The sequence below is a fragment of the Vanellus vanellus genome (genome assembly GCF_965231255.1).
Source record: "Vanellus vanellus genome assembly, chromosome: 3".
NCBI classification, from domain to species: Eukaryota; Metazoa; Chordata; class Aves; order Charadriiformes; family Charadriidae; genus Vanellus; species Vanellus vanellus.
Window position 1 is genome coordinate 71,503,555 of NC_138907.1, and position 127,581 is coordinate 71,631,135.

Genomic DNA, 127,581 nt, shown 5'->3' on the forward strand with positions numbered 1-127,581 from the left:
AATGATGAAGCCAAAACTGAGATATTACAGCAAACCCATGCATCCACTAGTACAGGCAGGGTCTGTCTCTCTTTACCTTGGTACATCTCATACACGCACAGGTGTTTATGACAGCAGGGATTGTATGCAGTAGAGGGACTAAAATTGCACCCGTAAAATCAGAAATTAGAAGTGCTTAGAAAAGGTAAAGGATTTCTCTATTAAAAAGTAAAACTAAAAATAAAATAGCTGGAGAATTCCATGAGCCTGCCACTGTTATGTTTTTACACAAAATGGAGCTGGGGAGAGGAATGTTTGGGGTTGATTTGTTATTGAAAGGAAATTTAAAAAATAATAACCTAGAAAATTGGACAGTCCTCCCCTAAGCAGTTTTCTTTTGTAATTAACTTGTCTTCACCATTAGACTTTTTTTCTATAGCAACAAGCTATGTTGTAAGACCTCTCCCTTTTAGTTAAAGGTACTCTTAATCTCAGGGCTTTGCTCTTCACTACTTCTAGCTATCGAAGACTACAATTAGCACGAGGTGTTGCCTGCAGTCCTGTGCTGTTAGGATTCTCGTTAAGACTTAGCAATTCACAGTTCAACCTGATTTTACCTTACTGCTCGTAATTCCTTGCCAAAGCCACCTCCCAGCCATGAAATCCGAAAACTTAACAACAGCGACTTCTTCAAGGCTTGAGTCTCTACTCCTGTTCTGGGGGATATCCAAAGCAACGGCACCTCTTGTATTTCTTCCGCCACCCCCAGTTTTTCACTGGGTCCCCTATTTACAAAGTCAAGAATTGCTTGAGCTATAATTTTGAACAAGTAAACACTTCAAGCAACATACAGAAAATGTGTCTAGAGAGGAGGAAGATGAGGCCTGTGAGCGGCCATGTGGCTTTACCTACTCCGTTATCGTGCTTACAATTGTCTCCTGTACTGTAACTATGTTTCCTACGCAAAAACTACCCAGTTTTCATTCTGTCAGTGACTGAAGAACAGCAGAACAAACGGAAGATCTTGAGAACAGATTACGTTCAAAGAAACCACAAAAGACTTAAATAGGGCACTATGCTACTTGTGAATCCTGGTTTGCCCCGGTAAAATTTGTAAACTATGTTAAAAAAAAAAAAAAAAGAGAGAGAAAAAAGTAAAACCTTCATAGCTTCCAGAGACAAAAGAAGGCATCTATCTGTGCTTACATGAATATGTGTTTGGTTGTTTTTGACAACAGTGGTTTCTGTTGCTGGGGAATAAACATTTCCAGTTCCAGAGAGGAAACCTTCACACTTCAGAAAGGCAGAAGGAAGAAGAGGCTTTTCATTCTGCTGCGAGATGCTGGGTTTTGTACTTGTTTTGTGTGGGGGGACCCAAGCTTTCATGCTGATGGGGAAGTAAAATAGTTCTTTATGGAGTATTTTATAAAGGGCTATCAATCATTCCAGTATGAGGCTGAAGCAGAAGGGGAGCAAAGGAGAGGTCATGCACAAAAAAGGTTGTGTTTCAAGCCACGCAACGAATGGAGATTTGACTGTGGGAAAGGAGATCCACATTCATGCGGACCCTGAACTTGGCCTTACAGAGCAGATAAGTGCTGATTGTGCCTGCAGTGTCCTCTCGCTGAGGTCTACCACCTATAAAATAAATCCTGTAACGAAAGCAGATCACCTCATAATGCAGTGCTGGAAGGGGTTGATTCATCTAATATCTCTTGCTTACAAATGTACTGCGGGGTTACCATAGTTCAGGCAGCCTCATTAAAAGCAGTGCAAAACACGCAGAGCCTGAATGGAGATGAAATAAAAGCCCTATAGATGGCTGTTACACATAATCCATTTGTTACTATGCTTCAGGCAAACAAAGGAGCACATTGTTTATAGAGCCGCTTTCTGGCAGCAGCAGGACAAATTCTTATACGATTCCAGTGAATATTTTACAACATTCAACAAAACGAAGAGTGCGCCTTCTTCGTAACGCCAGTAATTCATAACTGGGAGAGGGATGAAGGCAGAACAGGGAGAGTGAGAGTAAAAAAGTGAGATCAGGTAATTAGTAACAGCTGTACAGGGAAACTGAAGCTCTTACCAATTCTGAGCACCCCGAGACCTGCGATGGAAAAGAGAAGGAATTTTTTCATTATTTTACATGCATGGCACATAGTATATGTAAAGTTTAGAATCTATTCCCTAACCACTAAATTCAAGGGGTTTATAATTTTGCGTGCCAGTGGGTGACAAAGTCTCACTAAGTTTGGATAGACAAAATAAGAGGATATTCTTGAAATAAAAGTTGGACAGACGCTGAAAACCACAACGGCAGGCAGTGAACGAAGCAATTAATTTAACAAGTGTAGGACCTGCCTAGTTACACAATGAAAAAGTTTAAAATAAAATGGCTATTTCTAGTTCTACATTTGGCATATATGTGAAGGGTTTTTTCCCACCCTAAAAAATAGGCAGAACATAGTTTGCAGTCTACGTATTATTTGCTTTCTCATACCCTGGGTTAAATGATGTACATGCAGATTTAAGAGGGACCTCACTGGAGTCGCATCAAATGCTAAGCATGCCAACCTAAGTGTCAACCTAGCCAATTAGCACCCGTTAATTCACATTTTTCACCACACCTTGCTTTCTTCTCCAAGAACTATGCCTTTAAGAGTGCACTCTCATCGCTCACGTATGTGAACAAAACAAGAATCCCGAATCCGGACTTCTAAAAAGACACTTCTTCTAAAAAGACACGACCTTCAACGGAAAGGTGGTTTTTATGCCTAAACAAAGGAAAAGCGTGGAGATTATTCTTCAAGCTAAACATGCAGTACACCACACAGAGCCGAACCCTTGGCAATTTAAGGACGGGGCACTGGTCTGTCACCCCGCCTACAATCATACAAGGTGTTAGAAAAATTTATCACTTGAAAACAAACTTCAGAAGAGGGGGTTCAGAGACACAGTCCAAAAAAACCCTATCGTGAGGCGTTGTTTAGCAGCAGTATGATAACAGTCACCTCACTGCAGCTGAAGCAAGAGATTTCCACCTCCCCTGGTCATGACACGACTTACCCCAGCTTAGAGGCGAAGGGGCAGGGTGTCTCTCACGTAGCCTGGCCTCTCCTTCGGGAGGGGAGAGCAAGGCAAAGAGACCCTGCATGTGGTTAGGGGCCTCAAAAGGGAATCAACGTATCTGCAAAGGAAACGGCACACTGTGAGGCCCCGGCTCTTAATACTATCTTTGTCCCGTGAAGAGAAGTGGCGGCAAAACACAGCCTGGTGTAAAGATGTGGAGACAGCACTAGGGCACATATGCAAATTTCTGTGGGAAAACGTCCCCTCGGAGGCATTGAGAAGCACTGACATGTTTTCACATAAATCATTAGGTAAGACAGGATCCTATTTTTCCAACCAAACGGCACTCCAGAAGACAGAGGGAGCTGAGGGCCACCCCTCTTCCCTGCACAAACAACCACTTTTGCCTCTACCCAGCTGATCACACAGCAATTGCTTTTCTGTATAATTATGCGAAAGCGGCAAACACAATTAGGATCTAGAAATACTTTCTGTTCTAAGGTGTTTATTGTTTGTGTATCTGGAGTAAATACTGACAAGCAGGATACAGGAAGAGCCATGCTCAGATTTCCTAATTATTCATTTTTCTGGACTCTAAGTTCCCGAAGTTATTTGAAGCACTGTTTGTGTCGCAGGCAGCTAATATATTCAAGAATAAAAACTCCAGCGGGCCGGATTTCTGCTGCAGCAGGGAGGTCTTATGGTCTAAGTGAGTAGGTAAATGCAGTGAGTGAGTGGGAACTTTTTGGATGGCTTTGATGGGTTAAAGCTTAATTGCCGGCATATTCTGAATGATGGACCGAAAACGATTTGAACTGATACTACAGAAAATACAAGTAACAGCTGACATTTTGCAATTGAAAAAAAGAGGAAACACGATTCGGTGACAGCAAAAACATTGGGCCTTAGATGGGGTATTTCAAAATCCTAAGTAGGGAGATGGGCTGAGGAGAGGGTTGGTGGCCACCATTGCAGTGTGTTACTGCAATGAGCAGAGGCACCTACTGGGCAACCAGTGGGTCTCCAGCACTAGCGCCCACACCCCATGGAAAACCACCCCTATCCGCACCCTAACAAACCCAAAAAACGTGTTCTGCTCTCCCCTGCTGCCCTGCCAGCCTGCTGCCAACCCGCTCCCCAGGCAAACACACTTCTCCTTCTCCTCCTGCCCCAGATGGGACCCAAGAGAAAACTCGGGTCTCCTGGTAATAGGAATCCCTCCATCCATCCCTACAGCCTCACAGGGCCACACACGCTATGAATAACACACTCCGCTTCCTTCACCGGTCGCTCCGAGGGGAGTGCTTCACCCATACAAATATTTAGCAACAGTTTTCAGCAGAAAATTCCCAGAATCACATTGGATGGGACTGTGGGCCGGGGGCAATATAAGTGATTAATGGGTCCTCTGCAGAACAAAACCTCCTCAGCTCTGTCACAAGATAGTTGCTATGGTTTTTTGACACCGCTTAACAGCAATTCGCTTGGGGGGAAGGATTGGAGGAGGGGAGAAACACAAAAAAATACTATAGAAAAATCCTCCATTGTACACTAGCAATTATTCTGAGCAAAATCCTGAGCCTGTCTAGAATTTCAAGCTCTGTATAAATACTTTCAATAAGATTAAAAAAAAAAAAAAAAAAAAACCAAATGAGGAGACTTTGTTAAGAACAGACAGCTTGAAACATGTCTTGTTAGCTATCAACAAAGTCTGTTAGAAATGTTGGAAGGTTTCAGCTTAGGTTGATGTAAAAACAACATCAAATATCCCCTCCTGTGAGACTAAGTTAAATGTTCTTTGCAGTGACTCAATTAAGGCTAGGTAAAACGCACGCTTCGTTGCAATCAGCTGCAACAACATCAGAATCTTTTAGCGGGATATTTTACCAAAGTCTCAAGTTTCAACTGGTTTAAAAACGCTTTGTGGCACATGGCAGTTTTCATAGGTGTAAAATATTCTAATATATGGGACAAGTTCCGCCTGAAATGTCCAACAAAATAGGAATGAGAAGTTGGCCAGGGAAGGCTTTTCAAAGTGTCTAAAAATGGATGCTTCCCATTTTACAAGGCATAAAAAAGCCAGAGCAGCATGCAAGAGCTTTAAGGTACCCTACCCATCTGCAAGAAGAGTCTTTCTGCATGTATTTTGAGCGACACAGCTATAGGCTTCTATCACCACCTCCACTTGAAGGAAGATCCTGCTAGACTGAATGCTGGAGATTTTGGGTTCAATGCTTATACAAGAGCCTGAAGAAAATGCCATCCTTTAGCAGCCTCAGCCATTTCTAAATCATCTTGTAAACTCCAAAACCCATGAGATGCAGAGTGCCCCACCTCCCTAGAAACGCTGTCTAAGGGTTGTCCATCTATAGTCAACAAACATCAAACCAGAAGACCTGGGAGCACAACTCATTTGGGTTTGTGCGCTTAAGTCTGTCAGTATGCATTTTCGTGCCATAAATCAATGCTATACAGGCAAACATCCAGAGTAGCTTGGAAGGGGATGCAGGATCACTGTTACCATGTCACTCTGGGCTACAGGGAGAATTATTCCAGGAAAAGCCATATAATGATATAGCTCCCCCGCTACTGCGACCTGAGTCTGCTTGTTCAGTTCCAGGTAGGAGTGCACTGTATCACCCAGAAATATTTTTTAGGTATTTTTGAAAACCTGTTCCTGAATCTCAAGTAGGATTATTCATTACTTTATTAATTAAGTCATCGCCTCACTAATTTCACTGCTCCAAAGTCAGTTTTTAGCAGCTGATCACCTGGCCCACACGAACTATCAAAAATCATAGATTATATAGAGCAAACAAAGCTGCTGCAGTGTATCCATTGACATGTACTGTGTTGGACAGGCAAGGTGTCAAACTTTATAGCACGCGGGAGAAGTTCTTGAGAATTTCTTCACAGTTTTCAGTGGAAAATGCTGTGTCAATACCAGAACTTCTTATATAAATGTAACCGTTCCAATGAAAATTTTAATTTAGAAAGTTGTTCAGTTCCAGGGCAGAAGGAGAAAGCATAGTCAACACCACGACAGACGCATAGTAAGTGCTTGAGGGGGAGGGTGGCAGGCTCAGGTGCAAATCCTCACTTTGCATATCTCCCTGTCTAAAACCTGAAAAAGGTCTTGGTTTTATTCCGGTGGGAAATATTGAAATCTCGGGATGCTTTTCAGGGTGGGAAAAACTATTTTTGCCCAGCTCCACATTTGAAACTGCTCCAGCTTAATTACTCTTGATGTCTGAGTGGTTGCTTTAAAATCCAACAAAGAGTTTATAGGGTACAAGAACTAAGTGTCCAATCTTCTTACCCAATGCAAGCTGGAAGACACGATGGAGGAATATTTCAATAATTACCTGTAAAACATTTGACAGGTAGATTCAGATCACAACTTGCTAGAAATGCAGATAACAGAAGAAATTTTCCAGACAGTTGTTCAACATAGCTCTACCACTGAAGGCAACATAAATTACACTTGAAAAGCCCTAATTTGGCCACATCTGTTAGCACATCCATGCTCTTTCCACTGCTTCACTAAGTGCTTGGGGCTGGGGTTTTGCCACATTTCCAGTGGTTTTGCTTTCAACATTTTTGGCTTTAAGCGATTCACTTGTTATGATTTCAGTCATCCACCTACTGCATGTTCCATCCCACTTGTGACCACCATCCTGATACCTACTTTCACAGAAACTGATGTACAGTGTTTAGCAGCAATATTGATTCAAGCACACTGCTTTTGCCATTCCCACAACCATCAGAAACTAATTAAGCATAAGCATTATGCATAACCATTAAGATGGTTAACATTTTTGGTTATTTCTTCTCTGAATTTCTACAGTTGTGATATTTCACACTCAGTACGAAAACAACATTCATTTTACACTAGGCTTCTTTGCAGGCCAGCAAATAACAAAACTGGTAGAATTCCTAGGTAGGATGTTCCTCCAGCAGAACAAGAAAGGTGGGGCCGACAGATTAATTATCTAAGGCAATATTTTCTTGTTGAAAGCTGTAGTGGTAGCAGTGGTAGCAAGAGCTAGCCTTCAGCTTTTGGAAAATAAGGAAGGAAAGCAACTAATCTTGTTTAGACAGTTACAGTCCCTTTCTTCATTGACATTGTCATAGTTCCTCTTGACTGGGCATGAGAGGGACTTCCAAGAGGTTTTATTTTTAGACCGATGGTAATTTCAAGAAGGTGAGTTGTCACATTTCCACAGAGGGAACTTACATGACAGTGTTAAACTAGATACTTATCCTTGATGCTATGCACTCATCATTGGTCCACACAGGAAATGGACCACAAGGGACTAAGTGTAATTAGTTACCTATTTCTGTCTTTAGACAACTTAAGTTCATCACTTCAATTCTACTAACAGTATGTTCATTCACTGCTCATCTCCTCCAGTCATTTCAATTTCTTCAGGCTGGCAAGTGAAAAACAATAGAAATGATGAGATCACATCCAGACGCTTCTGAGTGCCCCAATCTGAAGCAATTAATGTTGGCCTCTGGATGCACCTTCACTTTAGCTTGGTCAGGAGCACACCTTTGAACAAATAGTTTACTGATCATCCCCACTTAATGTGCTTTTATTCATGTTGCAGAGTGCTCTTGGAAAGTGCTCTTTCAGATGCAACCGCAGTTGGCAGCTGCACTTCAAGTGTACATCCAATGTCCTCCAACTGCTAATGAAATGTGCAGCATTCCATCAGCTGCTCAGCACCAACTCTGTTGTCAAAGAAGGCACTGCCATTAGGCTGCAGTAGCTGTTAATGTAGACATAAGCTCAGACAGTTAACTCCAGGAGAGAATTAAAGCACAGAAACTAACTGGAAGGACACACCAGCCTGCTTAGGGATAGATCTTTGGTGTCACATCACTTTTCTGCTGGCTAGCTGAGCTGGACTCTGAGGATCCCTTCCACAGGCTCCAGTTCTTCCCTGGATGTGGGCTGAAACCTGCACCTACCGCAGGGTTCGGGATCCATCAAGTGACATGGCCTTTAGCAGCCACCAACCATTTAATACCCAGAGAAAGTGAACAACATGGCAGTACCGCTACAAAGAAGTAGCAGTACTTCCTTCAAAAAATACCTACCTTCAAAAACTAGAAGTTAAATCCTAGAATATTTGAGAAATTACTCTCTTTGTCTATATGCCTCAAGTCTAACTGTAGATAAACGAAAAGCTTTTTACTCCACTAGGTGGTGTAATTTGTCTTTCTGCCAAACGTGGCCTTACAAATACTCTCCCTAATCCTCCATTCAAGATGGGCCACAAAACACCATAGGAAAAGTGAAACAGGAATCTGGCCTACAGAAGTCACCAACTTTATCAGGTCATGCCTCTGTGGCATTTTCTACGATTCCTTAAAAAAGCTTCTGTCAGGAAAGGATAACCTACCTTTATAACATTCCTAGATCCATGAAGCAATAAAGTAGGAATCTGAAACAAAAATATCGTTGCCGTCCTCTATTTCTTCTTACACCCAGGTGCCATGTAAGCTGTTCACGTGGTTTATCTCATGTTTTTTTACAGTGTAACATTCCTGGAAGCTCTCCCCTCGGCTTATGTCTGAGTGACAAGATGATGCAGTCAAACTTACTCCTGCATCTTTCTTGGCTTGCACTTGTGCGAGTATAGTTACACACAGGAGCAGCAGAGAACACTAGCCTGCCAACAGGGTGTATCTTACAGGACATACCCTGGCTAAATGTAACCCTGGTGGATACATCCATCTGGCTGAAACAAAAACAACCTCTTTGGCTGATGTCATCCAACCCCTGACTTCAACTGAAGACCAGATTAAAACACAGTATGTCTGGATCATAGCTTGCTATTTAGACGTTTGTAGGCACTTATTTCTTCATGCTCACTAAGTAACATCTACTGACACACATACACAAAAAAAGAAATCTAGGGAGCAAGATGCCCAACAACCCATCATCAGCACACCACTCTTCCCAGAGTTCTGCAGCTACTGATCTGCCATGTGGTTCAGCTCTCCCTGAAGTTTAGCAATAAAGAAGTCCTTAATGGAAGAATACAACCAGATCATTTTTATAGCGTTTCCAGGATGTCTTGTAGGTATTAAGCTCAAGCAGAAGTCACAGAACCCACAGAAACAAACCAGTATGAGAAAAGAGACAGTTGTTCAAAGCACAAGAGTGAATTGAACAAAACCCATCTGGCAAATTGGTAGGAAGCTCAGCTATCAGCTGCAATTCCCCTTATGCTATCCACCCACAACTTTGCTTGCTTGCCCTTGGAGAACAGATACTGGTAACAGGCATTTTTTCATGAACAAACCCATGTGAAATGCAACCAAGAAACACATCCAACACAGAGGGAATCATCAGCTTTCAGCACTGAAACTTTCCGGTACTTCGTCACAGTCTGTACAGAACCCGCATTAATTCAGGTTATTTACATATCCAGATACATTTGCAATCAGCCAGAACAGATAGTTCTAAAGAGTTTACGTGCCCAACATTCCCTCTCCAAATACAGAATTTAAAATACAGGACTGCCTACAGTGCATTATTAATGGCATTTCTAAACATTAGTACCACTGGAGGATTTGTTTCTGAATGCAAATTTAACAAACCAACCACTTCCTCTGTGGATGACTGATGCATGACAAATCTGAGGTATCGGCATCTACAGTTGTGAATACTACAGACTTAGCAAATTTGTCCAGAAATATTCTGCTAAATATTTCAAGCTTGGGTGGAAACAAAACCAGAAAGTTCCTCAACAGCTACAGTAAAGGCTTTAATCTCATGAAAATAAACAGTTAGCAATTGGATTTGTCTCATACCACTTCTACAGCTCCAGTTAACTCTGGAATAATATTATCTAGAGTCCAGTCTGTATGGTATTATACTGACCAAAGGTTCCAAAAGCATAGCTCTTGAAGTGACAGAAAAATGGGTAAAGGCCCTTCTTGGTAATACACACTAGATAAATGGCCGCCTTAATATTATCATCTTGTGGACACATTTAATCACAAGAAGAGGAAGAAGTGGTCTGTGCAATTGTAAATTCACACATGTGATGATTTTCAAATTAAGTACTGGACTGCTCTATGAAAAAAAAAATCTGAGAAACACCATGTCGAGTGCACGTTTCCCTGTGCTGCACAGAGAGTGGGTAAGCTATGTCCAATTAGTGATGCTGATCAATTTAAACCTGATGTATGTTCTGCTTCAAAATCTCACAGCAGGAATATTCTTGATAGCGGCATACATAGCTCTATCATAGGAAAAAAGCTCTTTGTGATGAGCAAACACACACATTCTGAAAAAACACAGTAAGTATTTACAGGATGGAGGTTTGTGTTCCATTAAGTCACTTTGATGCTGTGGTTAGAATATGCCCCTAAACGGAGGCAGATTTAAGGAGTCAAAAAGGAAAAGGAAACTTGGCACAGGGAGATACCTAACACTGGCATCGCATCAACAACATAACTGCACTCCAGTCTCAGCAAATGCACGTTTTGCAGATTTCAGTTTGCAAATTGTGACAGCAGATGGCTGAAACCTGTCCCATGCAAATCCCATGCCTGAAATGGCATTGCCTACATTTACACACCCTGAGAAAGAGACTTGGATTTCCAAAGAACCGAGTGAGTAAATTCTAATACCACATACTTGGATGGCTGTTACAGAGGGTACAGGACACTTGAAACAACAGCAAAGTATATGGCCATTATGACATAGCCAATAAACTTTTATTTAGACGTGGAAGATGTTCTTGCTTACAAGAAGATCTAGGAAGATTGATTGCTCCCCTGAAACTCAGAGAAGTCCCACAGGCTCCCAGTCAGGTTCCATCAGTGCTTGAGCAAAAGGACGAGCAGGTTCTTTAAATCACACGCTAAAGTCAGTATCAGCATAAATTGTACAGAGACTTCATCTCCACGTTGCTTCCCGATTGACACAATCTGTGTATGAGGAGTAATCCAAATATTGGATTGCGCATATTTGGCAGGTCTTACACCCCTCTTCACAGACAATGGTTTTGTCATAACTCACAATGAAGTTACTGTAATACTGCTCAAACAGTGTACTGTGTGGCACTGATAACTGCTTGGCCACTTCATATAGGCTTTCTGGCTTCAAGTCTTCAATGCCGTAAGCTTTAGTAAAGATGTATTCTAATTTCCAGTTCGATTCATTTTTCTTGTTGGCATCTCTGAGGTCCAAGTAAAACTGCCAAAGATCCTACAGTTAAAAAAAAAAAAGAAAAGAAAAAGAAAAAATAGGCATGGCTGTATTGCTTTCTTCCCTGCTTCATTAAGTCTCTACAGTGATATATTGATTAGGAAGCTGTCACTCCTCATTATTCACAACTGAATAGAAGGTCACGTCCCACCCCAAGAGCTGGGCTTACACCCAAAGCCGGTACTTGCAGTGCGGTAATGGTAGGGGGATGGGGAGGAGAAGAAAAAGGAGCCACAAAAGGCAGCAGTGGCAGTGTTAGAGGTCTTTCCTGTCCAAACTGTAAACCAAACTCCACTGTGCTCATGTCTGCTTTAGGAGTGGGGCAAAAGGGTGAGAACCAGAAGTTTCTTTTCTGAGGGCACTGCTTGAGGGGCAGAATGGACAGAAAAAGAACGGCCCAGGGAGAACTTAAGGGAGAGACGGAGATGCAGGAGTGAAATCTGCACAAGAAAGGAGCAGCCTGTATTAGCATGGGTCTCCAGAGAGAAACCCCGATCCCAGTCAAGCTGCAGGATGCATTGTCACTGAACTCAGCGAGGTCAAGATTTTACCCTGAATTACAGAGAGAATATCAAAGTTATTCAGAGCCAAAAATAATTATACAGGATTCACTTTATCTCCAAAAATCACATGAGACTACAGAAGTGTTCTACTTTTTTCCTTCTAAATTTATCTATAATTTCCCATTAAATGTATACATTCTATGTAGGAAAGTGCGTGATTACAAAAGACATTACATGGTTAAAAGTGCTTTTCTTTATCTGCTCCTCTACACCCTTCAGAATCATTTCATGGACTGCATCCCAAAGCTCAGGCTACCACCAGCAAACCACATTGGTATGTAAACAAATCCAGGATTTAGGTGAACCTTTTTCACTGTTGCAGAGATCCCTGCAAACAGTTTTAGAATTCTGCCCAGAAAATTTCTGACTGTCTTTGATTCTACATCGTAAGAATATTCCATAGAGAACAGGAAGTACTGGGTAGTCCTGCAGGCACAGAAAGACTGACCAAGTTCTCTTTCAGATTTCATTTCCTTTGCCCAGGAAGAAAAATAATGAGTAAGCACCAAAGTTCCACCAATAGCCATAATACTACAAAGGCTGACATCTCACTGTAATTTTTAATGATGCTATATTTAAGGTCTTAAACAATGCTTTAAAATCTTTACTTACCAGCAAGCTATAATCAAGAAGATCATATTGATACAATCTGACACCAGGGTTATTGGACTCCATTTGCCATACATTCTTTACTGGGGTTACAGCAGGTGCCACAAACAAGGAATTTACTGGGTTTTCTGCAAGAAGAGGGGAAGCGAGGAAACAGTTTCCTTTCAATCATTTATTTCTCAAGCAAATGTTCTTTTAGAGAACCAACACAGCAAGAACCAGAGTAACTGGCTTAGATACGTTAGCATTTTTTTTCCCCTAGATTAACTACAGAACTGTGAACTCCTTCTCTACTTCCACCAGATAGACCAAAATCTGTGTAGAATACCACAGTACAGATCTCAGTGCATACCAGTTAAGTTTGTCCATACTAGAGGCTTCCCCCCAATTCAACTACCTGTGCAAAATAGTCTTGCCTATATGTAAGGTCTCTGTATTTTGCATATTTCTACGAAGAAATATTCAAAACTTTTAGTTGCTGTCTCCATGCTATATTTTACATGTTGCTTTACATGTCTTTTGCTTTATGCATTCATGAGCTTATTAGAAACACTCAGGTATTACCATCTGACCCTGACTTCATGCATCTAGACTAGCTCAGCACCTAGTATGTGAACACCAATCTTTACAGCAACTGAAAGATGAGGATGTATGCAGATTTTAATTAGACAGAATATGCAGGTAAGTACATTGAGAGGTTCTCTGTGGAATAAAAAAGAAGCCCTAACTGTTCCTTTGCCTGACAATATCACAGCAGTGAAATCACAAGGTCAGTCTCCAGATAAAAGCAGAAGCTTTGAAAGCTTGGAAATTAGATTCTTCTGGAGAAGGTAAAATTGAACTCAGTACACTGATGTTGGCTACAGTATTACATATATCTTGAATTCTCTGGAATTTTGTCAAGAGGAAAATGACATGAATGGAAGGCAGCCTAAAACTGTACAGATAAAAAAAACGTGTATATAGCTACATGCAATTTCACTGTTTAAATTAATCCCATGATAATGCCATGTCAAAAGGTAAATTATTTAGAATACTGTTACCCCAGTCAGCATTTTGAGCATTGCTTTTATGAGTTCATATAAAACATAAGTAAAGAGCCAATTAATATTTGGGTATTTTACATAAATCAAAGCAAATGGACCTCTCAACTATTCTATGGTACAGACTCAAATATTTAACCAGTTACTTGTTAGAGATCTTCTGTTAGAGATGTTAGAGTTCTCCATACAGCCATGCCCATGCTTAAAAATAAGGGATTACAAAGCAATAAGCAAAACTTTCAAACCTGGGTGCTTTTCTTGAAGGGAAATTAGCTGATCTAAGAGATGCAACAGGCAGAGACTTTCCTTCCCCTGCCTCCTGCTTACCCTTATCTTAATTAACTTTGAAGCAGCAGGGAGCTCAGCAGAGAGGCACAGTAATGATGCAGAAAACACAAGAACACAGAGCATGTCTGGTTGGCCTGAGAACATTCCCTTTGACACATTACACAATAGCAACTGGCTAGTATAATTTGCCCATGTCACTGAATGAGCAGAGAGGAAAGACTAGAAATTCTTGTCTACGCATAAGCATTCATTAAAAAAAAAAATAGGAAGCTTGGGGAGTCTCTTCTGACTTCAATAAAAAAAAAAGAGTCTGCCTTGAAAGGTTCTGTAGATAAATAGCAGTATTTCCCAATTACCTTTTTCAATTCTTTACAACAGAGGTTGACTAGTAAGAACATGCAAGAAAGTATTAATTTGCTTTTAATCAAGAAGAAAGAGATGAAGGATTCAACAAGCATCATTACCTTCTTCATCCAGGAGGACCATGATACTATCTCTATGTGTATGTCCAAAAAACTGCCCCGCAATAACACTACTGTATTTGCGAAAAATCTTTACCAGTCTCTCATTGTAATACTCCCTGATAGCAGTAGTATTCCTTGCATATGGCAAGTATCCTATTGGTACATGTCCTATTATATATACCTAAGGAATTAGATACAGAAAGCACAATTAGCACCTTCATTTGAAACTTATACTTTTAGCTGTAACTTAGAAATGGTTACCACAATTTCATAATGATGCTATCTCAGAAATGGCATTCTGAAAGCTTTAAATCACGTCAGTTTTGTTATACAAAATATAAACAGTAAGAATGTTTAAATTCATAATCAGAAAAAAAAAAGATTTTTTTTTTAGTTAATTCAGTATATTCTTGGGAAAGAAGTTCCAATAAATCTGTGTGTAATTTTAGGCCAAAGGAAAATCGATTATCTCAAATGAAAAAAATAAGCTACTAGGGCAAGACTTATGATTTGGCATCTCAGGGGATAGTAAGAAAAACTTATGTTAGAATATTATATAGCCTGCATGGTCAGAGAGTCACCAGAAACTTGCAAAAACTGGTTAAACCCCCCTCTGTCTGAGGTTGAGACTTGGTTCCAACTGCACACACCAACTGATACGCTGCAGGGTTTTATGAGGAAGGCAAATCTCTCCCTTCTCTTGACTGTAATACAATATTTTTAAAATTACACCACCATAGCAAAATGTAAATATGTTTCAAATTAAACACCTTTTCTGGTCAGATGATGATCCAATCCCCGCACCAATCAAACACGAGACTACAATTTATAACCTCACTTGAAAACCTGAGTATTATACGATGATTTATTATAACACTCAAATCATAGCAATTGCTGTAGCTTGGCTAAGTTTTGTCATTGACAAACTCCTTTCTAATTTCTATTTTTGATACTTGTAATTACATAAAAATATAAAATAAATATGCTAGCTTTTGTCTCAGGCCAAGGCTGCACATTTTAAAATTGAAGGCTATGAGTAAAAAGAGTTATAAACAAAAGTGAAAGTATTAAGTATTCTCATCCTGGCTGCTACAGTATTTTACATACTAGGAAAGAAAAAGCATTTTACTGTAGAATTTGAGAAACTGCATTCAATTATTTTATTAATTGATGTAGTATAATGTGCCTATTCAAGGAAGAAATATTTAAAAAATGAAAATTTGATTTTGCAGTATCTTTGGCAGCATTAATATTCTTCTAGAATCATATTTATATTTTCATTGTCTCTATTTCTTACTTCTTTTTTTTTTCTTTTCAAAGTTTAAACAAATAATGTTGATGTGTTCTGTTCACAGTCCCTACCTTTTCCTTCTTCTGTGAAGAGGTTTCTAGTATTCCCTCCAGCCAGGCAAACTGGTTGGCTGGGTCAGTGATATTCACAGTTACACTGTTGGGGCTGTAATATAAATTTGTGTTCAGACTGATTATCCTGAGTGGTTGAGAGCTATCACTGGACTCAAACAGCTGTGTGTAGAAGCCACCTGTGAAAATAAGACCAACATCATCCAAAAAATTAAAAGCTTATAAGTACAACTTTAGAATGAAAATACAGCACTGACAACATACCCAACCTTACTCTTCCTAATAAAATAGAATATGGCATGTTTATTCAAGCCACGCATCAACTTATCACAACAGAACATCTTAGGAATCTGTTTTTAGCAACACTTTAGTAGGAGAAGTTGACACTGAATTTCTTATGAATTCTTGCCTGTAATTGTCTTTGTGTTCAGCTGACAGTTTTCAGATGCAATTATCCAACTGACATGCAAGAAGTGCCCCTTAACCTTTCTTCTACAATGTTGAGATGCAGTAATTGTTAAAAAGTCCACATTTCTTGAAATACTGCAAATATATAGGTTCCTCCAAGAAGAACTGTTTGAGTTTAGTAGCCTTGTACTTTGAAAGTAATTTAACTTCGGACTGGAATACGATGAAAAGTAAAGCTCACGTTTTTCAGTTCAAGTTCCTGTAACTCTTCATGGCATATAGAGCTTCTTCAAAAGGTGCAATTTCATGGACTTCAATGGAGCCGTGGCAACAGACCTACAACAATGTATCTTAAGGTCTGGCTCTTTTAGTTTTATTTTTCCTACTAGAGTTTCTACTTCCACTCTTACCCAGAACTCCTCATTCAGGACACAAAACCACAAATTAAACTTTCAAACCCCTAATGTTTCAGCGGATTAGAAATTGGGTTCAGTCCTTTGCTAAAAAGATAAATCATAATTAGGATATCAATATTCTCCCAGTTTTGTAATTTGGACACAAATATGATGCAATTAACAGTATAATCACAAAGACTATCATAACTCAAACAAATATGTGCCTATGAATATGCTCTTAGATACATATATTACCAAAACAGAATCAACATTTCATCAATTTTTTTTACAACCAAATTTAAGTCTTCTGGGCATCACACGCCTTTATCTAAAAAGTATTATGAGGTCTTGAAGGCAGCAAGATATTTCACATGCATTGGTACAAAGCCAATAATACTGCACATGTTACAAGAAGCAGTAATTATTGCATCAGAAGAGAATAAATGTACCCTGAAAATAAGCATTGCTATTCAAAAAGACAAGTAACTTCTTCCAGGAGAAACATTACACATAATCCATTGTGTTGATCCATCCTATGAGACTTAGCTAAACAAACAGGACAAATCTATAGAAACATTAGTTCTCTAAGCCCTAGCTTTAAAATGCATTACTGGCATATTTTACCTTTTCTGAAGGTATTGATTGCTTCATCAGTTAGCCATGGTTTCCAGAAATCTGCTACAGCGTTGTAAACTTCACTGGTAGTTACAGGGAGCTGATCCTGTGAGAAAGCAGAACCTGCCTAAGTCTTAGCATTCAGACACACAGACAAAAAAAAAAAAAAGTCACTAAATTTTCCCACCTGACCTCTCACATAACACAAGTGTACCCAGTCATTACCAGGAGGAACTCAAGAAAGGAAAAAAAACTTCTGAATATCCAGTATTGCTGATCAGGAACAAATGCCTGTCTTAGAACTGACTGCAGGGCCTTGTTAATGCATTGGTAAACTAATGCCAGAATTATTTCAAGCCTTAGGAGCACAGCAGAGTAGAAAACCATACATTCTGCAAAATTAATAAATATATAAACTGAAGATTCAAAGTCTAAAAATGAAGCCTCTTGGAGGAAAAGCTTGGAATAAGCTTCTTTTATAGAAGGTGAATTTTTCAAGCAACTTGGGGTTCATAGCAGCTCTCCAAAACTCCACTACGGGCCTCAGAAATGTTCTGGTGAAATTCACAAATATTCCATGATAGCCTGTAGTTCTAGTAAAACGTAAAAGAAAAATTTTGTCAATGTTTTCCCCCACCAGCTCTAATTAGGACTGTAGCACTCTTCAGTCTGAGCCAAGCAATGCCCAAGCGCCACAGCCTGATAAGAGCCATGCTCTCGTCTAGCCCTGACAGGAAGATCCCAGCCTGTCCTTGCCTTTCCTAAAATATCTGCTTGGATTCTTGGTGCTAGAAGAAAAAAAACAGAGGTCAAAAAATAGGAACAGTATTACAGTGCGTGTTTTCTTAAACATAAAATCTGACCTTTCTGAGATCTTTGAAACTAAACCTACGTTATTAAAGGCTTAGGCTCTAAGTCTCTGTCTAGGAGCAGTGCAATCAGAAGTCTGTTCAGACGTTTGCTGCTTGCAGTGCACAGATACTAGTTATTAAGAAAGCTTTGAGCCATACCAGTTCAGCCAGAGCTAACAGTCACTAACAGACACAGCAAAACCTCATCTCAGATAAGAGGCTATGTTATGGACTGAAGGTGGTTTGGACCCAGGCCAGTCAGCGCTCTGTGAACTTGAGGATTAGACAGCAGTTTGGGAATTTGTTTTAAGCAGGGCAAGGACGTGAAACAAATAAGACTATGCAGAAAGACCGAGGTCACAATATATGATCTGAAAGGTACCCCAATGCTTGATTAACCTGAGTAGTATTTTTAATAGGCTCTGCAAGAAAAATCACCCAAGACTCTTAAATTGTTAAGACGGACAGGTCAGAACACAATAAAGAGCACTAAAATTCCTCAGTGCATGGTGAGCACGCAGCTTTCATACTTGCTCTGGAACAGCCTGCACTGTGTGGCTTGCTCCACATCGCTTCCAGTCTATGGGACATTTGCCAAGCATGTCCATATGAAAAACAGAAATGTCATCAACAGCCAAAAAAAAAAAAAAACCCAAAAAAAAACAACCCAGCAACCTGAAATGACCCCATAGTTGGGAATTTCTGATCCCGTGGTCTTTTTCAAACGGTAACAGAAAAGTATGTCAATTCTGCGCATTGGTGAACCCTGCCATTTCAAAGCACAGCGTCACAGAAACACTCCTGTGCGGTGCTGTGCAAAGAGAACTACAACAGTTATTCCAATCAGCAGCCTGCTTCAAAACACTATTTGCTGCCCCTCTGCCCCTCTTGACCATCTTTTTTCCGTCTTCAGATTTAATTTCACAAACAAAACTCACATTTGTTGGAAAAGTGACTACATTGTTTGTCTACAAGGTTACTGCATACAGGTTTTTTTTCATCTATATCAAAGGAGACTGCTGAATGCAACTATTCTCTGTTAGGATTTTTTAAAAAACAAAACAAAATGAAAACAAAACATTGACTGAGACTTCAGTTAAGGTGTTATTCATCAAAATACTTTACGAGGGGTTTCTGGTGAACCAATCTGGCCCCTGTCAGTGCATATGACAACCTGAAGCTGCAATACCAGAGTAAGAACACGAGAGATTGAAGTACAAGCTTGGTTCGTGCACTCACATTTCCAAGATATGTTTAGCTCTTACTTTGCCTCTCACGTTTCCCTTTCCCCTCTCTGAGCACCTCTGTTACTCCCTGATTTGGGAATCACTAACTCCAACAATGATACAGGCAATGATACAATCACCTACTACACGAAGATACACCGTGATAGGCCTAATGAATAACACAGAAAGCTGCAATAAAAGTCTTTGGGGGTGTGAAGGGGTGTTACTGAATTCCCATCAGATATTTCAAACAAAATATTTTAGTTGACCTGCTCCACATCCCTTCCGATCCCCTCAGATCCAATGACAGAATTTGCTTCTCAGTCCTGTTTGCTGCCAGATCAACCCACAATATGCTTTAAAGGACACATGAAGCAACTGTTTACTTTTGAGCTATGCCAAGAACAATATTCACAGAACACTGAAAGTAAAAAAACACTGTCCTCAGCTGCAATGGCACACACATATCCAATAAATTATCAATGCAAATATTTCTAAGTGTCCAATAAGGAAAGAAAAAAATACCTATTTTTAATAAGTGGGAAAACTGTGGGAACATTACAAAAATTCTGCCATTACTCTGACAAAAAAAAATCCAGTGATGTCAGCAGGCATATTTCCAGTAGGCTTTGAATCCTACCATGGGCTCACAGATACATTAAGGATGTAATTTCTCTTAGATTAAGTTATTGTACACACATGCATGACTTACACAGCAAGAAAAAAAAAAAGTGTGTATGAGACATGGTGGTTCTAAGCCATGAGGAAAAATTAGCAGTAAATTTGCATGACCTCAGGCAACGTACAGATTTTACCTGGCATCAACATTTGCTTGGATAACTTAACACACAAAGAGAGATGAACTTTCTGTTCTCGACTGGTATTATTTCTAATTTTAAATGCTAGTTGGAGAATTGTAGAATAATGTTTCCAGAATAATAGTTACATAAATTCAACTCTTATTTTTCACACCTGCTTTCTGAGGGGTTAGCAACACACTCAATATGATATATAAACAAATTTCTAACTTGTTTTACCTGTGGCCAATAGTCATGATTGCCCAAGGCTGGGAAAACCTGAAGATCTGGAAAGAAATTACGAATAGTAGAACTCATATTGCCAATGATGCTAATGACCAACTTTGTGGAGAGTTCTTTTACAGGAACATGAGGAGGGCTATCTCTGAAAAAGGAAAAGGCTTTATTAACAAAGGTTTATTAGCAACATAAGGAAAGGCAAAAAATTCTGCAAACACACCTACATTCAGCACGTACGTATACACACTCTTTAATTAAAACCATGGAATTGCGTGAAACGCTCTCTGCAAAGGATATTTTTTAAAAAGTAGACTGTTTATCCTATGATTCACATTTATCATAACTAAGATTTCTTAGAAATTAAGTTAATTCAACTCCATCATTTTGAGCTACTGTGCAGTTTGGGTTATATAACTTCTGTCATCTGCACAACCTTGTAAGTTTATTCTTCCCCTTCTAACAACACCCTGTTGAAAATTAAGTACAATAAGGTAAGTGAAATAAATTAACCACTTGCCTTTACATATTCGTATTTCTTAACACCCTTCCCCCAGCAAAATTAAGTGACATAACACATATAACCTTTCCAGCAAAAAAGACCCCGCTATTGATAAACAAACTTAGTTCTCACAAACACTCAAAGATACTAATGTCTTTGATAAATTATCCATTGATGTATGCCATAAAAAATTATGTGATGGGAGAAAGGAAAATTTTTCTATGGCAGAAGGGTAAATTAATGCTATCTTTTATGAATACCCAGAAAGTACCAGGGCATGGTACTATTGAGGTACTCATATGCCTCCCTTTCACACGTCTTTCTCCAGTCCCACTGCTAAGGCACACAAAGCCTCACAGGTAACACCTGTGTGAGAGAGAGTATTATTACGCCCATTTTCTAATAAGAAAGATTGGCACAGAAAATGTAAACGTTTTACTCAACAGGGGGCTACACACATCCAAGATACTGTAAAGAGCGACTGTGAAACCACACTTTCTTTAGAAGCAGATGCAGCTATGAGTGATAGTAATGAAGAGAGAGACAGCATCCATGACACTTATTCTCCCCCTGCTAGCCCCTGGTCTAGAATTCATACAGGCACCAAACCTAAATGGTAACTTTATACACTTAAAAAAAAATAAATACGTAAGCTATAGTATTACTAGATTCTAGTTACCTCTTACAGAACCAAATAAAATATAGTTAAAGGGTATCTTCTAAAAAGGGATGCACTTTAGATTTAATAACCTCAAGACCTACAGAGTCCAATACCTCCCATCATAATTAATTCCAGTCAGTTATTCCTCTGATCTTTCTTTTTGCTTTTTCCACTTCCCACCCTCCCTGCACCATTTCTACTAACTTACACTAATACAGTCATGTGGTAAACGTCCCAATGGACAAGTCCGACAGCATCCAGAAATTGCTACAGAAATCACAATCTCTTCCTCAGGCCTTATATCCTCACTCAGACTTCCACTTACTAGCCATTTGGAAACTAAAGGGACTATTTAAAAGTAGCATTTGTGAGATACTAAACTCCGATCTATTGGTGCAAATATAAACTTGTGAATTACTGCACTATATGGTCAAAAGCTTTAACTGCAAAGCGACATGAACACTTACTTACCCCGTCCAAATCATGAATGAAACCTGCTGTTTTGAATCCTTCATGAATGCAAATGCTGACAAAATAAGCTGATATGGAGAATCACACAAAAAGTCTCCAAAAGGGCCTGGGTCGGAGGCATTGGCTCCTTTGGAAGAAGAACAAACTTTGGTGCGATCAGGGGTAATGTGGTAAGTCGGATCTAAATGTAGGTCAGATACATGCCAGAACTGCCCTATTTTCAGAAAACAAAAATTAAAGAAAATGCATTATTTGCATTTGAACTGGATATACATGGGTAATGCCAGGTTTGCTCCAGTTTGTCTACTGCTATTCCTCTTTCAAGTTTTGAAAAGGAGAATAAATTTAACAAATGGTTGATTAGCCCATCTGATAAGTGCAGGCAAGCTCTGCATTCCTGACAAGTCCTTTACGTAGTCTGCTTAACAAAACTAAAAACAGAAGCAGATGCATAGGTTTAAGCTATTCAGCAGAAAAAACAGTGGAGGTTGTTAAGGACTGGAAAATCAGCTCCTTTTCCTTAATTGCAATTTGGAAACTGAAGAGTAGAGGTGACAGGACTTCTCCACTCCACCTGAAAAGAAAGGGAGTTGCATTTTTATTATTTTTCCAGACCTTCCCTGGCTGGAAGCTACTATAAAAGATCACAGCCTAGAAAGAAAGGCATGAAACAGCACGCGTGCAAAACTTTCAAAGCTCCTCTTCTCCCCAGCAGGCACAGCAGCAAAGAGACTGGGCTTCTCACCAGAGAGAGGTGTGTGTCAGCCTTACCTACTCACTACTTTCCAGGCTGACACATTCTCAGCCACTGCTACTTAGCACTGCACGGAGAAGGGAGCCAAGAAGTATACGAACATGGTGAACAAGATGAATTAAACTTGTATTAGGCTTCAAGTTGCATGTAAAACAAGAGTAATTTCTTTCTGTCAGTTTCTAAGCGCTTGGGAAAAGCACACATGTATCTGGGATAGTGGTTGTGATACGGGGACAGATACAAATCGATTTTTCCCAAGGTCCCATGCTCGCTCTGTGGCAGAGCGGGCACCACCACGCCACACCACCGGCCCCGGCGGAGTTTCAAGTTCAGGACCTTGGCAACCCTGCAGAGCCGTGGCTCCTACCAGCAGGAGGGAGCCAGAGGAACGCCTGCACCCCGCGGCGGGTTCGGGACAGAGGAGAATCCTGCGGGAACCGTTTCGCGGCACTCACCTGCGGGCGCAGTACCCGCCTTTAAAGGTGAGGTGGGTACGGTGGGTGCCGCGGGACACCGCGCCACAGGCCGGGCAAGGCCCGGCTCGGCTCGGCTCACCTGCCACCCTCGGCAGCGCCAGCCTACCTTGCCTAACTAAATACAAACCCCATTTAACTCCCCCCCCCCCCCCCCGAGTACTGATGTGTTTACTTATCTAAAAGTTGAAGCCCGTTGGGACAGGGAATACTGCAACACTCCACGCCGCGGGAAGGGGGGGGGGGGGATAGGAGGCGCACATTCCCCGGGCCTCCCTCCCGCCGCCGGGCCCTCACACCGGCCGCACGGAGGGGCGGGCGGCTCCCCCCCTGCTGGGCCTCCCTCCGCCGGGGAGGCACCGCCGCTGCCGCCCGGGGCCGGGCTGCCCCTCACCCGCCTCCCCCCATTCTCTACGGCCGGCCCGGCCCGAGCCGGGCCCCTGCCCGCCGTCACCCTGCGCGGGGGCGGCCCCGCTCAGCCGCTGTCCCTACCCCTGCCCCCCCCGCCCCGGCCCCGGCGGACTCACCCCCAGCGGCGCGGGGCTGCGGACCGGCCGGCGCCGCCTCCAGCGCCGAGCAGAGCAGCGCCAGGCCGAGGGCCAAGCGGGCGGCGCGTCCCCCCCGCAGCTCCATGTCGGCCGTGCCCGACCGACGGCTCAGCTCATGTGACAGCCCCGGCGCGGAGCGAAAGGGCGAGCCCGGGATGGCTTGTGCAAGCCCCGGCCCTTCGTTGCCTCCCCGGGGCTGCCGGAAGCCGCCGACACCCGCGCCCCGCCCGAACGACCGGGGGCCAAAAGCCGCCCCGGGTCGGGGCGCCCCGCTGTGGCGGGGGTTGGGGAGGACCGTTGCTGTCGCCTCAGGCGGCTGTGCCGGGGTGACCTTGAGGAGGTGCCACCCCCAGGTCGGAGCCACCCCCTCGCAGGAAGCCAGCCTGGCCGCGGGAAGGGGTAAACTCACGGCAGCAGTAGATTTGAGGCGGCCTCGAAGGAAGGTGAGGCGGGAAGGCTCCTTTCCCCGCTCGGCCGGTGGCCTGTGGCACCCGGGGGGCCTGTCCCATGGAGGCCTGTGCCGAGCCGAGCCGAGCCATGCCGGCAGCCCTGGGCACAGCCTGCCCCGGCCCCGAGCCGGCCGCGCTCGGGCACCTCACGGGGGAGGAGGGTCGAGCATCTTTGGGAAGGAAGGTTTCTCACAGTGTATGTGTAAAAAATGGATCCTGGTTACTTAACATGCTCTAAAATTAAAGCAGCTGATGAGCTCTGCCGTTAAGTACACCTCTAGCCCAGCTTAAGGAAAACGCTGAGGTGTATTGTGAATTTGAGCCTCCATTGCTAAGGCTTTATGGTAGCGGAGTGGCTCTACTGCTGGAGTCAGAGTAGTTTCTGGTGAGGAAGAGCGCTCGGTGTCAGCTCTAGGAGCAGACCAGAATAACGATGTCTGGGATCCCGTAGCTGTCCCCAAGCCATCCTGCCGCTCACGGTGCAGTTTGGTTCACATCTGCTTTCCAGGGCTTTGCACAGCCATTTTACCAGCAGCTGGAAGTCTCTTGTGTCAGTATTTTCCTCGCTTTTCCCCTGCTCTGAGCAGTGCCACACACACTTCTCCATTTTTCTCTCCCTTATCTAATTTGACATTGATATTTCTCATTTTTAGAATAGCAAAATACTTCACCACTAAGCTTCATGATGGTTTTGTGTGACTTACAGAACGTATGTATGTAGGGAATTTTTTTAATTCATGACCCCACAAATCACTTGTCATGAAGATGAATGCCAGTACTGGGGACCCAAGTCTTTTCGCCAATGACGAAGGAAAAGCAGCTGCTCCTGCTTTTCTGAGAAAGGGTGGCTGGGCTGGACAGTCACGTGGCAAAGGCACCCACAGGCAAACAGGCAGCAATAGAGGGGAGAGAGATGAAAGCTGTATCACGTACTGAAGCTGAGGATTAAATGAGCTAATAAAACCAAAGGGCAGAAGATGCTATTTAAACATACCTTGTAATATCCACCAAATAAAACATATTTATAGTGGTTCATAATTAAAGACTCTTAGTGTTCTGCACAAGAGAAAACAGACTTGGATGTTCCTTTCAGGCAGCTTCTTTGTGAAAAAGTAAAGCGAACATTAACTCTTGCATTTGTGTTGGTTAGGTGCCATAGTTGAGTCTGAACTTTTATCAGATCAGTGAGATGAGCTACTCGTATCATCCTAACTATCCAGGCAAGCAAGAAGCCAGTTCCCATGATATCACCTAGCAGATCTGAAGGATGGCACAGTGCAGTATCAGGCCTGGGAATTTGCGCAGGACACCCCTCCTGCACTGCCCTCTGCACCCACACACCCCGGAGTAATTACCAGTAAAACGCCACAGCTCATCTCTGCCTTTGCTTTAAAGGTTGTAGGTAGCTACACCTCCATGGGGTCCACTGAGTCATTGTGTCAGAAAACATGGACCCTCCAAACAATCTCCTCTATGCTGCCAGCAACCTGTTTCAATCTGAAGTGTAGGGCAGTTTCCCACCCTGGTCTTTTTGGGAATATTCTTCAGGAATAAGGTTTTCATTTCTCTCTTTCAAGTAGAATTTTATTTTAAATTGCTCACAGTGCAAACTGTTATCTCCTATGCAAATTAACTATGAAACTACAACTCAGGGAGGGGAATCTCAGAAGGTTTGTCTTATACTGTTTTCCTCTCACTGCTGTGGAGACTGATAAAAGATAAACTTTATTCTTGAGGTTCCCCCAGTCATGCCCTTTGTCATGGTGGTCCTTTCCTCCCATCCTGTGAAACACTTCAATCTTTTGTATATTAGCAAAAAAGCCCACCAAAACAAATGAAAAACTCTCGTAACTATTAAAACCAACATTACAGGATCCCCCCCCAACATCTATCTATAGGCTGTCTATCTATTGGCCTTCGCATGCACTGGATAAGAAGTTCCCAGTGAAGAGAGGAGCTGAAACTGGCTTGAGCCTCTCACTTCTCTGCCTGCATATATAAAGACAGGGGCTTTAGATTTCTCCAGCAAAAAGTAGCCACTGAAGTAGAGTGAGGGCAATTTTTCGTATCCCACATACTCTACATCACAGAGGGAAGCTGGTGCATCGTTGTGCACCACATGCTTTTCTGCTGTTTCACTCAGAAAAAGGAATATCTGACAACTCCCTCCACAACACTGGAATATTAGCTGATTAAATGCAAAAGGAGCACACGTTTAAAAAACTTTTTAATTTCTGTTTGATCTGCATTCCAAAACAATTCAAATATGTTCCATTTAGTGTAAAAAAGAGAGGCAAGTGTTTCAGAAATTTAATGCCAAATTTAACCTGTTTCACTATACAGCACAAGCTTGCCAATTTGATGGCATAAATTTTTTTTTAAAAAAAAAAAAACAACACCCCCCAAAAACTCTTTATTAACCTTTCATGCCAGAAATGTGCATTTTAGTTACGCTCAATTATGGATGGTACATTAATCCATCCAGCAGAAGTAACATCTGGACAGAGGTCAGGTAAACTCTACGCTTTCTCATAGTGGCGAACAGCAACCACATCACCAAAGGTGAGAGTCTGCAAGTCCAAGGAAAAGACAGACACGTTAGATGCTGGACCGTCTTCTGTAATGACTTAACACATATTCACAAGTCCATGTGAGAGCAAGGTTGTTTTACATTATACAGAAAAAACAAGTTGGTCTAAATTATTGGTATTTTAAATGAACAAGTGGAAAAACCTCAAAAGTTATGGGTCCCATAATAAACATAACTTTCTCCTTGCTGCTTTCAAACCCAAGAAGCACATCATGCACATGTACAAAGACAACTAAAGTAAGACTAGAAATGACGGTTTAGCTTTTCTAATTTTGTGAATGTAAGTTCTTAAATACAGCATTGTTCTAATACATATTTAACACTTACTTTTCCAAAGCTGATCACATTGCAAAATGTGCAATCTAAAATTCCATATAAATATGCCCATATTCTATACTATTATGCATAGGCATATGCTTAAGGAGAACTTTGAACTAAAATAAATGCATTCTGTGGACTCATGTAGCTAGAACTACCAAATATTTTAGTTACTGCAGTTGTGCAGAACACTAGCTACACTGTGTGAGCTTTGGAGGTATTTCCTGAAGTGGAACAGGGCAACTTGCCGTGTTCAAATTCCAAAGGAATTGGTTTCTGTATAGGTGTGTAGCTGTTTCCAAAAACAAAGCATGTATTTTCCCTTGAATCGCCTGGCACATCATGTTGCTCTGACCGTACGGTTTAAGGTTTTAATTATCTGGAAGTCTCCATCCATACAGATACTCTCCAAAGTATTTAGAAAACCAGATAGGAGAAATAAACCCTTTATTATTAAATATGAAAATGCTATTACCTCCTGCAATATTGTAATTTTATTTTCCTAGGAAAATACTTGTTCTGTGTAATTAAATATTATTTATGCGTGCACATATTAAACAAGTTTTTAAAGAAATCTAAATTAGCACTGGCAACAGATCATTGCCTATATAATCAAGAATTTTGTATCTTCTCCAGCTCATCAGGACTTTTTTTTTTCCTGCCTGGGCACTTACACAAAGTCTAGAGAGAACATACACACTCAGAAAATCCACAGGCTGTCCTGCCTAAAACCCCTAGCAATTTTTCAGTTGTCAGTAAAACAAGATACAAACCAAACCAAATATTTGAGAAAATCTCTGCTAGCTTTCCCCACCAATTAGTTTAAGGGTTTGTGTATAAGTAACACTATCTGTTTGTAAAGCTTGAGGAGATAAATGTGAGGAGTGCTAGCGGTGTATGTGAATGCTCAGCGAGCTTTATACTTACCATTACCATTTTGCCATCCTTTATTTCTCTCACAAAGTTTGTCTCTTTGCCGTCCCACTTCTGTACGTGCACTAGCTTGTCTCCATCCAGGGTCACAACCGACTGTGAGATACCAAGAAACACAAAGACACGCATTTATTTGGGGTATTTGGGATTCTGCTCACACATTCAACATGCGCTATTCTATTGAATTCTCTTCAATAGATGGATGTGGATGTAGAATGATAAAGTAGTCCCAGCCATTTTAAAGCCAAGCCCATGAATCATCCTCATTTTAAGCATGAACTCCGTACAATTCTTGTTTGTGTCAAAGGATGAAAAAAATTGTTTTCTGTGAGTTCCAGTCTCACAAGAACCACTGTTTCAGATATGCTTGGTGAAAACATTTACGTTAAGCCCCCAAAGATGCTGGGAAGAAGGTATTTTCCCATTTCAACTGGAAAAAGTTACTCCAAACTATGTTTGGATGGAAAGAAAAGAGGGCAGCTAACACAATTCTCTTCAACACTGGAAAGCAGACAGGGGGCTGGCAACAAAACGCACTGCTTCAGACAAGGCACAGCATAAGCAGGCAAGTAAGATGCAATCTTGTCTTTTTTTCCTGTCCCTTACAGTGCTACAACTGGCACTAGCAGAAGTTAGTGTTTTTTTTTTTTTTTTTTTCCTTTGACCCTACCAGAGATACAGCGGCGGGGGCGGTCGTGGGGAGGAAGAAAAAGAGAAAAAAAAAGAAGCCACTGCAGCCCCAGATTTCACTTACTTTGCAGTTTCTGTCATCGGGGGTAGTTTCATCAAATTCCTCTCCGAGTTTAAAGCTGATTTCTGTGTTTTTGAAAGTGCTCTGAGTCCTGATCACTACTTTGTCCCCCTCGCTGCTGATAATCACAGTGGGTTTAGTCACATTCCCCACCTGCCGTGTTGCAAACCCCACTCCTAGACCATCAAGGGGAAAAAAAAGGAAATCCATCAGGTTTAACTTTTTTTTTGTTTTTCCCCGCACATCGAGGTACAGAAACCTCCTCCCCTGCTACCGCAGTGAAATGCTACTTTTTCTGCTTCGTTTGTGCCTTCATACCTAAAGGATCCATAGGTACCCCCCTCAACACATCCAACACTTTTTTTTTTTTTTTTTTTTTTTTTTTTTAAGTTTTTCCCCCCAGGATGGTGCTAAATTCCATCTCTCCCGAACGTGCCGCTGCCGCCCGGCCGTACCTACCCAGCGCCTTCATGTACTCGTCGAAGTTGTGGCTGTCCACCAGCTTCCAGGTGGCGCAGAAAGCCTCGACCATGGCGGCCGCCTGCGAAACCGGGTAGCGGATAGCGGGAAGCGCCGCTGCCGTCCCCGCCGTGTCTCCCCCCACCGCATTTAAAGCCGCCGCACCGGCGGGGGGTCGGGTAGAGCCGTGATCCGCCTCCGCCACCCCCGCCCCCCGCCCCCGAGGACAGGGCCTGGGGCGGCGGGGACGGCGGGGAGCGACCTCCCCCTTCGGGAGGAGGAAGGGGCGCGGTGGTGGTGGGGTTGTCCCCGGGTAGGGAAAGGGAGATGGCTGCCTACGGCACTGCTCCTCCCTCACCTGAGGCACCCCAGGGGCTCCCACCGACATCTCAAGTGGGTTTGGGGGTTGGTTTATTATTTTATTACTATTATTGTTTTTTAGAAAGCAGCCTGTCTCCATGGGGACGCGTGCAGTTTTCCAGACCTACAGGCTTGGGTGGGTTCCAGTCGTGCATCCAGCTCTTTCAGCTCTCCTAAGGAAACTTCGGGGGGCTAAGTGGAAGATTGCTGTGATGTAAGAACAAAGCTCAACAGTGGTCTGGCCATACAAAATATAAACAATTTCGGGTATTTTCCTAATAATTTCAGATTGGTTTTTGGCTGTCATTTGCGTTTCTTTCAGGCTTTTGTAGTATGGCACATTCTTTGGGAGTAGGGCAAGTGATGCTTATGATGGGATTTTAATTTAATTTGCCACTTTTTCACTTGTCCTTAGAAAGAATTAACCCTTCTCTGAATTAACCCCAGGAATACAATCCTAATTCCTTTTACCACACAACACAATTGTCATTAGTCTTGATAATCTAAGGGTATGAATTAGTGCATCTATTTATCTTTCATCTTCCGTCCAAATACTTTGAAGTACCGAGAGAGGTGCAAAGTGCCCCCCTGCAGCTGCTCAGTTGATGTCTGATTTCCTCTTCTGACCTGCACTTCTGAGGCATCTCAGCTAGAGCTTAGAAAGCCAGGGAGAGCAAAAGCATCGCTTGAAATAACAGACCGCCAATTGTTCATGAGGCTGAAAGGAATCAAGTCCCTTTTTTTGGCCAAAGTTGAGTAGTCCCACATCTCCAGAGTTTGCACAGGATACCAGCCTTACTGGTGCGTCTCATACAGATATCCACTAACCTAACCTCTGTCGTCATTCAAACCCTCTATATGAATGAGGAATATGCTTTGGTTAGCACTATCATGACATGGGGCACACTGGGTTGATACTGTGCATGGGTATCATCCGTGACTCCAGTTCAGTTTGGGAGTTGTGTTTCCTCAATACAGTAAGATTATCAAGTATTTAGTAGGGTTCACCACCCGTAGCCAAACTCTGCAGCCATGGCCTGACAGAGCTTCAATGTCGGCACCCAGGCAGCTGACATGCAGGTACGTGCAAACTGACCTCACCACTCACCTACTTCATCTGAGATGCATCATATTAAATCCTAAATGATTTTAGCAATATCCTCATGAACTGGTGGTGTCTCCTCCCTCATCACTGGCCAGATGGAATTATCTGCTCTGTAGGGATTCTGTTTGCAGAAGCCCTGGAGCTTCTGCTGATCCTTCTGGCTCAGATGTGTGCACAGAACCCTAGGAAAGCTCCTTGGTCTCTGTGCTTGTTGTGTAGAACCAGCCTCACGGCTTTGTGTGATATAAAACTCCTGAAAGTGATTCTGTGCCACTGCCGGTAGCTGGACACTTCTGCCTTGCACCGTCTTCCACACAGCACTGCAACCTGGCCCTTAGGAGGAAGCCACTTCAGGATCCTTCAGAATTTAAGCAATCGTACCCACACTGATGGCTCAGTTCTACCAGGATTTCTCAACACACTTAGCTAACACAAGTACTTAGGGTTAAGAAAAATATATTCTTTAACACTTTCCACCATGCTTCAGATGTAAAACAGGGTCTGCTAAAATGTTCATATTCCTTCTGCTGCTTAAGACGATTGCCAAAGTCATCACACCAGGTTTTATGATGGTGAGACCCCACCTGTCTGTGTTAGTGATGACTTGGGAGCAGGATAAATCAACAGTTGGAAATGTTACATTGTTGACACCTTGTGGGGTGATGAGCCACAGCCCAAAATGTTTCTCATGGCATCTTACGCCCTGTATTTGCTTGTGGATCCTTATGTGAGAATTGTGTTAATGTCAACAGCTAGTACAAGTCTTCCTGATCCATAGGAATGCTTTGCCACTTTGGCTGGAACAGAGAATACGCTGACCTGGTGTGCGTTTTGGGTTGCTGCACATGAAAACAGCTTGGAGGTTCTTTTACACTGTCAGCAGAGTCTGAAGGTTTTAACAGACTGCGTACTCCCCTGTAAAGTGCCTGTGTGACGAAAGACGTCTCTGGAGATTCCTCTCTGAACACTCAGGGACTCGTGCTCATTTGCACTAAACTCTTTACACCACCTGAGCAGCGTAACTAGGCACATTTGAATCCTCTGTGCAAGGCCTGCTTGAAAGATGAAAATGCTGTGGCAAGACATCCCTGTGTAATAAGTAATCCCTGCTTCCAAAGGCCATCCAGGGTGAGTGTCAGACTGCTCTAACCTTCAGCCTTTGAATACAGGACACAAAACCTGCTTTTGGCTACCTTTCCCCTCCGTTACATCTTTGCATCGCCTGCCCTCAGACATTCAGAGAATGAGGCGCTCAGCTTCATTTAGCCTTCTTTCGGTCCTTGAAAAAAACTAAAAATCACTTGTTCAGGAAAAAAAAAGAAAAAAAGGCACCACAGGATGGCCACCAGGCTCCTGTGGCAAAAAAGTCTGACCAAGAGGTTCTGTCGTGTAGATTCCTTGTAACCAATGTCAGGAACTGCTGAGCATCTAATCACTGCAGCCAGTCACTAAGGGCTTAGTACTCTGGTTATGGAAATGTAGTGAAATTGGCGCAGCTCATGTTTGAAGGTTTATCTATCCTTCTGCTGTGTCCCTCAGTGGATCTAACACAGAAGGAGCACTCTTGCTACACCAATTCAATTAAACCTATCCTTTCACCATCCTTGCAGTACAATAGCCAAGAATAATGTATTACTCTGTAGAGTTTGATCAGTAGTTAAGGGGATACTATGTTATAAGACCTTCAGATAATTTAGTGATGACTTCAATTCTGTCTTCGGGGCAACAAAGACTCTGGAACTGCAGAGCATCTTGTGCAACAAAGGGTAGCAGTGACACCAGGGCCTAACTCCCCTGGTATGAAAGCAGATGTAGGCACTCAAAGGCCTTCTTGGTATTGAATCCCATTGAAAGCCAACCTGATTCAGGGTCCTAACTCATTTAGGCATTTTGGTAATCTCTCAGCGTCCTGAAACATATAGAGGGCTACTTTTGAATTAAGGAAGTTGAAAATAATGTGTAGGAAAGTAGAACTGAGATTTCGTCCATTTACGGACAGCAGACTAGGGCATTCTCCGCACATCTTAACCTTGTTTGAAGCCCTGCTGTGAATTTCTGGGCAGCTTTGATCTCAGTGTAATACAGAAAGGACCAGATTTTAGTAGCTATTGTGTCAGATGGGATGATGTTTCTTCAGGGCTGAGTGTGATTTGATTTTTAGTGCTGCAGAAAAACCTAATGTCAAACAAGGCAGTAGAATGTCCTTAACTAAAATTATCTCATATGCCCTCTAGCTGTCTAAGAGATTTGCTGACCCCCCTAATAAAAATAAACTATCTCAGTGCTGTTGGTGAGTCACAGAAAATCACTAGGTTTGCTCTATTGATGGGCAGCTCTTCAGAAATCCCAGTTTAAACAAAAGAGAAATGCCTTATGGAGAAGATGCCCAATTATGCAGCTGGACAAGCAAGTGGTCACAGAATGGCCCCAGGTACAAAGCAGCTGTATGAATCCAGTCTTGTGCTGCGTAAATGCCATGGGAAGGGCTTTGCTGGAACTGCGGACCAGACGATAGGCAAGCTGCAAGATAACACAGGCAGGAGCAGGAAAAAGGTGTTTATACCATACCCCTTCTAAGAGCACAGCATACCTTAGGCAAAGCTTAGGAGCATGTTCAGCAGGCTTCCTGCCGCTGTAAAAGCTCAACTGAAATAATACCAGGACAGGCTAACATTAGAGCACAAGTCATGCTAAGGTCTAATTCTGGTGTCTCTTGCTAATTGGTGAAAACGAAGTGGTCATGCATTTCATTCTTGTAGACTCTCTCTTAGGTTACAAATTGGTGTGACATGAGATTAGGAGAGTCCTGGAAAGTAAATACCCACTAATACCTCATTATGAACTGTTAGACATTTATTCGGATTGGTTTAAGCTGAGAGGACAGCTGGCTACAATGGTTTAAAGAAGGAAGCAAATGCTACTAAGTATCTCCAGGGTCTTCTCTGCTTCTTAAAGGAACTTGGAGGGTTGTCTAATATTACTATATTTACCATTTAGAGGACTCAAGTCAGAGGCTCTCCTCAAAGAATTAGCCCACGCCAGCCACCTTCTTGGCTCCCAGTTCTATTTATTGAAGATGCAGGTTTTTTTAACTTTGCCCCCTCAGGCCTTAGGTTATTTTAATATTTGTCTTTTCTTTCTTTTGTGTTTAAGAGTAGAAAAACTATTTGAAAGCCTCTAATATCAGATATTTGGTGTCACTTACAATAGCTATCTAGTTATTGTAAAATCAATACAAGAAATTAGCTTTCCAGACTTAAAACTTCAGCATGGCCAAATGTAAGGTCATGCACTGAGGAAGAAAGAAGTACAGTCTTATAAATAAGAAACTATTTCAGGGGTAATAATAACGCAGAGAAATTTAGAAGGCATATGAATAAGCAGAAAAAACTAAGTTAAAACAATCATTATGTGCATAAACAGAAAAATAGCACACAGGTTTAAGGAGATTAGTTGACTTGCATTTAACTTGCTGCAACAGATTCTGAAAAACTTGTGTAGATTTGGTGTTCAGAGCAGCCCAGTGAGAATATTAGTGGAGCAGAAACACACTCTGTATTGAGGTCCAAGGATTCTGTATTATAACAAAGGTAGGGAATGATTTTTATCATCATCAATACAAACGTTACAGTATTAAAGGTACAGGTGATCTCTAAATGTCATATTCTCTTTCTGTAACCCTAGTGCACACTGTGGAGGTTGTCTAACACTTAATAAGTGTGACTATTTGGAATTCAGTATAATTGGCCTCAAGCTAAATCTTTGCAGTTTTACAAAAGACAGCTTTGCAGTCTGCATGGCTGGATTTAAGAAACTCTTGGAATAGCTCAATGCACCTTCGTTCTGTTTGTCCATGCCAAAGCACCTCATTTGCTGTGATATCCTGAAATCACTCCCAATACCAGCTGTGATTTAGACAAAAAGTAAAATTATTTGAAAAAATATTAAAATATTTGAAACATTAAATATTTTTTAATATTTAAAAATTATTTGACTGAATTACAAATTTAAGAAAATAACTACTGAATTTGGAAAACAGATGCAAAATTACAACTCAGCTCATTACCTGCATTTGGATATTCCCAGGGTCCTCCTCTCTTCCACTCAGCTATGGACTGACAGAACAGAGTCACAGCCTGCTGGAGCCCAAAGTGATCCCTCAGATGCAGCTGGAGCCACATTCCTCTGGGTTTGTCTTCACTAATTGGAATATCTCACCTGGAGCAACCTATTTCCTCTGAAGTTCTAAACTGGCAGTGGGTTACAGGGAGTGTTAATAAACCCCTGAGAAATGTCTGAATTTCACAGTCTTGATAAATAATTTAATTAGATTATCAATTTATGGGCCTGTCATTGATGAAAAAATGCCTGACACAGATCAGGCAGAGGTGCTTTTGAAATGAAACCTCATGCTGGGTGACCTAGATAGAATTACACACCCAACTTGATTCATTCAAGAGTACAACTATACCCCTGCTTTACATATTGGTTTGTGACCAAGTGTTAAGTCATTTCTGAGCTTTCATGAGTCTGAATACGTAAACTTCCTGGAACACAACATTCTAGAGCAACTAGAAGCACTGCAGGGTTAAGATAATTCATTACTAGCTTTAAATAGGGACTAGTACCAAGACAAACTTGGTGTAAACTTCAGTCATCCTGGCCATTTGGAGACAATCCCAGAGAAACAGAAGTAAGACTATTCTCTTCAGTCTGGTATACAAGACTCCAGTCACTAGAAGTTAAGCCTAGAGAAATTTATATTAAAAATGCAGTGCATATTAGCTGCGAGGAGACTTAATCCCTTGACCAACTTTCAAACCACCTTACTAGCCTGCAAGTTGTAAACTATGTGAACAACCACAGCTATTAGACATGGTGCAGGAAGTAATTCAGAGAAGTTCCATATCCTGGATTATGCAAGAAATCACATGAGATGGTCACAATAGGCAAGTCTAAACCAGGAAACTTAAAAACACATCCCACTTGCTGAGTGTGGGTTCATACTTTGCCAGAGTCTACTATGGGAAAAGACGCAGATATGCACAGAAAAGAAAACGAGCAAGTAGTCCCTGCCTGGATAATTATGGGACTCACTTCCTGGACTGTCTTGCAGCAAGTGCCAGTGGCGAAGTGCAGATACATCCACTATTCCTTTAATTCTATACATCCACATGTACACGTTTCAAAAGATTTCCCCCTCAGTGTGGCGGTGGTAAACATAACCCAGACTATGTATCACAAAATCCTTAACCACTCTTGTAATAGTTAAACAAGGCTTCTAATAGCATCTTCCTCCAGACCTTTGAAACTTTCCTGAGTGGTTGATCAGCACTGCAGCCAGAGCTCAGAAAATCCAGAGTCCAGAGCCAGCAGAGGGTATAAGAGCAGGCTGACTCGCTCGCACCACGAGTGGCTCAGCTGTTCTGCTAAAAGACAGGCTATGGAGAGGAAACACAGCACAGCTTTCACACATTTAACTCCATGTCATTGTCCTTTGTCTCCCCTGCCCTTAAATATACTCATTCTTACATGTCAGCATTTCATTTGACCCTTTATAAATTTACCTAGAAGTAACAGCCTATGTTAAAAAAAAAAAGATGCAAAATCAAGAGTTCAAAGGCTGTTTGAAAGAACATGCCTGAAAGAAACTTATTTCAGCAGTTTCTTATATTGTGACACCATTTCTATTTGCGTAATCACATGCTATTTTATTTCTAGAGAAGCTTTCCCTCTCTCAGTGCTCAAGACAAAGACTGTTCAGGCACTGGCTCAAGGCTCTAAGAGTCTATCTGATATATAAGATCTCTACCTAGTACTTGCTGGGAGGAATAGCAATGAGTTGTGCTTCTACCATCTCGTTTTACCGAATATGGAGTCAATTAAAGAGATTAGTTTCTTATATCGGGTGTTTAAAACACTAAGAGTTGATGCTGGGCCTATGTAAGTGAACAAAGCAATGGACGAGCACTGAAGAAAGGAAGTGAGTAGATGGATGTGAGCTTTGAACGGAGTTAGACGAGAAATTCAGAGGGATGAAAGGAATGGGATGGGATTGTTGAGCGATTAAAGTAGAAGACAGGTACAATATTGGTGGGAGAAACAAGCAGGTTCAAAACCTGTAGCTCTCCCATGAATGCGTGTATGGTAGCTTCCCCGTTCTTCACTGAAAGGGCACTTTTCCTCCGTGGTGCATATGACACCATTGTCAGCCACCGCTGCCCTCTGGAAGTTGGAGGAGGCCGGGGCGGCTGCTGAGGAGAGCCCGGCTGCCTGGCGTGCTGGGCAGCTGCGGGCAGGTGGCCGCTGGGGCGTGGAGGCAGCCATGGGGGCAACGTGGGGTGCGCAGGAGTGACAGCTCTGCCAGAGAGCAAGAAGTAACGGTTATTGTGAATAAACTGCATATTTAGCCGGCCAGACGCTGGTGTGGTCCGTGTGAAAGGGGCCCCGGAGGGGAGGGAGAAGATGCCCGAAAGGGTGTGATGGGGCAAAAGGGCGGCACACTGCACACCCGTCTTCCCCAACTCTTTTGGAGGCGCGGGGAGCTCGGCCGCCTCCCAGCCGTCCGGAGGATGGAGCCGCCGGGGCAGACCTGGGGGCAGTGCCGGGGCGCGAGCGGTGGGACGCGGCCGCCGAGGACCAGCCCGACGCCGGCCGGGCGGGCGGGGGCGCCCTCTTCCGGCACCGCGCGGCGCTCCGGGGAGTCTCGTCCGTCCCACCGGCGCCGGGGCAGCCGGGGCGCTGCCACAGCTCCCCCTTCTTTTTTCAGGCTACGGTTCACAACGAAGGAGGCCCAAACTCTGCCATCGCCGAGGCGCTGCCAGCCGCGGGGCGGCTGTGAGGCAGGCCAAGGCTCGGCCGTGGGCCTGGCGCGGGCTCGGGCGCCATCTTGTGCCCGCCCGGCGGGAAGCGCCTGTCTGCCGCCGGCAGGGCCCGGGGGTGGCCGGGCTGCCTTTCGGCCAGGGGGCTGCGGAGCCCGCGGGAAAAAGGTGCTCCTGTCCCCTTAGGAAACTAGGTGTACCATGAGAAAACTACTTCTGGAACACTGCTGGGGGTTAATGGAAGTTTACGTGCTCCTTCTTTTTGTTTACCCCACTGATGTATCATTTATAAACATGCCCAAAAATAAAATATATAGGAAGGTTAAACTAGTCTCTCACAGATTAGCTTTTTTGTACATTGTATGATAAGCACTGGATTTACAGCATCAGTTGCTGCACAGCAGATCCCAGGAATAAAGCACTGGTAAGGATTGTCTAAATCCTCGCATCAGGTCCCTTTATATTGGAAGTAATTGCTGAATATACGTTTAATCCAGAAAAGCCCACAGCAACCAGGCTTTGCATCACCAGCCACAAAACCACTTCCTATCAAATGGAAGTGTTGCATTAAAATCTGGAGATCTGGCATTAGGACATGGCACAGGACAGGGCAGAGCAATGGCCTTCAGGCCTCCTGTTGCTCCTCGCCATCTTGGCATATCATAGATTAGTTTGGGTTGGAAGTGACCTTTAAAAGGTCATCTACTCCAACCTCCCCTGCAGTGAGCAGAGATACCTTCAGCTAGATCAAGTTGCTCAGAGCCCCGTCCAACCTGACCTTGAATATTTCCAGGGATGGCGCATCTACCACCTCTCTGGGCAACCTGTTCCAGTGTCTCATCACTCTCATTATAAAAAATTTCTTCCTTATATCTAGTCTAAATCTTTCTTCTTTTAGTTTAAAGTGTTTACCGTTTGCCTATCGCAACAGGCCCTGCTAAAAAGTCTGTCCCTATTTTTCTCTTTGAGTAATGAAAGGCTGCAATGAGGTCTCCCTGGAGCCTTCTCTTCTCCAGGCTGAACAACCCCGTAACAAGTAGAACAGCTTCAGGTGAGGAAGGTGAAACTTTTAGGAGTTCTTCCTAAGAAAGGACAAAACCAGTCATGGCAGTATTGGCACCCTAGCCCAAATCACAGGACAGGGATCTAAACCTGGGTAGGCTGCAAGCTTGTTTAACAAGAGTTTACAAATTGGAAATGTTTTTGGCTAGTTCACCCCTCAGTGCCCAAGCCTGGCATCTTTCTGTGGCCAGGCTGAGTGAGTTTCCACTGAGTCCTGGGCCTCTGAATCAGATGTGACACACACACGCTCCTGGTGACTGGGCGAGGAAGGAAGCTACAAGGGGCAGTGGGAAGGAGCACCGCACATCTCTGAATGGCAGCCCGGTGGAGTGGGGAAGCTTCAGCTGTCATTATTTTCCCAGGCTTAAATAAGCCATTGAAGCAGCATTCTCAGTGATGTGAAACATCTCCTGTTTGCCATCACCCAACTTTCTGAATACACAGAGACACCGAGGTGCTGGACCCTGAGCAAAACCCTTGAAGAAAACCTATTGTCTCAGATTAGCTGGAGACAACCTACCTCTCACCAGGGCAGCTCGCACCATCTTTGCACTTCGCTCTCAAGCAGCTACCTCCCATCTGGTTTTGAGGTCTCTTAAGCTGTCTCCCTCCACTTATTTGCACAAACTACCTGGCAGGCTGAGGATCCCACTAGATGGCAGGACGGTTTAAGCCCTTGCTATTTCTACCCGAACCAGTTCAGAGCAAGTGCCCTGGGATCCCAGTGGGCTCAGCCTCACTGATCTGTGCTGTGTGGACCCTGGGGAACCCACACACACCGCGGTGGGTCGGGGGCTTGTGCACAGTAAGCACAACAAATATAACCTGTGCTAAGCTGGTGGAGAAATCCATACAGAAATCTCTGTTCAATTCCTTTTTATGGGCTTTATCACACATAGAGCACCAGCAGACAGAATAGAGGAATAGGAAGGCAGTCCTTAGTAATTTGCTAGAACTTGATGTATTCCTATTTGTATGTGTGATACAGGATATCTGGAATACATGATGGTAAAGTGCAATTTAAACCTGTTCTAGGCACTGCTCTGTTGTAATTTTTAACTATTGCAAGTGCAGTTATATTATTTCATATGATCACCATCATATGAATGCTGCACAACAGATAAGTGGCCACTGTGGGTCAGACATAGGTTCATATAACTAAATACGATATCTTGGATAGTGCAAACATATATGACATTTCCAGTGACTAGTCTCCCTTCCTCCAAGCATTTGTGTTCATGGACTTTCTGAGTTGGGAGAAATTTTCTGTATGATTAGTAACTCATGACTTAAAACTAAAGTTAGATATAATTCACACTGTAGTCAGTTAGTATAAAACTGATCATTGTCTTCAGTGGCGACTACATCTGGCCTGCACATAGCTGTACTATCAATGATTTGGAAATTTCTTGTAAAATATACCACCTTGCGAACTGGTTTGCCACTCCTGTTGGGCATCCAAGCTCAGCCTATGCAGTATTATATCAGAATGATGGTATATGGTGGAGATAGCTGTATGAGGAATCATAGCAAATAAGCTTCATTTTAGAAAATGCTTAATTAATTCTCTTTATCTTTCTAAATGAGAACATTCTAATAATCAGTCCCCTACCTCAAAACCTATTTAGTCCTTTATTGCCTTTCAGATAACAAATTGAACTTTCCTGATTTATAGAACAAAAGATGCGCCTCAGCATGTTCATCCACCTCTTACTTGGAGCTTCTGATGAAAGGCTGACCCAAAGAAAATTGCCTTCTTAATGACATCTGAAAAAAAGACTGAGGCCAATTTTCTCTATATTCAAAGTACCTAAATTGTATTTATATGCACAATGAAGTTACGGGGGGAGGATGGAGGTGGGGGTCCTGCCTTTTTCTAATATGCAGAGTGGCTAAGAATGAATAATTGCTTCATTAAGTTCTAAAATTTAGAGACAACAAAGTTACCTTTTTTTTGCTTGGTACTAAATGAATTTCTTTGCTCTGTAAAAGCTCAGGATAGTGCTGTATGCCGATGAAAAAGGTGCTATTACCTGTGCCACACTTGCAGGAATGGAAATTGGGATTAATGCATTATAATACCAGATTAGCCTTAATAGAAGTTTGCCGCTGTAATTTATCAAGGTAATTAAGTGTGTACCTAATTTTAGGCACTAAGTAGTTCTATTGACTTCAGTGAGACTAGTCTGCATTTAAAGTTAAGCATGTTTTAAAATACTCTGCTGATTCAGGGCCATAACTTTGTTACCCTGTGGATTAAGAGAATGCACTGTCATCAGTACCCATTATCTGAGCTAATGGGAGGGTGGTATAGCCTGGATAATTGTTGAAACTGGATAAACTGTCTCAGTGAGAAAAATATGCAGAAGCACTTAATTTGCTCTTTACAGGCTCAGCCAAAGTTTAGTAGGACTATTACCTATCTTCAAGATACTAACAAGAAAATGAACCAGAGCTTTCCCAACTTGAGCTGTGCTTAAGATAGTAACCCTGCCAAAACCCTGGACTACTGGACAGCATGGCATAGAGACCCCCAGACAGCTCTAAAGGGGCTATCTCCTATCTGGCTGAGTCAAGTGTAATACAGAACTAATAGATTCTTCTGGACCAAAGTTTATATGATGCAAGGTCTCCCACACCAACCAGTGTTTCTGGTTCTGTGTATAATGGTCAGAAATAGGGAGCTGGCTCAGAAGTGGAAAGGTTTATTTGACAAAATCAAGGGCATATCTACATCTTCATCTTCTATATCTGAACTGACTACAGAAGAGCTCTCTCATACAGCCTAGACTAACAATTGTTTAAACACAATTGTTTAGGCACATGTGTGTGGCAAAGAGGTGTTTCTGCATCTGTAACTTGGTTAATCTGCAACCAGATAATACATAGGCAAATGAAGGCTGTAAGTGACCTACATATTATAGATCAAATATGTTAATCCTGCTTTTAATTGAGTTGCATTTTAAATCTTTCTTTTAGTCTTCTTACGCAGTTTTTCTAATTTTCTGTTAAAATTCTTCTTTCCACGCAGCGTATTCTCTACGACAGGTTCATACAGCTTAAGTACAAAGTAAGCACCAATTTTCCAGTGTTGAGCACTCTGACTAGTTCCAAGCTGTATGTCTGTGAGCAGCTAACTCCATGTATGTACATAGATGTGTAATGGTTTCTATACAGAAGTTAGCACGTGAATAATATGCAAAATTCAGCTGGTTCACAATTGGTGTTTCAATAGTAAAAAACTTCAAAGCATCTTAGGCTAGCAAAATACTTGTTTCAAGTATCTATTCCTGTAACCCAAATTTCAGTGTCTGTATTCTGTAAGAAAAGAATCTAAATATATCCAGTGCTGCAACTGTGAAAGAAGAGAATTCAATATAGGCCATGACCCAGAAGAACACTTTAGCATATGTTCCACTTAGAGTATTTAAGGAATTCTGTTTTAGTAATACTCAGCTACTTGATTTCCATGGAATCATTTTAACTTCCTAAAATTGAACAATTTTATGTACCATGATGATAGAAGAGGCTGGTATATGAGAATGGGACTGCAACCCAGAGTAAAAGTGTGTACCACAAATATAGTTACTTAGCTCTGAGTCTCTCTCCACTGCAGTTTTCAACTCTGGTCCTCCAGTGTCAGCTAGTTCAGTCCCTCAGACTTTCTTAAGATGCCTGTTTTGCTCCAGCGGAGTAAATTATTTGACCTTTCCAAACTTGAAAGTAATTCTGGTAGGCTGCACTTGTTAAATGAATACAGGTAAGTGGACGGAACTAAGCGTCAGCTCAGCTGGATGAACCTGAATCCTTTCCTGAATGGTCCCCAAAAGACAGCGCATAAGTAAACGCAGACTAGAAATGGTAGGTGTGCAGAGAGGCCTATGGCAAGCTCTCTGCCAGCAATAAAATACATAAATATTTTATAGACAGAATGCCAGTCAAATGCGGAATGTAGCCACCAGAGATGCATCCTCCGTCTGACTACAGCCCAGCAGAGAGATTGCGTAGGCAAGAAAACCCATTCGATGGTCAGTGTTGGTTAGGTTTCAAGAAATACATAAAAGGCTGCTGTCCTAGGCTGCAATAAAGGTGCACGTCTGTATGTGAATCTTAGTTCTCCTACTATACGGGAATGAATGCTAAGTATTTTCAGGAGCATGACCTTCATTACAAACCAATGCCTTTCAGTAGAGAAAAACCTGCACTTAAAAATCTTTGTAAAAATCATGATTGGAACATCTTCATTGTCAGCAAACAATAAAGCAAAAACTAAACAAAATAAAAGAAATATGTATTATGAGGTTTTAAGTCTCGTCATACAGGAAAAGCATCAAGGAATCAAGAGAAGACAGAAAAGATGATAGCTATTTAATTTCCACAGTGAGATTAAACAATTTTAATCACTTACGAACATGGTTACTTTATTTTAGATACACATGAACAGCTACAATATTCAGCCTGTTAACAGAAATGACAGAAGTGGCAAGACTGCTAAGAGTGGGAGAACTGAGATGATCTGCCATAATCAAACAGAGTTTAAAGAGAGTTTGAAAACAAACACTGGTGTTCAAGAAGTATACAAAACCTTTTGGAGACAGGAGAGAAAAAAAAAGTTGGTGTTTTCTTTTATTTCTCACACCCATCTACATATGCCTAACGAGGAAAAAATCTCAGGAGATAAATTACAGATAATGTCTGTAATCTCATATATACTTAATATCATCTTAAGGTGGACAGAGCAAATACACCTTTGTATCAGAGGGAAAGAAACTATTTTGGGAAATTAAGAAACAGGATTTTTATTTTGGAGCGATCATTAGTTGCCAGTACATCTGCTAGGTATATGAATTGAAACTGTCAAAGAAGATTAGTTAGAGTGAATATTATAACCATGAGAAAACCCAAACCAAGAGATACATTCTTTAGTTCTCTTCCCATTTGGATGCGTAGAACATTGGTTTTGAAGGATGACAGTAGAAAAAACAGTAGTTCCATGTTAATGTCATCTAGGTACATGTGTGTTGCAAAATCTTGTCTGTGCTGCTAAAGTTGCTACCACACTTCAGAAGGGGTGACGCGGGGAAACTAGAAAGTCTATCGATGGGTTTCATCATTCCAGCAGTCCTTAGGTGTTAGGAATCACTGCTTTTTGCTTCCGCCTCTTGACTTTCCAGCAAGGCTTTGGATGATGGCATTTCTCCACCTTCTGCTCCTTCATCTAAAAAAAGACAGAATTAAACATTTATACCACATACATTCTCACTGCTTTTTTTATGCAGCCAAATATTTGGGTTCACTGATCATCTCTCTTTGGATTGGCTCTTTATTATCACGCTCACGGGTGCTGTAGAAAGAGAGGTTAACTTGAAAGATAACTTGCAGAGGCTTCTTCCAAAAGCAATTGCCTATTGGTGGGGATTTGCCTGCTCCTTGCACATCCTGATCAATGTGCGTTTGGTTGTAAGAAGCAGATTGGAGATAACTTTTTATTATGGTTATTCTTTTTTTCTGGGTCATTTCCAAAGTCAAGTTAGAATATTGCATTCCTCTGAGCATTGCCTGGTTTCAGGTAGATAACATTACAGTTTATGAACATGCCAGTTATCTGGCTGACCTTCTTTGCCGAGAAATACCAAGGAGAATTCACCCTCAGTGAATTCATAAGATGAGGGGATTTTTTTGTTATTCTGATTTGGAAGTTCACTCCTCCATAGGTTAGCGTTGAGTGCTTACACAACTAGTATAAGTAAAAGTTCCCCAGCATGTATGGCCATTAGATGAAAAGTTCCACCCTGTCGCTTTTGATGCCCAAATCCTCTCACTGAGAAACAGGAACTCCTCTTGCCTTGATTTCCTCGCAAAGCATAATAATTTTCACACTACATTCAAGTCCCACATGGCATTGCTAGTGTTAATACAACAGTTCGTATGCCCAAATATAAGCACATAGCTTTTTGGGGCAAGGAGGGGTCTGCTCGGCATATCTGGCTGCACCATCTTCCAAGTCCTCTCCCCACTTTAACAGTCAATCTAAGGGGCACATTTTCAGCTATTTGCCCTGGAGACTTGACACAAAATATCACAAGCAGTCAGAAGAGTTATATATCTTGGTCTCTGCAAACCACAGCAAATAGGTACCACTACATACAATTCATCAGCTAAAGGTCTTGGGAGAAACTACTTGATGTTGTAAGTCTGCTCAGAGTTTTGGAGGCTTCAGGGTTTTATACTGGTAAATTAAGAACTGAGTCATTTGATACCCTTCAGTATAACATAGCACAGAACTGTTGAGGAAAGGGAGACAGAACAATCTTCTCTAGTGGCTGTTTCTGTGTCGGATTGGATGTGGAGTCCTGCAGACAAGGTAGGTTGTTAGAGGAAATCTAATCTCATAGTTGGTAGCACTTAGGCGTATGACAGGTGCTAAGCTGCTGAGTGTATCGAGATAGTTATACACAGTGACTTAGAAAAAAATCAGCGAACAATAAAAGTTATTGGCAAAACAGTGCCCTAAAGCAGATTACCAAATATGAGAGGCCAGTATTGCCTCTTTGCTCTCAAACTTCTTGAAGACTCCTCTTCAATCTCTGGATCACCAGTGGCACCAATCAATTGTTTAACATGGTTGCAGTATGGCCTCTCACCACCACCTGTGGAAAGTCTCAGTCCTCTAAAACTTACACACCATCAGAGGATGATCACACAGGATACAGGTTGTCTTCATTTCAGAGTTAGGCTCTGAGATAAATAAACAGCTGGTGCCAAAATCTCTCCTGTACGTCTCATGAGAACATCAGTTTGATGCAGCTTGCCAAGTACATGGAAATTTATATCACAGAGCTACGACCCTTGTATATTCACAAAGGATATATGCAAATTCTTTTTTCTCTTCTAAGCCAGACAAAAGGTATCAGCACATCCTGTTCCTGACCTTTCACTAACACAGCAGCTGATGGCATTATAGAAAGAGAGGAAATGTATGATCCAGTGAGCATTAGCTACAGTTGAAGCAAGATGGAGAGAGTCCTCCTTACCATTTCCCATAATCTTCATTGAATCTTTCAGAATAGAAAAAAAAAAAGGGGCATGCTTTATATAGCCACATGTTCCATCTTCTCCACTTTTCTCATTTACCCAATCTCTTTGTTCTGAGCTGGAAATGGCTTTCATTTTTTTAACAACTTATTGTTAAAACCAGAAACAGGCAAAAAGAGGGGCCTGTTAGAGCCCCCAATGTTTCACAAACTGTTTCCCTATCACAGCATTTGAGCTTCCAAACTTTCTTTCCATTTTGATGAATTCTCCTCATTTTGCTTGCTGTCATAACTTGCAACACAATGAGGCCGTAATTCCCATCTGATACTTGTGGAATTCCCAACCTCAGAAAGCATCCAAGCAGTCAGAGTGGACTTAACTGTATCCTGTATTCATTTCCTATTATCACTACTGCAAACTGCTGATAACGGCAACTGCTCTTTCCAGGCATGCTCTGGCACAGCTATATGCCAATGACAAAAGCAAAGAATAATTCCCTGCTCTTAATTGTTCTTCAAATCCTGGCAGTGCTGGTCCTTGCATTTGTAAGAAAGCATCAGTACATTTTGCTAAAACCAATGTAGCTGTGTTTCATTTCCTCTTCTTAATGCATTGGATGGGCACCAGGAGAGGAGGCTTATTCTGTCTGGAGGGCTAAGTACTTATTTTATGCTGTGCTGTAACATTTCTTTTAACAAGACTTTCACTCTTTCATGTTTATTTTTATCCAGGAGAAAAAAAAAAAAAGATCGAGGAGAGAAATTTTGCATGCTTTAAAAAATATGTTCTTTCCAACTACTAAACTTTCCAGAGGCCAAAATGAAACAAACATGAGGAAGCAATCTACAGCCACTGTATTCTTTTGTGCTTTGTTTAACACGATTTTGTGCATCTCCCTCAAGGTTCACTGCTTTAAACAATACAAAGGTTAGTTACACATAATGTAGCAATGAATATTTCAGTGGCTTAGACTGGTCACTTCACGTCCACAGCTCCTGAAACTAATTACAATATAAATTCCCATCTACCTCCCCTTTGATAAGGGAAACAGTTCTCTCCCGCTGGAGCCCGACCCCTGGTCATGGTGCACGATCCGTGCCAGGTAGAAGAGCTATTTGGTATAAAAAAACCCATAATATTTGAAAACCAAAGCATTAAATGTTAAGTGACTGTCTGTACATCAGAATGGATTTCCAGTGCTCCAATTGCACACACAAGCAGAATCTGTAGGGACATACTTTTCACATTGCTTGGGAAAAATCTCTCCTTGAAACAAAGGAGTTTTAACAGAGGCTTATCTGCCATCATTGCCCCTGGACTCACAGGGCTCCTAGCATTACTTTGCATGTACTCTGGCACAGTGCCCCCGTTGTGCTTCCTACTCCTCTTGCAGATTCCCCCTGTTCCTCTCACTAGTGCCCTGAAGCCTGAGGGTACCTGACCTTGTTGTCTTTCCATTTTTTTCTTTATGTCCACCCTCTCTCCTTCATAAATCTTTGCCCTTTCTTTTGCAGAAGTAATGCCTCTTACCAGCACCCATTCAGATTCTTATATTCCTCTCTTTCCCGGGTTCAAGCCAGGATGTGGTCATTCGGTCCCTTCTCACTCCTCCTGGAAGTGTTGTTTCTACCTGCCCTCTTCTTCACCAGCAGTCCTTCAAAAGGCCCATGTTGGGTTCGGATGACAGAACCCCAAATGCATTTGTATAAATTAAATCATCGCAGCAAGAACAGCTTGTAATCAAAGGAATCCTCCCCCCTTGTGTCATGTTCTCCCGCCCCAGCCTTTATTGTGCTTTAGGAGGCTGTAAACTCTAACATCCAGCAATTGCTTGGGGCAACATACAAGCAAGACATGCATCCTCGGAGCCTGGGAATCCCTCCTATAATCTGCTTCAGTTTCATGGGCCTTCCTCTCCTCAGCACAGGCCTGCCTCCCCCTGTGCTGCCTCCACACCATCACTGCTCCTGGAAGTGGGACTGCCAGTTGCAGTGGTATTTGTCACAGCAGCAACAGCGATAGGCATGAGAAGAAAGTTACTTCCAAATCAGAACCTAAAAGGGTAGGGGCAACCCATGCTCAGAGCCCACCTATAATTCTCACTTCATAGGCATTAGAAACCAGATTTTTCCAAATCTGAAAATCCCCCCGAGATCCTCCTGAAAGTAAAAAGAACTCATATGCTGTTGATTAAACCTGTGCTAATCAACAGAGCACCATAATAATCTAAAGGACAGGCCAAAATACAACACTGGTCTCAGATAGCAAAGTTGAAAGCCTAATAGCAGGAGTAAATCACTGTAAACCCTACTCTTAATGTACGTGCTTGAGTTCGGATGATAGCTGTAATCGGATTAACAGTGCAGGTTGCTGTCTTGGGCTAAGTTATCTCAGTGCAGTAGACTCTAATTTATAGCTGGAGTGCTGGTTTTCCAAGCTGCCCAGCAATGCAACTGTGCTTGCTCTGCCTCAGGGGAACTGGAATTCAGTTTCCAGCACCTTTCCCCAGGCTGCTGAACACTAAGTCTCTGGGTGGATATGGCAGACTTAGTCTGGGTTAAAATTAATTTGTCTCATCAGGAAATACAAGTGGTAACTGCTTTGGAAGGTCGAATGTAATCATAAATGGAAAAAGAAATATTAGTATTGACATCAGAACTGCATGGTGGCAGAAGTCTTAAGGAGAACGCAAACGATGACTGCATAAAAATGTCCATTTCTTGAATGTGCAGGCATTACCTTCGGAAACGGAGAGCTCAGCCAGTTTGTGTGGCAGGTCTGAAGTCCCAGCACCAGCAGGAGAGCCCAGAATGTCTGGTAAGGCGTTCCGGCGGCCTGCCCGTCCTGATGCTGCAAAATCTGTGACCACAGGCTCCACATCAGTCATTGCTGACTCCTTTCCTCATAGCAACATCTGCATATGGAACAAACATAAGAAGGAAACAGCTGTAGCCCAGATGGATGCTAATCACCTGCTCAACAATACAATAGCCACAGGCTTTGCCCAATGGGTCTTTTGTTATTAAAAGCCATATATTTCAATACGGAGTGCTTAAGCTTTATTTGTGCTCCAGAAGAAGAGAAAAGAATCTCTGTGCATTTCCTTACATGCCCATTTGCACATCAGACTAGCACAATCAACAGCTCTGTACCTACAGGAAACCTGTGGACAGGGTCAGCAACAGCCCCTTCCGCCAGCCACTTGTACGGCTTTTTATGACCTGATCCCTCTTAAGTGGTTTTGCCATACAACCACTCAGAAGGGAGCTGAAAGTCTATTTTGTCATCCTGTCTCTATGAAGCAAAGCACGGTTTTCTTTGTTATGAATCTTGTTTAGATTCTTATGTAGAATCTTGTTAGAACAACCTCCTTTCACAGAGAAGCAAATTACACAAAAAAGACCTCTCAAAAACCAAACTAAAACTCTTCATAAAATTTCTTTATCGTGCAGACATCAAACCATTTGTTTTCCTTTGTTCCTTGTTAGCTTTGTTTAACCTCAGCTTGTGCATATGACTTTTATCTAATAAATAATTGAATCCTGGAAACAATAGAATGAACAGTGCTCTGCTACCTCCACCCCTATCGCAGAGGCCATTGAATTGAATCGAAAAACTCCTGCTGGCCAAAATGGGCTTCGGATCTGGCACAGAGGTGTTGATTCGGATCACACCCCAGGGCACCAGCTGAAGTGGGAACACCTGCAGCAGAAGGAGGTGATACTTACCTGCAAGTGGCACACAGAGATAGAGCGTGAGTTAGTGACTGCATCACAAAAGACTATCCTACCATAATTGTATGCTACATTTCTGATAATTAACAGAGTAATTTCTAATAATTAGAGATGAATTGTTCAATAAAATCAGGATTTTGTGTTCTGTGTGCAATGTGGGAACAGGAACGTTGTCTCTTTGTGTAAATATGGTCAGTGCTTTGTGTGGGAAGGGACACAGATGGGGCTGGAGACCAAACGCGATGGAAGGCTGTCAGCTTTCGATTGACAACTGGCTGTATTTATCATAAGAATTGGATAAGGAAAGTCAATCGTTTTAGTGTTGTTCAACAAGAAGCAAAGCATCATAGTCCCCTTTCAAAAATTCTGCTAAGGTTGGGAAAGATCAGTGCTCTCATTTCATGGACAGAAAAACCGAGGCAGATAGAGGTCAAACATGACTTGCTCTGATGTGCAGGAAAGGAGGGGCAGAAATTTGATTACTGATGCTGACCCGGCGTTCCCACCACAAAGAACATTTTCCTTTTCTCCCTCTGAGTGCCTTTCAGCTGTGTCACTCCATGAACAAGAATGAATGTCCTTAATCTTCTCTGTATCTCTAAATACTTTGTAACAAAAAAAAAAAAAAAAAATAATCCTTCTTGGAAGGAAACAAAGGCATGAGTAAAAACTGCAAGTCTGAAAGATGACTTGAGCATGCAAATAAACCACTTTCTTTAACCGGTCAGTAACTGACAGTTCTGACCTGGAGATTTAGCAGAAAGTTCCTGTCTTGCATGAAAATAGTAAGGTCAAGTCCAAACGAATCTTCTCCCTAAGTAGCAAAAATATAAAAACTATACATGGATATTCAAGAATGCAACTTTGAGAAAATATACAAAGTATGTGTATCGACATTCTTGGTTAGATACAGCGTTATACTATGTATTCATTAAAATGTGTGGGGTTAGGACTTGACAAGAAGTATCAACATAAGGAGAATGGATCTGTATTTACAGACACAGCCTCATGGCTTTTTGTGGGTGTTCATATTTACTTAACTGTAGGTATCCTAAATAAATTTCTCCACATCCTCACCAGAGCAAGTAAAGAGACTGTAAATTACACGTCAGAATAGGAAATACTCAGGATCTCCTTTTGCTTGGTAAAGCTGTTAAAATTTGATACTGCAGTTGCTGCAGTTCCTGCCCATTTCGGTTCAGCCATTTAGTTGGTGAGACAATACTAGTGCTGTGAGCTGACTGCTGTTCATGTAAAGATCTACAGAATGACTTTAACATCAAAACACACCAAAGACTTTCTCAAACACATCTTGTGGTTTTATTTCTCTTTCCTCTCCTGCATGGATGTTTTGGTCCCTAAATGGTTACTTTTTAACCACAGAAAATCTGCTCTACAACTCATGCTATATGAAACTACTCTCTTCTATAGTACAGTTTCATCTTACCCATCTTGTGCACTTGTTTCAGATCCCTCCCTTTCCTCTCCAGCTCATCTCTTTCTCCCCTGATGTAATCTCCCTTCATTGCCTAATGCTAGACAACCCAGGAAGACGAAGAAGGACAAAGTCTGACACGCTTTCATGTATCTGAATTTTGATTTATGCCCTTGATTAAAAAAGTGTGCAGAGATAAATTTAGAACATCCGTCAGACAGAAAATCAGCTGATCATTATCTATCAGTCTGGTAGCCATAACTCAAATGTAGCTGTCTAAAAATAATAAAGGCACACATCCTTTATATATGTAGCAGTTACCATTGTTTTCACCTTTGTTTTTTCTATACTACACTTAAGGTATCAGAGACTGAGGAGAAGATGGAGTTCAAAAGTTAAGGGCTACCCACGGCACTAGCACAGGATGTTCTCTTAAGTGTATTTGAAAGACAAGGACTACCCCATCAAGCTTAGAACTGACATTACAAATCAAAACTTAAGTCCATTTAGGTCCATATAAATCAAAACTTAAGTCCACCTCCAAACATATGACTGACCGTATTCAAAATAGCTTGCTGCTGTACTTTAGATAAATGACCTTTCATTCTTTAATGTTCTAAGGAATGTTTACATTTTCTTTCTGATGCTCTCTTATAATAGTATTTGCTAAGGCCTACATCCAAGGAGGATGTAGAGTTTCTCCACTCTTCATCTGTTTCTACCTTTATTTTTTTTAACATATCCATCAGGAAACAACTATCTTTTTGGCATCTTCTTGCATCTGTTATGTGTAGTATTTTTCATGCTTCCTCACAGGGTAAATAATAATCACCATGTTCACAGCATCTATTTTCCCAATTCTACTCCTCCTCCTGCTGGCAACATCTCCTTCAGCTTCACTGAATTTACTTTGCTGTCGCCTTATCCAAGTTAAAGATACTTACACTGTGGCGATGCCTGCGTGTGGTTGCTTCTCTCAGCTTCCGAATTACTGTTGTCATTTTTCTCCCATGTGGCTGCTCACCAGACTAACGGTGCACAGCTCTAAAAGAATAGTGACAGATTTCCAGGGCAGAAGGTTCCCTACTTCCCTGGCTCCCTTTTTTCCATGGCAAAAACCAGGCCACCCAAAAGCAGAAGGGGACTGGGTGGGAAACAGGGTTGAGCCGGGAAGCCAACTGTTTGCAGAGGGTGAGCGGTAGGAAGGCAGGTGGACCTCCCAGCAAAGCTCTCTTGCTAAAACTAGAGGCCAAAGGCTTTGACTGTCATGATAAAGTATTAAAAAGTATCCCAAGTAGTATTCCATCAGTACTCCATGGCAGCAGACTAACTCTGCAGCTCATTAGTGGGCCGTGACAGAGCGCTAAGGGGTTTTCAAGAGTACTATTTAACCTGCCTTTGAAATCCCTGCAGGGCCACCCAGAACGCACAACAGCCCACTGGGGCGTGCGAGGGGGAAGGAAATGCTCTGCTTGGTCAATCTGGCTACAACCAAAAGTAAAACTCAATTATTATTATCTTTCACATATTCAAGTTAAGTGTCCTCAGACAAAGCAATGGCAGGTAAACCACCCGTGGGGTTTTCTCTAAACGAGACAGCTAATTTATTAATCTTTCAATCTTCTTTTGTTGGCAGCATAGCCAGCCCCTTGGGGGAAAATGAGTCACAGAAGCTGGTGAGAATTTATTTAAATAAATGACAAAGGAAAAGAACAAATAAGTCTCCTGAAACAACTTGTGTTGAGGATCATGGGGAAAAAATGCTTTACGGTGCTCATTTGTAGCAGGTGCCATGGTCCACATTAAATGTCAGTGCTGTCTCTTCCTCACCCTATCTGTTAGGAAGTAGATAAATCACCACCATACGTATTTGTGAAAGCTCTTTATTCTTCTGATCTTTTTAATGTCTTACACAGAGACAGCAAAATACTGGTTTTGTTCTGCTTGGAAGGACAAACTATTCCTCAGGAAATGTCAAAAGCTTCCTGACACTGGTATTGTTGAAGCTCCACAGAGGAGACTGAAAGACCAAACACATCACACTCCTTGCCACTTAGGCACTGCTCTCCTCTCAAAAAGGTTTCTCTTAGGTCTTAGGAACAGTCTGTGTCCGCACTATCAGAGAAAGCTACGCTTCCCAAACACTGCTCCTTTTGAATGCCCCTTAGTCGGAACAAACTAGAAAGCATGAAATCCTCTCACAAACACCTGAAAAATACGATAGCCAAGTAGGACTTTTACAGTCAGATTGATTGATTCTGTGTCTTGATGGTCTCTTACTGTAAGATGCATTTCAGCATCTTGCTTTTTTCAGAAAGAACTTTAGTCCTTTTAGTTGTATTTGTTTTTTAATTCCTTGTATTTAATGAGTGTTCTCCAAGTACCTTTACCACAAAAGCCTGTAGGTTCAAAAGTTTCTAAGTAAGGAGAACAGAAAACTTATTGAAAGAAGCGGTTCCACTGTGCAACTGAGATGAAAACCACATCTCCTTGCCATGCAGTTGCCATGCTTTCACACCCTCTTCTGCTGCAGCGGCATCCTGATGGCTTTGCCTCCTCTTCCCAAAGATCTCAGAATAGGAACATTCTCATTATACATGTTCGTGTAATCCTTACGCTTTATCCTGAAGCATTACCATAAAAAAGGAAAAACGCTAGGAACATTCATGCTTTTAAGGAAGACAGTCCAGAGATTATGATGATGACTAACAGTAACCTGGGCGCTCGCGTGACAATTTTTGTGAAAATAATTTCTTTTATGTGTTCTTTTGCATCAGTAACATTTGTAACACCCCCACAAGCCTAGTGCCAGGAAGCACACAGAAAGATAAGCAAGCAGTCTTTACCATATCTATATCAAACACAGGAGTCTCGATTCTGTTTGGGGCTTAGGACAAGAGACAACACATTTCTTAATATACAGAAGCAATATAGCTAACTATACGAAAGTTAGAAGTGAATCACTCAGGAAAAAAAGTAAATTTGTTAGCTTTCAGTTTTTTGAATACATCACTAAAGTTGAAACACGAGTTGCTTTTATTATTTCATGTTAGAAAGATGATTTGGGTTTCCTGTACCAATGGAGACGGCCTCGCTAGTGTATGTTCTCTGAAAAATTAATGAGCTGTTTTCCCATACAGGGAAACTAAATTATATCCCATCTCAGTAGATCTACAGTGCAGAAGCATGTCTGAGTCCTTCTACATCTTCTGTCTCGGTCTGGATGTTACAGCCCACATAACACATAGTATTTTTGGGATGATATTTGAAAGTTTGGTATATTGTATAACAGGTTTTCACTTTGGGTTCTTTGCAGTGTACACAGCTGGACAGACATTTAACACAAATGTTGTGTTTTTCTTCTGCTCTGAATACGTGACCTACTCTGCACTCTCGCACCAGGGGCAACATCCTTACTGATAATGTGCAAAAATGGCATCCGTACATGATATTCCTTGTCCCAAACCGGTCAGCCTGGGATACCAAGATTACACCATTCCTCCATTTCCTGCCTCGGTGCTGTCAGAAGCATTGAATGAAGATCCAAGATCTTGATCATAATGTTCAGATGCTCATCAGTTTGGGGCACAGAATCTGAAAACCTTGGCCAAAGCTGTAGCATAAAGACAGCAGCTGAGAAATTTCGCTCCGTGGCGAATCCAGTTTCTAGATAAATCTTGCCTGTGCTTTCATGAGGAATGGTTGAAGATGGGGAAATATTTTTATCAAGTATTAAGAACCATCACAAACCTCACCAATCTTCAGCTCCAAATGCAACATGTATCTTAGCTTTTGCTGTCTCCTGTATATAGTACGTAAAAAGTGTATGTGTGCACTTGTATAGATACTGCAGCTGAAAGGACTGGTGTAAGGCAGTATACCATGCCAGCAGTACCAGGTATGTATGGCATGAAACCACTTTCTATACAAATGAAATGGGATGGACTTTTTTCCATGAATGAATGGGATGGACTGGTTGTTGGAAACTTGCAGTTGAATTTTCTGATCACTTCCATAAAGCCAATATTATACTCATGGAAAAGACAAGAGAAAAAAAGCCATGTAACTTAGTCATGCTGCTTTTACGCTACTGGAGAACGCAGAGATACCACGGTGCAGTCCACCCTCTACAAACCCTGTGAGCTTTGTTTGACCCTGAGTACGCACAGTGCTCTGATGCACGGAAGAAGACGTTACAAAGCTAACAGCAGTTCTAAGTAATGGTACGATTTTCCCTTTGTGAAAGAAAATAAGGATGAGAGGGGAAGGGGTCATGGTACTGACAACTGAATCAGAAGTTATCTGCAGCAAGTAATAAATGAAGTGACATTAGCTGAAGGCAGTCAATACCAAGCAAGCGAGCAAGTCACTTTCCAAATGTCTCTGAGTGACCAAAAGCAATGACAGACATAAGCTTTAGTAGACTTAACAGGAAACACAATTCAACAGGGAAGAAACTCTAATGCATCGGCTGTGCTGGAAAGAAATCAAATGCATCCCCTGCTACGGAATAAGAAACGAAGCTCAATGGAAACAAACAAACTAACCAACCTAATTCTTCCTCTTATATTTTGGCCATTCATCCTCACAGGGTTTTCATTCCCTCTTGCAAAATGTATAAATATCACCTGTCCCACATACCCACATATATATATACACAGTACACTTTCAGCCACAGAACCCTACCCTTCCAAATCCTTTCTTAAGACTTATATCTGGCCTGAAATCCAAGAGAAGTTTGCCCACCCACGGGAACATACCCAAGGGTTAATTTCAGAATTACTTAGAAATCATTTTAAGGCTAATTTGGCAGAGGCCCTGCAACTACAACATGGCAGTTAACTTGTATTTATGATTTTTCACATCGCAAAAGGCACACAAGGAACTTAATATCCTTACTGTACTACTTAGTCTTATTACTAGTCATACGTGCATCACACCTTTCCTCCGTCCTCTCCCATCTCCTTGTTCCTCAGCCTTTGAACTGGGAATTCTTTAGGGAAGAATCGAAGGACTTTTTCCCTCTGCTTTGATACCTGCTGACCCAGCATCCCACGGACACTTCCTACAACACAGACAAGTCAACGGCTACGTAAGCCAGCCTATGCACATATCCATACTCTATTCTCTATTAGAAGCAGCGAGGGATTTGGTTCTCTGCTTGCCAGCTCTGTGAAGAAAACGAATCTGACAAAACCCCTGGGAAAGGCTGAGGCAGCAAACAGCTTGTGGCGTACTGGAGTCCACCTATACAATGCACTCTAATAAAGCAATTACCACAGTGCAATATAAAATGCAATTGAGAGAAGATCAATCTACAGTTTAGCAGATGTATGAGAATGGGACAATCCTATGCACATAACCAACACACCAATGTACCCAAATTTGCTTATTGGAGAAGGCCCAAGTTTTCTTGAGATCACAAAGACATGAACGAGCAACGTCTCCAACTAGTTCAGAGTGAATCAAAGGGTACTGGTATGGACTGGAGGTGCCCAGGAATGGAGATCCTTGTGGAAGTGCTTACAGAAGAGAAGGGGTTGCAGAGAAAGAGGAGTTGCCTGGTAGCAACACGTGGGCATAAAGGGCTGAAAGTCCAGAGCAGGAGGATGACAGAGCAGTAAGAGGCATGGGGAGCCCATCATGGTGTTTTTGTACATAGAGAGAAGGGAAGATTAACTGAGGGTCTATGTGAGACAAAGAAATGACAGGGCAAGCTAGAGCGACACAGGAAGAAAGGAGCCTCTGGAACCTTTCTGAGGAAGAGGAACTAAATCAGTAATGAGGAGCTCCTTTGCAGGGCAAGCGGGATGGAGGCTGGGAGGAAGAGAAGCTTGGAAAAGTTTGGGGAGCATTTCAGGAGACCAGCTCTGCTGGAGGATGTGCACAGAGATGGGCACTATAGAGGTAGCAGTAAAACAGGCAACATTTTTTGCTTAAAAGATTATGTGTGCAATTATCCCAATATGCCCACATGTAGAAAACCTAAAGAGTCTGCACAAGAAATACAAGGACAGTTTACTACACAAAGGATTTTTTTTTTTGAGGGGGATAAATTATTTTGTTAACATGACATGTGCCACAACGCCTAGTTAACTAAATACGTAGTACTTGTGATGACCTTTACAGACTGATGTGCAGACCCCTCAAAAGAACAAGCAGCTGCAGTGCGAGCTCCCACACAGGCATGCCTCTTTTTTGCCCTGCCAGCAGCTCCCTATCAGGGGGAAAAGTCCCTGTTTATTTCACACTCGGACCTCCAGAGGCTCCCCTGGAGGCAGAAGCGAGTTTGGTGAAAGGACCCAACCCAGCTCTTCTCCCCATCTAGCCGTTAGGTGGTAACAGCCTGGAGGGGACCAGGAATGGTGTGCGAAGTGCAGCAGGCACCTGGCGAAGTCCCTAAGCCTTCAAAGCATGAGACTATTGCCATTTAAAAAGCAAGGACAAGCTCTCAGAAGCACTTCATTGTTTTAGCTATGCAAATGAAAGCCCACTTTTGGTTTTATCATCTTTGTGACGGCCAGATAATATTCCAAGATTAATCATATCTTATTCGTATGATTCCTCCTCCTTCAAACCTATGAGCTGTGGTTTTTATGGCCTGGATCAGACCTGGACAGCATCCCACCCTATGGGTGGACTTCTGCCCTGGTCAGCTTCAGCTGGACATTACTGACGTGAAAATACTTGTGTTTAGCCAGTTTTGCAGTCACAGCCCTTAGTGCTTCTTCACCTGAAGACAGACGGGAGAGGATACGCTCCGTCTGGTAATGATACAGTTCATGTCTGAGGAACACTTGGAAAAGCTAAAGTGTAACCAAATACAAGCACCGTTGTTCTCCTCAAATTGGAATAAAGCTTTACTATTTAATTATTTTGGTTTTGCACTCTGATTTCATAGTGCCAAACACACAAGGAGAAGTCACTATTTCCAGACCAAGAATTACTCATAGCAGTCTGTTCTAATTAAAAAAGAAATAAACACACAAAAAACCCCAAACAAAACAAAAAACCTCAAACCAAACAAAAGAAAAAAAAAACCAAACAAATAAAAAACCCCAAACATCCCCCCCTCCAAAAAACAACACACAAACCAAACAAAAAAAAATTGAAATGAAACTTAGTAAATAATTGCTACTTACTCAGAGACACCTGGATACAACATTTAAATCAAAGTCAGCTTAACCCTCACTCTTTATTGAGCAATCAAAGTACTAATGTAATAATAAAAGCTAATTTTATTTTCTTTAGGATAGCAAGCTGCAACAAAGCTTGCTTGTCTTTGTCATAAGTGAGTTTGTAAAAACCTGGAATGTTTCAATTTATTATTCAGCTAGCTTCCTTAAGCACCAGCATGAAAGGGAAAGCAGTTGACAACCTCAGCTATTTCACTAGCCTTTATTGTTGACGAGAGCATTTTTCCACCCTGTTCATACAAAGTAAATACCAGCCCCTAGAGCTGCTAAGGTATCTTGTAGACATCACCCCAACACTTCACTCAAACGTGGTTCTCAGGGTCTCAGCAGTCTTTGCTTTCACCATGAAGCTCTGCATAACTATTTCGCCCCGTAATTATTTATTTTGTCTCACTCCAGTTGCTTTTTCTGCTCCACAAATGATCCAGGTTTCCTGAACTATTATTCTGGCTTATCCACGAATGCTTCCGAAAATCCAATCCAAAACACCTCATTTAGCATTCTTCACTGGATAGGATGTTGGAAAGAAAGTCATATTTGCGCAACTCAATAAATGTTTAGTTAGTTAATAAAATATTATTGTTGTTCTTAACTCAGTTCAAGGGTAGTAAAAGGTCTTTGGTTTTCCAAATATAAGCGAACTATTGTAGGACAATTCTATAAAGCCATCTCAGCTTGAAGAAGAGCTGGTCTACCCAAAAGTTTTCCAATGACATTCTTCTAACTAATAAAAGATATTTTATCTCCCTAAGAACTTTGTCTTGACCATGTCCTTAGGCCACCACAGGTGCTGGAAAGTTCCACAAAAACATTTTAGTTCAGTTTGCCCCGAGGAGAAGATGAACCAACAGAGATCACTGTGCTTTTCACAGTAATCTGATGACTTTAAGTGAGCTCCGGCAGAAAACAGCCATTTGGGATGTGAAGTCTAATGCAAACAAAATGGAGCTAACCCCCAACTGCAAGTCACCCTGGTGCACTGAAGCACCCTCTAATGAGTTACTAAAGTTTCCTACTGCTGTGCTTGACATGTCGGTGACACATCAGTTAACACCCACAAAGATGAAAAATCAATAGGACACAGGGCTACATTTTGAGATGTTATGCAACTTTTCTGCACTGTCTTCTAAAATTGCATTTTAAATCTGGACCTTTAGTTCCCTGCTCTGTAGGTTCCATTTATATTTTATTTACGCTTTAGCAATTTTTTTTTTTTGCTTCAGATACAATATTTCTTCAATATTAAATGAAGAATTTTTCATTTTCATTTCATTCTCCAACATACATCAAGCTGACTCTAATACAATTCCACTCAGGTCATATCCTCTAGAACATACCTTTTCAATCTTGGCAGTAGTCCCGTTTACTGACTTTAATGAAATTACAGCTGGAAAAATCTGACCCCTCCCATGATGCCTCACCATGAAAATAGACTGAGATTCAAGAAATGTGTCTTCCCCCTTAGCCCTGTAATTTCAGGTAAATAATGACCTGGATTCACAAGACTTGCCAATTACATTTACAATAGACTTTAACTTACAAATAAAAAAAATAAATTCAATCAATTACAATTCACTGAAACATATCCCAATAGTACAGGTTTACATTTTGATCCTGCAGTTATGCATGTACCTAACTTTATCTAATTGCAAGGCTTCTGTTCCTTCCACTGAAATTTGATAATACAGAGGTGAGACAGCACTAGAAACACAGCTTTTTAATGCTCAGGAGCACATCACTGGGTCAGATTTGGAGATAAGAGTTGTCTCCAGTGGATCAGACACCTGCCTATACAGTCCCTGGTTATTTGTCTGCACCAGAAAGTCTGTGACTCCACCTTAATGGTCAGCGACCACACAGGCACAAACGATCAGAACAAAGCAAGTCTCAGATTTACTCCTCTGCCAGAAAATTTTGAGACTGGGGGAAAGACTTACCAAAATTTTCCACAGAATAGGGAATATGGGGGCACAAATATTTGAGAGCATCTTGTCCTTAAATTTTCTGGGAATGAGCCAGCTGCACCCTGCTCCACTGAATAGCACCAATGAAATAGAATTTCCAATAAACAAAAAAAATAACCCTGAACCCACAATCTCTGGAGGACTAATGATGGAAACAAATAGGTTATATGATTAGCCACAGTACATACTAAGAACTTTTTCCTTGCAACTTATTTTGGATTAATTTTAGTCTTCAGGTGAGTTTATCTGCAGTACTACACTTGCACCTGCCTTCCTATTTTTAGATGACTCCATTTGTTTCCTCTGTGTCTCTTCTGTGTCTCTGCTGAAAGGATACGATTGATCACAGCGATTTATAAACCTCCCTGACTTTCATGCTGTTTCAGAATGTCTCTTTTTCCTATGAGAACAGGCCTAATAGGTGAAATTCATACTAGTTATAAGCCTAAACAAGTCAGTGGAATTACACCTGGGATTCATTTGGTTTAATTTCTTTAGCCTTTCAATACACTTCTATTTTATGAAAGTATGAATCATCTCTATTACCCTCCAATGCCTTTAGCTTAGGACATTAAAACACACTTCCTATCTTAGAGCTTCATGGTTATAAACTAGTTTGTTAAAATAGCCATATTTTGATCAAAACTCTAGTAAAATATACTAAGGAAATTATTTTATGGTCTCCCTGAGCTTACTTGTCAATTGAGGAAAATTATTGTCTTTCCGAAAAAGTAAGTAAGTCCTAAGAGCAAATCCCTGCCTCCAAATATTATAGCCTATCTGTTGTTCAAGAACAAACATCAAAGAGTCATTTCCAAGGCATGCGCTGGGCTGGCAGTCAGATAATTTCCACACAGTTGAATTAACATATTTTAAATTAATTCAATCAAGATAATCTCTCATTAAGGCAGATGGCTTTAAAAGAGTCTTTTCCATTTTGGTAAATGATCCTTCAGTAAACACACTCTGCTATCAAAACACCTGGATAAAGTCCTTCAAATAAGGACCAAAAAAAGTGCATTTATATCCCAAAAGATGAGGCTGTGAAAACAACCAGAGATGACAGTAGAAAGTTAAAGTGTGCTTTTTATAAATGACTCAAATGAAGTACGGCTGGGCCCTTAAGCTATTTTAGCTGGAATGCCACCAGGCACAGAACTTTTATTTAACTTTCTTAATCTACGTGGGCCATTGACGCTTAAGGAAAAGTGGAGGCATGGAAACCAAAATATAAGAAAGACATTCAAGTCTTGTTCCTATTTGTCATACAAACAGCTTCAGTTGGGAGGTTCGCATACTGAATCTTTCGCTTTCAGAAGTGTAACAATCGACTTTGTTCATCCTCATCTTCATTATTTTTAATTTAACATTTAGTCTGCTATATTCTGAGTGAGAGGTGGGTTTAATTTTGACATGTCAGACTGGAGCCATTCTCCCACAAGGAGTGGCAAAAGCAACAAGTAAGCAAGATCCGTCTGAGCAAATGTTTTCCCTTTGCTTTCCTTTAGAGCAGAACCGGATAGGATCTTCCTACTGAAAACTGTTTTCCCCTGTAAAGGAATCTGCATTTCCACTGCACAGGGGTCTGTTGGAGCCACGCTGTTCCTGAATCACATCAATTTTAACAAAACTTTTTCACTAGGTCCAGGCAAGAGAGAGCTCGCTGGCTGGTGCCAAAGAGCTGCCCACCTGTAGTGAGGGGCTGGCACAGGGTGGAAGGACAGTCAGCTTGAGTTACTGCAGATTAGGCGAGTGCTTTGCTCTCTAGGCCCTTCCTTACCTCTGAAGTTCTCGCTTGCTGGTTTCATCCCTGCAAGCACACAAACACAACCTCGCGGGATTTCCTCACCCTGGCGAGAGCCTGTGTACAGCACCAGTGGTACAGGACGTTTCCTAAAATGTTAGGCTGGGAAAGCACAGACCTTGCTGGGCTTTCTCATGGGAGGGTGGTTCCTTCACGCTGTCATCTGCCAGTGAGACCAAGATGGCCAAACCCTGGCAGCCGCACAGGCACGTAGGAGATGGGGCATCCTTCACCTCAGCTCATCCTTCCCTCACCCTGAAAGGTGCAGCACCAGCCCCCGCCTCTCCTCTTCCAACCCTCCCATGGCAGCAAACACCTTCCCTCCTCGTTCTCTGCCCTTCTACAGCAGCAAATTCACTCCCCACCAACATATAACCCCCCCAGGACACTCTCACTCCACACAGAGAGTGCAGTGCCCCCTCCCCATCCAGCTTCTCCCACCCTGCCCCATAGGAAAACCATAGCAAGAGCCTACCCTGTCCCCACAGAGGCTCTTCCCTGGGCAGCACCACGCGTGAAACACCCCCCACCCCCCACCCCCCCACCCCCCGCAGAAAGACAGAAGAATGAGCAACACAACCCGGAGAGGGGGAGTTAATCACGTCTGCCATTTCGCTCGCTCACTGAAGGCACTCTGATGCCGAGGAACGAGGCACCCAAAGAATTCATTTCCAGTTGGCTAAAGATTACTGTTTCAGCACTGACATTTCATAGATTTTGTGTTTAATTGGAAATATCACCCTTGCAAGCTCCTCTAAGGATTTTGCAGCCTCCGTGGCATTTGGGCAGTGTGTATACATACCTGTGTAATGTATTGTCTGAGTTCAGGAACTGCTGAATGCTCAGAAATAAATTTTTCCCATCTGCTAAGCTAATGACCTCTTCTAAAACGTCTACGAGCTGTGAACATTTCCTTTTTTAGCTTTGCCAGCGTAATTATATTACAGCCTGACACCCAGCAGTGTAAATTAATCTCTCTTCCTTTTTTTCCCCCATGCAAATTCCTCAGAAGTGGATTTTTACCCCCCCATTTTGTCTTATTAAGCACAGAAAGGGAAAGAAGGAGAAAAACAGATGGGCACTATCACATTATCACTGAGTGAATCTTTTTGCAAACTGATACTTCTGTGCCTAGACAGATTGAAACCAATACCAAGAGCATTTTGCAGGACACATTCTACAAAGATGCATCTTTCCCAGAAACACACAGCCCTAACTGCATTGCTTTATGGAAACTCCAGGGGAGTTTTGTTTGTGGAAGTATGGAGTTGAGACACAAACCTGGAAATGATACCAACTGACAAGTGCAGATCTTTGGGGGGGTTCCGCTGCTGTTATTGTAGTACTCAAAACATTTACTCCGTGTTTTATGTACACCTGCATCTTCAAAAGGTCAAAAATAAGGAGGATGCTTGTCGTGCTTTCCTGATGAGCGCATAGCCTTAGAGACAGATGGAGGATTACCTTTTCTAAACTCCACTCCACACTGGAGATGAGTAGAGCCTATACCTCCTCCCTTGAGTCTTGTATGAATTTGGGTGGAGAACGGTAGATGGTGTGATTTCAGGGGACTTTTTTTTTTTTTTTTTTTTTTTTTCAGATGACCTCTTGTTCTTGAAGAGCTACAAAAGCCTACAGGCACCACAGGAAACATTTTTCTCTGGTCTTCTCTGCTACATTTTTATGGCGCACTTTGGTTGTGGTTTAGGCCAAAATCCACTACTGGGGACCTGAGGGAACCCAATGGGAGCAGTTGAAAGTTTTAGTTGAAAGTATCTTGTGTTTTTCTCAAGAAAATGCAGAAATAATTCTGAATTTTCTTGACTGCAGACAAAAAGACATGACCTTTCACCAGACATGCATGCTACACTCATTTTGAAACTATGGGTCACATTCTGTTCCTTATAACATCAACCAAACCACTACAGATTTGTTCAATGAAACAAAGGGTTTAGGAGAGAGCTGACGGAAAATAAATCTCTGCAGATACCCCTCCACAAAAGCCCTGCTCATTTATTCTTGGGGGGGAGGAGGGGGAAGAGCAAGATTTATTCCCGCCTTAGAAGTTTTAGCATACCTCCCTGAACTGTAAAGAGTCCCTCAAATTTGTGAGGGCTGTGTGCAGGCCAGGTCCAAGCACAAGCAGCTATTTGTGCTCAGTTCAGAGATGTTCGTGGCCAGTGCTCCATCTCAGACTCCTCCTGGTCACAGAAAGCTCCAGAAACCTGGCTGTGAAAGGGATATCTCTACAGTACCAATATGACAATCTGTGTTTGCCACATAAATGGTGGCTCTCCCTGGTTTCGCCTCATGAATCCCTCTTCCTCTTTGAAGAAGGAAGAGGTGCACCCACAAAAGAACTGAACCCATTGCTGTACTTCTCAGCAGGGAACTCCCTAAAGCACTAACAGTTACAGCCAAAGAACAACATTTGAACATATAAACTTTAGTTGTTTTTTTTTTTTTTAATCTAACCAAATTTATTATATCAAACAAATTTCTTACTCTAATGTTTCAGCAGAGAGCCCAGACAGACAAAGATGACTTCTGAGGTGCGTAAAGCCCAGCGAGCAGGAGAACACTGGCAAGGCTACGAACATTTAAATAATAGGGAACTTTTCTATTGGCTTAGTTTGTTCAAAGCAGTATGGAGACAAGCAGAGCTCTTTAGTTAAAGTTCATTAGGAATGCTAGATGCTTATGAAACCTTGTTAAAACAGTTTTAAAAACAGCCTAAAAGAGGTAGAGAACACAAACGGTAGAATACAGCAAATGAAAATATGAAAAAAACTACTTACAGGACAGCAAAAAGGGATTGATGAATACCAGAGACACCCAGAAACACTAGAATGTGATCTCAATGTCTGGCTTTCAGCTGACTACAGCAAAACACCAACGGAAAGCTGAACTGTTACCAAGAGGGAAATGAAACTTGAATACATTTAAAACAAACAAACAGACTACAAATTCACGTACAGGAGCACGTGCCTTACAGGTAGGCTTCTGGACTTCAGCCTTTCCATTCCGGGCATTTCTGGTACAAAAATAAGTCCTTAACAACCACGTCATAAAACCAATTCTCCATCCTCCCGTAAAGGAGGACAAATCTCTGCACCAGTAGTGCTGCTACATTCACCTCAAAGGTGGCAACAGCTGCCTGGACACCATGCAAGAAAGCAAGCCGTGTCTGCTCAATGGCATTCTGCTATCTGAAGCGATGATATGTAACTATGGCATAAAAACTGCTTTCACACCTTTATGAGATAAATAGTACTTTCCCACCGCATTTTCAGCAAATGTCTACAACAGAGTTAATGTTTTCAGCATCTACACACAGAGAGTTTTACAGTGGACAAGAAAGCTACCTGGAAATAACCATACCGCTTAATTTTGTATTAGCTGTAAGCCAGCTTGCACGGAGAACCGACCAGCCTGCAGGGAAGAGGGTCATCTAAGTATGGTTTCTTGGCAATCTGCCCAATTCAGCCCCCCCCCGCCAAATGCCAAGTACTTTCAAGTTCACGGTTCAGATATGCCTTCAGCCCCACAGCATGATCTTTCTTGAAGAGGGGCTGGGCATGAACTTCAGAAGAAAGCCACCGCTTGAGCTGTGAGCAATCACAGAGAAGAAGATCCGTGAAGGTGCCAGCAGCTCAGGCTTCCGCCGTCCCCTCCAAAATAACCTGCCATCACACAGCTACCAGAGAAGCAAATCAACACTGGAAAAGCCTCTCTGCTTTTAAAAATCAGAAAGGCTGAAACAATTTGGAGCTATACAAATAAAAAAAGCTTCTTGTGTGCTGAGTACGTCAGCACGGGGAAAAAAAGGAAAGGAACACTGAAGAAAAATTAACTTCTCAGTTGAGGAAATGACTCAACATTTCGCACAAAGTCAAGATAGTCTCCACCTGACATTTTTCAAAGGTCAGTCACCCACAGATGGGAGATTGGGGGGAAGGTGGGGTTTTATTTACCACTGGATAGGTTTCTTCCAACACAGAGGACCCAAGCTGAGTAAAACTCAGCTGCTGTAAATCTAGAGCAATCCCACAGGAGTTATGTTCCTCTGGATGTCCACCAGAGCAATTGAGATAGGGGTCTTACCACGAACTGTTCACATTAGCCAATTAGTTACTAAAGTGAAAACGGGACATTTCAGTGGATGTCAGTGGGATGATGAAGTCAGGTAGCAGAAATAGAAATCAATTTGCCTAGATACATATTCCTGTTTTGTACTGTCATCTCTTTTTCAAATGTTTAACCTAGACATAGATAGAAGCGAAAAAAATGAAAGAATTTGTTTAAATGGTTATATTAAGTTAGCCTTCAAATCACTTATGGATTTATTTGGGTACAGTATGAAACGACACTGAAGTCTACACCGATCTATTCAACAATTCAGCACTTGCCAAGTATAACCTTTTCTTCCCCATATTCTCTCTTGGATGAACATTCTTCCCTCTGCACTTTCATATTAAAAGTGATAATACTTTGTGAAACTCAGTACAAACTTTGCGAAGGGCTTAGAGAACCCTGACTGTTCACAGGTACTAGTTATGAAAAATGCTGCTCCAGAAAGTTACTAGAATAATAATATAAAGATCAGCATTTTGAAGTAGATAAGGGTTCATCATGGAGAGTTTACTGGATTTCAAAATACTGCAAAATAAATTGTACCACTTCTCAACCTCCACCTCAACATTTCTGCAACAGTAACTGATACAAATAGAGAGAGCATAAATTTACAGCAAAAACTGCAGTCTTCCCTGAAGCTTTTAGTACCCTGTAAAATTAGTTTTCTTCTTGTGCCTATTTTATTGGTTTTGCTTAATTAACACTATCCAGAAGAAACTTCAAGGACATAACTGTCCTTAACCACTGGTTACGAGATATGCTTCATTTATTTTACAAGCGTAGTTGGCAAGGCAAAGCAAGAATGGGTTTCTAATCAAGAACCAGGATCTGAAGAGGCTAGTGTGAATAAAGGGAGAGAGAAAACATTATCTGGGTCACACCTACCTGAGCTGCAGTAGTGGAAAAGAAGTACGTGATGGACACACACCACCCAGCTGGGGTAATGCAATGGCTGGAGCCCCATTAGCCCCCTTTCCAACCTATTTTCTTTCCTTCTATTCCTCCCCCCGCTTCCTTTCAATAAATCGTATCGGCAGGGAAGCACAAAATTGTGAATGTTATCTCAAGTTAAAATGTTCTTTTGTTCCAAATCTGTTGCTCACCGGAAGACCAAAAAACATGCTTTTACTTCAGCTGACATATTACTGGACAAACCGTTGGTACAGCCAGTGCTCTGAACCACATCCTAAACCCAAAATGCTTTCTTTGCACACATGCCCTTTCAAACCTGACATTTTCTGTGTTGATTTTAGCTGCTTTATAGTTACCCAAGTGCTGAGGAGAGGAAGAAAACAACATGCACATACAAAAGGTCTGTTGATGGGCTCCCTCTTTTCTATTTTAAAGTTCAAAAGCGTATACATTATACATCTTTGCAGCTCTCTGGGGTTTCTACCGACTAAAGGATAGATTTTGCTGATCTGTTACTGCAGCTTCCAAAGTTGTGGCTCAGCAACCATACTTTCACACTTAGAAGTTTGGCAAGTGGCTTGGTGCCAGATAAACTAATGATCTAACAGCTTCCTAATATGCAGCAGGATGTTTTAATGAAAGTATGTCCACTACATATGTAAGGACAGATTATTTGCTGTAAACTCAGATAGACTTTGTTGGTCTTGCAGAGCTGACGGCTTTCTGAATCTCCCAAACAACATAATGTTTGGGTTGTGGAAAGTCTATTCTGGCATGTCATCATTTATCAAGAAACAAATTTTGCATTTCTTATTTCAAGAAATTTATTTTCCAAATAATATTGCTGAGACCTTTACTTGCTGAGTTTTTCTACAGTAAGTTCTATTTATTCATTTTTTAACAGATGAAGAAAGTCTCAACTTGAGTTCAGTGCACTTGAGAAGCTCAGTTAAGTCTGAACCATTCCTTTCGTAGACCAACCAAGTTATCTTGTATGAAGTTTTTAAAGAAATTTAAATTAGAACCTGAGATATGTTATTGGCTTGATGTCCAGAATGCTCTTAGGTTTATAAATAAAATGCTTACTTATTCATATAAAGGCATTTCAGGTTATTTGTAATTTACATTTATTTTGTATTATTAGGTACGGATACCTCCACATCTCCTACACTGAAGTCTAAGGACATATGTCATCCAAATTCTTTTTTCTCTAAATGCTGTTGCCATAGCCATTAAGGTGAGATGACTTCACTGGATATGGAACTGTTCAGACTCACACCACAGCTGATGAAAAAGACCCTTCTCTAAAGCGAATAAAGGTGGAGTCAAGCCTACTGCAAGCAGCCCTATGCAAAGCCAAGCTTCTTGTGGACCGTCATGATGAAGGCCCACTACTGTCCCTGGACCTCATCTTGCCTCTTTTCTTGTTCCCCGCATCACAGTTTTTCATAGCGTCTGGGAGTGGATTTTTCTTCATTCTTCAGCCAAGAGCATGTGTGTGTATAAGACAGGTGCCACAACACCTTTGCTTGAGGTACCAGACCTGCAAGGTAGAAAGAAGCCAAACCGCAAAATGAGATGCCAAAGTTTCCTCTACTAAGTTGGATGCTTCAGAAAGCTGCTTCAACCTACAAATCTCATACATGAGAGCCACTTGGAACTAACCAACAGGTAACACCTGGGAGAAGGGCATGCCTGGGGATCCTACCCATCACAGACTTCCCCTTGCTCTGGGTTGCCAGGAAGCACCTGCATCTACTCACCGCTCACTTCAGCTGATGGAGAAATCACTACCTCTGCAATGACTCCTTCAAATCACCAGGCAGACTTCACTCCTCCTTTTGAAAACGTGTCCAGAGGAAGATACCTAGTGATTTGAAGAAAAACTGCCTTGAGCTTCTGTCTCCTGGGTGAATGCTTTGATCCCTAGGGAAAAGATTAAATTGAGCAATAGCACTTTCCACTGTGCAGAAGTATCGTAACTGAAATCCTGCTCTTTTGATGTCAACGTTAAGTTTTGTCCTAGCATTTACACTTTAACCTCTAATACAATGCCTTCTCTGAGGGGGGGGGGGGGGGAAATATGTCACAGAAGTTGGTGGTCAGGACTGGCATTCATCAGGCCACCACTTGAAACACAGAGGAAAAATATTATGCTTGAAACCTAGAGACTGCTTCTGTAATTTATGCAGTGACTATTTCTTATACAAGAAGGCCTTGGAGTCAGTCCAACATTCACAACTTCCACATTTCCAGCTGAGTACCGTAATGACTGTACTCATTTTGTCCCCACACACCCTGAATTCTTACCTGTCCTCTTCTCTAATTAGCTCCCAACTGGCTGGATAAAAAGTGTCCACAGCATTGAGCTGTTAGAAAGGGGTTAAACCAAACACGAGTAAAACCAAAACAAAGTTAAACCCAATACCTGTATGTTCATTTAAGTAAGACTTGATAATGAAAACATTGACCATGCCGCAAGGAACTGCTGAGTATTTGAAAGAATATTTTCCTTGCATGGCCAGTATTGCGTTAGCAAAATACTGATAAAGAAAGCACTAAAGAGGACCCCAACAAGATGCTGTTCTCGTGGAGACAGCAGTTGCAAAACATCTTAGGACATTTACATGCTTCTTGTAACTGAAAGTAAATGAGATCAACCACAACACAGACCTGCTGATCTGATGATAGGACAGTTGTAATTGCCACTGTCGCTACATGCCTGGTTTGACTCACTGCACTTAGTAGTTTGACTTTTCTGATCACCCTAGAGGGAACGTTATTAGAATTTGTCCCTGCCAGTGAGGTGTTACCACACCTACAAATAAAGAAACACAATTAAAAGAAAGTTGAAGAGTCACTTTTCAATTGTATGTATTATTTGCGTGTACCAAACTCAAACAGTGATTATCTACTCTGGAAAGAGTTTCTGGACAGCTTTAATACAGCTAAACTCAGGACAAAAATGATGTCTCTTGCCAGCCTTTGGTAAAGTTTAAATGCACTGCGTACATTAGTTTGTCAGGAATACTGGAGTTAGAGTCCTGGAAAAAGTAAAGGAGCTCAGCGTAAGCTGCTAGACACACAGTACTTGAGAAAAACTGACCACTAACACGCCTGAAATAAATAGAAGATAATTGTGCAATTATTTTGGAAACCTTAGGCATCAATTTTTGTGTTTATCATTTCTAGGACACCTGCGTGTCTCCTACTCCCACCTCAATCCCCAAACACTGACAAGCTGCACTGACTTCAAGAGCTGGATCATCACATAGTGAAATCTGAACCGCTGCCAAGACGTACTTCATCATACATCAGAAAAAGCCCCTTGTTTTGTTCCTCTCACCACACAGAAAGACTACTTACCCAAGCTCCGCAAAGGAGTCTTTACGTTCCTTTTTTGGAGAGCAGTTCTCTGGCACATCCCAAGTTAATCCCTAAATTTGAAGTTGGTGAACTCTTAGCAACTGCTAAGAACAGAGTGAAGACCAGTTGTCAAGGCAGCATAACCGGATGAAATTAAGTGACTTTTGATAGACAAACTAATGATCCTGCCTCACTGTCAACTCAAGGTCCTGCGTTTTCTGGGAAAGACTCTTTGCTCTCCTTATTGTCAGCCAATCTAGCAAATTTCAGCTCCAAAAGTAACATTTTCGGGGAAAAGATGCAATGCCAAACATTCACCCGTGGCTCAAAAAGGAAGTATCCTTGTTATATACTTTACATGTCACAATTTTAGAAACTTTAATTTTAGGAAATAAAATAAATTCTGCAATTTTCCTAACTTTGTTTCACATTTATTAAGTCATTATTTCAGACTATTTGTGGGCACGTTTTAGATGATGTCTTTGTATCTGCCCATTCTGTATGGATTCTGACTCTGCGGCTGAAGAAAAGCACGAGCTTTCTGAGTTTTTCTCAAAGTCAGCTGAGGAGGGGAAGGGAGCAATTAACATAATTAGGAAGAGTACAAACTAGTCCAACTTTATTCTGTTGAGTCTTCTAAAAAAGAGTTCTGCAAATGAAAATGAACTAGGGTCACTGCTTCTGGGACAACTCAAAAACCTAATTAAATCAAAGCAAGGAATCCTACTTGACTTTGCTGAATACTTTACAAACAGATGGGGTGAATGAGACAAACAGAGTTGTTCTGTTCAGATGGGAGTAAATAGCTGAGGCAGCCAGGTGGAAATCAATGATTTACACTTCCAGCACTGGTCAAACGTCTTCCTCACCGAGCAGATTTACGAGGCCACAGGGTCTGAACTCCAGTACAGGATCAGTAAAGGTGATGACTATCTGTGAAACACATATTACACCTCCCTGATGCAGGAGGTCACTAAGCCTCTTGCCAGTGACTACTGGTTTGTTGAAAGGGGCTTAATTATTTTTTCCGTCTGTCTTTTTGTCTATCTGAACATGTACCCGCTGTCTTTGGCTCATTTCTTGCTCCTGCTCCCAGAAATCGCTCCACTTTATTTTGGACCTTGAATACAAGTTCTTTGAACTTATTTGAGGCTAGAACACCAGACAGTATTACTTCTTCATTTGTTGAAGCAGAAATAAAACTTCATTTTTGTTTTACTAAACTACCTCAGGTAGGTGTTTGTTGGAATGCAGTTCTGCTTTCCTGCCAATTATTGCAATGGCTTCTTGCCAGCCATCATTTTGAGACGTTAAATACTAGCTTCTAGATGAGCAGCAATGCTAAAGACAACAGAACATCACTCTAAAGAAAACAGGTGGCAGCATGAAAGGAAAGCAAAGATTTTCCTGTTTGGACAGTTGCCGACAAGTCCTGGCTAAGTAACTCCCTTATGAATACAAGGTAGGGTTTTGTCAAAATAGAAGTTTGTCAACATCTCAAAACCAGCACACTTTTCATCATGTCAAGGCTGACTTGGTGGAGAATAGCAGTGATATCCTGCATTACTTGTAGGCCTCAGATTGGGGCAGAATATGCAGCTAGGAGGAAGTGTCTGGGACAGAGACAGAAGTAGAGGATAAAGCAAGGTTGTAAAACTTGGTGATGTAATATCATAGAATAATTCAGGTTGGAAGTGACCTCAGCTGGTCACCTACACCAACCTCCTGCTCAAAACAGTGTCAATACTTTATTCAGACCACACTGCTCAGGGATTTGTCCAGTCAGCTTTTTAGTATCTCCAAGGATGGAGACCCCACAACCTTTCCAGGCAACTTGTGCCAGAGGTCATCTGTCCTCATGAAGAAAAAGCTTTTCCTTACCTCAGGTCTGAATCCGCCCTGTCCTAGTTCATGACCATAGTCTCTTGTTCTCCTGCTGTGCAACTCTGTAAAGACCCTGGCTCCATCTTCCCAGTGTGGGAAGGCTTCCTTCCCTTATAGGTGTGGGAAGGCTGCTCTTAGATCCCCCTAAAGTCTTCTCCAAACTGAACAAGCCCTAGTCCCTCAGCCTCTCCTCACAGGGCAAGTGTTCCTTCCCTGACCTATGTGGTGGTCTCCTGCTCTAGTTTATCAACATCCTTCTGGCAAGGCAGGGGCTAAACTGGACACAGTCTTGCAGACATGGTCTAACGAGTGCACCTTCCTTGGTGAGTAATGTTTAGTTGGGTGCAGGCAATGGACAAAGCAGGGTAAGATGGTCACAGTTACCAAGAGGTTTCAGGTTGAGCGGCTCACCCTGACAGGTGTGCAAAAGATGGGGAGCTATCAACTGATCCCGCAGGATTTTGTATTCTAAGAGCCTCCGTCTTTTGGAAACTGGGCATGGTGACAGATTTCCAGTTCGGCTGTGAGACATGTAGAGCAGAGCATGTGCTACTCCAAATCAGGCATCAAAAATCAGCTTTTTTACTCTGAATGGGGCTGGCACCGAGTCTGGTTTCCAGATGGTTTTCTGTTGTGTGTTTCTGTTGCTTAGAGGAACACAGCAAAATCAGAAGGGAAAGCCCTTCCCCACAGAGAAGCAAGAAATCAGGGAAACAGAAGTAAAAACGCAAAGAATAAGGAAATAATTAGTAAGTTAAGTCACTTCCTCCGTCACATTTTTCTCAAGTAAGGAACCAGCTGTGGAGGCTCTCACTTTTACGCCAAATGATTCAGTGTTCGACTCTCCTGTCTGTAGTAGCTTTGGCTGGCATTTTCCAGTCTTATTTATACAGTTAGATGCAAAGCAGCCAATTAACATGCTTGTTATTTCTTTATTAACAAACATGGTCTTTGAAAGGACAGATGCTCTTGTTTACTGTCCCCTCAGATTTCAATCAGTCTCCGTATTGGTGTTTGAGCTCTATGCTATACAAAGTCTGATTTCTTTTGCTCTTTATTTGCTTTTGATATTTATTTTTTCAAACTGCTTGATGCCTGTATTATGGTCTGTTTTATTTTTTTCCATATTTGGAAATGTTCCTTACAGCTCATTGATCTCAAATTCACTCATGAATATCATTAAAAGCCAATGGGAAAATTCAGTTTAAGAATTTGACCCCTGGAGTAACTCTGGCTTCTAAAAGACTCCCAGAACAGCTGAAGGGCACATACTTAATACAGTGGGGACATAACAAAGTTGACTTAAAGGACTGCTAACTACACTCACCTTTAACTATTTGACTATGTTCCATTTATTTATTGTATTACTACAATACTTACTTATTACCTAGCAAAAGACAACTCAAATACAATAGGGGATAATGTCAAATCAATAAACTGAAGTACAATATACAATCAAATGCCACTTTAACTCCAAGTTGTAGCACTACACTCTATTGTACTGCATACCTGTAGTATACAGGAGCACTCAATCAAGTGTTTAATTTTCATAGTTGCATACTTAAAAACGCATACGTAAGCACTCTGTACAACTGGGGCCATAATTGCTTATTTTATCTTATTTTCTAATTTTGTCTTTCAAAGAAAACAGTCGCAGGCTTAAGAGAGACCACCAGGACACAATAGGTACAAATACTCAACTTTCTAGTCTTAACCCTGAAGAGTAGCGAGTATTGTTGATTTCTACAGATATTGGGGAGAGCTGAAGTTATTTAGCAACTTAGAGGATCAAGCCCTATTAAAACTGCAGGAATGTGCAAGACTTCATCAGAAAAGTTTCTTTCACCAGGGAAATTTTCTCTTCCAACAGTAGACCTTTCCCTGACCTCCAATCTCCCATAACAGTCTGATATGCTGACACACATTCTTGTAGGTCTACTGTGCTGCCCTGGCCTAGGGCCCAGCCCTCAGAGGAGACCAAAAGAGCCATGATGCAGCAAGTCATGGAAAACAGGATTCCCTTTTCACCTCATAGCCTCCTGTCTGAGGGCAACCACAGGAGGCTGAGCCCGCAGCTCCCTGCTGCTGCTGAGAAGCAGTAGCTGGGAGAGAGGAATGGGGGCAGGAAGGCACGTTGCCCTTCTGCTGCTCTTGCAGAAGACCTTGCCTCTTGACCTTCAACCCACCTCATAAGTTTCCTCACTGCGTACCAACTTTTCCTTTCATCTTGCTGATGCAGAATTCAAGCTAGTAAGCTCTGCGAGCTTATTACTTTTCATGTCAACTACAACTTCCTCAGCTTGAAGCAGAAACCCAAGAATCTACAGGCCGTGATAGCCAAAAGGTCAAACCGCCTTTGTGCAGACATAAGCAGTGTATGGAGAGAGGGGCCAATTAACCTGTGCCCCTAACCCTGCAGAAGATAATGAACAAGTGTAACATTACTGCCAGCTGCACTGTAAAAAAGGCAACCGTGTGGTTGCAGTGGTAGGACCCTGTGGTGGTTTAATCCCAGCTGGCAGCTCTAGGAGCACGCAGCCGCTCACACAGTTCACCCCCTTGCCCCCAGAAGGGTAGGGAGAAGAGGGAGAAAAGGAGGGGAAAGGAAAGGGGGGAAAAACCTCATGGGTTGAGATAACGACAGTTTAACAGAACAACATCAGAAGAGGAAAATAGCAATAACAATATTAATAATAATAATGGTAAAAGAATATACAAGGCGCAAGTCACTCTCACCACCCAGTGAATCGGTACCATCCTGAGCAGCGATTGCTAGTACTGCACCTCCCCCGGCCAACCCCATTTATATACTAAGCATGACACCTCTGGTACAGAATATTCCACTGGCCATTCCGTCATTCTGTCTAGGCTCCTTCTCAGCTTCTGCGGGAAGCTGAAAATAGTCCTTGAAAATATAAACATCACCTGGCAATAACTACAACAATATGCATTAGTGACATTCCTTTCATACCAAATCTGAAACACAGCAACCACTAGAAAGAAAATTAACTCTGTCCCAGCTGAAACCAGGACAGACCTATGAAATACAAAGGGTGAGCAAGCAGCATTTAGAAGGGTAATTTAACTTTAATCATTGGTCAGAGATATGCAAAAGGCAGAAAAGGTATTTCAGGCTTTCCGCTGCCTTCACCACGCAGATGCCAGTATGGCAGTTAACCACCTTTTTGCACATGCCCTAGTACAAGGTGGACACAAGCGGAGCCACGTGGACATCAGCAGAGCACCGAGCAGTGTATCTGCTAGCCTGGGGTGCAGAAAGAGCAACAGACTCAAAAGCGGCTAGGGAGGGATGGTGGTGGAAAGGACCTAGTATTTCCTCTTATACTGTAGAGCCGATCCTGCCTGTTTGCCACACAGAAAGGGAGAGGGGTCAGAAATCTCCCCCAAACATCAGTATGCAATCTTTGGTGGTTTGCAGTCACGCATCATCAAATTCACACGGATAGACGCAGGTCTGAGTGAGGCTACGGCTTATTTCCGTGCAAGTTATCATACTGTGCACAGGATTTTGTAAGTGCAATTATAGTCTCTGACATCCTATCTAAAAAGAGTGGTCACCATAGTAACGCCTGAATCACATGGCACTGCACATCTGATACCAATCAATCTTGAAAACATCTTTTTAAAGAAACAGACTCCTGGAAAACTGCAGATGGAGGTTTCTTGTTGAGACTAAGAAGATGCTCTGTTATAACAAAAATGGAAACTGTACCTTATAATCTTCTCATTTGACTCTCCCTCTATACAATCCCATTCTCTATCTGCTTACAAAAGTGATGGAAAATAAAAAAGGGCAACAGTTCTGAGCTGAAAAGAGTGACAAACCACCAAATACAGCTGGCATGTAAATGATACCTTGCATTTTCCCCCCCAGAGCATAAACTGTGACTTCTGAGAATACGCCATGCTCTGGTTGCTGAAACACAACAGAAACATGCCCACCATGGTGCCTCTCCACCTTCCCAGGACATCACATTTCCCACCAAATGTTAAAAAAAAAAAAACAACAACAACAACAACAAAAACCACAACAGAAATTACATCAGCTACTTTCTCCCCTTTTGCTTTCCCAGTCTGCAATTTAATTTAGTTGATTAGAGTTGTGTTCCTCTGTGTGGGTAAAAGAAGAAGAGGATGTTTAAGGAAAGGATGTTTGTACGTAGCTTGGCACCATGGCTTTCTTAAGTGCATTCTGCCACCTGCCCTCCAGACACATCCAGCAGCCAAAGAGCTGATGAAGTTCCTATATGACTCTGGGGGTTTTGGTGAGTTGCTTTTATTTACAGCTCAGCTTCACTCTAGCAGCCTTTGGGCAATCTGTGCCTGCTCCTCGACCTGTTTCAACAGCCTGCTGCCTCTAGTCATCCTAGCAAGGACACGGCTACGGGTTGATGAAAATAATCCTAGCAAATAACTCATGCACAAAGTTCAATCAGGTTCAGCAGTATTCCCAAGATAGTGTCGATATTTCCTCTTTGATTCTATCCCAAATTATCACTACTTTCGTTATTTGAAAGACTGCTACTTCTTAATTTTCCTTTGAAAAGGACTGTTCCTGTTCAGATGGCTTCAGTCTTTGTCATCTTCCATTCCATCTAGATTTCATTTTTCAAATAAGTCATAGCTATAATCATTTATTCTGACATTGCCTCTCCTTTATTCCATGTGACTTCAGAACAGGAGAGCCACTGAATTTGCGAGTGCCATTGACTGACAAAAGTTGGACATCCAACTGCCATAATGCTTATAACAAATTTGCTTAGAAGTTCTTTGAGCATCCTGGAGATGAGTGTAAAAACAAGAGGAGTAGACACTGTGTGTGTCTAAGGAGGTAACGAGACGCCCTTTACTAAGCTTGCTGAAGGCACTAGAACCTGCTCACCTCCTCTTGCCATTCCTTCATTGCTGACCCCCCAGAACAGGTTATGTGCACGTGAACAGCTACCGCAGGTTGTACTGTCTGTAACACCAGTGATCACGGAGTCCTATTACACATAACAAAGATGGGCTTCAAACCTACTTTCACAGAGTCTGGAAGTCAAATTTATTCAGCGGCACTTCTGAGGTGTGCCTCACAGCAAATGGCATTATAGTTCAACAGGGCAACAGACCCCCACCACAGAAAGGTAAAGTTCCAAAATCAAAATGAAGGTGTCACTGACAGTTTATTGAGTTTTAAGCTATGCCCGGGCCCAGTTATGGTTTTCAAACTGCATAGAATCGATATCAAAAGAGATCCATTGATTTTGGGAAGGATCAGAGACCATATTTCGATTACATCCAGTATCTTTTGCAAAGGTAAGTAGCAAGGGAAGATCAGGCAAGGGCAAGTGAGTTGTTATAGCAATTGAGAAAAAGCTGCCTGTGGCCTCCTGGGCTTTATCAGCCTGTAGGAAAGAACTCAAAACCCCACCCTTCCCAAATCCTTAGTTTAAAGACAACAACGTAATCCACGTGGTGAAACACAAGACCAGTCTACCCTTGCCGTGAAAGAGCTTTGTCATAAATAACTAATTAACCATACAGTTCAACCAGGAAGGCGTTCGGACACAGGCACTCGGGAAAAACCCCAGTTAAGGAACAGAATATCACGTTATAATTGCCACTGGAAAATGATGATTCGTTTGTTTTCCATATCCATTTACAAATTAAGGGTCATCATTAAAAAAAAAAAAAAAAGCAGTGAGGGTCAAAAACTTCATGAACGTTTTCAGTACCTTCTCTAGCAGGTCTTCATATGCTTTTGCTGACAGTAAGATCACAAATCTTTCACCTTTATGCCGCTGACTCAGCAATGCTGTAGAAGCTGTCAGTACTGCAAGTTTTGAAATGTGTGCTGAACTGATGCTTTCTGTTAAGGTTGCCTTCCTTTACTATTGTCCTTATGTGTATGAACTTCAAATACCAAATAGCGGACTGTGGACATGGCTGGGTTTGGGTTTTTTTTTAGTGGCCCCTTAGGAATACAACCTTTATGTAAACACATCTCCACTGTGACTCTTTTTTATCCCCGGATGCTGTACAGTAGAAATAACTAATAAATAGCTTGCTAAAGAGTTTATACAAGTACAAACACAAAACCACTAGATTTGATAATATATTTTCCTTTTATACTAGTGTAAAATTGTAGTGAAATAAAATCAGCATGCTAAAAATTTGCCCCATAAAAAACAAACACAATCAGAACAGAAGAACAAACCAACCCAGTCATAAAGTCTGTGTTCCAAGTTCCCCTTTCAAATTCAGACTTGCATCCCTGGCTCCTGCGGTAAAAAATGTTTTTTCCCTAGTCCAGTTCTCATTTCTGAGTGTCAGTACTATTGCCTAGAAACATTTGATAGGCTTTTTTTCCCTCCTCTTTTTCTGTCTCAGAGAAGAGCAAAAAGCAAAGATAAAGCCTGGATTCTCTGACCGGATTTGTCTTCATACTGTGATTGATGAGGCTGACGCTGTACTGAATTTAAACTTGAAAATGTCAAAAACAACATCCCTCTGAAGCAGAGAAAGAAGAGTACCGACTCAGCCCACTGCTGTACGTGGCATAGTCTGAAGTTGCTTGAATGGGCTCCAAAACATTTGAGGACAGAGGCCTGTCTCCTAAGAGAGGATTTATGGGATTCATTTACCTGGAATTTAGACCGAAAGACCGCTAGTTTCTAGCCGTGAAATGTAAAAGGAATTGCTACCTGCTGCAGCTCAGCGCTCCCCGTCTCCAGCTGCATCAGGGAAGGATTTCAGCCACACGTCCCCGGCGAGAGCCACCTCCCCCAGTGAACAGGAGAGGGGCAAGTCACAGGAGAGGACGCAGCTCCCTGCCAACCCGCGTACAAAGCTCCCTTTGTCGCCCGAGACTCCAGCTAAGAGGATGTGTGCGCCTTACCCTCACCCGTGGCTGCTCCCCACCCGTGAAACACATGAACAGAGGCATTGTGCTGAAGCCTCTGGCTAGCTGGATGGTGAAACAAGGGGCATGCCCAGCCCACCCTGGGGTGGGGGCATCCCTTCTTATAGGGCATGAGTCTTTCTTCAGATCTGGGGTGCACACAGTTTAGGAGTCTGCCTCCCCACCCCATCCTCACTTCTGTCTGCGCTCAAATAATTTGACCGATTCGGAGTAAAATGAAACTTCTGGGGGATTCGAATGTGACTTCTACTGAGAGCTGTTAAATGACACATACTTTTGAGCATGGTCTTAAGGACCCAGATGTCTGATGTACGCATCATAGAAAGTGATGGCAAATAGCAGTGCACTCTCCAGCTGCTCACCTGCCACTGTGTTCCCAAGGTAGCCATGCCTTTCCCAATCATTCTTATGATTAAAATGTAAAAAGCAACTGGCACGTCAACACAGAAGAAATAAATGGCATCTTATAGCTGCTCTTTTGACTTTTCCTCACATTCTGTTTGCAGTAAAGGCATAACCACTCCTGAGTCCTGCTTGTTTTGGAATGAGGGGTGAAGGCACCTCCAAACGCCACCCAAGTGCATCTGCTCCTTGTCCATACCATGGACTGCAGAAAGGTAACCAAAGGAGACAGCTCTGTCCCATCACACACAGAAAGAGGTAGCCTACAGACACTGATGAAGAAGGCCTTTTTATACATGGAGGCCCCCACAATTAGGCTCTTGACGTACTTACCATTTGCCTCATTCTGCCTTCAGGCGAGTTTGCATCTTTCTTAGGAGCAGCCTCCGAAGCGCTGACCTCTGCTCAAAGGCATTTTATGCCAACTATTGAAATGAACAGGCTTACTGGCCCACTACAGCTCTACTGCAGGGGAGGGACCAGAACTTCAGCCTAGGGACAACCCATTCTCCTTAGGGTTCCTGTCTACTCCCATGTCTGCAACTACAGCATCGCTTTGGTTGTAAGATGCCAACTTATTCTTTCTTCTGAAACACGTCGATATGGCATCAGTTTAGACTGTGCAGTGCTTTTATAGGACATCTTCAACGTGTACGCAGAGAGGCTTTAGAGATTCCCCTGTCCTTTTTGTGAGGGGTTTAGACACGATCTCTCTAATGAAAAAATCCTTTATTACAACTCCTCCTGGGTCCAGTACAATTATATTGACCTAGATGACTGCTCCCCTCTTCAATGTGGTGCCTATACAGTCCTTGGAGGCTTTGAAGCAAAAAAAATCTATATTAAAGATATATTAAAAATAGTATCTATATTAAAGAAATAAAGATGTGGAGTTAGCATGGATTGAATACTTGATCCAACTCATGCTGATGCCAGGGGGAGCATTTCTAGGATCTCAGATGAAGGACAGGACTAAAAGAGGGGGATTTTGTATAGGCTTAAACTAGCAGCGAGGAATTCTGCCTTCTGTGAAGCATCTTTGAACCCTGGGAGGATGCACAATGACTTAATCCTCCTCACACAGCCTATGCTGAACATGAAGGATATTGGCAGGCATGATTTCCACATTGTAAACTCATATTTGAGGAGTTTATCTTTCAAAAATGGATGGAGTTATCAATTTGCACATTTTTACCATCCCCAGACACAGAGATATGTGGGCTCCACAGCTGAACAGATAAAGGAGGTGAATTTAATTTTTGATCCCATGTTGTAAACTATTAAGCTACACAACTTGGGTCATGAGCATTATCTGCAGTGAAATATGTGAAAAACAACACATTTCATTAGTTCTTTTATCAAGTTTAAAAAATGTCTATAGCTGATCAATCTTACACTTAAGCCACATCTACTTACCATTGTAGCTCTTCACCAGTAACGTGCGTAAGCAAGGGCTTTCTACTACTTTCAAAAGAAATTTCACAAATACAGAGAGAAAAAAAGCCTTTTCCATACCCAGTGTTATTAATACTTGTTGATAAGCATTTCAAACTCAAAATCTGTTCTAAACATTCAGGAATGAGCACCCCAAAGAAGCTTGTTTTCAACAACAGAGAAATGCTTCAGAAACAAGTCTGTCTATATTAATGAGGCCTAATTAAGCATCTTTCCCTTGACAGTCCTGTCTGTGAGTACCTACTGAATTACTTACTGATTTGCAGAACTGCTGACACGTGCACTTCTCACGTGGGATCTCTGAGAACTTAAGTTAAATGATACAGTGTCAAAATCATCTACTGTAATTAGGCTTTAGTTTTTACTACACGAGTTTAGAAGTTTTGTTAATATATATTATCATCAGATCTTCAAAGACAACATGAAGGAGCCCTGCTCTCCTCATTAGGATCTTAAAACACCGGGACTGTTTCTGTTTCTTCCAGAGCTGTGACTAGTTCCTGTTTCATTCCCTTCTGGGACATCTCAATGTACACCTTCTGAAAGCAAAAGTGTAGGTAGATGATCTGAAGGGTGTTCACTGCACACAACACCCTTTCTCACCTCAGTATTTCTTTGTGTGCTGAGATGCACGTGAGCAATACTTCTGCCTTCAAACCCACTTAACCCTGCAAAGCACTGGCAACATCCCTGCGAACCTAAACTGGACCAGAAAGCAATGGCTACAGATGGGGGAAGGACAAGGAGACAATCAGCTGGCAGATTGTCACACCAGCTGGCAGAGGGCGATGAGGAGGTAGCGGTGACATCCAAAAGAAAGATGAATTATGGCAGCAGTGGACCTTGGCTTTGAGAAGACTGGGGTTATCATTCTGGATGTCCTGTCCCGTGGCCAGGATCTCTGTCAGAAACCAATACCCTGCAAAGAAAACCCATTCTTTTCTGGACACGCAAGCAGTGGAACAGCACACCAAGGCTTCTAGTCCAGTCTTTGCTGCCTGATGCTGTGGTGAGGCAGAACATCAAGCTTCTAACAAAGTGAAGACCACAAAAGACATTTTCAGTTTTGATTTCCACCCCCAGAAGCTGGAGCGTGAGACCACCTCCAACTAGCCCCACAGCAATCCCCTGCAGAGGTGAAGGACTAGTCCCTCCTGTGGCAAGGAAAAGTCAAACGTGCCTGCCGATTTTGGAGAGGTAGAAAGCAGAATCTGAAAGTGGAAAATTACAAGGGTATTTTGGGCTAATAAGACATTACAGTTTCCCAATGAAATGGGAAAGGATCCTATTAACTGTTCATTCAGTTTAGGTTTTTGATTTCAAAGAAGCATTAGAGAATGAAAAAGCACTCTAAAGATTGAAAGAGCTCAATCAGAAAAGAACATAAGATTATCAATTTTTGTCTTCCTATTGAAACCGTGTGACCCCTCCACTTGTGCTGAACTCTTGCTTGAATGGTAAAATGGGAAGCCTCACAGCGCACAAAGAGATGAACACACAGGTTTTTCCGTATTGATCATCTCTGAAGCCCAGCAACTCTCCGCTGGTGGCGGCAGAGGCAGCCCTGCAGTGCTGCAGGTTGCCCTTCTGAAAGGGCAGCAACAGGAGCAATCAATTCCTAAAGCGGTGCTCTTTAAAGCAAGGTGATGCTGAGGAAATGTAAAAGCTAAATGCCCCAAAGAAACACCACCTGCTCTCCTGCCTGCAGAGACGTGCCTTACATTGGGCAGTCAGGACACGACATAACTGCCATAAATAAAGCTATCCGCATAGCTGTGAGAGAGGAAGTCAGCACTTCCAAAACTAAATCCCTCTTAAAAAATATATATTAATAGAAGGAAAAGGATGTCAGAAGCCCAGACCCACCCTAGCAGCAGCTTGTGGTCACTTGCCAATGTTCAGCAACCTGCTGGCACACCAGGGCTTGATAAAAGTTGAATGGCATTTGGAGGTGCGGGGAAGGCGGTGCCAGGGAAGCCAATAAAGCATATCTGATCCCAAAAGAGGTGGAGAGGAACGGCACAGGCAGAAAAAGGTTTTCTTCAGTCAGTGTTGTTGCACGATGCAGGCCGGACACAGCTGCAGCCCGAGGGGTTCCCTGAGGGTTAGGATTGCACCTCTTAGCTCTCCCTGGAACAACAGCATCTCTGCCAAGAGCAGGAGAGGGAAAGCATGAACCATTAAACCCCAGCCCTAACCTCTGCATACCCCATTATAGCTTCATCCATCAAACAGGATTTTTACAAGTGCTTTGCAATACCCCCTGCAAGACTCCTTGGTGCTACCAGTAGGGGAATGCAATTTTACACATCGTGAAAACACAGTATTTATATTTGCATGTAGCAAATAAAAAAATAAAAAATATGTATAACCGATGTCAATGGCAATAGGATGATAAGCCTGAAGCCTGGATGATAGTCTTGAAGGGAAGCAAGTGTGTTTGAAAACTACTGTCCTATATCCAGAGTCACTCTCGACTCCACCATTCATTTTCCCCTCCCCAATTTCATGTCACTTTATCATCACACTTTCTCCTCCCTTTCCACCACCCAAACTGTTCTGCACAAGGACCTACTGCATTTGTTAGCACAAGAGTCTCCATCGTGCAGCCTCTACAGTCGCATTTGCTGACATTTCTTTAAACCTAACAGACTGTGACTGACCACATGTTTTTCCACATCTGGCATCACCGAGATCAAACATGAAACAGAACAATGGAAGGAAGCCTTGGCACACTGTGCGTCCGAGGATGTCACATTGATGAGAACTGAAGGTAACGTCCGGATTCAGTGTGCTGTGAAACCAAACCTCAGGCAATCTGGTGGTGTTCTTGCTCTTCTCTCTGCTATGTGTACCGCTTAAATGATAGGAGACTACTTATGCAGCTTTCAGCAGCCTGTAAGCGAACAGAGTTCTGATGTTAATTCACCAGGTATTATTCCTGGTCCGTCTCTCTCTCAGGTATGCACGGCAACAGCATTCCCTCTGTTCATTCCAGGAATGAAATCTTCCCTTTACCCATATCCAGAAAAAGGACGAATGCACTGGCTTATTCTGATCACAGTTCTCATGTCAACGCTCTACACAAGGGTATGTTCGGGCCACATATCAATCAACCATGCAGCTTTACAGCGACAAGCAGGCAGCCCTACAGATTTTTATTTGCCCTTGTTATGGAGGACAACACCAAAGAAAAAGCAGAGCAAGTGCACCACTGTACATCTGAGAGGCTAATGTTGCTGGGCACAATTTATAACAGATATTCTGAATTATGTCAGAAGCCAAATTCACCCTCATCTACCCTCAAGCTCAACAAGGCAGACCCTACCCTTCGAGTCCTGGGTGATCCATTCCTTAAGGCCTTGATGAGCTGTGGGTCTAAGCTGCCTAGAAGTACCTCTTAAGACAGGAAACTTCCTGAAATAGCTGCAAAAAAGTTCTTCTAAAGATGCTCTGCTTCCAAAGAAATGCACAAAACCCCAGTAGAAATAGTGCTGCATAGGGTAGAATACATCTCACAGAAATGAAGGAGCACATGGCATAGTCCTCAAGATTTCGTGTATTCAGCCAAGTTCCTTTCAGGGTTTTATTCAACATCAGAAAAATATTCATGCATAGCAATTCAAGCATGCCCATTCCCACATTTTCTTCCCAGAAAGGGTTATCAAACACCAGAACAGGGTGCCCAGGGAAGTGGTAGAATCGCCATCCCTGGAGGTATTTAAAAGATGGGTAAATGTGGTGCTTAGGGACATGGTTTAGTGGTGGTTTTGGTAGTGTTAGGTTGATGGTTGGACACGATGATCTTCAAGGTACCTTCCAACCTAGATGATTCTATTCTATTCGATTCTATTCTATTCGATTCGATTCGATTCTAAAGGACGTCCAAGCTCCACAGCCAACTTCTCGTACAATGTGCTTTCTCTTACTACTTTTCCTCAGTGATTTTTTTTTGCTTCTCCAAAGAATTCTGAGGGCAGCATGAAGGAGAAGAGACAGCAGGTATTTATTTAGCAGTAGTATCATGTCTGTTAAAAGCACAAAATCTACCCTGCCACAAATACCACTGGTCAGGGGGTTGTGCCTAATGCTCAGGATCATTCTACCACGCGATCTTCTTAGGATGCATCAGTCAGCCAGTCCTACGCTGTCCTCTCAGCTTTTGTGTTCAATTAATTTCATGAGCTAGTATTTGATTCTTGAGATGTATGTTTTGAACACATCTGGGAGCTGACTGTCAAAATACTCTCTCTCTATATATATATGAAAATTACATCTGGATGAAGAAAAAGGAACATCTACAAACAAACAAACTACTCTTCTGGAATTGTGGTCTTTCAATCACAGAATTGGAGGTTGAAAAATGGTACTAGATAGCAGGAACTGACACAGACAAAGTAACTTAGTCAAAGGAGAATGAGCTGCAAGTTCACACAAAGTCCTTTACCAGTGCAAGTGGAAATTTTATCTGAAACTGTAAATGACTATAAAAAGAAAAATCAAAGTCAGGATATACCAATAGCCTTCCCGAGATTACATGCAGCAAGAAAATATGCTGAACCTACATATCCAGGAAAGCTGCAGAGTGTGGTTTCAGGTTGCTTACTAAGTGACCTGAAATAGTTCAATGCACCCGGAGTAGTTCAGTGGCTGTAGAGAAAAACAAATCGAGTGAAACAACAGTGCCCAGTCGATGCGATGGTGAAACATTTGCGTTGTGCAGCATGTCTTACCTACGTGCCAATAAATGTTTCTGGGATCGTAAACTTTTTCACAAACAATGAATTTCCATTATCATCCGCTTGGCACAACTGAGTCAGTTTGCCTCATTAGAAGAACATAAACTTCTCAGTCTTTCAAGAAACTTTCCCGGTAAAATCGTTTGTTCTACGTTTTGAAGGCTTCACCTCACAACTCAGAAGGTAACATTTTTCCATTTTAGCGAGGACAAGCTGGAGATCCATGAAAAAACCCGCCCCTACCTCACAGATCCCCAGCTGAAGGATGGCCTCCAGCCACAGGGGAACAACTCCAATGCAGGATGCCCCATAACCAACTGGGAGGAGCATCACCACCAAACTACAGCATGGAGGGATCTGTGGGGTGCCACAACCTAGACCCCGGCACAGATCAGCTCTGACAGCCAGATGTGGTTCATCAGCAGGCTGGAGAAAAGGCTGAAGAACGGTGCAGCGACTGAAGCCACAAATGGCCACGAAACCATCAAGACGAGGTGGAGGTGTGAGGCTGAAGCCAATGGTGTGATTGCTCAATAGATGCGATACTACAAGCAGCAGACAAAGAGCTGCAGATCTTTCTCCCCTTTCCCATGTCCCATGCTCTTGGGTGTGGAGAAGAAGGTACTTGCTTCACTGCTGGGAGGTACTGCTATGCTGCACACCAACTTCTGGGATTTGTTGGAAGACCATTCTGGATTAATTGGATAGCTGCCCTCATTATTCCATGCCAGAGAAACAAACACAAATTAAAAATGAGGGTCACATAGTAAAAATGCTGTTCCAAAATCAAGGTGTGAAAGATAAAGAGTTTATATTAATTCCTGAATTAGAAGTAATCAGTTTGGTGACGTAGTCGAAAAGCTCTTTTGATCTGTTTGGGTTTTTGCTTTTTGGTTGGTTGCTTTAATCTGAACCATCCATCACATCAATCTAAAGCTCCGTACAATTCCTTCATTATCTAGTAGTAGCCACCGCTGATTCAAAGGAAGGATTAGGAACAAATCTGTGCTACCCCAGATTCATTAAAACTGCAAATTAGTAGATGGGAATAGGGCAGGTGCATCTGATCACTAAAATGAGCTTTCCTACAGATTTCTGTTTGATTACCAGTATCTTTTCGGGTTATACGGATCCACTGGTACACCGTAACATCAGAGCTCTTCCTAAATTGTGGAGACGAGAATAAGACAGTTTTTACCACCAAAACAGGAGAAGCCTCTCAAAGTGCAATTCAGTACTGCATATACAGTGCAAAATATTCTAAAACCATCAGTACAATTTCACTCTTCTGAATAGTGAAGACACTTTAATAAACCCTATTAAACCCAAGAGTCAATACCAGTCCCAGGATTAAACTGTTGAATACGGAGCAGTATTTCCATAGAAAATTTATGACCAGAGGAAATGTTCTAGCCTTGGTATTTTTATAGCATCTATTCATTTTTTAATGGGGGGGGGGGGGTGGGGGGTGAAGATCCAAGACTTCAAAGGCTATTCAAAGTGCCCTCTACCTTGAAGGACGAAAGTAACCTGCATCGGGACACATGCCGCAGATCCTGAAACGTGAGATTACAACTGGGTACAACCGCTGTCGCCAAGGCATATTCATTTAGTCAGCCACGTTCTCCTCAATAGACCACGGAAGTTCCTGCAAGGTCTCATCAGATTCATCCTGTCCATTCTGGTTATAAAACCAAACCACCCCGACCTTTTATTTCACTCCTCTGCTTACTGCCATCGACGCCCATTGTCAAAGCCACCACGCACAGCCCCAAGGCCACACGTCAAGCAGCAAGGGGTCCTCAAGCTCCTTCCACGCGCCCCAGACCTTGCTCCACGGGTTCGTCACCCCAGCTCTGCCCCCTCCCACGGGCGGCTGCCTCTCCCACGGCGTTCAAGTGAACATCCCGCAAACTCAGCACCCCAGACGAGAAATACAGACAGTTCCTGAGCTATGTTATGGAGATTTATTACTAAAAGCAGCATGATCTGACCAAAAAAAAAAAAAATTAACTGTTATTTTTGTTCCTCTAATTTAGAAAATGAGGGTGCAATTTCCTCCAGAAAGCAGATGCCACAGAGTTAGCGGTGGGTTTTTCCTGGTGTTTAGTTCACAGTTTAAACATTCAAATTGGAGTCTCAATAAGTGTTTGTTGAATGTTTAGCACAGTTAAGCTCTATTTTTATCTAGAGAAGTAGCATTTCAGATGTCGCAGTTCACCAACAAATGCTGAGCACCATGTTCGTGCAGGGTGGCATTTCTCCTAGGAACTACAACTCCGGAGCTGTTACTGGAAATGCTGCCTTCTCCGGAGCAGCAGCTTTCCCCCCGAAACATAATTAACTATATAATACACCACTGCAACCCCTCTGCAGCGTCCATTTGCAAACAAACTGGTGCTTATCTCTGTCAGATCCCAACATCGCTCTCTCCTCAGCTTCCCTTCCTCCTCCCCCTCCCTCCCTAAATTCAGTAACAACTATACAGGAAAAAGTGTGAAGACACTTTCTGAAAAGATGTAAAATGGAGAACAGAGTGTCTGCTATGTTCCTCACTCAACATAAGCCTATCTGCCTTTTACACAGTCCATATGCTTATTTTCCTAACAATTTTTGAAGCTCCCATACTGATACCAGACATGACCATGCTGCAATATTCCTCTCTCAGCTTCAGGTTGGTTTTTTTTTCCCCCCCGAGGATTCGCTCCTCTGAACAAACCCAGAACGGATCCAGCCGCTCCCAGGTTAGGTACTGGCTGTGCTGGCACTGTGCAAGCGCAGCTCTAACACCACTGAGCTGTTTTTAGCTCCCGTGCTGCCTGAGGCTGAGCATCTTCCCCCTCCCTCATCACATCCCATTTAGTGATGAGCCATCTTTCCTCATGCTCTTTAACGCGACGCTCTCTCTTACAAGATCGAGCCTTAAAAAGGTCTCCATCAAAAGAGCGTATCTCTATGCGCGCCCTATCAAGGCCTTTGTCCCAAAACACAGGAGAGGTCAACACGGACACCGCAAAATCAGAACTACATCTTATCCCGCACATATTTTGTTCGGCTGTCTATATTGGCTCGTCGAATGATGGAGCAGTTCAGGCTGGCACGGAGGGAATGGAGCCAGATCCCCCTGCCAGCTCCTGGTAAGACATCTGAAAAGACGTCCCTATTTTGGGAGAAGTTTAATTTCAAACGGTAATTACATCCTACCTTCAATGGGCTCCTGCCTGTCTAAGCCTAAACTGCTGGACTGTCCCACTTGTCACAGACACAACCAACCGATCCGCTGCCATCTATACGTCAAATGTGACTCCCGTCAGATGGGCGCTCGGGCTGTCAGCCCCGCTTTTCTTCCTCTATGAAATACTGACATTGGAGAGTCTTAACAAGGAAACTGAGATTATGGGAAACATCCGTCGCTCCAGAGACGGCAGCGCCGGCAGTTATCTCTGCTCTCCAGTTCTCAACCAGGAATAGAGCAGGAACAAATGCATTCAATCCTTCCCCGAATGGTAGCCCTTACAGAAAGGTCTAAGCTGGAAATCCCAGCTTTTTGGTGGCTTTAATCCAATGGAACAGCATCAGGGGGAGAGGAAGGGAAGTGGTGGTGGGGAAAGGCTGTGCCATCCAAAATTTTAATTGACCTTTTTTTAATCTGCTTTGACTCAGCTCTGATCTTACACACTTTTTCCTGAAAAGGTACAGAAATGAGGCCAAGATAAAGATTTAAATAAATAAATTACCATTCCCCTTCAAAACGTATGCTTAAAAACTTACACAGTTAAAATATTTATAGTAAGAACTGATCAAACAATTAAGCATACTTCAAAAGTTCCCTTTTTTAAAAAGGTACATCTCTGAATCTCCTCTTTCAGTTCTTCCAGACTATAAATCTTTATCTAATTTTAAGCAACAGAACTCCAGGTTCTAGGTTTTACAGAAATCTGAAGAACAAGCAACTTTTAAGATCATTATGGTGTGAAGTTTTAATTGATTTTTTTTTTTGGTAGTCAGAATCAAAATGCAGATATCACTCCACGTGGACTCGCAAAATAGGTCAGCTGTGTATATTTGTTCAGCTTTCTCCTACGCTCTTTAGACACTTCACCAATTACTACTTCTCTCTAAAGCGGCGACCAAATTTGTTTGTTCTCTCTTTATATGACATAATTTAACTCTACAAAGGATGGCTTGTTAGCCAGTCACTTAATTAACACAGTGAATATACAGCTGAATGTCTGACTATATTCATTCAAGATAGCTAAGTTTCTGTAATAACATTCAATTTGCACGGTCAGATGCACGAATTGTTACAGTTCGCTCAAAACAAGAAATTGTCTCTACTTAAATGTGATTATAGCAAGCAGGTTTCCATTTGGAATTATTTTAATAATCAGTAAATGTAAATGAATTAGTATCATGAATTAATATTTGTTTCTTTTTCTTTCAAAACTTGTTAGAACAGAAACAATACGCTGACTCGATTGGGAAATCTGTTTGAGAAACACGTCATCCCATTTATTCTGTTTTACTTTTGTTACTTCCAGCTACCTGTAAGTAGTAAGAACCTGGGAGGAGAGAAGGAACGTGAAAGCCCGTTAGCCCACTAATAAAAGGAACTGTGTGGACAGCGTGTACACTTTCTTCAAACTGTAAGTGATAAAACTACAAATTCAGATCAGAAAAACCTAGCATTGCCTTTTCAGTAAGCCTTCTTCCTAAAGGCATCGTGCTCTGGCTCTGAACGCTCCGAAGGCACTGTACGGCTTGCACGTTCAAGTGGAGAGCTTCCAGCCACATCAGTAACAGGATGCTGCCGTTCGTAATCGGCTGAGATTTATTTTTATTCGGTTCAGTTCCTTCCACAATTCTAGCTTTTCCAACAAACAAATGCAAGTTCAAGGGGAAAGAAAACAAACATTCCTCCAACTCTCACACGCTCATCTTCTCAAGCTTTTTTAAGCTCTCCGAGGTAAACAGCAAGCACTTTTAGTGACAGTTTCTGAGTAATGACGAGGAAGAGCGAGGAGGTGGTTGAAAGCACCACTGGCTTCTTAATGCAAACTCTTTTATACTACTCAGGGAACACATGTTCAATCACTGCTTGTGAAACAGCTTTGACAATCCAGAGAGGAGCTTTTTGCTTGATGTTTGTTTAGTGAGATTATTATTTTGGAGGCAATTGCTTTTATTTTACTTTTTTCCCCCCTTTTTTTTTGTTAAACAAAAGCAACCCACAATCTTAAAAACATGTTAGTGAGTGGCTGTCTTCTCTGGAGATTTCATTATCATGAGGTTTCACTGCACTCCAGCTCCTCCGAGAAGACATTTAAAGAGAACCTAAGAAGGCAGTGCAGAATTTTTAATACCTGAGCCACCCAAGAAAAACAAGTGAGACATATTAGAAGAACCCCATCCCCACTGAGGGACCTTTCTTCGAAACTTCAAAACCATGCCATTGCACGTGATGCCTACTTTCAAGAAAGCAATAGGACTAGTGTTTCATTTTTGAAAACATTAACACTTAAGCAAAACATGTTTACAGAAACATGTTTACAGAAATCCCTGCATATTTATGGTACTATCTTGTGCCTTGGAGAAAGCTCTTCTTAGTGAACAAACACAGCAGTAAACTGAATTAAACTTGAAGCCTGAAAGACAGCACATGCTGCACACTTACAAATGATTTTACATCATTGAATTTAAGCATATTTAAAACAGATTATATTAGCAAGATATTTAAGGCAGGGACTGCAACAGCTACGCTTTTGTAAGCATCTGTTTGTTAATTCTTATTCAAGGTACTGTCACTGGCCTTCTTTTAATCTGGGAAATAAGGGTTCCCTGCTATATTTTTCATGCATAGACGGTAACAAGAACTCCACAGAAACTTTTCAGAGGCTCAGCTTTGAACTTGGGGTGACTGGGTCGTGGGATGACTCAGGCAGGACGGGAGCTCGGGAGGTCCCTGGTCCGTCCCTGCTGCAGCAGGCTCAGTGCCGGGGTCAGCCGGGGCTGCTCAGGGCTGTGTCCCACCGGGGCTGGAAACCCCCCGGCCAGAGCGGCACAGCCCCCGGGGGCAGCCTGCGCCTCTGCCCCGCTGCCCCCGGGGAACAGCCCTTTCCTCGGTCCCGTCTCAACCTCTCCTGCTTGGTCCAGTCAATGTCCCTTGTCTCTCTGGCTCCCTCTTCTCGACCACCTCCCCGCAGGTCGCAGGTACGGGGGCCCGCTGCCAGCTCCCCCAGAGCCGTCTCCACCCCAGTCTGCTCCAGCCTCCACCCCAGTCTGCTCCAGCCCCATCCCTCAGCCTCTCCTCGTGGGGCAACTGCCTCAGACGTGTGACTGCTGTGCTCTTGATACTCTGGAAAACAGCTTCTTCACCGGAGGAAGGTGCACCCTATTTTACAGGGAAACGGACCAAGGTGAATCACTCTGACAGCCCTCGTCAACTCCACAGCATCATCTGACTCTCTGTGTGAGGGCTGGAGCTGCGTTCTGTGTCCAAACCCGGGTCTGCTACAGGCAGGATTACAGCAAAACCAACGTCTCTCTTCCAACTAAAAGTTGTCTCTGTAAGAGCATCCCATTCATGCTCTGGAAGAAGTGGCAACAGAAACAGAGCAGTTCCAGGGTGGCTTCCCTTTTTTGTAGGACAGTTTATAAAGCCAGTCCTCCAAATTTTGACTCCTAGAGATGCAGAAAAGCTCCAGCACTCCCACTATATCCTGGATTTAAATTAATCTGAAGTGCCATACGATTGCCTAACACCTTGTCATATCATCTGCCGCAGCTAACAATGCTATTCACAACTGGCTAAGCCCCGAGATATGCGTATACTTCAGGTATTAGGCAAACCACATCCATCTGCCTGGTACCACAGGGGAAATTCTGGTTATATTTCAAATACTATTTTCAGAACTGCTTGTCCACTCAAAGACACAATTTCTAGACATCATCTTCTGGCCTTCTGCTTCCTTTAGTCCTCCTATCTAACCAAACCCTGTCCACAACAGATGGAACAGAGCTTCCAAGTTCTCCATATAAATACAGGACAAATCTTACCAACACTATTAACGGCATCTCTCTTAATTGAGGACTGCAAGATCCAACTATGTAGATACGAATTGCTTATGAACAAAGCATACCACATACTGCCCAAGATTTAAAGTTATTTTGATGAGGCAGAGGGAGGGTGTAGACTCACCTCAATGACAATCTCTTTGGCATCGCACAGCGATATGCCACAGAGCACTTTTATTAGTTAGTATGAAATACATAACAGCTGCCAACGCATCTGCTTCTGTCTGAGCAAAAGCGCGATACCTTGTAATGAAGAAATTACAAATATCGATGGGTGAGGTGCTCAGCTAGAGGATACAAATGACACAAGATTCAAAACTAGGCAAAACAAAACTTAAAGGAGGTGTCAAGCCTGAGCAAAAGGAATATTTTATCCAGACAGAATACATAGTTGTGTGAATTTTATTAACGCCTGCCTGGTATCTCAGCCGCAGGTAATAGAGATCATACAGAGATCACGAAATGCCACACTTCCAGGTGTTTTCTGTAGTTTACATGAATATACAAACAGACACAGAGCTTCCACATAAACATTCCCTAGGATATAGGATAACTCCAAGATGTTTCCTAATCAGAATACGTCATGTCATGGGGAAAATGTATGCGCTTTAACGCTGTATTGTCCTGAAAGTATGAAGAAGCAGCACTATTAAACACTCTGGGCTCACAAACTGTAACTCCCTTCCTCCCTGGTTCTCCTTATTTTCATTTTTGTCATTTCCTTTTCTTTTAAAGCCTACCACACAAGTACTGCTAACCGTTTTGTATTCACAACTAACTCAAAATACTGTGAGGAATACCCCAGTGATGTTACCCTTCAACAAGTTACCTGCTCCATCAGGAATAATAATCACAAAGACCAAACCCAGAGATCTGAAGGCATTTGGGTTTGCCTTGTAAAAATGGCTTGCGTACTCCAGTGATGCTCAAGTTGATACTTGTTTTGATCGAGCTGCTGGCTTGTCCTTAGGCAAACAGAGCTGCACGATGTTGATCCCATCCAAGGCTGACTCCGGAGGAGGGATCTTCATTGCGGAGCAGGAACCTGTCCCTACCCAAGAGGTGTTGAGTGCAGCCCATCTCCCAAGCATATTTCAATGGCTCGGCAACCACGTTACTGAACACAGTTACAGGTCGCTCAGGAGCCTGTGGACAAACTCGTGGGTTTCCCACAGATTTTTGTAAACCAGTTGCAAAGGTAATTGAAAAAGGCTAAAATAAAAGGCTGCCCATTTGCCCATGAAGGCCGGAAAGCAGCATAAATCATCCCCCTGTTCAGCATCAGCAGGTGTTTAGATCTGCAAATGTAAACAGTACCGTACCACGTACTACAAACCCACTTCACCTTCCTCTGTCGGGTGGAATATGTGGAGAGGATGGGGAAAGCCAACAGAGAGGAAAATAATGCGTTGCTATTATTACGTATACAGCAAATACTGCTTAAGCTGGATTAAAGAAGAAAAAAGCAAGAAGCGCTCCCTGATCTGCAATTGCTTCTCTGGGATCTTCCTAAGGACATCACAACAAAATGGAAGGGTTTTAATGAAGAGCTGAGCACCGAACTACCCCAAACTCTGGGGTCAGCACGGAAAGATGTGTGCCACGTACCAAACCAGGCACATGCAGAAAAGCTTCTGACGCGTATATTCAGCGCGCACTGCGCTCCACCAAGCTCGCCCAACACCCCCAGTCCCAACGCCTCAGCCTGGGGACACGCACCCGACACGGCTCAAGGTACACTTCTCCCCTTGAGCAGCGCGAACCCAACCCAGCAGGTAAAATCATCACCTCCCTTCGCTGACACTGTAGTTTGAGGTTGCCATCAGACGTGCTGCCGCGGCCGCTGCCAAGCCCGGCACTACCACCCCAGCCCGGCCCGCGGGCAGGGGACAATCTGCCCTCTCCGCAGCACGTCCCTGTCCTTCTCTGACCTGCCAAGGCAAGGGTACGCGTTTACACACCCTGTCACAGCGGTTCAAGTTAAAGGCTTCTCCTGGCAGGGTTTTAAGATGCCTTGGATGCACCTTAACTGCGACAGACCGGATAGCACCTACGCATGCTGCTACCTCCTGCGTTTCTGGGAGCGACGCAACTGCTGCTGAGGGGTGAGAAACCGCCGTGGGAGCTGCATCTTAAACCAGCTGCCTGGTGGCAGCTCCCCATGGCTGATGGCAGCTCCCTGTGCCCACGGGGAGAGCCTTGCCAGGAGGGGCGAGATCCCTGTGGCAGGGAAGGAAGGTTGTTTGGCTCCATCGAAGTGCAAAGAAGATGAGGCAGGGCAAGATGTTACATGAGCATATGTGCTTGTTCACAGAATCACACAGAATGGTCAGGGTTGGAAGGGACCTCTGGAGATCATCTATCCCCGAGAAAGAGACGTTCTTGTGCGCCTCGTTCCTCCTCTTGCCAATATAAACAGGGAGAATAAAGTCAAATGTAATTGCTACACAAGCACGGGGCTCTCTCTTTAGCGAGGAATGCAGGCTTGAATAATACATAAACGGTTTCTAAAAGATGTAAAGGAGAGCTTAGTGCAACTTGAATGCAGCTGAATATTTTAAAAGACACTAACATTATCCACTAAGCACTTTACTAAATTGGTCTCATTTATTTAAGTACGTTCATGCCCAGACAGCAAGTCCAGTTGATATGATTTCTACAATAAGAAAAAACCTAGCAAATCAACTTACTATACTATTAAAGCCTTCTAAAAACCAAATCAATCCAAAACAAAACAAACCCCCAAAGCAATTTTTTATGAAGGTAATGAAAGAGAGAAGAAAGGAAGTATTGTGATGGTATTAATGACGGAAAGACAAAGAAGGAGAAAATGGGTAATTACCCATAAATACAGCTCTTAACTTTAGTTATGTAACAGGACAAATAATCAGAACAATAACAACCACTTAAAAGTCAATAAAAGCATCATGTATTTATAAAGGTCTTGCTAGGTGGACTCACAATACGTTTTCACATTTCTCCTCCACTATCCTTCTCCTGTCGTGTCACGGAGAGAGTGCTACAGCATCCCGCTATGCAAAGAAAGCAGAAGAGGACGTTCGGATGCAGCCGTAACCAGAAGAAACAGCAGTGGCAGTAGGAGGCAAATTAAAGTCTAACCAAAAACTTGTAAGCAATTCAGGGAAACTGACTGTGGAAGAAAGTAGGTTTTATTGTGACCACAGTAATCAAGTGTTTGCACTGAGTCAGGATAACAAAAGAAAATTACTGCACCATCGGCCATCAATCCTGTACCTAGAAGTATTAAATTACAGGCTGGGAAAGCAACAGGACAGTTTACGAAGTTGAGGAACAACTGCATTTATATATATTGCATTACCAGAAACATCTCGGACAAATAGAATTTATTTTGAGCTGACTATGGAGGAGAAAAGACAGGATCAAAACTCCCAAGACTGTGCGCTCCCAAGGAGCAGAGAAATTAAGAAATATAATCACCAACCCTTGTGTAGCAGAAACTATGAAGCTCAGCATCCTATGGAGCGCCCACACAAATTTTCTGATGTCGAATAAGCCGAACGCTTGCTACAGCTCTTCCCTCAGTGGGGGCATCAACCTCATCTCTCTCATCTCCCTGGTCACCAGCAGTCTTGAGGTTTGTAAGAATTTCATGACTTTGAAATCGTTACTCTTCTGCTTATATTGGTTGACATTGATCTCCAGGGGTAAAAAATTACTCTGGGGCAATTACTCTGTTAGTCAGACAGCATTATCGTTATTTTAGCTTCATCTCCTTAGGAAACAAAGTTGAAAAGAATATAGTCAGGACAGAAGGGAAGAAATAACAAATAGAAATCTCAAACAGGAAAAACTTCTAAACCCAGTATTTATATAAGTCAAGTACAGAAGACATTATTTCACGTGGGGAAAGACAGATTTGGGAGCTTTTCACAAACAGATCACCATTCCTGACTTTCTAGGATTTCTGCTAAGCCATAGTCTTAGGCTGCAATGAAAATCTGGATGATCCCCTTGTAAAAAATGTAAATGCCAGAATCTTAATCCATTCTAACACAGATGTTTGACTGTCCAAATACTTCTACCAGACAAGATCGCTTGGATTTACTTTTGTAATTCTCCCCTTTCAGTGGTGGTGGTGATCCCATGGGTCTGAGTGGCCAGTCCAGATACCCCAGAGTGGAACAAATCAAGCCATCATCAATCCTGAATCCCACATTGTTTCACTCCCTGAAAAACTGTTTGAGAGAAAAAGGAGCACACCAGGGAGATGAAGGCTTTTTGGCCATCAAGATATGGAGAGAGCACAGGAATCTCCCTCATTCTCCCCCAAAGCCAGGCAAGAGGGAGCCACGCTCAGAGAAGTGAGCAAGGTCCTGGAGCATCTTCACCAGAAAGAGGAATCAGTGAAACCAGCAGAAAGCCCAGCAGGAGCTCAGGGCATGTACAATCTCCCACGACAGTGACCTTTAGCTTAGCTGATTGAGAAAACTACACACATGATTCCTCAAATTTTCAGCCCAGGCTTTAGAAAACAAAGGAAGCAGGTGCATTCTGAATGAGTCATTAAAAACACTCCTCGTTATACTAACAGAAAATATTATTTGAACAGGATAGATCAATAAATGGACACAAGGGAACAATTTTGCACTTCCATACAGATTAACAACATGACCTGACTGAGTTTCTCTCTCTCTGCATTTCATGATTTGCAGCTGTATTTTTGAAATCTGTCGTGATTTTGAAGCTTATATATATTTTTATAGCATACTGATGTATGTTATGCTGTTTCACTTAAATGTGCCATGACAAGTCTAACACAAAATAAACTGGACTGGTCTCTATTCCAACAAGGTGTATTTCAAAACCAACCTACAGAACTAAACTTTCACTCTCATGGCACAGCAAGGTGATTGCTTTTAGAAGTTATTTGGGTATTTCTAGTGAAGTTTCAATTTATCTTACTTTCATGTTCCGTTTGTATCAACCACAATGTAACATTTCATAAACACCATAAGGCAAACATTCAAGTTTCTAATTTCAGAAGGAATATTAACAATTGAAGCCAAAAAATAAAAAAACCAACAAAAAACAGACCATCTTCATCCCCATGACTTCTTCAGTGAGGGAAGGCAAGCGAAGAGTCATGGTCTTTCCTTCAGCTGTTTTCAAGGTTTCTGTTCTGATCAAGTATTTCATCCAAACTGTTTTTTGGTAGCTACCAAAGGTGATGAAGTTATACTGGGTAAATCCATATGCCCTATATATTTTTACAGTCATGATTCCTAACCCCAATGCCCCCAAAGATGGCTAGGATTTTCTTGGAATGACCAAAGTCTCATTACTTTTCAAAGTCCAAATCTTTAAGAATTGAGTTTACCTGTGCCAACCAGACAAACAGCATGTTGTAGATCATTTTATCTATTGCTTCAGGAATATTTTGAATACTCTGTGTTCCCTCGGTAAAAGCATTTGCCTGCTCTCCAGAGTCCACAAATAACTTTTAACAAATGCAGAGGAGCATCATTCATAACTGAATTATGAAAAATCTCCTTACTGCCAACATTTTGTTGCAATCAGAAAGAAAAATTCCTGCCTTGGGAGTGATCAAAGTACAAGGACACTCCTTGCAGTCATGGAGAGATGAAAAGTCAATAATGTATTTTAACTGATTTTCTAGGAACATATTTTGCGTCGACAAACTGCATCTTAGTCATTCATTATCTTTGTCCATGCAACTTCAATTATGGACTTCATGCACAAAGGTTATTTTTCAGAAATGTATTTTGATATAACTAAGAATTGTTATTATGGAATAAAGGCGGTATTTTAACGCTCTGCTTTTCCATGTTCTTACCACTGACCGTACAAACATAATTTCAGAAAGGAGGTGTCGATAAAAATTGCACCTGGAGCACTTCTGATGGCTTTTCCGCCGGAGAAAAAAGTCACTTTAGCCCTCCTCCTGCTGCGAGGCACTCTATTTACCGCACCTATTAACCAGTTTCCCCTAAAGCACTTCCCAAAGGTTAAAACCCCCCGTTAGCGAAGGCTAAAGCCGGTCGGTCGAATGGTAGGGAAGCACCCAGGGCAGGCAGGCAGGCAGGCACAGACGGATCACCCCCGACTTAGCCACGGTCACGCCGACCCCCGGGGGCACTGTCGGACGTGGGGGCCCCGCGTCCCCAGCAGCACCCTCAGCAGCCGCTCCGCCTCCCCTCTCCCACAGCCCCCGGGCCGCGCGGCCTCCCGCGGCTGAAACTTTCCCCGGTCCCTCTCCCCTCTCCCCCCGCCCGGCAGAGCGGTACCGCCCGCGAAGGGCGGCAGAGCCGGGCCGGGGTCGCTGAGGGTCCCGAGCCGGGAGAGGGGACGCGCACGTTACCTGGACGCTCCGCCTCGACGGGGCTCCGCCGGCCGGCATCGCTCCGCTCCCCTCTCCCGCGACCCCCCCCCCCCTTCCTCTCCGTCGGTACCCGCACCGGGCGACCGAACCGACCCCCAGCGGCCACGGCCCGGACGGGAGCGGGGGACACCGCCTTGCGCCGCTCCCCCTTCGCCCGTCCCCCTGACTTGCCCCGCCGCCGCCGCCCCCTCCCCGCCTCAGCCCCCCGCCCGCCGCCGCCGCCGCACTCACCCGGCGCCGGAGGTGCCGCTGCCGGCGGGTCTCTGCCCTCGGCCCGCGCTGCGCCAGCAGCCGCCGCCGTACCGGGAGGCGGCGGGCTACCGTGCCCGCCCTGCGGCCGCGCCGCCCCGTCCCCCCACCCCCGCCCCGCCACCTCCGCTCCGCCGGCGGCCCGGCCCCGCCGCCCGGCCCGGGGGTCGCCCCCCCCCTCGGAGCGCATGGGGTGGTCGCAGCGGGGCAGTCCCGAGGGGCTGGAGGGAGCGGACCGGCACCTTGACCCGACCCTCGGCGCTGGCATGGGGCACCGCTCCCCAGAATATGTGTGCCTCCCCCCACACATCCCCCAGATTGCTCCTGCGCCCGGGAGGAGACGACCTGACCAGAGACCCCCATCTCATCTCCAACAAGGACGGAGGGACATGTCTCCCGAGGGTCACTGTCGTCGTCCCCCCCTCCCCGCCGTGGCCCTCCCGGAGGCACAGAGCTGTCCCTCTGCAAACCCGGCGGCGAGGAGAGCAGGTCCCTGTGCCCGGTCACCCCAAAACAGCAGGGGAAAATACAGCTCTTACCTGGAGCCTCGCTCATTTTAGTCTCAGTTCTTCGTGTTAACACATTTCTTTTTTTTTTTTTTTTTTTTTTTCTTCTTTTTCTTGGCTGCAATCCCTGAAACTGCACCGGCGAAATGACACAGGACATCCTCCCACTCCTGCCCGACGCAAGCAGCTGGTGTCTGGCAAATTCTGGTGTGAAAACAATGCAAAAAGGTGGCACCTCTGGATGTAGCCATGCGTGACCCTTTTTGGCTATAAGCGTTATTATACCACACCGGGAGAGGCCGTGGTGCAGCTGCACTCCTCTGTTTTAACATTTCTGCCCTCTGACACATGCCTTTATGCAGGAGCTTCAAAAAAAACCTCCAACCTGGGCCTGAAATCAGCAGTCTTTGCATTTTTCCCCTTGAAATGATGCCCTGTGAATAACATAGCAACTTCTGTGTCTTAATTACTGCGTTTCAGTGAGAACACAAAAGTTAACATCTGGCATCTTAAGAGTAAATCAAGGCGCAATCACATTCCCTACAGCTGGATGCATAAGACCATATTATACCAAACTGGCTTTGAAAGCTTTTTAAAAGATCTAGACATTTCAGGCACTGATTTTTGATATAGTGGTTTGGTTTTCTCTATGTTGTACCAAAAGGACTCTTGACTATTTTGAAAACCCTTTAAACTGTTTTCAAAATCTCACTGCAGGGAATCCATATTTATCTGAGCCGTTATCCAGCTGTTTTCCTAGATCCAGTCATAACCGCATGACAAGGGAACTTGCACAGAGGTTTTCAATTTATAACTGATATTCTGAGAACTGGACAGATTCAGCTATGGATGGATATCATCATACCTGGGTTTTTCAATGCTTACACTACACACTATATCAAGCTTTTTCTCATATTTATTTATGATAACAAATAAAGGGAGTCGGAGGGTTAAAATTTTATTCTATTTTGAATCTCAAGTTGGCATTCCTGAATCTAAAATCCCTTGGGTTTACTTCTTACATTTTTCTGGTGTGACCTAGAATACTTAGGATCTACTGTTAAGACTATTTAAGCCATATTATTACAGTAATCCAATTTACAATGGGAACTTTAAATACCTAATAACTGAGGTGATGGCTTGGAACTGGTTGATTATCCTGCATTTTTATTAGATCGTTCCAAATGTCCTCTTAAAGTATAAGAGCTCTAGTTTGGAGCATGCCACTACTCACTCTAAAATATTTTTCTTATAATTTTATTTACTATATCTCTGTATTGCACTTATGTGGCAAGGTTTTGGTAGTGGGGGAGGGCTACAGGGGTGGCTTCTGTGAGAAGCTTCCCCATGTCTGCTAGAGCTGATGCCAGCCGGCCCCAAGACGGACCTGCTTCTGACCAAGGCTGAGCCCATCAGCAACGGTGGTAGCGCTTCTGGGATAACATAGTTAAGAAGGGGAAAAAAAACTGCACAGCACCAGTCAGAAGAGAGGAGTGAGAATATGTGAGAGCAACCACTCTGCAGATACCAAGGTCAGTGAAGAAGGAGGGGAAGGAGGTGGTCCAGGCATCGGAGCAGAGATTCCCCTGCAGCCCACGGGGAAGACCATGGTGAGGCAGGCTGTCCCCCTGCAGCCCATGGAGGTTAGCGGTGAGGATCCCATGCTGGAGCGGGTGGATGCCCGAAAGAGGATGTGACTCTGTGGGAAACCCATGCTGGAGCAGGCTCCTGGCAGGACCTGTGGCCCCATGGAGGACCCACGCTGGAGCAGTCTGTTCCTGAAGGACTGCACCCTGTGGAAGGGACCCACGCTGGAGCAGTTTGTGAAGAACTGCAGCCCATGGGAAGGACTCTGTCACAGATGGATCGATGGACTTTGCTCAGAGAGAGAAGCATCGGTACATGTATTGATATAAACCAGGGATTTAACAAAGTTTGACAGTAAATGTGACGGAGTTTTAACAAGATTCGATGGCAAGGTACACTTGGTTATTTACTGCATAGAGGACCGGGTCAGACAGTCTGTCAGGGAGGCCCTCCCATTGATTCATGAGGTTCAGAAAGGACCCCCTTGCTTTCTAAACTCCTCTCAGATAGGAGCCTAGATGCGGCTGGATTCAATCCTAGTCCCAGATTTGGTCAACGGTTTATGTCTAAAGGATTACGTATGCACAATCAATTTTTAATATCACTTCAATCAATTCTTAATATCACTTAGCTAAGATTTCAAAGTTTAGCATGCTATTAGTCACTTACCGAGGATCTGTTCCAGCAAGGAATCTCTGAATCTTGAGAAGTAACCTTGAGCGGTGTCGCTACTCAAGGGGACATCCTGGCGTGCAGCCTGTTGCCATGTGGGAGAGCTCAAAGGGCTCTTGCGCTGATCACTATTTATGGTGGTAAGATGATTGACCTGTAGTCACATTTGCATATTGGCCACAGTACTGGTATTGTTCAAGTTAGCCCTTGACTATTGTGGTGGTGTCTGTCTTCACGTTGAGCTGGGTGCAGCCATCATGACTACATGCAGCCATTATGACCATCACCAGTGGTTATCGCTTGGGCAGGGTGACAGGATATGAAGATCAGGTTGGCCCCGAGGCATGGGGGAGCACACCGTCATGTTGGAGAAGTTCGTGGAGGACTGTCTCCCATGGGAGGGACCTCACGCTGGAGCAGGGGAAGTGTGAGGAGTCCTCCCCCTGAGGAGGAAGGAGCAGCAGAGACAACATGTGATGAACTGACCACAACCCCCATTCCTGTCCACCCGTGCCGCGATTGAGAGACCGGACTCACCTTGATGCAAGCAGAAAATCGTTTATTCGAAAACTTTCAGGGCTTATATAGAGATCGCATCACAATCTGGTTGGTTCTTTCAAACATGTACAACTAACCCTACTACTTCTAATTGGCTAAAGATAACATCAGAAGGCCGTTGTTAGGGGCTTTCCTGGCACTTCTCACAGCCCATTGTTATCACCCCAGTAGGTGCGTGTCCCAATTAAGACCTATTCATCAGGTGGCGCCTTCCTGCAACCTCTTAACCTTTTAGCGAGGTCTATGGCCCACAAGCTCCAGCAGATCTCCGCTTATCAGATGTGTAGAGCTTGGGGTTTTGCTCTTTAACCCTTCTCTTTCCAAATCACCTCGCAATCCTTGTGCCACACACCTGTGCTGCTTGGGGGGAGCAGGTAGGGGATTCGTGAGTGAAGTTGAGCCCGGGAAGAAGGGAGGGGTGGGGGGAGGGCGTTTTAAGATTTATTTTTTATGTCTCTTTACCCTACTCTGATTGGATTGGTAATAAATTAAATTAACTTTCCCCAAATCGAGTCTGTTTTGCCCATGATGGTAATTGCTGAGTGGTCTCCCTGTCCTTATCTCGACCCACGAGCCTTTCGTTATATTTTCTCTCCCCTGTCCAGCTGAGGAGGGGAGTGATAGAACAGCTTTGGTGGGCACCTGGTGTCCAGCCAGGGTCAACCCACCACAATCTCCTTCTTTAATGCTTTATCTCTTTGTCATTTATTTTATTATTTGAGCATATGGTTTGATTTCTTGAAAAAAACCCTTAAGACTACGCTTTTTAGCTTAATGACAAAAATAAATGGTCTTTCATTTTCTGGGTTACACCCAACCAGCATATCTATAACCATTACAGATATTAATGCCAAAATGCAGTCCCGGACTTAGCTTGCTAATGTTATGTGAAGGCCTTGACATCTTTTTAGCCCATCTGGATGTCTTCTGAGGGAAAACCCAACCTGCGTATTGCTTCAGAATGATGTGGCGGTAGTACTTCTTCTGAGGTAGTATGAGATGCTGCTCACCTTTCCTCATGCAGCCGGTGTCTGCTGTGTACAGGTGGGATTTCACCTGTAGTGTTTGGTAAGGAGAACTTCAGACACTGGTTCTGAATTAGACCCAACACAAATGATGGGAAGAACTGCAGATGCCAATAGGCGAGGTGGTTAACATATGGCAAGAAGTTCTTCAGGGATGTGCATGTTCCTACTGTGGCATTGAGAGACAAATCCTTTCTGCAAAGGAGCAAATCAGTTACCTTAGTGATGTTCTGTAGTGGAAACCTGTTTTAAAGTAGCTGTGATCAACTTATTTTCTGCCATGGGCATGCCTTGACAGAAACATGGACCATCTCACTTTGAGCCACAACAGGGTTTCTCTTCTGTTTCTTTATCATAAACTGACATTTCTTTGATTTATTTTCAATTTTCCCTCCTTATAGCAGAGTCAATGTCACTTGAAAAACAGATTTTATATCAGTAAGGCTTGCTGAGAAACTTTTCATGTTGTAGCTCTGTGCAGCTTCCATATTTTTAGACATCTGGAGGATTAGGAAAAAATCCTAGTGTACTTTAATAATACTCATGCCAAGCCTTTCTTTCTTTATATTATTTTGTACATATTGTTGGATGTATCCGATAGAAACCAATGTAAGATTAAATCCCAGAGAACCTTCTAATGAAATTGAATGTTATCACAGGAAACAACCCAGTCAGGAAAATACTGTAGATCATTATTTTTGAATTCCAGTTGAGAAATTTATGAATAAGGTTGTTTCACTGTGGTGCCTAGAAGCCAGGGAATGAATTCAGTGTCCCTTGCTAGTCCTGTGACCATGTTCCATGTTCCACCAGGCATCTAAACTTTTTAAGATACACAGGATATAAATGAAGTAAAAATGAAACAAAAGCAAAATGCAGGCTTTTATGATTATTTTGCTCCCTGTGCAGGGCCTGGGCAATGCCAGCCAGGAGAGAAGGGGACTGCACCTGGGGAGCAACGGGGAGCTGCAGGACCACTGTCCTTCTCTGTTGGCTGTCTCACTGGATGGGCCACGTAGCAAATCCCCTGCCAATGGCCCTTCCCTGAGCTGGGGGTAGAGTCCGGTTTTTGTAGGATCTCAGTAGCCACAGTGCTGGACGTAGCAATGTGTCAGAGGCTCAGGCTGCCTTTTAAGCTGGAGGCAGAGTCTTGCCTCAGTAAAGGCTTCTGAAATCTCTCCTTTCTTCTAGAAAGCTGACATTTTGCCCTCCTTAAAAGCATCTTCTTAAGAGATGAAGAATAAATGAATATTCCTTGTAAAAAAAAAAAAAATTCTTAGAGGGCTATAAATAAGATGGCAGAGCTAAATAGAAGAAGAGGCGCTATCTGAAGGTAGGTAAAAAGCATTTTTCAAAAAGTGGAACTGTGTGCAAACAAGGGATCATAAACGCAGACAAATTAAGCTTAAAACTACAAAGATTTTGAGGAACAACTTGCTAAATGCAATTATAAAAGTTACTGATAAAACCTTAAACCATGAGAACTAGGAAGCTTTGCAGAGCTGAGAGATGACCCAAGTAGAAGGAGCACACAGAAAGGCCACAGAGGAGGTATGAACTCTACTCTTTGTTGCAGTGCTCACTACTAAAGAGCCTGGAGACCTTCGCAGCCATACACTTTCTTCACAAAAATCAGGTTTGAAGAGTTATCTAGCATTGAATGGCTGGAAGGAGAAAGACAGCTCAAGTCAGTAAAATGTGCAATAGAATCAACTGCCCTAAGTCCCATTCACCCAGAAGTTCCTCAGGAGGTCAGATATTGAATCAACTAACTGAAGTGCAAACGTACCATTCAAATAGTTTTTTAAGTCAGCCAAATAGAAGGTACCAAATCTTGAAAAGGGCTCCAGGTGGCATTTGTATTTGAGGCAATCCACTTAAAAATATCCTAAAGAATAGTATCAGTTGGCATATGAATAACTCTGAACTAATGGGGAAGCATCAACCTAACTTTTGTGGAAGGAAGCCATGCCTCCTCCCTATCTCGCTGAAGGCTTCATCAGGCTCCGTCCTATGTAAATAATCCAGTCTATACCGTGGCTTTTAAATACCATTAATGCTTCTGTCAAGGTCTTTTAGGAAAGACCTGTGAAGACCTTTATAAAGAAACTCAACTATCTTGAGATGAAAAGGATTAATAGCTACTTAAAGGCCCATCACGGGATATTAAAGAAAATGGTCCAGTTGCAACTGCTGTCTCCCAACCCAAGAACAGAGGCACTGAATGCAATCCTCAGAGGTGGGTTTGAAACAAATAAAAGGAAATACTTGTTCCACACGATGCATTATTAAATGACACCACAGATTATTAAATGACACTTTTCAGTGTCATAATCATAAACAGTGTCATAACATAATCAGAGAATGATGTAGAGACAAGAATCATAAACAAGTCAACAAGTGCAAATTATGGAAGAAATATCCGTCAGGTGCAATTAAACACAAAAAGGTAGATTTCCAGTTCTTTTTACATGTGAGGTCTCTAATAAATGACCGAGAGCAACAAGGCTTATAATAGGCTACAGAAACAGAAAAGCAAGTGCATCATCTGTGTCTCAGCTCCCTGCAGCGTGAATGCCTGCAGTCTTTGTGCTTACTTGGGGAAAGCTCAAACTCTGGAGCCATTCAGAAATCTTCTTGGGCAGAACGTTAGAAAAAATATTTCAGTAGAAATACTAGATATTTTATTTATTTATTTACCGATATTTTCATTAAAATACTGATAGCATGAGCACTGTATGGAGCCCTTCCTAGTTTGCGTAGCACAATTACTCTAAGTTGTAACATCTCTTTCTTGTTACCGTCGTACCCTCATATTTATCAAAGCCAGGAGAGGGCCTCCAACATATTGGCCTCCAGCAACTGGCCTCTAATGGGGACAAAGCAAGAGGTAAACCCACGCAAAAGCAGGTGTGAAGGAAAAATCAAGCTTCTGATTCATGAGATTACATCTATGCATCCAAATACATATAAACTTCCACACACAAGTGTTCTGTCATCTGTGATGCAGCATCAGGCTTCACATCTCACTGTGACCTAGAGCAGAACTGACAGCTATATATGTGCTTTGAATTAAAGCACTCTAAGGAGAAGGGAGGAGACTCCATCGCCTAAATTCACAAATGTCTACCCAGAGGATCTGCAGCTGAAACGTGTGTTCATATCAGAATGACAAAGCCAGGGTTTGAACAGAGATGCTGCTTTTTCAGCCTGGGGCTGGCCCTGACAGGTTGCATGTGAGATGTGCTCTGCAGATATCCAGCTCCTGCCTCCTACCCTTCCTCATCTCCAGGCTCCCACACACATTCATAAAAGGATTAGAGCATTTAAATAGCCTGGTTACAAAATTGTATTGAAACATAGATACTGATGCAAATTGTACAGCCTGTTGGCGCTGTATGAATCACGCCAGGCCTAGAAGAATGAGTCTACATTAATTCCAAGTGTGCTGTATTTCCATTTCCAAACTAGTTCTCTTTTGATATTCATATTGCGAGTTGCCTTCATTTTAATTATTTTCTTTTTGCAATTTTCCTTTGCATCTGTTAATGCTCTTGCCAAGTCTCTGTATAGACAGCTAATTTCCAAAGCTTCCCTCATCCTGTTCTGTGTTTGATCTCCAGTTCTTCCAAAGGAATGTAAACAATGGCAATCAGAAATCAAGATAAAGAAATAGGAATCTCTTGAGCTATCTTTAACAAACAAATCCTTATTAGAAACAGAACCAAAAGCACCAGGAAAGGGTCCATTCCCACTGTAAAGTTGATTTTTTGCGTCCCAGCTATACGTACAGTTGACTTGTATCCTACCATTTTGGTCGCCCTCACTTCTTTCATATGAAACGCACGCGCTACCCTTTGAAGCCTGCTCCTGCTCTCTAGGGGAAAGCGAGCTGTTCCCATGTCACCTCTACGGAGAACACAGGCACACGCACAGCCTCACCGACAGCACGTACACCACGCCATCAACAGCAGTCTCCTCTCCCAAGAATGGAGAAGAAGGAAGACAAGTCAAGCTGGTGATACTGCCACTGAGGAGGCTACTCGCTGAGATGGCTGGTGTGATGAACAGCCATATCCAGATGATACATTTAAGAGTGGCTATAAAACACCTGTCATTAGGAGTTTGCACTTATCAAGTCGGACGCACCTTCGGTGAATCTGGCACCTGTGGGGATTAACAGGCAAAATATGTGCAACCCTGCACGCTGCAGCAGCTACCGCAAAGTCACTACATTGCTGTTTGAGCCTTGCTACCAAAAATTACAAAAACCCTTGTAACAAATGCAGTTGTTCATAAATCCCTGGCATAGCCTGCTGGGTGAAAAGTTCATTAAAAGTCACATTCAATTAACAAATGACTGTCATCACCAGATGTGTATATCCTGAGGTACAATTTAATATATGTCAGACACAGCCAAAATGACAGGCTAAATGGTGATTAATGCTTAGCTGACTATTTCTCAAAGCATTACACTAAGTAAAGGAATACCTCTGACATAAACAGCCTAACTTGCATAACTTAAGCTAACTGGGGTGAAAATACAAAATAAGGGAAAAAAGACGATGTCCAAAAAGTACAGAGAATTGCAACGTGTTTGCAGTCATTCCCCAGGCTATGTTTCCATGTTTCACCCAGCTGGGGAGGAAACATCTCCTTTTCGGATCAATAATAGACAAACATTTTTTTCCGAAGTGATAAACCACAGCAATAGAGCTCTAAATCCATTCCCAAAAAGATAATGAAGGCAAGGCAGAGTCTCAAATGTGACTTGCTGGACTTCTGAAGAGAAGCAGCATTGCGTACAGGCTCAGAAGACCCAAACTGGTGTCTTCCAGGCCTAACACATATTACTGGGATGTTACAACTGAAATACGGGCAGCTGAGACTGGGCTTTCGTTATATGAGTGTGCTGGCAGCAACATCGAGGTAAGGAGTTCTTCAGCCCCCCGCACCTGCTTCACAGACGGACAATTTTAGCTCCATGAAATGGTGCACTGTCTTCTCAGTTGTCCTGTACAGCTGGCTGTGGGGTCATGATGTAAACTGGAGCAGCAAATGGGGCATAGGGTGGGCCACAGGCACTGATGAATATTGCCAGAGTGGTATCATGGAAGCATGGTCTCCATTCAAGCTCTGCTATACTGCAACCATCTACGTGGACTTAACTTAATTGTCAGGTGGGTCCTCAAGAACTGGGTTGACTATGCAGAGCTATGGATTACTAGAAGTGCGCTCAGACATTGCCCTTGTACAAGACTCTCTGGGCTTCTGTAAAATGGGAATATTAATAATTCAGAAAATCATTAAGAGGATGATCACCGTGGATTTGGAGATCCAAAACATTATACCAGGTAATAAGACTGTAGGAGAAGAGATTAAGGATGGACATATCTGAGATTTGAGCCCTGAGGTGAAATGTCCTATTTGTGTATTAGCATTTAAAGAGAGGACACTCATTCCTTTCATCATACAGCTCTAAGTTCCTTCTGCAACTGAGGCAGTGCAGAAAAGTTGTCAGACCATTACCTGTCTCCTAATAGTTGAATTTTGCAGCAGAAGGGCACCAGAAAGGTACAACGCAGGCACCGGAAAACTGCCGCGTGCCTGATTTAGAGCAGGGAGAAAAACAATTGAAATTGCTTTTGTGTTGTGGAAGAGTTTCTTAACACTCTTTGGTGTGCAGGATTTTGTCTTGGCTACTCAGTCACCCCAGGTCCTCTACTGATAGAAATTATTTAGCAGGCTAGCTCAGTTAGAAGATTTACACAGTTCCCAATTTCTGGGGTATCAGATTTTGGTCTGAATACACCTTTAATGCACCAGCTCCTTTTAAATTTCTCTTTTTATTCATTTTTATTCATTCTGTTGCAGAGGTACAAGGAGGTTGGATGATATTTACTTGCATGTCTGTCTTCAAGGTGTTTCTTTATGACTGAAGTCAGTTCAACTTTCCAGAGCTGCTAACGCTGGCTGCTGCAGTAATGTCACATCCTGCATGAATTCCTGGGCCTGACTTTTTCTGAGCTGGCTGTCCTCTGCATACCATAGCAGTTAGACAAAACGATCATACGGGATGAGGATACCAACCAGTCCCAGCTGGAAATGTTGGGAAACGGTCCTACCAGGAGCAATCTTGTCAGATGTCCAGAATAAGCTGGAATTACTGAAGAAAGGTGCTAAAAAGGCAGAGAATTGAGGAGGGGGGGAAAAGTTGAATACAAAGCATAATCTCCAGCTTTCTCACTCCAAAAGGGACAAGTTCACAGCATCCCTTTTGTCCCCTTTCACGTTTCTCTCTTCCAAGGGTGGTTGACGTGTCCCTCAAACCTGGCCACAAGGCATGTGCCTGTCACAAGCACAGGTTGCCCAAACCACAGCAAGGCCAGTAGCAGCGGGACATGCCTTTTGCCTGCACAGGAAGCACAGATGTGATGCAGCACGAGATACCGCATATGCAGTCTAACAGCGACCACAGCCAGTGCTCCCGGCATCAGATGAACTCCACCAGCAGTAAGGACCATACAGCGAGGCAGTTGCAAGAAACAAGGCTACAAGACTTACAGTGCCTGATTCTCTCCTATAATCCCGAAACAGCACATTTCTTCATATCCTCCTCAAATAACTGGACACTGTGTGTTGTTGTTCATTCACGTTACAAGTTATCAGGCGACAGTGACATCTGTCAGGTCTCATGCAATTTATGATGTATTGAATTCTTCTGTAACTGCATTACAACATTATTCTCTCAATTTTCCTTTTCTTTTTAACCTTTTTTTTTTAAAGCAAAGCAAGTAATAACTTCTCTTTCAGCTATGAATTCCCAGGGCTTTGGAGCACTGCTCTTTTCAGCGTGCCAGTCCCAGCTAAATGAATGCCACGTTAAGGCGCCCAGCTCACCTTAGTCGTCTCCAAAAAGCCAGGTTCTTCCTCAGACTTTTGTTAACTGGGGAGCGCTCTTCAGTAAGTGCTGCATAAAGGAGCTGGAGGTTATAAAGGGATATAAACCGGACTCTCAGGGGCTGCAACAGCCAGAAGAGCAAACAAGCCCTGAGATGCATTAATGAGGAGTGAAGCACAAATCGATGGAGAGACAAAAGACAAAAGCAACAGCATTGAGGAGAATTATCTGCATGTTGTCAGAAGGTGATCAGAGAACTAAAATTGTTACAGGCATCCAAGCACAAGACTATCAATTTGGCATTAGTTGTCATTTTAATTTGGCATCTGAGTAATCTGCACTAAAAAGTTCCAAACAAAGAAGACACAATGCAAGTAATTTGGAATAAAAACAAATCAGAGAATAGAATGGACTTGAATCTGAGTTCCCACTTCAGAGGTAGAGATCATTAAGTCAGGGATGATGTAAGCAGTAATAAACTTGCACTGTGTCCTTCTGGGGGGGTACTCATTTCATGGCTGGATCAGAGAAGTCTCCAAGGAGAGAGCATGTGGATACTGAAAAGCAGCAAAAACCAGTTCTGAAGAGGGGTGAAAGGACATTTTGTCTTTAAAAAAAGCCGAGAAAAGATGTTTCATGAAAGAACCTCTCAGAATGAATCAGCTTTTTGGAGTGTGTCAAGTTAGCTTTACAAAACAGACTGTTTCTATGTATTCACCATTCAGAAAACTTCAGTGAATCAGTGAATTAATTTCTTTCGGAAAGTTTCTCAAAAGTGCCTCACCAACATTACTGGAGAATTAATCTTTATAATTCAGCTGTCAAGCAGTGTGACTGATCACCTGTAGCCTTATTCTTGCTCCCTCATTAAATGGTCTCCGCTTTAATAAGACTTTTTCGCCCCCCCAAAATATCCTTACCTAGTCACAAAATTAATCTCAAATTTAAGCAGCCTTGAAGATCAAAGTTCTTAACTTTGTGTTTATTAGTCTCAGTCAGAATTATAATTATCTGAAAATAGTAGGAAAGCAAAAGTTTTGTTCCTTAGAAAGCTCAGGGGGAGAACATAACTAGGGCATACACGATGTATTTGAAGATCCAGGCAGACCCTCTTAAATAACCTTGTACAAGACTCTCTGGGCTTCTGTAAAATGGGAATATTAATAATTCAGAAAATCATTAAGAGGATGATCACCGTGGATTTGGAGGTCCAAAACATTATACCAGGTAATGAGACTGTAGGGGAAGAGATTAAGTATGGACAGATCTGAGATTTGATCACTTCTGAGGCAGGCAGTTTGAGAAAGAATCTAGCCAACAGAAAGACCATCAGTGAAGGACTGGGAGATAGATGAGCTTTTAGGAAGCAGGACTGAAACACTTCTCCCCCAACAGTAATTCAAATGTGGAATGTCCAACCGAAACTAACAAAACAGTTGCAACAAAAATCACATTCAAATAAAAGTTGGATGTACCCGGATGGTACCAATTAGAAATCATATCTTCCTACAGAACCAATGAATGGGTGTATCTCCAATTTATTCAAACGTTATTAGGATGCTGCAGCAGCACCTCTGTTTGCAGACTTTCCGTGATTATGAGAACAGCTGTAACGACTCAAACAAAAGTTTGATGACTACAGAAATGGTGCATGTGGTCTTTCCACAATTCAAACTTACTGTGAAGTTCCTGCCATGACAATTTAGCAGGAGTAAAGAGCTTGGTTATTGTAGAATACAAAATTTTCAAAAGATCACTATGTAGAAGTCTGAGTTTTTTCCCACTTTCATAATCCCTGAAAGATATGTTTCCTCTAATTGTCCACTAGAAAACATTATTTCCTCTTCAGAGTTCTAGACATACCATGGGACAGTTCACAATACCCAGAGATGGCTGGTCTTCTAAATTCATAAATCAAATTATTTGGGGGGTTGTCACTGGAAAGTATGTTTGCTATGTTGTTTAGAGTTTATGCAATGTTTACTCCCTTGAATGTGCTTCTAAATTTAATAGCGCTGCTCCTATAAGTAAGCCTTCACCTAGAAGACAGACAAAGTGGTCTTTGCTCTATGGGAAGTGCCAAGTATTGACTTACATTGCTCCTGCTTTGGTTTTCTGCAACACAACAGAATGTGTGTTTCCTCTACTAAACTGCAGATGTTAAATATAGACATACATAGCAAAAAGAAGTTTGCCAATCAGAAAATCTGATTTTTAAAATTATTATTATTTTAGTTTATTTAAGTCAATTCAACTTGATCACGAGGGAATATTTGGAACCAGAAAGTGACAAGAGCAAAACCCATAAGCCTGGTACTGTAATGTTGAAATATGCTTTTGGGTGTAAACTAATACTAGCGCGTCATTCATAGAATCGCAGAACAGCCCAGATTGGAAGGGACCTCAAAAGATGATCTGGTCCAACCTTTCACAGGATAGGGAATTCATCAAGTACAACCAGTTACGTGATGAATCCTTTTCTAATTTTCCATTAATGTTGATTTAGTGAGTATAAATGGAGTATAAATATTAATGCTGGCAATATTAAATAAATAAACAAAACATACGAAAGCAGAGATTTAAATCATCACATCTTATGCTGTTGTCTTTTCAGCTTTTATAAGGTAAATTATATGATATCCTTAGCCTACACCTTTACTGTCACAAAAAAATTTCTAATTTTGTTGAAAAATTGTAAATGATGCAATAAATATAAGTTTTGGGATATATGGTTTGGGGTTTTTTGGGTTTTTTTTTTTTTGGTTGGTTGGTTGTTGTTTTCAGTTTTTTTAAATAGAAGCCTAAAGGGGAAGAAAGTGGTAGAAAGAAAAAGTGCTTTTAATTGAAACACTGAAACATAGGGGAAAAATATCTTCCAAACTTTTTAATTTTAGTTAGCACCTGTTAGAGTACAGCCCCATATCCAAAGCAAAAGTATGAGACTATCTTATTCAGAAAAAAAAAAAAATATTGATGGCAAGATATAACTTCCACAGGGTTTTCCTCCATCTTAAGGAACTTCTAAGGATGTTTAAGTGCGTATGAACCTTTTAATTATTTTACTCTTAAGCATTAACTGGATAACCAGGTAATGCTACAGATATCAGGAGCTGAAAATAAAATATATAGTACCAAACATAAACAGTAAAAACTAGGTAAAGCTAGTTTAGGTTGGGTTGTTCTGATACGCATCCTTGTTGTAGGTGGTTCTCCTCCATATTCATTATATATTCTTATTTCATCTAGGTTTTCTTTCCCTCCTAGATCACACAGTGCAAATTAGGGAGGCAGTAGTGCTCTAAGACTCCCTTCCACAAAATCTCCGTGAGATGGTCATTGATGTGCCAGCGTAGGAGTACAAAGGATCTATAGTTTGCTTCCTTCTTTTGATTCACCAGGGCATGAAAGTTTCTGGGACTGACCTTTTTGCTTTCCTGCAGTCAGCTTTAAATATTCTCTTTCTGCTAATGGTGCCTCCAGCCTTGACATGAGAATGCCAGAATGGTCTATAAAATGGTTCAGAGTCTCCTAAGCTTGACCATCTGTGGCCCTTTCTTTAGAAAGATGTGCATAAACACTCGTACGAACTGGAGTTTCAGCAAAAATCAGCATTTACAGTGCTCAGACGTGAAAATACCTGCTACTAAATGAAATGCTAGGGATGTTTCCTGGGGTCCAGAATGGCATCTGTCACTAGCTAACCCCGTAAGGATAAAAACATAACACTGCAAATTCAGTTTAAAAGCATGCTATAAAAGTATTCATCATGGGCTTAACGTATTTCTTTTGCACTAATGTCTATGTTTTATACATAAAGATACACAGCATATTTATATGCCCAAACCACGTCACACATGCTGGGACACGGGAATGCACCTGCTTGGATGTGCAAGTCCAGATTCACCCCACCTGATTGCACTCTGCAGGCGGCTCTCCACTTTCATTCTCCTTCATCTGGGTTAGGCTATACACGCAGGAAGGAGATCGTCCACCTCCTGAAACACACCTCCAGTCCTGAGGCTTGGAGTCCAGGCACCGAGATGCCAGAGTCCAAAGTCCTCTCCGCCCCGACTCCGTGCTTAAATCCGTGAGAAAAATAGCAGTGGGTTAACGATCATCTGCTCGCTGACTACGTAGGGAAGCTCGGGGAACCAGATATTTATCTGGGGAATGTCATTTAAGAAAGCATTAAGAAGGCTTTACAGTGGCCTTCAATTTGTCATGTTGCAAGAGATAGATGAGGGCATTTCTGGCCCTCTAATCTACCCAGGGTGATGGACACTGGATAGTGACCTTTACTCCACTCCCAGCACCACTCGGACCTTTCTCTTTCACCATCTACATCATTCTGAAACCACCACTGAACTCCTTCAGACCTGTTATCTGCCTCACTTGACACACTGCTGCCACAGATTTTGCCACCCTGGAAAGAAGACATATTACGTTTCATTCTTCTTCACGGAGCATAATAATTGAACTCTGCCTCTATTGTTGAGTACCCTGGAGCTGGCTCTCCTTACCTGCATAGCAGGCGGGTAGGCAAGAACACCACCTTTGTCTCTAAGCTCTGATTCACTGCTCAGAGCTGGCAGAAAGTCTCATTGCCTTTTTTATGAGCCCTTGCATGCCCATCTGAAATGGGTTTGCTACAAGGAGACAGGCAAATGCTATTGGCAACTTGGTCAGCTTTTGCCAAATTACTTTGCCCAGAAACCCAGCTGGTCTGGGGGCATTCCCGCAGGGGTGGGAGGCTGCTGAAAACCCTAGTGCCAGTCCCCACCAGGAGGCAGCACAACCCAGGCTCTGACCGTCCCAGCTTTAGCCCTAGAGTCAAAATAGGAGTTCATCTGATTCAGCGCTGAAAGGTTCGTGTCGGGGGAGGTGTGAGGCAGTCTGGCTGCGCGGGACAAGCTGTGGTAAGATGTAAAATGAGAGTGCAATGAGGAGCTGGCAGAAGGTGTCCTGACCGTGCTGCTGACTACTGCAGGTTCTGGAGAGTCAGAGGAGCTGGGAGTTGCTGCGGGCTAAAGCCCTGACAGCCCAGAGAAGGAGGGAGGTCAGGTTGGATTTCCTTTAGATGAACACTTTTTCTCTACGGTTGCCACACGTTGCCCATGGCACATGTTGTCGTTGAAGACAGATGTTTTCTAGGATAAGAGTTAAACTACCTTGGAAGTCAAGAGACAAGATAAGAAAAATACTTTTCAGTTTGGATCTGAACGGATATCCATGTAATGTAAATTATTTATATAAAATATATAGAACACATCAGGCAAATATGCCATAACAATACACTGGGTAAGCCTGGAAAACCTAAGAAAGCAAACCTAGACCAGGCAGTATTTATGTAATAGGTCATCCATGATTTATAAAATCAATGCTTGTAATTCAGTTATGTGAGATAGATGAAACAGCAAAAATCCAGTTGCACTAGTACGAAGAAAGTACAAAATCTTGTGTTGGTAGAGAAACAAAAACTACAATGATTCCTTTTCTGGCCTTAGGTTACCATAACCAATCTGCAACTGGGATCAGGAAGAAATCAAGAAGCTACCAGCAATGAATAAGATGTATTGCCACATTCGTGGCAGTAGACTAGAGAGACCCCTCCTAAACTCTTGCATGGTTAAATAACTCCCTCTCTTGTTTTCAGACATCAGAATTTTTATATATAGGAAATGAATCCTACAGGGGACATGTTTAATTCACAGCAGATTATGTACACATTTCCTGACACCATTATCATTGTATGATATTTGACCAGTGTCCCTCCTTGTTATAAAGGCTTCAAGAAGAAAAAGAATCGTTTGTCATAGTTAGAGAAAAAAATACAGGTAAAATGACGGTCTAAAGACAAAACTTAAAACAGTTAAAAAAATGAGAAAGAGAAGTGTTCGTGCCTCCAAACAAAAGCCTCCTTGTTGCTAAGCTGTATCTGCAAAGCCATGTAGGTTGGCCTGAATATTATCCGGTAGACCTCAGTCAATAAATATAGTTTACTTGTATTGAAGCAAATACCTCAAATACATTTACCTTTAATACCTGCTAGTACTTACATCTTTCTTGGTAATGTCTCATGGGTCAACGCTTGACCAGCAAAGCTCGTTATAGGACATGATTTAGTACCTGAGATGCCATCATCCTTGTGAGCTTGCTGGTTGGATGAGTGGGAGCAGGGCACACCACTGATATCCAGGCTTCACCAGCGGTCATCCTATCCATCAGTTCCACCCACCCATCAACTGGGCTTTTGTTGTCTGCAAACCAAAAAGGGCTCTGCTCTGGTCCCTCAACAGCACTTAAACACTTTGAAATAAATTATAACTCTGTCGATAGGAAGCCCCAAATAAAGAAAGAAAATTACTGTGTCTTTCAGGATAACAAATATCCACATGCAGTGTACTTAACCAGATGTATGCACCAAAACCTTGCTGTGCTTGGGTAATTTCATACGCATAAGGAGAAAATCAGCGTTGAACATATTCCAAAGCAGTCACAGAAATACCAATGCTTCTGAACGCTTCCGTTAGCCCGTGGCTCTTCCATCATTATTACAAAGCTACTGCTCCAATACCATTACTCCAGTGCAGAATACCACGAACGATGAAACTCAGATTTAGCAGTGAAAAAACACTGTTCGTCAAACCGACCTGTCAAGCCAGAGAAGAAAAATGGCAGAAGGACGTTTTTGTTGTTCAGTGTGTTTTTTTCTTTCATGGCGTTAAATCAGTTTAACTTTGGTTTCTGCAAAATAAGTTGCCCATCATGACAAATAAGCAATTGTTAAAAAGTAATTCTCACTCTAAGGCTTTGTTTGTAAATAGGGGCCTAAAATTAGGCATGATTTCTGGGTGGCCTGAATGCTCTGATACCTGGAGGTCCAGAGAATCAGCAAGTTCAGCTGAAGTTAATGGGACTGTAGAGGACCTATTTACATATTAATTTAGGCATTCATCTCTGGAAAGCTTGATTCTTTTTCTCTCTGTTTAAAAACTGGTTCCATATGAAGTCAAAGGATTCTGAAAATAAACACCGATTTCCTTCCTTAAATACATTGATCAGTATACCCGTGGTGCCTTTTACTATTAGGCTATACTTGGCGCACAGGCAATTTGTTCCACTCCAAAAAATAGGAGCGAACTGTTCTAGCTTGCCAAGAGATCATGCCGACAGCTTACCAGTCTGAGAGAGCAATTTGTCCGTTTAGTACACGGACATATATATCTTTTCTCCTAAGAGCTTTCTTTAACTGCTTGTTTCTACACCTGACCCTGCCACTAACACACCTATGGTCACGCTGGGAAAGTGAAGGAGACTGCTTATGTTTACAAACGTTGACTTTGTTACCTGCAAAAGAGGTCTAAGTCCCGATTCTCCCGAAACACAGAGACTATGTTCAGAGAGGAGATGTTGCTTTATTCTGGCCAGGGTGCACGGTGGAATATTTCTACAAATCGTGCGTGCCCCACGCTGGCTTTCTTGTCATATTTATACACGGAAGTTACAAGGGAGCACACTCCCAGTTGCAATGATTGGTTAGTAACTTACATATGATTAGAATATTGGTTATGGCATTCTCCTCAGTTACTGTGCCTGCGCAAGGGAAGGGTCTTCACATGGGCAAGGGTCTTCTTGGCAATGGGCATGTTTTTTAGTATTATAATGAAAGTAGCTCAGTTTAGAACACAGAGTTTTCACTTTTCTGCCAAGTTGGCTATACCTTTGAAAACATGGCAGATTAGTAGCACCCTCAAGGTTAGTTTACTCGTCTGCTCCAGGATGTTTTACTTCAAAGAAAGACAACACCACCTGCTGTCTTTGATTCGGTGTTCTTTTTCATACGACTCAAGGATGGAATCCTCGTTATCCATGAGAACGTCTCAGAAAGTTCCTCTATTAATTAACCCAGATACTTGCAAAGAAACATTCCCAAGGCCGACCATCTGGCCAAGTACATAACAAAATGGTCATATGCAAGACCCTACATCAGAAGTTCAGCTAATGACAATAGCTAACACGCCTAACTAACTTTTATGCTAACAACCTTAAAGCTAACAACTTCAATGTTAATGAAAATGGCTAAAATTCTGACTACAAGACAACAACTTGAATAGTGTTGCTGTCTCTAAGGTGAGTTTATACAGACACAGAGTTCATGTTGTAGTCCGAACTTTCCTCCTGTTCAGTACTTCAGTGCCTGTGGCCGTGCGAGTTACTAAAGCGTAGCCACGTGAAGCACACTTGTACAAATCCCACCTTTGCTTTCCCCGCTCCAAGGGCAGCTCTTGGGTGCAAGGATTATGGCCGACGTGTCCCTGCCCGTCTCCCAGGGCTCTGCTGAGGAGGTCTCTCGTCACAACTCATCAAACTGCAGGAACCGCGTTCCTTTCTGCAAAATCTTCTAAAAACAATAGGGATGATAGATTTCTGTACTGCCCGATGGCTCAATTTTTTTAAGTTTGATATCTTCCATAAAAGAAGCTATTGATGTGGAAATTGTTGCTCTATTTTTAAATAAAATTATTAAGTTACATAAGGAAGAGCCATTTTATCTTAAAGAGAGGAAAATATAGATACTTTTTATTACTCAGTGTACAATTTTACCCTTAGCTAAGAATATCAGAAAGGCTGCACTAGGTCAGGGCAAAAGTCTTCTTGCCCAGCATTATGTCCCTGATAGAGGCCAACAGCAAATGCTTCAGGAAAGAGCTGTAAGTGAAGGACAAGCAGGTGGTGATAGCTTTGCCATCCTGGTTCCAGCAATTACCATTTTAAGGATTTCCTGAATAGAGGTTGCAACTGGACAATTATGTTTAACAGCCCTTGATGGATCTTGCTAGTAGCTATTAATCGAAAAGGGAGCCTCTTTTGTCATTTCATGACTGATTAGTTGCTTTGAAAGCTCTTAGTGAGGACCTTGTGTAAGGCTTTTTAGAAATCCAGGTACACTGCAGAAGCCAAATCACCCTTATTCATATGCTCAATAACCTTCTGAAAGAATGGTATCAGGTTTGCCGAGCGTGTGTTCTGGGGAAGCTAAGCTGTGCAGGTGCCCTGGGAGCCTTCGGAAAAATTGGCATCGCATTCGTTGTCCCTTGTTTTCTGGGACAACTGCCAGAGCCAGTTAAATAACAGCTAGGGGTTCAGCAATTTCATATTTTAATTTGTTTAAAATAGCCGGTGAACAGCATCTGATCCCACCAACGTTATTCGTTTGTTATTAATTTGAAATTAGTCACAATGCCTGAAAAATCAGTCCTAAAGGCAAAATGTTCCCTAGCTGTTGCTTTCTCGTTGCTGCAACAGCTAAGTGTCTTTATGGAGCAAATACTAAAAGCCTACAGCTTTACCTCCTCATGATTACATTTTAAGAAGATTTGAACCTCTGTATTGCCCCTCCTGACTGGGAAACTTTATGCTTAGCTGAAGCTCGTAATTGAGGGGAACATGTCCTCATTGTCTTTCAAAATAAAAGGAAGGTCATTAATAATATAGACCAGTAACAGCTGATGTATATTAGTGTAGCTCAAATAACATCCCTGCAGATACAAAAAAAAATCATCAAAAATGAAAATTAAATTATTTTCTCTAAAAATATATCAACTTTCTGTAACATTTTTGCTTTTTATCTATGTATGAATTTTAAGGGTCATTTAAAAAAAATGTATTTCAATAATCAACTGGCTCCAGACACTGCTATCCAGAAAAGGAGACATTGCCTAGACCACTATCATCTTCTAATCTGGGCCTTAACTATGAGGTGCAAAACTCTGAGGCCATTTAGAATTAAACTGTCTCATTTAAAACTTGCCTATTAATCCTGAGCTAAAAATATCTATATTTCTTGGCCTATTTTTTAGATGAGACAGTAGTTATGTGTATTTGTCAAAAGAGACGCAATTAGCAATGTTACAGCTCATATAATTATATGTGCTGCGTACTATATATATAAATATTATCATCTTTTTAGTTAATGTTGGGGCACATACAGCCCCATCAAATTCAGTGGAGATAGGTGACACTATGCCAGTTACGGTTCTGGCCCAGTGGTAGATTTCACACAAAGGCTGAGGCATTTATAAAAATTCAGGACAATTATTTGGCTCCAAATTAGCTATTACTAATAAAAAGAAATAAGTAAAAAACAAATGGCTGTGTATCTACAGTGTTGAAATGAAGACTGAAGTGCCAACAAATTCATTAGAAGTGCTGTTGCAGCATAAACATCCATAGCAGTTCATTTCAAGTAATATATTAATGCATACGGGAACATATGTGGATGTGTCTGTGTACACGTATACGTACATCAGTGTGCAACATGCAGATATGTAATGACACACATACAGATTTAGCTATGTACACACACCTACTTGAAAAATGAGAAACAACAAATATTCTGTGTGTCTGTACCTGTGAGGATAACTAGCACACATGTAACGAGATGGCGATAGCGTGGATTTCAGTTCTGAGCTAGTTTTTGATAGACCTGCTCAGAGTAAAAGTCAAGGAAACCCTGCCTGCCCGCAAAAGAAAAGCAAATAATCCAATGAAAAGAGGTAGGTTACCATTTAACACTGAACGTGCACGAAAGGTGGGTAGGGGCAGCTTTCAAAGCACTTTCTCTCTCTGTTCTTGACAGGCTGTTGATGAGTGTTTTCTCATAGGCAGGGGAACGGGGCAGCCGAGCAGTCACAGCTGGCCAGCGGGCACCCTGGGAACCCTGAGCGCAAGCTCCCCCCCCAAACCTGTGCTGAAAGCTGCCTTCAACAAAGCCACTGCGACCGGGTCTCTGGTCACTGAGGTTTGAGACTGGAGGAAGCCTAATGCAATGCCAGTTACGTGTCCTCAGGTTCTCTTGGACACACAAGAGCTCTCTGATACACAAGACAGGATGATTTTGAAGAGCAGAAATGGACCCAGGTCTTCTAAAATCTCACTGGCTGATGAAAAATAAAGGGGAAAAGAATCGTTCCTTGATGAATTCCACAGGCTTCTTTAGTATTATCCCCAGGATGAATAATACAAACACAAGGCTTCTCGCGGCAGGACCATGAGGCAAGATGGGAATAGACTGAAAGTTGTCAGTATTGGGTTTTAAAGGCATCCATCACACACCGGTACAATGCTAGCTGCAGTAAACAAAATGCCAATTATTTAGACACACTGAACCATACTATGCTACACAAATGGAAGGGGTTTGATTTTATTACAAATATTTCTGTCTTTTCTTGTTAAGAACACAGAGTATTATGTAGTGATGTGGAACCATCTTGTTAATTTACCTTGGAGAGCATTTTTTTTCCAAGCAAACAGTAAGAGTAACAGCGGTAGAAATTAGTTTTCCTCTCTCGCTTGCAATGACTGTGATGGGGCTTAATAGGAACGTTAATAACAATCTTGACCCAATCTGCATTTAATCTTCTGTTGCCATGAATGGAGTGACAGCAATTTGCACAATCCGATGATTTTTTTTTTCTTTGCTTCTTGACAGTAGGTGTATAAAACAGTTTCAGATTATTCACTCTTTTCTAAAGAAGGATTAAATCCATACATGTTTACAAAAAATAATGTATGTTGTTAATCAGTTTCTACTTGGTAATGTATTTTTCGAGATGACAAAACATAATTTTATAAATATACATAATAATGCTTTAGCACTTAAATCCGCTGCATCATTTGATTTTGATCTACATAAATGGTTTTTTTTAGAACAAAAAAACACAACTTGTAAGAGGGAGACAAAGAGAAACATTTATTCTATAGCCCTATCTACTTATTTGAATCAGTATTAGATTTACCTCTAGGTCAGTCCTTAAAATATATGGCCTCTGAATTCCATTGAATTTCAGGTACCTGTATTATGAGTCTTTGTACACTCCATCAGAAAAAAAAAGAATTTTATCCTATAATAATCTGTATCATAATCTGTTATCACAGACATTATTTCAATATTACTTTTCATTTAGAGGATCAAGGGGGAAAAAAGGGGATTTTTGTGGATTTCATTTAAATAGGGCTTAAAATAAGTGAAATGTAGAGTTGTTCTGTGTACACAGATTTATTCCAGAAAATACTTCCCTGGAGACTACTTTTCTGTTAACATTGTTGAGATAAAAAAACACATCTTCAAATTGCTGATTTCCATTTAAACTCCACCAGGGAGACGTTTCCATTCTTTAAGTTGCACTGCCCTCTGGGGGAGATGATCTTCAGCTGTCTCTCCATATCCATGTCGAGAGAACAAAAGCCTTCCTCGGTTTTCCCCTTCAGTTTTGAAGGCTGGACATTTTGCCTCCTCCAAATTTTATACTGGTGCTTGGTATGATTTTGGCATCATAGCACAAAGATGAGAGAGACCCCATTACAGCCACCTTTTATTTGCTTTTTGTTCCCTTACACATTATTTTTTGTGTGTGTGTCCTTGGAAATCTTGTCTGGGAAGCCCCGGAAGATTTTTCTGAGATTTGTGGATGTGAGGTAGTCTGTCCATGGTGAAAGGTCTGATGCTGCTGTACCGTAGAGCTGGATGCTTCACGGAGCAATGCCCTAGGTCCTGGAGAAACATGCTCACGGCTTCTCCGCAACTGAAGATGGACAGAAAACATGTCAGGTTCAACACTTTTCACAAAATGTTTTCATTTCTGCTTACACGGTGCACATTCCTAGCACATACATGGACACTGTCTAACTATATGGAGAACTCCTGGGCTTAGGCTTACAGTGCACGTGTGGTATTCATGGTCGCAGTCCATACACCTGGCGTTTCCTGCAAGCCTTCGGGTTTACGCTGTGTATGCCAAGCAGTATATATTCTGTGCATTGTGTTTCCTGCTGCCTACTTGCTGGTTTCTTCAAACGACAAATGCAATGAATGGTAACTCAGTTACTGAGGGCAGGGATTCATGGTAAGAAGTGCAGTCTCCCTCAGCGTGAGGCAGGCAGGCCACTTGTCCACCTCCCATCCAAAGCAATTTTCAGGATTCTCTCTCATGCTGTTTAGCAGTGTGCTGAACCACTACCAGAAAACTATGTACTTGGAAAAGCCTTGCCTAAAACATAAGCCTGCTTAGTGTATCCTGTTCTGTCTAACTCGCCCTTCCTCTCAGTGGTTGGAGGACACGAACTCAAGAGGCAGAATCAAGGCTTTTCTGCTGCAGGTTAAAGTGTGTGTAGTCGTGTTCGGGATCCCCCACAATACAGCTCTGGGCTCTCTGCAGACCTGGTGTTCACTGGAAGGAGCTGATGGAAGTTGCTCGTGCAGGCCAAGCAACTGCCTGGAAAAAGCCTCATTTTCCAATCTGCATCTGACAAAAAGGCAGGTTTTAGCAAGAAGCTCCCTAACACAAAGGAGAGAAAAACCAAAAACTTACTTCAGCTATTTGGGTCCTGTTATTTTCTAAAACAAATTCAGAGAGCTACTCAAATAATGGATGAGTTCTATTTTCACATCCATACAAACTCAAGAGGCACACAGGGAAGCAGGAGACCACACCGAAGAAGCCAGCAGAGACAGATGTCTATCTGCGTATGAATGATTCCACCTCTCTTCAAACTCAATAAAACTGAAGCACCACAATGAAAATAAAGGACTCAAACCTAGCAGTGTTGCAAGAGGCTTTTCCAGTGGCAAGTGGACTGACAGCAAATAGTTAAAATAAACTCCAGGAAAAAGGAAAGTATTTACCTTCATGGCATGGTAAGCAAAGTTCTAAGCATTTCCACAGCAGCACGTGAACAGCCAAAATAGACCTCCAAATTCCCAAAGAACAATTTTGAGACGAGATTTCACAATATGATTTAAAGCTGTCAGGCAAGCTGCGTGACTTGAAAATGAAATAAAACTCCAGAAGATAAATTCCTGTAGCAGATAGTTTCTCTCTTACAATATCTTAGAAAAGATGTGTGATGAAGGAGGAGGAGGACTTGGTTCAGTGAAGTGTATGTAATGCTGCAGTATCTTTCCACAGTAGATGCTCCAAATAAGACATCGGAGAGAATGAAAGAATCAGAGAACAATGATGTGATTTAATACTTTGAAAGAAAAGAGATGAGGTCGGTCTGGACAGAAATAGTCTGCCATGGCTATCAGAAGTTTTTGTATGGGAAAAGTGTGCACTGTGAAGATTGCAGGAATACTGAAGCAGAAAAAATCAGTAATTAATGAAAACTCATCTTTGGAAAAGAGTAAGGGCTTCACAATGAAGAGGGAACGGACTCCTGTTTTGAGAGATTCTGAATTCATCACATGAAGCAAGCCAGGGTGTTAGCTGTGAACGGATGTATGGTGGCGGCACTCTATAGAAGACCAACACAGAATGCTTTACTGGCTCAAATTAGTGCACAAACAAAAGCAATCGTTAAGAATTACTGCGGTGGAACTAGTGGCCAAATTAAAGAGTGACGTGCGGAAACAAACTCCACAACTCATGAAGAGTTATAAAGCAGGTATGTTTATTGCAGCTCTGGGTGCAAGGGGGATCGCTCCTCCAAACTTGCACACCGTTAAGGGTTAGTTGTACAGCTTATATACATGCCATATATACATATTCACAAGGTTTTGGGGAAATGATTAACATGTTCATTACTTTTCGGGGAATTCATTACCATAGGCTACTACCCACTCCGGTATGTGTATTATAGTCTCTCGGTGATCCTTCAAAATCCTCTGGTAGTCGATTACTCCTTTTTATCACTGTATTGTTTTGGTCCTTATCTGGTTGCCAAAGTCGCTGAGCTTGGCCTGGCCGAAAACCCGGTTTGTCATTTCCTGTTCTCTTTGTTGGGTGATAGTTGTAATAGTTTCCTTTAACTCAGAAAGTTGAGTTGTCTGAGCTCCAAGACCAGTTCTAATCAGATGGTTACTCCTCACAGACAATAGGGCCTTGGGTAGCCGTTCCAGTTATCTCTATGGCTCCAGATGGCTCTGCTTGTCTGCCATTTCTAAGGTAGAGAGCTGCCCTAGTGCCTTCATACAGGAGCCTCTTATCTACGATTCTTGCTATGCATTTTGGTATGTTGCAATGTCTAACTGGATGTTGTTTCCCAGTATCAAGAGACTCCAGTATTTTTCCCCACCCCCTGCACTCCCATTGCCCTTCTGAGCAGACAGGGGACACAGGTACCAAATCATCATTCACCACCAGCCCCAGGCTTGCACCCCAGTGATAGGGAGCTGGAGACAGAACAGCACTCACTGCCTCCCTCTCCCCGTGTCTTTTCTCCTCTTTGCCGCAGCTGCAAAGCCACTTCCATTACCCTGCCTAACATGGGGGAAGGGCCCATCACACCACAGTGAGTCCTCGGGGGAAGATGGCTCAGGCTCAGACCTCACACTCATATCTGAGCTCATCCGGACCTCCACCACTGCCTCAGTGCAGGACCAAGAGGTGCTTACTGACCAAGGACAGCCTGGTGGCCACTGGCAAGTAGACTATTTAGCTATGGAGCAGATGTACCCTAGCTAACTGCTGATCCCATCTCCCACCCTCAAGTACCACCACCCTACCAATATTTTTACTTTTACAGAGACATTCAATGTCCGCTAATTCTGCATGCTTACCTTTCAAACTAATAGCTATAACCACTTTGTTAATTATTCCCATTCCCTTTTTTATCACCAAACAACAATCGCAGCCTTAAACCTGCAGCCTGCAAAAGTTCCTTCTCAGCTTTTTCTTTTCATTTTTTATTTTGAAAATAGGATTTCCTTTAAAATCAATTACAAATGATATTTAGCAACATTCATAGAAAAGTCCACCCTGAGCAGTAGCTCAGTATGTAGTACCATCATCACTGCATATCTAAGAAGATAAACCTGTGAGACTCAAAAATGTTTCTTAATTTGTAAAATGAAGTTACATATTGTTTACTCCATATGAAGTGTTCTGCCTCATACTGCTAAGTGTTTTATTTAAAAATTCATTTTTTTTAACCTTAAGTGCCTACTTTTGGATATTAAAACACATTTGACAAATGAAATGGTTGTATTTTTTCAGCTGAGACAGTATCCTTGGTATTATTATTAAAATATACATTTTCTGTTCCTTGCCTGTCTAATTATTTTCTCAAGATTTTTGAGGAAGAGTCCCTTTTTGGACTCTCTTTTTTTTGACTCCTTTTTCTTTGGACTTTTTCTTTTTTTGAATTATGTTCATCTTCTACATAGCACCACCATGGCAGCCCAGAATGGTCCTGCAGGTGCGCTGCTTTTACTGGTACTTCTGAGAAATGTGGTCTCTAATGAGATTTGATGCAGTGAAAATTGGTTTTATACGGTTTTTATGGGAGGATGCCTACCCCTTAGTATTGCTCAGGCAAGGGAGACTACAGCTGCCCAGCTCCAGCCCGTTGGCTGATTTTGGGAGGTATTGGGAAAGCCCACAGAGAGCACTGGCAGGTGTCACAGGGACAGGCCTACCGCTCCTGGCAACACCTTGCTGCTTTCAGGCAATCCCTGCTCTATCTACGCGCAGGAAGGCAATGGAGAAGCACGGGCCAACCCTCGACCACTTTATATCCCAAGTACAAATACAGATTCAGCAGGGAATGGATTGACAGCAGCCCTGAGGAGAAGGACCTGGGTGTGCTGATTGATGAGAAGCTCAACATGAGCCAGCAATGTGCAATCGCAGCCCAGAAAGCCGACTGCATCCTGGGTTACATCAGAAGTATGTCCTGTGGGTCAAGGGAGGTGATTCTGCCCCTCTACTCCACTCTCGTGAGACCCCACCTGGAGTACTGCATCCAGCTCTGGAGCCCTCAACATAAGAAGGACATGGACCTGCTGGAGCGTGTCCAGAGGAGAGCCACGAGGATGATCCAAGGGCTGGAGCACCTCTCCTATGAGGAGAGGCTGAGAGAGTTGGGGCTGTTCAGCCTGGAGAAGGGAAAGCTCCGGGGACACCTTATTGCAGCCTTTCAGTACCTAAAGGGGGCCTACAGGAGAGCTGGGGAAGGACTTTTTACAAGGGCATGTAGTGATAGGATGAGAGACAGTGGCTTTAAACTGGAAGAGGGCAGGTTTAGATTAAATATTAGGAAGAAATTTTTCACTTTAAGGGTGGTGAGGCACTGGAACAGGTTGCCCAGAGAGGTTGTTGAGGCCCCATCCCTGAAGGTGTTCAAGGCCAGGCTGGATGGGGCTTTGAGCAACCTCGTCTAGTGGTAGGTGTTCCTGCCTATGACAGGGGGTATGGAACTAGGTGATCTTCAAGGTCCCTTCCAACCTAAGCCATCTATGATTC

General features: G+C 42.5%; 3 protein-coding genes across 4 annotated transcripts; all 3 read right to left on the minus strand.

Annotated features, from left to right (window-relative positions):
- Positions 1-10,769: 10,769 nt before the first annotated feature.
- On the minus strand, positions 10,770-23,740 carry SMPDL3A (sphingomyelin phosphodiesterase acid like 3A). The gene is made up of 8 exons (XM_082481174.1): positions 23,531-23,740; positions 21,777-21,990; positions 20,146-20,290; positions 17,041-17,137; positions 15,614-15,792; positions 14,252-14,432; positions 12,460-12,584; positions 10,770-11,284 (listed from the first exon to the last, which is right to left on the minus strand). The coding sequence occupies exons 1-8, from the start codon at positions 23,634-23,636 to the stop codon at positions 10,973-10,975; spliced, it is 1,359 nt and encodes a 452-aa protein (XP_082337300.1). The 5' UTR covers positions 23,637-23,740; the 3' UTR covers positions 10,770-10,972.
- A 2,558-nt stretch (positions 23,741-26,298) lies between these two features.
- FABP7 (fatty acid binding protein 7) lies at positions 26,299-29,283 on the minus strand. The gene is made up of 4 exons (XM_082481563.1): positions 29,052-29,283; positions 28,596-28,768; positions 27,836-27,937; positions 26,299-26,570 (listed from the first exon to the last, which is right to left on the minus strand). Exons 1-4 carry the CDS (start codon positions 29,122-29,124, stop codon positions 26,520-26,522), a joined length of 399 nt encoding a protein of 132 aa, XP_082337689.1. The 5' UTR covers positions 29,125-29,283; the 3' UTR covers positions 26,299-26,519.
- A 13,485-nt stretch (positions 29,284-42,768) lies between these two features.
- PKIB (cAMP-dependent protein kinase inhibitor beta) lies at positions 42,769-99,150 on the minus strand. Of its 2 annotated transcripts, none has more exons than XM_082480573.1 (3): positions 99,072-99,150; positions 48,174-48,348; positions 42,769-43,617 (listed from the first exon to the last, which is right to left on the minus strand). In XM_082480573.1, exons 2-3 carry the CDS (start codon positions 48,319-48,321, stop codon positions 43,532-43,534), a joined length of 234 nt encoding a protein of 77 aa, XP_082336699.1. In that variant the 5' UTR covers positions 48,322-48,348; positions 99,072-99,150; the 3' UTR covers positions 42,769-43,531. The 2 variants fall into 2 exon arrangements, with proteins under 2 accessions (XP_082336699.1, XP_082336700.1); XM_082480574.1 differs by lacking the exon at positions 99,072-99,150 and adding an exon at positions 64,366-64,417.
- Between the last annotated feature and the right edge of the window lie 28,431 nt (positions 99,151-127,581).

Coding starts and splice junctions, on each gene's coding strand:
- FABP7 (XM_082481563.1), bottom strand. CDS start 29,124: ATGGTCGAGGCTTTCTGCGCCACCTGGAAGCTGGTGGACAGCCACAAC. Junction 28,769..29,051: donor CGAGTACATGAAGGCGCTGG/GTAGGTACGGCC, acceptor TTGATGGTCTAG/GAGTGGGGTTTGCAACACGG. Junction 26,571..27,835: donor AGGATGGCAAAATGGTAATG/GTAAGTATAAAG, acceptor TTGGACTTGCAG/ACTCTCACCTTTGGTGATGT.
- SMPDL3A (XM_082481174.1), bottom strand. CDS start 23,636: ATGGAGCTGCGGGGGGGACGCGCCGCCCGCTTGGCCCTCGGCCTGGCG. Junction 20,291..21,776: donor TCATTCATGATTTGGACGGG/GTAAGTAAGTGT, acceptor TTCCTTTTTCAG/AGATAGCCCTCCTCATGTTC. Junction 11,285..12,459: donor TTCTTGATTATAGCTTGCTG/GTAAGTAAAGAT, acceptor TTTTAACTGTAG/GATCTTTGGCAGTTTTACTT.
- PKIB (XM_082480573.1), bottom strand. CDS start 48,321: ATGACTGATGTGGAGCCTGTGGTCACAGATTTTGCAGCATCAGGACGG. Junction 43,618..48,173: donor TGAGCTCTCCGTTTCCGAAG/GTAATGCCTGCA, acceptor GTCTTTTTTTAG/ATGAAGGAGCAGAAGGTGGA.